The 138,617-nt window shown below is 49.8% G+C and overlaps 7 protein-coding genes and 1 pseudogene across 9 annotated transcripts in view; 5 read left to right on the top strand and 3 right to left on the bottom strand.

Annotated features, from left to right (window-relative positions):
- The window catches only part of UBE2L3 (ubiquitin conjugating enzyme E2 L3), a 58,598-nt gene extending 23,334 nt beyond the window's left edge, over positions 1 to 35,264 (top strand). The window contains exons 3-4 of the mRNA XM_046025680.1: positions 28,814 to 29,000; positions 33,785 to 35,264. Coding sequence (XP_045881636.1) covers positions 28,814 to 29,000; positions 33,785 to 33,939 — 342 coding nt within the window. The 3' untranslated portion in view covers positions 33,940 to 35,264. The remainder of the gene's footprint in view (positions 1 to 28,813; positions 29,001 to 33,784) is intronic.
- Positions 35,265 to 39,752: 4,488 nt separating this feature from the next.
- Positions 39,753 to 42,314, bottom strand: YDJC (YdjC chitooligosaccharide deacetylase homolog). 2 transcript variants are annotated; one of them, XM_046025244.1, is made up of 5 exons: positions 41,432 to 41,823; positions 41,184 to 41,343; positions 40,883 to 40,982; positions 40,608 to 40,785; positions 39,753 to 40,428 (listed from the first exon to the last, which is right to left on the bottom strand). In XM_046025244.1, exons 1-5 carry the CDS (start codon positions 41,593 to 41,595, stop codon positions 40,053 to 40,055), a joined length of 978 nt encoding a protein of 325 aa, XP_045881200.1. In that variant the 5' UTR covers positions 41,596 to 41,823; the 3' UTR covers positions 39,753 to 40,052. The 2 variants fall into 2 exon arrangements, with proteins under 2 accessions (XP_045881200.1, XP_045881201.1); XM_046025245.1 differs by lacking the exon at positions 40,608 to 40,785 and having other exon boundaries at positions 40,260 to 40,428; positions 41,432 to 42,314.
- Positions 42,315 to 44,413: 2,099 nt separating this feature from the next.
- Positions 44,414 to 48,503, top strand: CCDC116 (coiled-coil domain containing 116). Its single transcript, XM_046024342.1, has 4 exons — positions 44,414 to 44,491; positions 45,239 to 45,796; positions 45,918 to 46,550; positions 47,712 to 48,503. The coding sequence occupies exons 1-4, from the start codon at positions 44,414 to 44,416 to the stop codon at positions 48,501 to 48,503; spliced, it is 2,061 nt and encodes a 686-aa protein (XP_045880298.1).
- Positions 48,504 to 53,511: 5,008 nt separating this feature from the next.
- On the top strand, positions 53,512 to 55,617 carry SDF2L1 (stromal cell derived factor 2 like 1). Its single transcript, XM_046025292.1, has 3 exons — positions 53,512 to 53,742; positions 54,124 to 54,320; positions 55,210 to 55,617. The coding sequence occupies exons 1-3, from the start codon at positions 53,556 to 53,558 to the stop codon at positions 55,489 to 55,491; spliced, it is 666 nt and encodes a 221-aa protein (XP_045881248.1). The 5' UTR covers positions 53,512 to 53,555; the 3' UTR covers positions 55,492 to 55,617.
- A 5,466-nt stretch (positions 55,618 to 61,083) lies between these two features.
- LOC123953870 lies at positions 61,084 to 73,003 on the top strand. Its single transcript, XM_046024341.1, has 6 exons — positions 61,084 to 61,719; positions 61,971 to 62,094; positions 64,687 to 64,901; positions 65,553 to 65,623; positions 65,875 to 65,979; positions 72,814 to 73,003. Exons 1-6 carry the CDS (start codon positions 61,084 to 61,086, stop codon positions 72,986 to 72,988), a joined length of 1,326 nt encoding a protein of 441 aa, XP_045880297.1. The 3' UTR covers positions 72,989 to 73,003.
- Positions 73,004 to 74,432: 1,429 nt separating this feature from the next.
- Positions 74,433 to 101,459, top strand: PPIL2 (peptidylprolyl isomerase like 2). Its single transcript, XM_046024947.1, has 20 exons — positions 74,433 to 74,558; positions 76,264 to 76,313; positions 77,547 to 77,592; positions 79,731 to 79,793; positions 80,774 to 80,825; positions 85,735 to 85,786; positions 89,702 to 89,793; positions 90,650 to 90,739; positions 91,578 to 91,653; positions 92,375 to 92,535; positions 93,761 to 93,836; positions 94,425 to 94,531; positions 94,985 to 95,074; positions 95,424 to 95,457; positions 96,026 to 96,143; positions 99,968 to 100,024; positions 100,411 to 100,483; positions 100,589 to 100,651; positions 100,741 to 100,880; positions 101,154 to 101,459. Exons 1-20 carry the CDS (start codon positions 74,527 to 74,529, stop codon positions 101,248 to 101,250), a joined length of 1,569 nt encoding a protein of 522 aa, XP_045880903.1. The 5' UTR covers positions 74,433 to 74,526; the 3' UTR covers positions 101,251 to 101,459.
- A 1,881-nt stretch (positions 101,460 to 103,340) lies between these two features.
- Positions 103,341 to 128,366, bottom strand: YPEL1 (yippee like 1). 2 transcript variants are annotated; one of them, XM_046024948.1, is made up of 5 exons: positions 128,224 to 128,366; positions 111,284 to 111,566; positions 108,362 to 108,405; positions 107,686 to 107,794; positions 103,341 to 106,555 (listed from the first exon to the last, which is right to left on the bottom strand). In XM_046024948.1, exons 2-5 carry the CDS (start codon positions 111,398 to 111,400, stop codon positions 106,466 to 106,468), a joined length of 360 nt encoding a protein of 119 aa, XP_045880904.1. In that variant the 5' UTR covers positions 111,401 to 111,566; positions 128,224 to 128,366; the 3' UTR covers positions 103,341 to 106,465. The 2 variants fall into 2 exon arrangements, with proteins under 2 accessions (XP_045880904.1, XP_045880905.1); XM_046024949.1 differs by lacking the exon at positions 128,224 to 128,366 and adding an exon at positions 112,169 to 112,209.
- Positions 128,367 to 137,445: 9,079 nt separating this feature from the next.
- On the bottom strand, positions 137,446 to 137,540 carry LOC123954787 (annotated as a pseudogene).
- Positions 137,541 to 138,617: the final 1,077 nt, after the last annotated feature.

Here is a 138,617-nt window from a genome sequence, read left to right as displayed (position 1 = left end):
GTGTGTGTGAAGTGCTTAGTCTCACTCTTATTATTAAAGTCTTTGTGGGGCTCCTTGCAAAACTATTGGTGGTATGTAGCAAAGAGCCTATGAAACAAGTATACGGAAAGAAATCATTGTGCCAGTGTGACAGGTGCAAAGATACTCAGTTGGATTTGTCTTAGTCCCATTCAGGCTGTTACAGAACAAAATACCAAATACTGGTTAGTTTAAAACAACAGAATTTTACTTCTCACAGTTCTGGGACCTGGAAGTCCAAAATCAGAGTGCAGGTCTGGGGAGGGCCTTGTTCTTGGTCACACGCTTCCCCTCCATGTGAGGGAAGGAGCAAGCTAGCTCTCTGGGGCCTGTTAAAAGGTGCTAATCCCCTTCATGAAGGCCCTTCCCTAGTAATTTAACAGCTTCCTAAAGGCCCCATCTCCTAACACCATCATGTTAGGCATTAAGTTTTCAGTGTATGACTTGTGGGGCTACACAAACATTCAGACCACAGTAATGTGCATTTTCTAATTTTGTCATTGCAGTTGAAGGTTTTGTTATTAATTTATTGCCTATTTATATTTTCCGTAACCTGTTATCTGTAGGCATTTTAGTATGCTGCTTTGTTGAATTGTAGGAATTCTGTATATTAGTCCTTTGTGTCTAGGAAAAATATTTTTCATCTTATTGTTTTCTTTCCTTCCTTGTTTATTCAAGAATTCTTAACTTGAAAGTTTCTCTTAAAATTTAAGAAATTTTTTGCTTCATTAATTTTTTTATTGTAAAATACATTTGACATAAAATTTGCCATTTGTAAGTATACAATTCAGTGACATTAATTATTTTCAAAATGTTGTGCGACCACCACTATCTAGTTCCAAAATTTTCCATCACTCAGAGAAACTGTATCCATTCAGTAACAACACCCTACTTCCCATGGCCCCCCAACCCCTGGGAGCCTCTAATCTACTGTTTATGAATTTAACTATTAGAGATGTTTTATGTAAATCATATAATACTTGTCCTTTCATTCTGGCTTATTTCTCTTAGCATAATTTTTTAGGGTCATCTACATGGTACCGCAGACCAGAACTTCATTCATTTTTTATGGATGCAGAATGTTCCACTTTGTTTTTATACCACATTTTGTTTATCCATTTATCTCTTGATGGAAACTAGGGTGGAAAAAAAGACACTAGGGTGGTTTCTACCTTTTGGCTGTTGTGAACATTGGCATACACCATGTGTACTCTGCTTGAGTCCTGTTTTCAGTTCTTTTGGGTGTATATGTAGGAGTAGAATTGCTGGATCATATGGTAATTCCATGTTTTTAAACTTACTGAGGAACCGCCAAACTGATTTTCACAGTGGCTGCCCTGTGTATAAGCATTCCAGTTTTCCCTACATCCTCACCAACATTTGTTATTTTACTTTTTTTTGTTGTTGTTATTTTATTTTTTAAAAAAGGTATACCCCCGGGGCACCTGGGTGGCTCAGTGGGTTAAAGCCTCTGCCTTTGGCTCAGGTCATGATCTCAGGGTCCTGGGATCCAGCCGCGCATTGGACTCTCTGCTCAGCAGGGAGCCTGCTTCTCCCTCTCTCTGTCTGCCTCTGCCTACTTGTAATCTCTGTCTGTCAAATAAATAAATAAAATCTTTTAAAAAAAAAAAAAGGTATACCCATTCCAGTAGATGTGAAGATGGTATCTCATTGTGGGTTTGACTTTTTTTTCCCCCTCATGGCTATGTATGTTGAATATCTTTTCATTTTTTTTTTTAAAGATTTTTATTTATTTATTTGACAGAGAGAGATCACAAGTAGATAGAGAGGCAGGCAGAGAGAGAGAGAGGGAAGCAGGCTCCCTGCTGAGCAGAGAGCCCGATGCGGGACTCGATCCCAGGACCCTGAGATGATGACCTGAGCCTAAGGCAGCAGTTTAACCCACTGAGCCACCCAGGCGCCCTGCTTGTTGGCCATTTGTATATGTTCTTTGGGGAAATGTTAATTCAAGCAAGGCCTTTGCCCTCTTTCCTTTTCTTTCTTTTTTCCTTTTTTCTGTTTTGAAGTAGGCTCCATGCCCAGTGTGGAGTCTAGCATGGGGCTTGACCCTGAGATCAAGACCTGAGCTGAGATCAGGAGTCAGACACTTAACCATCTGAGCCACCCAGGTGCTCCAAGATTTACGTTTTTTAGAGCAGTTTTAGGTTCACATTAACATTAAGAGAAAAGAATAGAGATTTCCTACATACCCTCTGGCCCCACACATGCCTAACCTCCCCCATTATGGACATTTCTTACCAGAGGTATATTTTTTATGATTGATGAACCTACATTGTCACATCATAATCACCTAAACCCATTAGGGTTCATCGTTGGTGTTGTAAATTCTATGAATTTGGAAAAATGTATAATGGCACATATCTGTTACTGTAGTATCATACAGAGTATTTTCACTGCCCTACAATCCTCTGTATTCTACTTTTTCATTCCTCCCCGCCCCTCTCCCCCACCCGTTGCCCCATGCCCACAGCAACCATTAATCCTTCTATTCTCTCCGTAGTTTTGCCTTTTCTACAATGCTGTTTGGTTGGATTCATACAGTATGTAGTCTTTTCGGCCTGGCTTTTCTGAGTTATAATCATATACAGTTAAGTTTCCTTCGTGTCTTTTCATGGGTTGATAGCTGCTTGCTTTTTCACACTGAATAATATTCTGTTGTCTGGATATACCACAGTTTATTTATCTGTTCTTGTTTGCTTCCAAGTTTTGGCAGTTATAAATAAAGCAGCTATAAACATTTTTAGTTGGGTGTTTGTGTTCTCCTCTTTAAGTTGTAGGAGTCCTTTATATGTTAGAGATATTAAACCCTTATCAGATAATATGATTTGCAAATATTTTCTCCCATTCGGTGGGCTGTCCTTTCACACTTTTGGTAGTGTCTTTTTTTTTTTTTTTTAATTCATGTATAGTTGACACACAATGTTACATTAGTTGGATAGTGTTCTCTGATGCACGGAAGTTTTTAATTTTAATGAAGTACATTTTATCTGTTTTTTCTTTTGTTGCCTGTGCTTTCAGTATCATATTTAAGAAACCATTGCCAAACCTAAGTTATACAGGTCTTCTCCTTCCCGTTTTTTTTTGTTTTTTTGTTTTTTTTTAAAGTAAACACACCTCATGTGGGCATTGGACCCATGACACTGAGAGCAAGAGTCTTGTGTTCTACCCACTGAGCCAGCCAACCCCCCCTCCATTTTCTTCTAAGGATGTTTATATTTTAGCTCTTAAATTTATGTCTTTGATCCATTTTAAGTTAATATTTATATGTAAAAATTATATATGTAAAGGTCCACATTCCTTATTTTGCATGTGGACATCCAGTTTTCCCAGTACCATTTGTTGAAGAGACTGCTCTTGATCTTGGCGTCTTTGTCAGAAATCAGTTGAGCATATATGTGGGGGTTTATTTCTGGACTCTGAGTTCTATTTTGTTGGTCTGTGTGTCTGTCTGTTTACCAGCCACACTGTTTTGGTTACTGTAGCTTTGTAGTAAGTTTTGAGATCAGAGGTGCGAGTCCTCCAACTTTGGTCTTCCTTTTCACTTTTTTTTTTTTTTTTTTGTAAAGATTTTATTTATTTATTTGAGAGAGGGAAAGAGAGAGCACAGCAGGGGGAGCAGCAGAGGGAGAAGTGGGCTCCTGACTGAGCAGGGAGCCTGAAACAAGGCTCGACACAAGACTAGGATCATGATCTGAGCCAAAGGGAGACCCTTAACAACTGAGCCATCCAGGTGCCCCAGACTGTTTGCTTTCTTTTCTTTTTTAAAGTAAACCCTCTCCCCAACATGGAACTCAAACTCACAACCCCAAGATCAAGAGTTGCATGCTCTACCAACTGAGCTAGTCAGGTGCCCCTTTGCTCTTCTTTTACGAGATTCTTTTGGCTGTTCAGAGTTCTTTGAGATCTCATAAGAATTTTAGGATGGGTTTTTCTATTTTGCAAAAATAACACTTGGGATTTTAGTGGAGCTCTTGAATCTTGAGATCACTTTGGGTGATATTTTCACCTGAATATTCAGTCTTTCAGTCCATGAACCCAGGATGTCTTTTCACATATTAGGTCTTTAATTTCTTTTAGCAGTGCTTTGTAATTTTCAGTATGTAAATTTTATGTCTCTATTAATTAGCTCAGACTGCCATAACAAAACACCGTAGACTGGATGGCTTAAACGACAGTAATTAATTTTTTCACACTTCTGGAAGCTAGATGTCCTAGATCAGGGTCCGGCAAGGTCACTTTCTGGTGAGGACTCATCCTGGCTTGCAAATGGCTACCTACTTTGTGCTCCCATGAAGAGGGAGAGGAAGAGCAAGGGAGTTCTTTGGTGCTTCTTGTAAATATAGTAGGTTCTCCCCCACCCTAACCTGCAGTTCAGTTGCCCATAGTCAACTGTGATCCCAAAGCAGATGATCTTCCTTCTGACATACCTTCAGGTCAGTATAGTAGCCTGACACTACGTTAGGATGCCTATGTGATTTACCTTACTTCATCTCATCTGATGCTTACGTGATTCATCTTACATCATCTGATCACATCATCACAAGAAGAGTGAGTACAGTACTGTGAGATATTTTGAGAGAGACCACATTCGCATAACTTTTATTATGGTATATTGTTATAATTGTTCTTTTTTTTTGTCAGTCTCTTACTGTGCCTAATTTGTAAATTAAACTTTATCATAGGTATGTATGCATAGGAAACAACATAATATATAGAGAATTTGGTACTATCTGTGGTTTCTTTTTTTTTTTTCTATCTGTGGTTTCTGATACCCATTGTGGGCCTTAGAAAGATTACCATGTGGATAAAGGGGGACTACTGTATATTAATCCTGTTGGATCAGGGCTCCACCGTATAACCTCACTTAGTCTTAATTATTTGCTTACCCCAGATACAGTCACATTGGGGTTTGGGGCTTCAGTGTATGATTTTGGAGGAAACACATTTTATTTCTAGGTATTTTATTCTTTTCAATGTTATTTTGAATGGACTTGTTAATTTCCTTTTTTGGATTATTCATTGTGTATAGAAATGGCACTGATTTTTGTGTTGCTTTTGTATCTTGCAGTTTTTCTGAGCTCATTTATTCTAACTGTGTGTTAGGGTTTTCTGTGTATGAGATCAGGTCCTCTCTGAGTACAGGTAGTTTTATATTTTCCATACCAGTTTGGATATCTTTTACTTCTTTTTCTTGCCTACTTGTCCTGGCTAGAAGCACCAGCACTTTGTTGAATGAAGTGCCAAAAGTGGCATCAATGTTTTATTCTTGATTTCAGGGGGAAAATGTTCAGACTTTCACCATTGAGTAGGATGTTGGCTATAGCTTTTTTATATATAGCTTTTGTGGTGTTCTCTACCTAGTTTATAAAGTGTTTTTTCCCTGAAAGCGTGTTAAGTTTTTGTCAAGTGCTTTTTCTGCATCACTTGAGATGATGTGTTTTTTTCCTTTATTCTATTAGTGTGGTGTATTACATTGACTGATTTTTTTTTTTTTTTATATTTAGGCATCCTTGCATTCCTGGAATGAATACTACTTGGGTATAATCGTTATATGCTTTCGAATTCATTTTGCTAGTGTTTTGTTGAAGATTCTGGCTCAAAACTCATAAGGGATTTTGTAATTTTCTTGTAGTGTCTTTGGCTTCAGTGTTAGGGTGATGCTGGCCTTATATAATGAGTTATGAAGTGTTCCCTCTTTGGAAGAGTTCTGGAAGGATTGGTGTTAATTCTGTACACATTTGGTGTAGGTTGTCAGTAAAACCATCTGATTAGGACTCATCTCGTTGGGAGGTTTTTGATTGCTGATTCAGTCTCCTTAGTCATTACAGGTTTATTTCCATTTTCTTTTTGTGATTCAGTTTTAGTAGATTTAATGTTCCTGAGGGTTTGTCCACCTCATCTAAGTTCTCGAGTTTGTTGTTATACACAGCTGTTCATGGTACTCTTACAGTCTTGTTTATTTCTGTAAAATTGGGAGTAATGCTTCCACTTTCATTTCTCATTAGAGTAATGTGAGTCTCCTTTCTTTTCCTTAGTCAGCCTAGGCGAAGGTTTATCAGTTTCGTTGATCTTTTCAAAGAACCAGCTTTTGGTTCCATTGATTTAACTCTATTGTTTTTCTACACTCTGTTTCATTTATCTTCTCTGTAATTGTTATTTACTTTCTGCTAGCTTTGGGTTTCGTTTATTCTTCCTTTCCTCATTCCTTAAGGTGTCCAGTTAGGTTATTGATTCGAGATCTTCCTTTATTGTTACTCTTAGTGTTCACAGCTGTACATTTCCCTCTGAGCACAACTTCCATTGCATCCCTGAAGTTTTTGGTCTGTTGTGTTTAAATTTTCATTTATCTCAAGGTATTTTCTAATTTCCCTTGTGATTTTTTTTTCCTTGACCCATTGTTTGTTTGTTTGTTTTGTTTTTTAAAGATTTTATTTATTTAACAGAGAGAGAGAGAGGTCACAAGTAGGCAGAGAAGCAGGCAGAGAGAGGGGGAAGCAGGCTCCCTGCTGAGCAGAGAGCCAGACACGGGGCTCGATCCAAGGGGCTCGATCATGACCCCAGCCGAAGGCAGAGGCTTTGACCCACTGAGCCACCCAGGTACCCCTTGTTTGTTTTGTTTTGTTTTGTTTCCCTTGTTTGTTTTTTAAGAATATGTTTAATTTCCACATATTTGTGAGCTTTCCAGTTTTCCTTTTGTTATTGACTTCTGGTTGCATTCCATAACAGCCAAAATATATACTTTGTGTGACTTAATGTGATTTATTGTGGAGAATGTTTCACAGGCACTTGAAAAGAATGTGTATTCTGCTGTTGTTAGAGTGTTCTGTATATGTTAGGTCTAATTGGTTGTTCAAGTACTCCCGTTTCCTTGTTGGTCTTCTCTCTTGTTCTCTTAGTGAAAATGGGGTATTGGGGGTGCCTGGGTGGCTCAGTTGGTTAAGCCACTGCTTACGGCTCTGGGCATCATCCCAGAGTCCCGGGATCGAGTCCTGCCTCGGGCTCCCAGCTTGGCAGGGAGTCTGCTTCTCCCTCTGACCTTCTCCTCTCTCATGTTCTCTCTCTCTCTCAAATAAATAAATGAAATCTTTAAAAAAAAAAAAAAGAAAAGAAAAGAAAATGGGATATTAAAATCCCCAAAGATTGTTTTAGAATTTATATTTCTTATATTTCTCCCTTCATTTCATCAATTTTTGCTTAATGTATTTTGGTTCATATGTTTGTTGTGTATAGGTTTATAATTGTTGTATCTTCTTGATGGATTGAACGTTTGTCAATATATAATGTCCTTTGTTGTATTCTTTACTTAAAATCTATCTAGTTTGATATTAATACAGTCCCCGTAGCTCTCTTTTGGTTAGTAATTTCATGGAATATCTTTTTCCATCTTTTACTTATTTTTTTTTTAAAGATTTTATTTATTTGACAGAGAGAGAGAGAGATCACAGGTAGGAAGAGAGGCAGGCAGAGAGAGAGGGGGAAGCAGGCTCCGGCTGAGCAGAGAACCTGATGCAGGGCTTGATCCCAGGACCCTGAGATCATGACCTGAGCTGAAGGCAGAGGCTTAACTCTCTCTTCCCCAAGGGGGCCCTGTTACTTCTGACTTCTTTATGTCTTTGTAAAGAGAGTCTCTTGCAATCATCATATAGATGGATGGCATTTTCTTATCCATTCTGGAAATCTTTGTCCTTTTAAAAAAGATTTTATTTATTTATTTGCCAGAGAGAGAGTCAGCACAGGGTTTGGGTTGGGGTTAGCACAAGCGAGCACAAGCAGGGGGAGTGGCAGGCTGAAGGAGAAGCAAGGTCCGGGCTGAGCAAGGAGCTCAGCTCGGATCAGGACCTGAGCCAAAGGCAGCCACTGTTTAACTGCCAGTTATCCTATCTCTGTCTTTTAAGTGGAGAGATTATCCATTTACATTTCAAGTAATTACTGATAAAGTATTTACTTCTGTTATTTATCTCTTTGTTTTCTGGGTGTCTTAAATGCTTTTTGTTTCTAAATTCCTGTATTATTGCCATATATGTTGATTTTTTGGTAGCATACCATTTTGATTCCTTTCTTTCCTTTTATGTATACTTACTAGTTATTTTCTTAGAGGTTAACTTGGGGATTACAATTAACATCTTAATCTGTTAACAACTTGGTTTGAATAATACTAACTTAATTTTACTCGTTTTTAAGCACTCTTCTCCTATACATCTCTATTATCTCCCATTTTTATTTCTTTTATATATTTTTTATTTTTTTAAAGATTTTATTTACTTATTTGTTAGAGAGAGTACAAGCAGAGGGAGTGGCAGGCAGAGAGAGAAGCAGGCCGTCTACTGAGCAGGGAGCCTGATTTGGAACTCCATCCGAGGATCCTGAGAGTGTGACCTGAGCCGAAGGCAGACACTTCACTGAGCCACCCATGCGGCCCTACCTCCCACGTTTATATTGTTACTGTTGCAAAGAGCAGTTAAAACCCAAGTATAGGGGCGCCTGGGTGGCTCAGTGGGTTAAGCCGCTGCCTTCGGCTCAGGTCATGATCTCAGGGTCCTGGGATCGAGCCCCGCATCGGGCTCTCTGCTCAGCAGGAAGCCTGCTTCCTCCTCTCTCTCTCTGCCTGCCTCTCTGCCTACTTGTGATCTCTCTCTGTGTGTCAAATAAATAAATAAAATCTTAAAAAAAAAACAAACCCAAGTATAATAATCTATATTACTAGCTTTTCTATTTTTCTGTGTAGTTAAATTTATTATTCTTTATTTCTTCATATGGCTTTAAGTTACTGTCCCTTCATTTAGCCTGTTGGACTCTTGTATTTCTTTTAGGGAAAGTGAAGATTCTCCCAGCTTTTTATTTGTTTGTTTGTTTAAGATTTATTTATTTATTTATTTGACAGATACGGAGAGGTAGGCTTCCTGCTGAGCAGGGAGCCGGATGTGGGGCTTGATCCCAGGACCCTGGGATCACCACCTGAGCTGAAGGCAGATTCTTAATGACTGAGCCACCCAGGCGTCCCCCCCCCCCCAGCTTTTTTAAAAATCTGGGAATATTTTAATTTCTCACTCATTTTTGGAGGATAGTTTTTGCTGATATCTTTATCTCTCAACCCCTTGAATATGTCATCCCACTGCCTTCTGACCTCCATGGTTTCTAGTGAGAAATCATTCATCTTACTGAGGATCTAAGAAATCACTTCTCTTTTACAGCTTTCAATATTATCTCTTTGTCTAGGGCACTTAGGTGACTCATTTGGTTAAGCATCTAACTCTTGGTAGTAGCTCTACGTCTTGCTCTCAGGGCAACATTGGGCTCCACACTGGGCTTGGAGCCTACTTTAGAAAAAGATTATTGGAGTGCTTGGGTGGCTCAGTCATTGAGTGTTTGCCTTTAGCTCAGGTCATGATCCCAGGGTCCTGGGATTGAGCCCCACATCAGGCTCTCTGCTCGGCAGGGAGCCTCTTCCCTCTCCTTCTCCCTCTGCCTGTAGCTACCTCTGCTTGTGCTTTAAAAAAAAAAAAAAAGACCATCTCTTTGTCTTCGGTGGTTTGACTGTGTGTTTTGGTATAGATCTCTTTGAGTTGATTCTGCTTGGAGTTCATTAAGCTTCTTGTATATGTAGTTTATCTTTTATAGAATTTGGAAAGTTTTTGCACTTTTTTTTGCCTGTCTTCTCTTGCTTAGCCTTCTGGGGGTCCCATAATGTGTGTTTTGGTCTTCTTGATGGTGTTACATATTTCCCTAGGCTCTGTTCACTTTTCTTCATTTCTTTTTCTTTCTGGTCCTCAGACTGGATAATTGTCCTAACTTCAGGCAGTTCTTTCTGATTGTTCCACTTGCTGAATTCTACTGTCAAACTCCTCTGCTGTGGCTTTTATTTCAGTTATTGTGTTTTTCAGCTCCAAAATTTCTGTTTGTTTCCTTTTTATAATTTCAGTCTTGGTGTTCTCATTTTGTTCAGAAATCATTTTCCTGGTTTCATTTAGTTCTTATTCTTAGTCCATGATTTCCTTTATCTCTTTGATCATGTTTAAGACTATTGATTTTAGGGGCACCTGGGTGGCTCAGTGAGTTAAAGCCTCTGCCTTCTGCTCAGGTCATGATCCCAGGGTCCTGGGATCAAGCCCCACATCGGACTCTCTGCTCAGCGGAGCAGGGACCCTGCCTCCCCCCTCTCTGCCTGCCTCTCTGCCTACTTGTGATCTCTGTTAAATAAATAAATAAAATCTTTAAAAAAAAAAAAAAAAAGACTGTTGATTTTAGGGGTGCCTGCCTGGCTCAGTCAGAAGAGCATGTGACTCCTAATCTCTGAGTTGTGAGTTCAAGCCCTACATTGGGTGTAGAGATTACTTAAATAAATGAATAAATAAAAACTTAAAAAAAAAAAACCATTGATTTTAATTCTTTGTCTAGTAAGTCCAGTGTTTAGACTTCTTTAGGGATGGTTTCTGTGGATTGGCTTTATTCCTTTAAATGGGTCACACCTTTTCTCTCTTTCGTTCTTTTTCTTTTTTTTTTTTAAGATTTTATTTTTGGGGCATCTGGGTGGCTCAGTTGGTTAAACGTCTGAGTCTTTTTCTTTTTTTTCTTTTTAAAGATTTTATTTATTTGATCGAGAGAAAGCACAAGCAGGGGGGAATGGCAGGGAGAGGGAGAAACAAGGTCCTCGCTGAGCAAAGGGCCTGATGCCGCACTTGATCCCAGAACCCTGGGATCATGACCTGAGCTGAAGGCAGACATTTAACCAACCCAGTGAGCCACAAAGGTGCCCCAAGCGTCTGACTCTTGATCTCAGGGTCATGAGTTCAAGCTCTGTGTTTGGCTCCATGCTGGGCATAGAGCCTACTTTAAATTGAGGGGGGGGGTTATTTTATTATTTATTTATTTTTAAAGATTTATTTGAGAGAATGTGTGTCAGCATGAGTGGAGGGAGGGGCAGACCGAGTGGGGAAGCAGACTCCTTGCTGACAACACTGAGATCATGACCTGAGCTGAAATCAAGAGTCAGCTGTTCAGCTAACTGAGGCACCCAAGTGCCCTGAGATTTTATTTTTAAGTAATCTTTATACCCAGGGTTGGACTTGAATTTTTAACCCCAGGATCACATACTCTATGGACCTAGGCCAGCCAGGCACCTCTCCTTTTCTTTGTGTACTTTGTGGTCTTTGTTTTTGGTGGTGGTGTTGAAAACTGGATATTTGAATATTATAATGTGGAATCAGATTCTTCCCCTTGCCCAGGATTTGCTGTTTTTTGTTTGTTTGTTTGTTTTGTCTTTTAAGTGATCTCTACAGCCAAGGTAGGGCTTGAACACACAACCCCAACATCAATAGTCACATGTTCTACTGACTTAGCCAGCCTGGTGCCCTGGGGTTTGCTCTTCTTGACTGTTAAAGGTTTCATTTGTGTTTTACCCATGTTAGGGCTGTAATTTCCTTGAATGTCAAAAGCCTAAAAATTAAAAAAAAAAAAAAAAAAAAAGTTTCTCTCAGTCTGTGCAGACTGGCTCCGTGCTGGGATACTACTTTAACATGTAGCCGTGTCAGCTGCAATTCTCCTATAGCCTTCACTTGTTGCTTGCATTGAGGCTACAATTAGCCAATGGTGAAAGTTACAGATCGGCTCAGGACTTTGCCCAGCAGTTAGCCTGCCCTAGGCATATGCATCGCTTTCTCAATTCCCCAGTATCCCAGGGCACATTTGAAGGCCCTTGTTCTCCCCAGTTTCTCCTTGGCTTTTCCTCGTTTGCTTTAGGAAGTCTGTAGTATGTTTCAGTCACTCTCTTTGCTCCAGTTGGCTATGGGCTTTTCATTGCCTCTCAGTGTTTTTGAGCAGGGCCGGGATTTCCCACCCCTGTGTGGATTCTGAGTTAGGCAAAACAAAGGTAAGAGCCTTGTAGTCAGCCCCTCAGGTTGCCCTAAGACCGGTTTGAACAGACAGACACAGTAATTTGCAAGTAAAGTCTGCTCTGCTACCTCTGGAACGAGGGACCAGGGCCCCATGCTGGAAATAGAGGCTGCCTTCAGTCCTGCCAGGGAGCGCGGGTGGAGTAAAAGCGAGTAAAATTGCCACAAAGCTTTCCCGCCAGTTTTCAGTTGCTCTTTTCTTGATTCTGCATTCATTCTGTTGCTGTAAACCTTGAATTGTTTTCCATAGTTCATACAAAGTTGGTTCTGACAGTTTCTGTGGGTGTGGGTTTTTTGTTTCTTTGTTTTGTTTTATGTTTCTGTGGAAGGGAGTTTGGAGCTGCTTGCTTTTCCATTTTGCTGATGTTGCTCTCTAAATTTGTAAATTTTAATCAGGAATGAGTGGATTTCATTAAAGGCCATATTACTGTCAATTAAATTTTATGATATGGGTTTTCAAAGTGGTCTGTTAATTACAGGTCTCTTCCCTTTCTGGATTAACAACCCTCCTTCATCATGAACTACTTTTAAAATATTCCATTGTAGGGATGCCTGGGTGGCTCAGTCGGCTGAGCGTTGGCTCTTAATTTTGGCTCACGTCGTGATCTTGAGCCATGGGATTGAGCCCTGCGTGGGGCTCTGCTCATCAGGGAGTCTGCTTCTCTCCCTCTCCCTTGCCCCAATCCCCTGCTTGTGTGTGTGCACACACACACTCTCTCAAATAAATAGATCTTCAAAATGCATTTTTAAAAAAATTAAAGTGAAAAAATATTCCATCGTATTAAGTTTACTAGTCTTCAGTGTTTTTGCCTCTGTTTATATGTGAGATTGGATTGTGTGTTCTGTGTGCTAGTGGATTTGGGTAAATGGTCACATGGGCTTTGTGTATTATGAAGTAGAAATTTCATTCTTTTCCTGTGTTGTGAGTAGCTGATTTTTGGTTTTTTTTTGTAATTTCGCTTTTATGTTTTGATGTCTTCTGTTTTCCTTGGTGTTTGCTCTTTGTCCTTTTCTAATTTTGTGATTTGAATGCTTGCATTCATTAAGGCAGAAATTCATTCCATCTTTTTTTTTTCCCCCCTAAGATTTTATTTGAGGGAGAGAGAGAGAAAGAAAGAATGGGGGGAGGAGCAGAGTTAGAGGGCTGAGCACGGAGCTGGACATGGGGTCCTATCTCACCACCTGGAGATTACTACCTGAGCTGAAACCAACAGTGGGATGCTTGACTGACTGAGCTGCCCAGGCGTCCCAAGACTTCATTCCATCTTGAGTTCCTTTCTTGCCTAGGCTACTCCTGTCCCCTGTCATTGTCACCCTGAACTAGTGGTGGTGCTGCTGCTAGTTTTAAGTTTTACCTGTTACGGAGAAGGTAAGACATGCACAGATGGAAACAATCTAAAAGTAACAGTAAGTCATCTTCTAACTGCCTGTGCCTCGGTTCCTCATCTGTAAAATGGAGCTAATAACTGCCTGCCTCTCACAGCGGGCAGGGGACTAAAAATAGTTGACAATGCTCCTGGGCCTGGCACAGAGCAAGTGTTTACCTCAGCTAATGCTGTGGTTAATGCTCAAGTCAGCTGCCCTGGATGTCTTCGCCTTTGGGTTTCAGAACCACAGACTTGTGAGTCATCTTTGTATCCCTGAGGCCTTGTATATCAAAGTCTGCCTCAAGAATTGTTTTTAAAATGAAATGAAAGCCCTCTGGAGAGGTCTTGTACTTCCTTGTTGTTTCCCCTGCCCCCTGGTGGGAGAGGAAGCAGACTCTCTGACATGGCAGTTTCTCTGGCCTCCACACTGGCTCCTGGGGTGCACTGCTCTCCTTTTGGTGCACACACACCCAGGTTCTTGTGAACCTCTCTGGAGTAGTTTTGGGGATGGGCATGAGTTGCACTGATAATAGCGTCTTTCAGAAACTGGAAGTACTTTTGTCTCTGTGCAGGCTTTTTCATTTCAGAAGTTCTTTGCAGCACCTCCCAGCCTCACCATCACATCTCTCCCACCCAGGCTGGATACCAGCCTTTTTCGAACAGCTTTGCACCCTTGTCTCGTGCCCTGCACGTCAGTGTCCACCACCAGTTGACTCTAAATTGGACTGTGGCTAGGGTACTCAAAGCTAATTGTTGAGTTAAATTCCTGTTAACCTTCAGAGAGAGGCATCACATTCTCCCAGGAACATCACACTTCTTCCTGCTTGGGAAGCCTCTTCTACTTAAGGCACCCGTCCTCCTGAGTCTTCTCTGAAACTCCCCATCCCCTGGTCTCAGTGAATCACATCCTTCCGTGTTCTCTGCAGTCACCATTCATACTGGTGAGGTCGCTTTTGATTGCAAGTAAGGAAACCCCCAACTCAGCTTTGCTTCGAAAAGGGAAAGTTAACTGCTTCAGAAAGTCCTGTGGTGCATGCTCTGGGCTGGTTAATCCAGCAGCTCTGTGATGGGAGCAGGGACCTGAATTTGGCCTGTCTCTCTTCTCCGGTTCTTGGTTCTATTCAGCCTGACTTTCAGCCATTCATAGCCATTCATTACATAGTTGCTGCAGTACTGGGGTCCGCTGCAGGGCCCACAGTGGCCAGGGTAGGAAGAGGACCTCCTCTTCCCTTCATTTCTTTTCTGTCTCTTTGAACGGTTAATTTTGAGATAATCGTAGATTCTCATGCAATTATAGTAATAGAGATTGGCAGTACCTTTCACCTGTTGTATAACCGTAGCAGAGTATCATAACCAGAAAATAACAGTGATACAGTCCACTGACCTTGTTTAGATTTCTCCAGTTTTAGTGTGTGTGTGTTTTTGTCTGTGTAGTTTTTATCGTATGTGTGGTTTGGTGTGACCAAGAACAAAGACACCCATCCTGGAAGCTGCCCAAAGGCCCCCACATGTCATTATCCAGAACTAGAACACATGGCTTACCCCTGCCCCAACCCCAACCCCAACCCCATCTATCACTGGTAGGAAAGTCCCACAATGGATGATAGTGCTGTCCAGTTGGGATATCCTGTGAGTCACAGCTGTACTTTTAAGTTTTCTAGTATTTTTAAAAATCCATTTTGGCATTCATTTTGGTAAAATAGTTTAGATAAATTATATTAAAAATATTTCTTAACACAGAATCCCAATAATTATTACTGAAATATTTTAAATTCTTTTTTTGTATAAGGTCTCTGAAATCCAGGTGGTATTTTGCACTCATAGCACATCTCAATTCAGAAGAGTTTCTCTTCTCTTCCGTTGCCGCTCCACATGTGGAGCCCATTGTGGGGCTTGAACTCCTGACCCTGAGATCAAGACCTAAGCTGAGATCAAGAATCTAATGCTTAACCAACTGAGCCACCAGGCTCCCCAGAAGGGTCACATTCCAAGTGTGCAATAGCCACTAGCAACTGGTGGCTGCTTTGTTGGACAGGTTTAGACCAGTCAGGACTTAACCTCTAGATCACAGTGAGGGAGCAGCATGACCACGTACAAAACTGGGGTTTTGCCTGCAAAGAAATGGGGAAATGCCTGTTGGCTGACAGCTCGTTGGGGTGTGCTGTGACCTGCACCTCATCACTTTGCCCCCATCTATTTGGGCACTCCTCACAATGTGACTTCTGCTTTATTGTGGTATGAATATATCTGTCTCAACAAGTTCTGGGTCAGGTAGAAGCCTGTATCGGTTGCCCTTACATTTCTTGCCCCTAGCACCGATATGTCACACATAGTAGGCACCTCCCAAACAGTTTGTAAATTGAACTTGTAGTTACTCAAAACTAGTATTTCTCAATGCGATTGCGTTATAAACTGCATTTTGGTGTGTGCCTGTGGATTTGTGTAGGATCATCCTTGTTTCTTGTCAGTAGGTGCCAGTGGCCAGCTTTTTCACTGGGACAATGTAGGGACACCCTCAGGCATTTCTCTCTCTTTCAGGATTTTATTTATTTGAAAGAGATAGAGCACTAGCCAGCCGGAGGGAGAGGCAGACTCCCCACTAATCAGGGAGCCCAAGAAGGGGCTCTATCCCAGGAGCCTGAGATTATGGCCTGAGCCTGAGATTACAGCCTGAGCCAAAGGCAGACACTGACTAAGCCACCCAGGCGTCCCTGCTCCCCTCCCCCCATCCCCTGCCCAGGCATTTCTAAACCTGTGAGAGAGGAATAACACTACCCTTAGTTGAGAATTACTATTTCTGTGTTAGCTTTGATTTGGGCAGGGGGTTGGCCGGGGCGGGGGGCGGGGGGATGATTGATTTATTTGAAGCAGAGAGAGCAAGAGTGCGTGAGCGAGCACGTGCACTTGCACGAGCAGGGGGAGGAGATAGAGGAAGAGAGAGAATCTCAAGCACACTCTCTGCCTAGTGCAGCACCTGATGGAGGGCTTGATCTCAGGACCCTGAGATCATGACCTGAGCTGAAACCAAGAGTAAGGATGCTCAGCCAACGGAGCCACCCAAGTGCCCCACTTTTTTTTAAAGTCTTGTTGAGATTCACAAACCATGCATTTCCTCCTTTTTAAAGTACACAATTTGGGGCGCCTGGGTGGCTCCGTCAGTTAAGCGTCTTCCTTCAACTCAGGTCATGGTCCCAGGGTCCTGGGAACAACCACCACAGTCAGGTTCTCTGCTCAGCGGGGAACCTGCTTCTCCCTCTGCCTCTCCCCCTGCTTGTGCTCTCTTTCACTCTCTCTCTCAAGTAAATAAATCTTTTTCAAAATAAAGTGTACAGTTGAGTGGATTTTAGTATATTCACAGAGTTGTGCCACTATAACCACAATTTTACAACATTTTTCATTTTTCCCAAAAGAACCACCCCTACCCATAGCCATCACTCTCATCCCTCTAGACCTAGGCAACCAAAAAGCTGCTTTGTCTCTGTAGCTTTGGCTTATTTTGCATATTTCATATAAATGGAATCTTAAAATGTATGACCTTTTGTGTCTGGCTTCTTTCCTTAGTGTAATGCTTTCAGACTTCACCCATGTTGTAGCGTGGATCAGAAATTCATTCCTCTTATTGCCAAATAAGTTTCCATTATAATGGTTATATTCTGTTTACCTATCCATTCGTCAGTTGATGGGTATTTGGATTATTTCCAGTTTGGAGCTGTTAAAAATAATGCTGCTGTGAACATTCATTTACAGGTTTTTATGTGGAATATGTTTTTATTTCTTATGGGTATTTACCGAGGGGCGGAGTTGCTGGGTTACATGGTAACTTTATGTTTAACCATTTGAGGAGTTGCCAGACTGTTTCCACAGTGGCTGCACCACTTACATTTCTACCAGCAGAGTATAAGGGCTCTAATTCCTTATATCTCTGTCATCACTTGCTACTGTCTGTCCTTTTCATTATGGCCTTCCTAGTAGATGCAGAGTGGTACCCCACTGTGGTTTTGATTTGTATTTCCCGATGGCTAATAATGTGGAATATATTTTCCTGTGTTTATTGGACATTTATATATCATGGATATATATATATATATATATGTCTGTTCAAGTTACCTTGCCCAATTTTAAAATTGGGTTATTTGGGCATGTGTTTTTTTTTTTTTTTTTTAATTCAGTTGTAATGAGCTTTTTTTTTTTTTTTTAAGATTTTATTTATTTATTTGATAGAGACACACAGCAAGAGAGGGAACACAAGCAGGGGGACTGGGAGAGGGAGAAGCAGGCTGAGCAGGGAGCCTGATGCGAGGCTGGATCCCATCATGACCTGAGCCAAAGGCAGATCTTAACGACTGAGCCTCCCAGGCGCCCCTAGCTTTGTTGTTGTTGTTTTTAATATTTTATTTATTTAAAAAAAAAGATTTTATTTATTTATTTGACAGACAGAGGTCACAAGTAGGCAGAGAGGTGGGCAGAGAGAGAGGGGGAAGCAGGCTCCCCGCTGAACAGAGAGCCCTATGCAGGGCTCGTCCCAAGACCCTGAGATCATGACCTGAGCTGAAGGCAGAGGCTTAACCCACTGAGCCACTCAGGCACCCCCTAGTCTTGGTTTTTAAAAAAACAGTAATACCAGTTTTTCTTTCTTTCTTTTTTTTTTTAAGATTTTATTTATTTGAGAGAAAGAGTGAAAGAGAGATGGCACAAGTGGGGGGAGTGGCAGAGGTAGGAGGAGAAGCAGACATCAGGGAGCCTGATGTCACACTCAGTCCCAGGACTAGAGATGATGACCTGAGCCAAAAGCCAATGGTTAACCAACTGAGCCACCCAGCTGCCCCTCAGTTTTTCTTTCCTAAAAAGAACTTGTTTTATTTCTATGTGAATGACCTGGAATTGACTCCCTGCCTCCTAGATTGGCTGTGAGGTTCTCATACTTCCTACTTTATTAGCCACTCTAAGCTGTGACTGGTACCTGGGATATCCAGAGATGTGGAAATGTTTTCTGTGTACACGCTTCTGGGGTCACTGTTTCAGGCACGTTAAAGCATTATTCTGAGAGCTGACATTCCTGGCCATAACATAAACCCTGGCATTGATGATTTATAATCAAGAAGAGAATCTGTTGGCTTAGCAGTTCAGTTAGCAAACATTTGAGGCTTGCTTCTTTTTTTTTTTTTTAAAGATTTTATTTATTTATTTGACAGACAGAGATCACAAGTAGGCAGAGAGGCAGGCAGAGAGAGTGAGAGGGAAGCAGGCTCCCTGCCAAGCAGAGAGCCCGATGCGGGACTCGATCCCAGGACCCCGAGATCATGACCTGAGCCGAAGGCAGCGGCTTAAACCACTGAGCCACCCAGGGGCTTGCTTCTGAGGGTGCCTTGGGTCCTTGCTCTCAGGTATGCCCTGGACTAAAGGGGGAAGACAGGTGATCAAAATGCAACTAGGAGAACACAGTAAGGAGCTCACCAGAACAGAAAGGTTCCTTGCCACCACTTCCTCTCTTAGATGAAACCAGGCTTCTTCCTTATATGAAAACAGCCTCAGGGCGCTGGGGTGGCTCAGTTGGTTAAGTGTCCAGCTCTTGGTTTTTGGCTCAGGTCATGATGATCTCAGGGTCCTGGGATTGAGCCCTACAAGTGGCTCCCTGCTCATTTGGGAGTCTGCTTCAGATTCACTCCCTCTGCCAGCCCCCGAGCCCATGCCTTTTTTCTCCTTTCCAAAACAAATAAGTAAATCTTTAAAAAAAGAAAGAAAGAAAAGAAAAGAAAAAGGGAGAAATACCATTTCTGATTTTGTGGCTTCCCAGAATGGGTGCTGCCACCATGTCCTCATGGCTCCCTGCAGCCTTGCCAGCTCTGCTTTCCTGCTTTTCAGCCAGGGTAGCTGGCCGGTGCTCTTGGGAACTCATGGTAGCTGTGTTTTTTATTTAAAAAGTATGTTGGGTCTTTACTGCTCCCACGGACACTCATGATACTATTGATTTCATCTTTACAAATGAAGAGGAGTTCATGCCCTGTAGTGGGGCAGTGGTAAGGAAATTGTGGTGCATCCAAACCATCATGAAGATTGAGTAGCTAAGTGTATGGGTGATGAGGATAAAGTCGGTAGCACACGGCAAGGGAAATAAAAATAAAGGTATTATGGCACCGCATGTACAAATCCCGGCATGTGAGAGGGTGCGCGCTGATTTGTTCACCTAAAAGAAAACGGACAGGAGTGCCACTTGCTAGGGTGCTGGTCCCAGTTCTCTGTTAGAGAGAGAGATGAGGGTAGCCTGTTTTCTACCACAACACAGATTTCCGTCTCTGATAGCGCTGAATGTCATTTTAGCAGCTCTGGAGGCCGGCTTGTAGAAAGCAACGTGTGTTCTTTCTTGGCTTGCCTGCCCTCTACCTGAGGGTCCCTCCTTCAACCTTGAGCTCCTCTCCTCTCCCTCCTGGGAGAAGTTAGCCACCTCTGACGCAGCTCCCTCAGCCTCCACTGAAGCAAAAATGTAATCTATTCAACAGAGTTTTATTGCCTCGATTTTCTGTTTGTTACTTAATGGATACAGAGTGTTTGAAGGCAAGGAAAGTCTTGAAATTAGAGAGAGGGGGTACAACATTATGAATTCACTATACCACTGAATCATACATGCCAAAATAGTTCGTTGTATGTTACGTGAGTTTTGCCTCATTTAAAACACTTTTTTCCGGGGCACCTGGGTGGTTCAGTGGGTTAAAGCCTCTGCCTTCGGCTCAGGTCATGCTCCCGGGGTCCTGGGATCAAGCCCCGCATCGGGCTCTCTGCTCAGCTCTCTGCTTCTCCATCTCTCTCTCTGCCTGCCTCTCTGCCTACTAGTGATCTCTGTCAAATAAATAAACAAAATCTTTAAAAAAAGAAACACTTTTTTCCTACTTGTGACAAAACCTAAAGACTTGCCAAAGCTAGTAGGGTGCTTGGGTATCTGTGACACCAGCACCCCCGCCTTCCTTTTTTCTTCCATTGCCCTCTGGTGACTGGTATACTGTTCTTGACTAAAAGTATCTGGGACTGTCCCAGGCACAGTATAAAAGCTTCAATGCTAGATTATTTTTTCAGTTTGGAAGAAGGAAGATTTCTCACAAGTCCACCCTGACCCCCTGGGAGCACATGTGAAGCTTTGGTTTCCTTCTTTCACCTCTTTGTTGCTGCGTTCATAGTTCCAGTCTCTCACCTTCCTTTCTGGGTCCTTACTCACCTTACAGCCCGCTTCACCGGAAATCCTCACCTGCCAGACCCCTTCCTTCTTTCCGCATCGCCTCTCTGGACTAAGATGGAGCCAAGTCCTGCCTCTCTCAGGACCCAGCCCCGGTGGGTTTTCCACTCTTCTTTGTTTTCCTGCTGATTCTCCTGTAGCTTCTCACTTCTGCCTTTCTGTCACTGTAATGGTTGTAGCCAAATGAGGGGATCCCTACATAAAACACAATTTTGTCACCAATCTCACATTACACTGGAGATATTTTTGGGGAAGAGCATCCCTCCATATTGGTGGGAACTGTTGTGCTCCTGTCAAAGCCAGCCGCGGGCTTTGTGGACAAAAGCCACAGGGGCACTGCCCTCTGTGGTCTCTTTGACATTGAGTGTGGCTCCACCTGCAAGGTGCTGTGGCCTAAGAAGTGGGCAAAAGCTGGACCACAGGGTGGGAGACTTTATAGCAACATGAACAGAAGTACAAAAAGATAGAGACAGTATGACTCTAGTTTCGTAACTACTTGTAAGTAATACGTACAGATGTCTGGAATAAAATGCCTTCGTTTACACTACATATGCGTAAAGAACATACCAGGGCCATGCAGCAGGGGACTAACAGCTCTTATCCTGGGGGATGGAATGTTTAATACACTTCGGGGTACGAATGTTAGCTACTTCATTTTTTTTTTTTTTTAATTTATTTACTTGTCAGAGAGAGGGAGCAAGCATAAGCAGGGGGAGCAGCAGGCAAAGGGAGAAGCAGGCTTCCCGCTGAACAGGGAGCCCGATGCGGAACTTGTTCCCAGGACCCAGGGATCATGATCTGAGCCGAAGGCAGACGCTTAACCGACTGAGCTGCCCAGGCATCCCATCTACTTCCATTCTTGGGGAGAAAGTGGATTGTGTTGTGAGACATACATATGAATTGAGAGCAGAGGAAGTTCCTTATTGAATTCAGTTCATGGAGATTGTGATTTTTAAATTTAGATATAATTCAAAAGGTAGCTTGGTCACAAGAGACAAGAAAACGGGTTTTAAAAAATACTCTCTCATGGGGCGCCTGGGTGGCTCAGTGGGTTAAAGCCTCTGCCTTAGGCTCAGGTCATGATCCCAGGGTCCTGGGATTGAGCCCCACATCGGTCTTTCTACTCAGCGGGGAACAGCTTCCCCTCCTCTCTCTGCCTGCCTCTCTGCCTACTTGTGATCTCTGTCAAATAAATGAATAAAGTCTTTTTATAAAAATGAATAAAAATAAAAATACTCTCTCACACTAATAAGTTTTGATGTGATGGAATTCTGTAACATCGGGTATTCGTTGACAAAGACTTATATACTGTGAAGAGCCCTGCAAACCAAACCATTGGAGATAGTACAAACGACTCTTTAGAAAGCAACATTAGCGCAGAATGAGCCTATTAATCGAACAGATTTTGTGATTCAGGCAACCAGAAAGTGCATTTTCAGAATAGATACGTAAGAATAAATACTTGACAATTTTACATCTTTTTTGTTCAGAAGACCCATGAAAAGATTCTAGAGTGGACCCTGAAGGCTTGAGCGCATAGACAGCTCCCCTTTAACAAGAGCTCAGCTCTAGGTGCTGGCTGGGCTTGGCATCCTAGTCGTAGTGAATCTCTGGCTTTGTTAACTTGCTGGGTTAAACATAGGGAAAGGATGCTGCTGAGGGGTCGTCACTAAAGGGGACAGAAGTGGATGCAGCACACAGAGCCTTCAGTCCATCTGACACTTGAAGAAGGGACAGCACAGTCATTAGCTCTAAACCAGGACCCTCTTGTTCACATCAGGTCAGGCGTGAGTCCTGTGTGTGGTGTCAGTTAGCTGTGCATACCCTGTGGGGACATGCTATGTGGCAGCAGTCCATGTCAAGGAGTGGGAGGACTGGCCTAACTTCCTCTCACTGCCAGAGAGCTGTGTGGTGTCCTCACTGCAGCACAGAGAAAGCAGTCACAGCGATGACACAAACTGACTTCCGTGGGATAATTGAAGGAGTCGGTCTTCACTCAAGGAAGGGAAGACATGAAACGCAGTAGAGTCTTGGGATTCTTAAAGGTTGCCCTGGGAAGGAAAGCTTAGGCTCGGCCCCAGGGTTAGGGGTAGGATGCACAGGTCAAAGCCTGGGGCGGGGAGGTGGGTTTGGTACCTATGTGGAGAAGCTTCCTCTTGGTGAAGTCAGTCTTAGTCACTGCAGGATGGCTTTGTGCCTTGCACAGTGGGTGTCAGGAACTGTGAAGGATCTCAAGTTTTTACCCTACTTGCAAGCTAACAGCTTATTGGATGTGGCAGGGGACATAAGACGTCTAGTCCAGAGACAAAAAGAGACAGTGACTCGGGGCACCAAAAGCAGTGTGAACAGCAGCACATGCTCATGGCTTCCCTGGGCCTGCAGGTCACACAGAGGTGACGAGGGTGGGCTGGGATGGGTTCCGGCACGTGTAATGAGTTGTGTTACCAGAGAGGAGGTCTGAGTTTAGGTTCTTTGACTGATTGCTCAACTTCCATCTCACTTGTCTCATTTCCAGATGTGACTGGTGACAGCATCTGCTTGAGGTTGCCATGGTGGGAGGTGAATTGGAGGGAAGACAGAAGCAGCTAGCATGTCATAAGTCCTTGGTAAAGAGTGGTCAAATCTTCTGTACATGCATGTGTATCATGACTAGAAGCAAAGGCAGAAAAATGGATCGTAAGCACAAAAGCAGTACCAAAGTTAGTTTTCTTTTTCCTTTTCTCCTCAACCGTACTGTTTATAAAATAAACAATAAACACTTTAAAACCAGTTACATCTATAAAGGGAGAGTGGATACATGTTTGGCTAATCACCTATAGCATCTTCAGGAGAGAGAGAAATAAAACTTTAAGGCTTTGCACTAACTGAGAGCATGTAAAATTAGCAGAAGAAATTAATTTTACATCTAAAAGCATTCCCTGACACAGTGGTATCAGCTAAAAGGAATGCAAGACACCCATATAGGCGGGAATAACAGAAAAACATTGGTCAGGGTCATGTGTAAAGATGAAAGTGCTAGAAACTTTGGTGAATTTGATGATAGAATGGTGTTACAGCTTGATCTTGGTGTGAGGCAAATTCCTGGATAGTTGTGTAATATTTCTCTACCGCACAAACATGTTTTTTCATTAAGGTCCCTTGTAGTTTCTGAGCTACCTTCCACAGAGTAAGTTTAGCTCTGAAATGTCAAAAACTCGCATGTGGTACTTTAGGCCTTTCTCCAGAAGGTATATCCTGTGTTTTAATTTTTGCACACCTTCTTCTGCAAAAATCACTGGCACAGGTGGACAGTCTGTATGATTGGCACGCCGCTGAGCTACTCCTTTGTTCATCCCCAGAGCCCCAGACAAAGACACAGGCTCAGGGAAGGTAAGGTGAGCGTAGCCACGTTCTGTGGGGAGTGGTGAGAGGCTCAGCCTCTAGTGCTTCTGGCAGCAAAGAGCTGCTTTTCTTTGAACTTTTTGCGCCGGGGCCAGGCACGTTGGACCATGTGTGCTCAAACCTCCTCCTCAGTGAGCACTGCAGTTACACACCCACATCGCAGCGGTTCGGGAAGGTCCCAGGCTTGCCCAGTGAGCAGGAGGTAGAGCCGAGGTTAGCACTGCTAACTAGACCTGGCTCATTCTTGTCTCCCAACTCCTAGTGCAGGGCCCAGCATCAGGTAAGCCAGAGGGTTGATCACTCTGGGGCAATGAATGAATAAATCTGGCAGATATGGCCAGCCAAACAAAAGTCGTACAGGAAAGCTCTTTTTACATGACTCAAGTGGTAGAAATGAACATTTTTTTTTTTTAAGATTTTATTTATTATTTGACAGAGACACAGCGAGAGAAGGAACACAAGCAGGGGAGTGGGAGAGGGAGAAGCAGGTTTCCCGCTGAGCAGGGAGCCTGATGCGGGGCTCAGTGCCAGGACCCTGGGATCATGACCTGAGCTGAAGGCAGACGCCTAACAACTGAGCCACCCAGTTTTTTTACTTAGAATAGGATTTTTACTTAGAAAATTTAAACTTCTCTTAAAAACCAAAAGCAAAAACAAAACAAAACCCCTAAAAACCAAAAATGAAAACCAAAAGCCATCTTATCTTCTCTGAGTTCCCCCATTGGTAATTTATACAAATCTGTACATTTTTAACAGTGAGTCGAGCTGTCCTTGGTAGTGAGTGACTCTGGGTAGGCACACAGGACAAGGCCTGGGAGGGGTCTGCTGCCGCTTTAACTTCTGTAGAGTGTTCTTGAGAATTCTGAAGAAGGGATTAGCAAAGGTTTTGTTGGGATAAAAATGATCCAGGGGCACCTGGGTGGCTCAGTGAGTTAAGCCACTGCCTTCGACTCAGGTCATGATCTTAGGGTCCTGGAATCGAGCCCCGCATCAGGCTCTCTGCTCAGCAGGGAGCCTGCTTCCCCCTCCCTCTCTGCCTACTTGTGATCTCTCTTTCTCTCTCTCTCTCTGTCAAATAAATAAATAAATAATCTTTTAAAAAAAATGATTTTCCAGTCCTGTCTTCTCCTAACCTTTGTGTGCCACGTGTCTCCCCACACAGGCACCCAGCCTGGACTGTTGGCTAACATCTTCATCTTCTTCCAGACCCTGAGTCTCCCAGCTTCCTCACAAGCTTCCCCACAGATTAATCTTCTGACAGGGTATCCCACTGGTCAGAGGGGAGTTCAGTGGCCTCAGCCTTTCTTCGGGAAGACCCCACGTAGGCCCTCAGCCACACTGGTGGCTCCCAGCCTCTTGTCTTGCCCCAGATCGCCCCTTCCAAGCCCCATCATCCTAGTCTTTAGTCTTCTCTTCCTGGAAGACCTCTCTTACCCCTCAGCCTTCCCTAATTTTACCTGTCTTCAAAGCCCTTGCGCCATGCCTCCCTTCTTTGGGCAGGATTAGAACGTGGGTCAGTGTGGAGACCTGGTGCAAGCCAACCCTGTTCCCCAGCAGAGGGGCTGTGTTTGCTGGAAGATGCCCATGTGGTCTGAGGGTTAAAGAGGAAGGGCTATGGTGTGGGGGCTCTCAGCAGCATTCCTGGGCTCTCTGAGAAGCTTAGCTTTCTTTGGGTTGGGTGTGATACAGCAGGAGAGCCAGAGTACTAGGAAAAGGCAGTAGATGAAGGGTTCGCTCAACTTCCCGAAGGTAGAGGAGGGTGGGGCTCTTTATCTTGGGTCATCTCTCAGGGGCTCCTGGGCCCATCAGGGTGTCCAGCCCCTGAGGTCTAGATCTTTGAGCCATCATAGGGACAGGGAGGTGGGGCATGGTTCTGGCCCTGACTGGCTACCAGCTAGGCGCAAGTTGAGCTCCCCAGAATCTAGCCATCCAGCTAGATACTGGCTTTACTTTGAGGAGATCTAGCTAGCCAGAATTTGGAGCCCTGGCTACCTGTTTGGCCTTCCAGAATGCAGTATAGTCTTGGTTGGGTTGTTATTTACCCCTGGTGTGACTCTTCATATTTTCTTTTTCTTTTTCTTTTTTTAAAATCGTTTTAGATTTATTTATTGTTTTTTAAGATTTATTTATTTGTTTTAGGGAGGAGGAGGAGAGAGAAAGACTCTCCAGTAGACTCTGTGCTGAGCATGGAGCCTGACAGGGAACTCAGTCTCACGACCCTAAGATCATGACCTGAACTAAAACCAAGAGTCACGGGGCACCTGGGTGGCTCAGTGGGTTAAGCCGCTGCCTTCGGCTCAGATCATGATCTTGGGGTCCTGGGATCGGGTCCCGCATCGGGCTCTCTACTCAGCGGGGAGCCTGCTTCCCCCCCCCCCTCTCTCTGCCTGCCTCTCTGTCTACTTGTGACCTCTCTCTCTGTCAAAAAAAAAAAAAAAAAAAAAAAATTAAAATTAAATAAATAAATAAATAAAACCAAGAGTCAGGCATTTAACTAACTGCACCACCCAGGTGCCCCCACCTCTGTTTTCAAAAAAGATGAGATATTTGTAAAAGACCTGTCTGATAAAGGGCTATTATCCAAAAATAAGCAAAAAAGTCTTAAAACTCAATAATAAGGGGGAAAAGGGCAGATTTTCTTTTTTATTTTTATGTTTTTAAAAGATTTTATTTATTTGAGAGTGAGAGAGAGTGAGCATGAGAGTACAGGCTGGAGGACGGGCAGAGGGAGAGGAAGAAGCAGATGTGGGACTCCATCCCACGACTCTGGGATTCTATAACCTGAAGGCAGATGCTTAACTGACTGAGGCACCCAGGTGCCCCAAAGTCTGATTTTAAAATGGACAAGAAAGGGGTGCCTGGGCAGTTTAGTCAGTTAAGTGTCTGCCTTTGGCTTAGGTCATGATCCCAAGGTCCTGGGGTCAAGTCCTACATTGGGCTCCTTGCTCAGCAGGGGGCCTGCTTCTCCTCCCTCTGCTTGCTGCTCCCTCTGCTGTGCTCTGACAACTGAATAAATAAAATCTTTAAAAATAAATAAAATAAGTGTCTTTGGGGGGCACCTGGGTGGCTCAGTGGGTTAAGCCGCTGCCTTCGGCTCAGGTCATGATCTCAGGGTCCTGGGATCGAGTCCCGCATCGGGTTCTCTGCTCAGCAGGGAGCCTGCTTCCCTCTCTCTCTCTCTCTGCCTGCCTCTCTGTCTACTTGTGATCTCTCTCTGTCAAATAAAAAAAAAAAAATCTTAAAAAAAAAAAATAAGTGTCTTTGAAAAATAAAACAAAACAAAACTAGAGGCGCCTGGGTGGCTCGGTCATTAAACGTCTGCCTTGGGCTCAGGTCATGATCCCAGGGTCCTGGGACGTTGGACTCCCTGCTCAGCAAGAAGCCTGCTTCTCCCTTTCCCACTTCCCTTGCTTGTGTTCCCTCTCTGACTGTCTCTCTGTCAAATAAATAAATAAAATCTTAAAAACAAAAAACAAACAACTAAACATACTCTTAACCTACAATCCAGGAATCCTGCTGTTCTGTGTTTCCCCAGCGGAGTTGGAAAAGGGAGTCCATACAAAAACCTGCACACAGATGTGTGAGGCAGCCTTATTCATAGTTGCCCAACTCAGAAGCAACCAAGATGTCCTTCAGCAGATGAATGGATAAATAAGTGGTGCTAAATCCAGACAATGAAATATTCAGTGCTAAGAAGAAATGAGCTATTGTGCCATTAAAAACATGGCAGAACCTTAAATGCATATTACTAAGTGAAGGAAGCCATCTGTAAAGGCTATATATACTGTCGGATTCTAACTCTAATGTATGATACCTTACCTAAACCATAGAATGCACAACACCAAGAGTGAACCCTAGTGTAACTGGACTGCGCGTGGCAATGAGGTGTCCATGTAGGGTCATTGATTGTAACAAACAAACCAGTCTGTGGGGGATGTTGGTAGTGAGGAGGCTGTGTGTGAAGGAGGGGACTTAGAGGAACCCAGCTCACCTTTCCCCTGCTATCCAAAAGTAGAGCATTCTGTGGCACTTGGCTGGGTCAGTCAGTGGAGCCTATGACCCCTGATCTCCAGGTTGTGAGTTTGAGCCCCACATTGGGTGAAGGGATTGCATAAGAATAAAATCTTAAAAACCACACGAACAAAAGTAGAGCGTTCCTAGGAAACCTTGTGTAACCCAAAGTGGTGTAAAGCAAAGAAGCATTTAATTACCATTAACTTACATGGAAAAAATGTTTAGTGTTCCCAGACCCCAAAATAACCTCTCTCAGGCTTGTCTGATACTTTAGGACACATCCTGCTAACAGATAACACAAAATAAATCAGATAAAGCACAGGTGCTCACAGACAAGAGTTCAGCGCTCTGGCAGCTACACTGGGTGTAGTTCCTGGGGGAAGCTCTGGGCGGCGCCACCACTCTGGCCACTCCTGGTGTGCACTGCCTGTGTATAAAGGATTGTGGTAAAACAAACACTGGGTGCTATTTTTCACTTTTTTGCCTTTTTCGATAAAAGTGAAAATCCTCTTCAGATGTCTTTTCTCTTGGCTAGCAAAACAGTTACTAACGTAGGCCCTTGATGAAGGTGAAGTGGCACCACTCAAACTTTTGGAAAGTGAGGGATACCTGTACTTCCCTCTTGCTGTTGCTGTAGACCTAAAACTACACAAACAAAGGCTATTAAGGGTACAAAGATAAAGAGACCACACCGTCTATCTCAGAGTTTTCTGGAATTTAGCAGACATCTTGCTGTAGAAATACTGACTGATTATTGGTGGCCCTCAAGGTGACAAGGTTTCAACTGGCATACTATTTGAAATATATTAATTTTTCAAGAAAACAGAGCAGTTCTGTCTCATACAGCTCAGGTTTTTGAGCTGTAGTGTGTTCATTTGCCCTTTCCTCGTTCCCTGCAGGACAACCCTCCATATGATAAGGGGGCCTTCAGAATCGAAATCAACTTTCCAGCAGAGTACCCATTCAAACCACCGAAGATCACATTTAAAACAAAGATCTATCACCCGAACATTGATGAAAAGGGGCAGGTCTGTCTGCCAGTAATTAGTGCTGAAAACTGGAAGCCAGCAACCAAAACCGACCAAGGTAAGGCATGCTTCTTGTGTCTTCCTGGATGGTGCTGCTGTGGGGGCAGGGGCCATGTCTCACAGAGTCCAGAGAAATTTTACCTGACCAACTCCAGTGCACGTAGAAGTGCTGCTGAGGTCCCACCATTTCTCGTGGGCAGGATGCATCTCAGTTAAATTGTTGACCTGTGTAGGTATTGGAGGAAGCCCTCCTGTGTTCCTGACCAGTGGGGACACATGTAGACAGACCAGCCCAGCATTGGCTGCCCATGCAGTAAGGGGCCACCCTTCAAGTTTTCATGAAGGACTGCAGGGCTGCTCTGAATGAGAAAGGGCGAGTGGTGTTTAAGGTGACCTCACACAGCAGTTAGCACATGAACTTAGACTTGAAGGAGGAAGGGAGGTTAGAGAGATCCTGCCAGACTAAAAGAAAGGCGTAAGGCAAAGCCATGTGGTGGGCAGCACCATGCTGGTGGCTCAGAGGGGGTGGCATGGCGGGGAAGGGCATGGTCTTATGGGCTGTGTGTCCTGACAAAAGCACAGAGTTGGCCATGTGTGGTCACGTGCCTCTGTGTGAACATCCATGTGCTCATTTTTCTGGGAAGGATACTTGATCATTATGGTTAGCTTTCCTCTTGTCCCGTGGAAATATCTAGATTTTGTTACAGACTATGTCCAGTTTTTATTTGTTAACTCCAGAACTTTCTTTTGAATGCCTCATCTCATATTTTTAGTGGCTTTCTGATGTATAGCTACCTGAACCACTGTATGGTCTTTACAGATTAAAGGGAGTGGATGAGGCAGGAATTTGTGAGGCCATAGGTGGTTTTTCAGTGACCAGTATAGTCATTTTTCGGTGGAACCCCTGGAAGAAGGAGTTGAAAACCTTTTGCACGGGAAGTTGAGCCTTCCTTATTTGAAATAATTGCTGTGAAAGGTGTCCACCAGGTTTCACAGCTGAGTTGTAGAAAGGACTGGGTTTAAATGTTGAATCAGAATAGAAGGATCTCCAGTGGACGTGACATTTGGTCATATACAAGTTGATATTTATAAAAGCTTGACGAAGTATGTTCTTCAGTGCACACCCTTGGGTTTTTTCCTGTAGAAATTCCTTGTCCTCACATATGTCAAGCATGTTTTCCCTGGCACTTACTGCTGTGTTCCCTTGCTCCTGCTATTACTGTATTACAAACCACCTCAAAACTTCACGGCTTAACATAACAAGAATTTGGTATTCCTCATTCTTTGGGTTGGCTGGGCTCAGCTGGGTGGTTCTGCAGCTGGTCATTCCTGAGGTCACTCACGGCTCAGTATTTATGTAATTCAGCATTCATGGCAACTTCAGGGTGAATAACTAGTGCAGAAAACCCTTGAATCGACTGTACATGGCATGTCCACAATCGGCACATCTGTCAGAGAGAGAGCATAGCATAGTGTTTGTCAGGGGGGATATGGAGGGATTAGGAAGTGAGTATGAGAGTGGGTGGTGTTTTTGGAATGACGAAGATGTTCTAGTGAACATTTTCACCAGAAATGCTGGTATCACACAGTTTTTGTGTATCTACTAAAAAACAACTTAATTGTATACTTTCAAGAGTTTTTTTATATTTCAGTTTTCTTAGTATCTCAATTTTTAATTAGGAAGTAGGGAAGCATTAAAAACTGAGCAAAAATAGCAGGAGAAAAGTCAAGAAACAAAGCAAAACTTTATCAGAGAGGTAGTAGAAGTTGGTGATAATCACAGCAGAAGAAAAAAACTTGAAGACAGGGTTCTCTTCAGCAATGTATGTGGTTCTAGTAGATGTTTCAGCAGCAGAATGAGGGCTTAGTTTGGTTGTTGAACAAGATTTGCCATATAGAGTCATCAACAAAGCCAGCATAATATGGACTCAACAACAGCAACAAAATTATATAAAGAAAAAAAAATAATTCCCAAAATGAATGTTTCAGTTCCCCCTACATGACCTTAAGACAAATCAAGCAGATAAAATTTAGAAAGAGGAGAGGATTCAAGAAATATAGTAAACAGCGGAAGACTAATTAGATTTTGTAGCACATTCTGTGGGAAGGCTACTTATGCACTGCACACCTTCAGGGTTGAAGGAAAGTTCTGTTCACATCTTATTTTGAGAACGGAGCCCCTGGATCTCCATGAAAAGGGGTGGGCATTGAATCATGGATATTGTTTACATCCCCTATTACAAAGAAACTATAAGAACAAAAATGAGGAAATTTTATAGCCTTTATTCTCTGATCCTATACATTGAGAATAGGAGGTAAATTTTGATAATGTTTTTAAGCTCTTCCATTTTGGAGAGAAAATAAAATACTTCTGAGGAACATTTGGGTCAAAGAGAGGTTAAAAAAAAAGGCAGGGCTAGACCATTTGTGAAATATAATGGAGTGTGCTGTTTTAGTATGAAAATACTGGGATGGGATCACAGTTGTAGTCTGAAAAGCAGTTGTAGCTGTCAGGGTCCTCACTAGCAAAACAAGCTAAGCTCAGCTGGCTCTTATTACAGTTGAGCTGAGGAGCCAGAAATGCACCCAGAGGAACAGAGAAAGGATGAAATACTTGCCAGAACTACTAAATAAATTGAAAAATATTTCGACTTGATCAAATAAGTGAAAGCAGGTTCCCAGAAAATAATTAAATAGATATAGTAAACTTGCAAAGTATTTAGCTTTTGAAGAGCCAGCCTTAACAGTGAACAAAGGGTTCTCTGCTGATACATTGGCTGTGAAGATGATCGTAGTGAAAAGCAGAGAGCCTGAGTACCCTCACAGAGGGTGAACAGGAAACCTTGAAAACTCCTCACTGCCCCCCCCCCCACCGCACTTAACCTAGGCAAGGGCCCCTTGAGGTTCCTGAAATGCTAATGAAGCAGCAGTTCTGCTAGAGAATAGTCTCTGATCACAGCAGAAGACAGGAAGCCATCTGTTGGTGCCCTGAGTCACATGTGGTGCAGGATTCCCGCCTGAAGTCGAGAGCAACGGAGGTATATGGAGCAGTTTCACAGCTGAGCATAGGGTGGAGAATCTGGGAGCTTGCTAAAGGAGGGCATGGCCCACAAGCTGGGGTAGTGTCTGCGAGAAACTGAAAGGTGTCCTCTGGAAGAGTATTGGTCCCAGTGCGGTTGCTTCCCCTGGCTGGACAGGAGGGGCCTTGGGTGCTCATTTTAACATTTGTTGATGCATGCCTTCTGTTTAGCAAGTGAAAGTGATTTTCCATTGGAGTTACATTTACTTTTTCTTTGAGAAAAATTTGTATTTTAAAAAATGGGGTGATTTAGAGAAGAATATTAGGTAAATAATCATTTAGGCCATATGTGGGTATATGGCAAACACTGGAATCCCATTGGAGGGAGTTTGTGAAATAGGAACAAACAAAATAGCTTTATTATCATTCGTGCTGTTATACAGTAATTAAATATGAAAGGGATAAATCTTAAATAAACAGACTAAAAAAATGTACTTCCAGGGCCTACTTCCTCTTAGAGATATTTACAGGTGGGAGGTGATAATGCCTTCCCCTGAGGGTGCTGTGGGGATTGGATTAGGAACTGCCTCAGCCTGCAGAGATGCTTCCAGGCGCTTCACTCCTGCTTGCTCTTCACAGTCCACCCTCCTTGGCCTCCAGCCCCTCCTCCCTGCTCAGCCTGGACCCAGCCAGCCCTGCATGCGCCTCACCTGTTGCTCCGCCTCACCTGGTAGCACTGACAGGCAGAGGTGAGGGCAGGTGGTCTTTGGGTGCCTGGCCAGGAGTGCTTTGTGCTGTTCCTCCCACTCAGAGTGAGCTAGTGGCTGGGTAGGCCTTTGTGCCTGGCTCAGCCAGCATTAGCATTTAATCCATAACTTGTAATGCAGAGGGGAGAACATGGTCCCCCGCAAAGGAACCTGTGGCATCGGTAATCTAGAGGAGAGATGCCTTTTTGCTAGGAATGTGGCAGTGGGAGGGAACCCAGCATTCTGGGGTCTTCTGGTCCTAATCAGGGCTGGATGAGGAGAAGCGTGTGTGAGAAGGTGAAGTGGCTGCATGCAGCCCACTTTTGAGGTGAGGGGGCCTGGGGTTCCTGGACGTTCTGTTTCCCCCTCGATCTTCCTTCCCCACCTTCCATTCCCTTATGGCCCTTCCACCCCAGGGCCAGCCTTCCAGTACATCTAGGCCTTACTGTACTTTGGGAGAGCATTGTGGGGCCCACCCCAAGCAGTCGGTGTGGTTTCTGCTTGTGGAATCGAGAGTGTAACACTGGTGAGGGTTATCTACCTTCTGGTAGTTAAGACAGGGTGTCAGGTGAACCTTTCTCAGCTAGTTCATGAGCTCCTAGGGGTCTTCAGGAGTCGGCTCACTGTGCATTTACACCATGAAGACCCCAAGCTCCTCTGAACCACTCGTAGTGATGGGACATGTCACCCAGTCCCTACCCTAGAGAAGCTCCACCTGTGTGTGCAGGTGTGTATATGTATGTGAGGGGGTGTTTGTGCTAGGCCCGAGAGCTCCAGAGTTCAAGAGAAGGGGGAGTGAGAGTGACTGGTGGGCCCTGAGATGTCAGTTCAGGAAGGTTCCTGGAGGAGGCGGAGGTGTCATTCTGAACAGTTACTCACTGTCACGGTAGCAGCTTGTGGCCCAGCACTTTCTCCCAGCTACAGAGGAAAGATGGGTTGCGCCCTGGTGGTTAGAATTTTGGATAAATGGGAGGCCACTTTATCTTAGAAGCACATTGATGTAAATCAGTGTTGCAGTCAAAAGTTGCCCTTTCTGAGACTGTTCTAACCAGTGGTGCCTGGTCCTTTTCTTGGCAGTAATCCAGTCCCTCATAGCACTGGTGAACGACCCCCAGCCCGAGCACCCACTTCGGGCTGACCTAGCTGAAGAATACTCTAAGGACCGTAAAAAATTCTGTAAGAACGCTGAAGAGTTTACAAAGAAATACGGGGAGAAGCGACCTGTGGACTAAACTCTGCCGCGACTGATTCCAGCGAGTGTGAGCGGAGACCCTGAGCTGCACATTCAGACACCCCGCAAAGCAGGACTCTGAGGAAAATTGACACGTGCCGCCGCCTGGCGTTTGCTTGTGGCAGTTACTAACTTTCTACAGTTTTCTTAATCAAAAGTGGTCTAGGTAACCTGTAAAGAAAGGATTAAAAATTTAAGATGTTCTAGTTCTGCTTTCTTTGTTTTAAAAATCACTGCTTCAATCTACTTTAAAAGAATGGTGTTTCTTTTCTTGTCCAAACTGATCCAAAACCTTCAATTTACATTTAGCCCTTAAGGTTAAGAAAAAAGAAAAAAAAAGGTTGCAGTTCCCTTTCTTCCCCTGCCCCTGCAGCTCCCACTTTCTTCCATTTGGTTTATTTTTCACCCATTCACTTCCCCCAGACCCAGGGCTATCTCCTCTGCAAAGGGGAAGAGACCGCTCCTGGCCGTTCTGGTGGCTTCTCTCCTCCCATGCTGTACTGCCCTGTGTGGGAGTTGGTTCAAATTCTCCTGGCTCCAATTTAAACATCCTTTTAAAAAATTTTAAAAACAAGCAAACCACCATTCACCACCCCACCACCTCCCCCTCACCACCAAAAAAACCCAACAAACAAAACAAAAAAACCAGCCATGAAAAGGGAGGCCCAGTTCTTACGTAAAAATCTGGCCAGTGTTACCACAGTAACATTGATTAAATGGGCAAACCCTGATGTCTGTGTGCGTGATTGAACTTCAGCCAGGCCTGGCCTGCTTGGGGAAACCCAGCTCTGTGGCCACACCGGGGAAGGGCCTGCCGACCGGAGGATGCTCTGCACTTGCGTGAGGAATTCCTCGCCAGAGAGGCTCTCAAGGCCAAATGTTGACGCTCCTCCCTGCAGCCACTGCAGAAGACGTGCTGGCCATTGCCGACAACGCTGAAGCCAGAATGTCCACGTGAAATTTCACGCTCACCTATCACCGAGCTCCATATGAATGTGCCACGGAGCTCGCGCTCCCAGCTCCTCATCGCAGCGCAACCCCAATGCGACCCTCCCTCGGCACAGTTTGACCCTTTGCGGGGTTGGAATTGGCGGGACTTGGCTGTAGCCAGCAGCAGGCTGGGGTTGCCGGCACCCTGCTGGCTCCTTCGGAGCAGCCGGCCAGCCCAGGAACAAGATGGCCTTCCCTCTCCCTCTGGACTCACAGCCTTTGCAGAGTCAAGCTCCACTTGAAGCTCACTCAGTAATATCCTTTACATGTGTTTTATATTGTTTTGACTGCCTTTTTTTGTAGAAATAAAAATTGACCTTAGAATTTATCATCAGATGAACTTGTAAGGATTTGAATGTTACGGTCTTTTCAAAGCAAGTGGGACTGCCCCTGAAATCGAGAATGCGTGTCACTGACACCCAGAGGAAGCCGATGGTCCAAACGCCGTGTGTCACCAACTCCTCCTTCTGCCACTGGCGGCTGCCCTTCTTGGTTCTCGGGGGAACTAGATCCTGTGGAGAAGATGACATAAAGAAACTGCTTTCTGTTTTTAGCTCTCTAACATGGGATCTTTCTGGGGCTTATAGATCTGTAAGACGGTTTCACCTGTGCAGAGGTGGGTGTGATGAGTAGGTTAGGCAGCAGAATGTTGTTTAGTTGTCCAGGTGCGTGGCCCCTGCAGTGTGTCAGTGAATTCCGCTTCTTTAGTCCTAGGTATGCTAGGGGCAGGTTCTGGAGACTTCTCTGTGCCCAGGAACGCAAGAGTGCCGGGCCAGTGTTTCCACATCTTTCTCTTCATTAGCAGAGAGGTGATGATGGAGTTTAATTTCACTCACACGCAGGTTTGTAATAAAATGCCAAATCCTGTCCGAAGCTATACAAATAAGCCACCATTTGTTCTCATTGCTTCTCTAACCCAGAAATATTGCCATTCTTGGGAAGTGTCCCATTGCTTCATGTCTGTCTACCAGCGTAGTTCTGCCCGACTGTTCCCCTCTCACTTCTCTGCTCATCGTGGGAGGATACCTTTGTCCAAGCCGGCAGCCACTCAGGGACTCTCAGCCCTGGCATGGCAGCCCACGGTTTGCCCCATCAGAGGCCTGGCCCTGGGAGAGCGAGGCAGTGGGTGGTTCCTCCCTCAGGCCTAGGCGGTTTGTCCCCTCCAGCCTGGGCATTCCCCAGGACAGGCTTTGAAACATGCTGGCCAGCAGTCCTGGCTGCTCCACACCCAAACAGCTGGGCCCTCTGGAGAAGGGGAGAGCTGTCGAGCAGCCACTGCTGACCCGAGCCCACTCAGGAATTCACACCCGCCAGGTTCCTCGGAGTGCGCTGGGTCCGCCCCCTCTGCCCTGCCCCTCCCCGCCATACCCATGGTGGAGAATAGGCTTTCTAAGATGCTGCGAACCCCTTTTGCTGCCCTTAATAAAAATGCTCTCAGACACTGGTTTGGTCTTGTGGGTTTCTTCCGGACTGTGAGTGGGCAGAGCCAGGGGCCTATGTTCTTATAGACGGGAGAGGGGTGGCCAGGGCCCAGGCTCGCTCTTCTGCCTGCTCCTCTCCCCATGCCCAGCTTTTCCAAGAGGCGCACAGAGGTGTGTGGCCTTCCTGTGAGGGAAGCAGAAAAGGCTGGAGATCCAGACCATCAGGGCCTGCCAAGGGCACCTTGGGTGTCAGGGAGGGGACAGTGGCCTCTGTGTATAGGCCTCATTTCAGTCCACTTATCAGTCCCCAGAGAGTGATATTCTCCACATTGAGCAGAGGAGCAGACTGAGGCCCTGAGAAGGGTGGCTGTCGTGTCCGTGTCCCAGAACTAAGGAGGGTGTGCCCGAGGGTGGGGCTAGGCCATTTCCTTGAACCTGTCTGGAGCCTCAGGGACCTCCTGTTGTATTGACTCAGCACGGGGGGTGATGCTGATTTAATTCGACACCAGGGGAGACCAGACCTGCCCTGTCAGGTCTGCAGGTGTCCAGGAGAAAGCCTGCTGGAAAATCATTTTACCAGGAAGCAAGGAGCTGGTCCTTTACCTTGGTCATCAGCAGGGTACTCTGCTGTCTTCTAGCACTGCATCCTCTGTGACTCTCAAGACAACCCCACGGACACAGTCCCTATTTTTACAGAGGAAGAGACTGCGGTTCAGTGACAGCCAAGGAAACCAGGCCTGGGTTTTTACAGTCTAGTTTCAGAGCCTGTTACATTCCACCACTCAGGTTCCTTGGTGCCCAGCCCTTCCCAAATCCAGAGACCTACAGGACCTTTTCTCAACTTTATGAACTCTGGAGCGACCACTTTCTCACCTTCCTCACTCTTGTATTAATTGTTCAGCTCAAAATGTGTATCTCCTTCATCACTCGGGTGTGCACTGCAGCCTGGCTCCTGCCTGCCCCTGGCTCCCTGAGGCTTCCTCTGGCAAGGGCCCTGGACTTCCTCATTGCGCAGTCCACGGCCTGGCGGCCCCACTCTGTTTCTTCAGTGGGCCAGCACCTCCGTGTCCCACCCTGCCAGGGCAGCCACCCGACCCCATCTGAGGCAAAGCCAGAGCTGGGTCTTGGCTCTTCCTGCCCACCCTGCACTGGCTCTCCCTCCTCTCCCTGCGTCCCTCATGCAGTACCGGGGGCTGGCACCAGCCAGAGAAGGAGCAGAGCTGAAGGTGGCCTGGCTCAGGCGGCACTTGCTAAACAGCTATTTCCTGGGTGATTGGAACATGTTCTTGCAGGAGGGCTCCTAGGGGCAGGAGGTGCCCCTAGGAGCCCTCCTGCAAGACATCACCTGTCAGAGGATCAGAGCGGAAAGGACTGCCCAACAGCGGGCAGAGGTCACAATCGAGGGCTAGAGAAGTCACTTCTTCCAGAGAGCATTCTCCCAACAGGCCTGGCGTGGTTAGGAATCCTTTTGCCCCCACACTCTGCTTTGTATTCCTTCCCCTTCCCCATCCCACTGGAGTCTGGATCATACCAGCTATCCCCATGTTTGTCCCCAACTGAGCTCCTGGCAGGCTGGGCTATCACAGCATACAGCCCCCGCCTGGCCCAGAGTAGACCTTCCATCCATGACTGATGAATGGGTGGAGAGCAGCAGCCCCCACTCGCCTAAGCCATCCAGTGCACAGCAGGTTTAACATAGGAATACCCCCGTGTCCCCAGTGCAGTGCTAGTGACCAGCTCCACAGTGGGCCCTGTGCCACCTGCAGCCTTCTGCCTTACCACACCCCCCCCCCCCCCAGGCAGACCTTGGTCTCCAGATGATTCTACCAGTCTGGCCATGGCCATGGCCCCTCTCTTCTCTCCACTGTCATGGTCCCTAGGGCTGATCTGGGCCCTCAGCTCTGCTCACTCCTTTCTCCCTCTCTTAGCAATAGGAGCCCACTCCACAGCTTCCTCTTGCTTCTGTACAGACCCCAGTTCTCTCCCATCTCCCCACACCTCTCTCCTGAGCCTCAGAGCCACACAGTCAGCTGCCTCCTCTCAAAATAGCAGAAACCCCCTTCTCCCCAAAGGAGGTGCCTCTGTGTCAAAGGGCTGCCTTCCCACCACCCCTCCACCTGCTCCAGCCAGGAGTGTGGCCAGACCTCACTGGGCTGAGGCAAGGAGGGGAGGGCATGGCACTAGGAGGAACTAAGTGATTCCAGTTTACAGTCATGGAGGAAAGGTAGGAAGAAAGAGCCTGATGCTGAAAGAACCATGGTCAAGGAAAGGTTAGTGTGAAAGATGGAGCCACAAAAGAGTGGGCTGAGGTCACAGTAAAGGGGGTAGCGGTGGAGGATGGGGGCAGCAGGAAAGAGCAGCAAGATCCCACCCTTAACCCCTTCAGAAAGCTATACATCCCTCCGGGCTGCCTAGGCTGAGAGAGCTCTCTGGGCGCCTGACCCCTTGCCTGACACGGTGCACGGTGAATAAATGAACAGGTAGCTTCAAAGCCATGCTCTGCCATTTCTACTTCTTGGTCTGTTAAGATGGAGATACTGGATCATTGTTCAATCTGCCTTTCCACATGCCAGAGCGGGGCAGGGGTCTGTGTTCCCAAGAACTCCCTGCCACCTTCCCCATCTGCTCCCTGCATCTCCTTGATCCAAGACACATGAGCGGCAGTGACAGGGCACACACACATCACCAGGTCTGGTGAGGAGCCCTGGATCCCATTTCCGCAGAAGACTGTTCCTCCTGGAAAAATTTAAATAGGCTTGCAGGACTTCCTTAGATCTGCCCCTAGGATGGCAAAGGGATGTCTGCTTAGAACACGTGACTTTTGGGGTGCCTGGGCGGCTCAGTCTGTTAAGCTTCTGACTCTTGATCTCAGCTGAGGGCTCGATCTCAGGGTTGTGAGTTCAAGCCCCACAAAACAACAAAACAGGTGACTTTTTAAATAAAATTTGAGATGATAATATTACCTTCCAAAAAGTAGCCTGGTGAGACATTGTTCTCCCAGCCTCGCTCCCCGCAAAATAATAAACTTAAGCATGGACAAAACTAGAACTTGGAGTATGTTCTGAGTTACCTATTCTGTTATAATGACTGGGTTTGTGCCCAGAAGGAGTTAGTTTTTGCCCTGTCATGTGTCTGAGAATGTTTTCACAGTTCACAGGGCACAGTTTAAGAAACAACCCAGATTTGGTGGTTCAGTTGGTTGAATGACTGCCTTTGGTTCAGGTCATGATCTTCAGGTCCTGGGATCAAGCTCCACATCGGGCTCCTTGCTTAGTGGGGAGTCCGCTTCTCTCTTTCCCTCTGCTCCTTCCCACCCCACGCTCATCCTTTCTTTCTCTCTCTCAAACAAGTAAAATCTTATTAAAAAATTTAAAAATTTAAATTAAAAAAAAAAACACCCAAGTTTACAAGACATATATTTTATTAATACAGTGATCTCTCTCTACTGTATATGAACAAGGAGGATGCTTTGGCAGGCCCCAGGCTCAGATGTCATAGGGCCTATCTGTCAGCTGCCAAGACGGGTTGCCAAAATTCTGGCCCACCGTTCTGAGCCATGAGGACCTGCACACCGAGGTGACAAGGGGCCTGCCCAGGGAAGTATGTTACTGGACCCCCGCTCTCAGCCTGGTTTCAGGCGGTCCCAGGGCTTGACACTGGCCCCCTTTCTGTGCACTAAAGGGCATTTGTGCTTGGCTGGCTGTCAGGGACATGGTGGGGAGGGCTCCAGGAATGTTTCCAGAGTGGCTTCTCCAAGGACCCCTTCCCCAGGCCTCTTGGAGTCTAGGTCATGGAGTGTGCAGAGCTGCACTCCGTCCTGTGCAAGTCGGGCCCGAAGCGTGGGCGCAGTGAGGACACGCAGTTCATGCAGTCGCTCCCAAGAGCAGGAAAAGGCATCCGGGCCCTCACCGCAGCCCCCAGCCGGGGGCACACTAGGATAGCCGGGGTGTGCCATCAGCTCAGCTGTTAGGGCGTGGCCGGTGGGTATGCCTTCCAGGGCCCGCGCTAGTGCTCCTGATACGCGGTGAGCAGACATGTGCCGACCGCAGGTGCTCAGGCCCACGAAGGCATCCGTCCACCTGTGGGTGTAGGGGCATCAGCGGCAAGGACCAGCAGAGCTGTCATGGGCAGGGCTGGGATGGAGTGGGGTGGGGGCCACGACAGGGATCGCCCGAGGAACGAGGAACGGCCATAGCTGTCAGGTGAAAGGTTAGCAGGACGCACTGGGATAGGGCCGGATGGGGGCGGAGGGCCTCACCGTAAGCCGTAGCGAGAGAAGGGGCCCACCGCTGCTAGGGCGTCGCGCTCCACCGCACAAGCAAAGGCATGTGCGGGGGCCTCGAGCCACGCACAGCCGCCCACCCCGCGCTCCACCGGCAACCGTGTGAAGCGCACCCGGTTGGCCTGCAGCGTCTCTGCGAACACCTGGCACACGCCTGCGGACGGGGAGGAGTCAGGAAGCAGCCCGTCCTACTACCTGGGACCACCTCTTACCCCCAGCCCCTCACCGGGGAGCAACGCCCCCCACCCCACCTGGGAGCACGTGCACGTGCTGGTGCCCGTCCACGTGAGTGGGTTCTCCGCCCAGTAATTCCCGGAAGCGTATCAGCTGGGCCTCCAGCTCTTCCCGCACCTGGAGAGAGAACGACAAGGCACCTTGAATGTCGGGGAGCAGCTACCTAGAAGGGCTCCCTCCAGGTGCCTCTGCGTGACTGCTCCAGTATGAACCAGGAAAGCATCCATCGCGCGCCCCTGCCCCTAATGGCTTCATGGTACCCTCCGGACGAGCCTTGGGGGTCAACGCGAGCCTCTTCCTGCAGCCTCATCTCCGCACCTGGGGCAAGGCTATGTCTCCGGCCGCCACCGCCTCGCGAAATCCCATCTTGCCGAGGAAGAAGCCTTCGGGGCTGAGCAGCGACGAGGCGCCGTGGCGGGCCGGGCCCACGGGGCGGCCCTCGGACAGGTTTGCGTGGAGGCCCGTGGGGATTTGATGCCTGCAGGCGGAGCGCGAGCGGGAGCACGGGCGGCCGCGGAGAGGCGGCTTCCCAAGCCCGCCCAGACCCTTAGCGTGCCGCCACTCACCTGCCAGCTAGCTCCGCCGCGCTCTCTGCGGCTGCGCCATTGACCAGCAGGGACACGCTGGTCACAGCCCCTGCCAGAAAGGCCTCTACGATGCCCTCATCGCGCCGCGGGCAGTAACCAAAGTCATCTGCGGTGACCACCAGCCGCACACGCGGTCGGGCCATTGGTACTTCCGCAGACTGTTCAGGATTCTAGAGGACTGAATGCAGGCCCCGCCCCTAAACGCTGTCCGAGGCTCCGCCCCGACGCGCACGCCCCGGCGCGGCTGCCCTTCGTCTTTGTCCTCGCCATCTACCGGTCCCAATGTGGAACTGCAGCGGTCCCCTCCCACCTCACAGTGCGTTGGCCCTAACCAAACCATTTTGTTTGCGGCATTTATTGTGACGAAGAACTCTCAGTAACTGCAAAAATGTTATCTAGTATGAAAAATACAGGGGCGCCTAGGTGGTTCTGTCAGTTAAGCGTCTGCCTTCGACTCAGGTCATAGTCTCGGGGCCTTAGTATCCTGCCCCTAGTGGGACTCCTTGCTTACCCTGGAGTCGACTTTTCCCTCTCCCTATGCCCTTCCTCCCTGCTCGAGCTCTCTCTCTCTCAAAAAAAAAAAAAAAAAAAAAAAAAAAAAAAAAAAATCTTTAAAAGAAATGTGAAAAATAGAGGGAAAAAACCTATTGGAAAAAAAATTATCTCTTAACCTTTCCCCAAGTTCACCACTGCTAACTTTCTGGACAGTGCCCTTCCAGTATTTTTCTAAACAAACAAACCCGTTTCATTTTCTCCCCCACCCCAAAGTTTTTGAGTTGTTTTGAGACGATAATGATCACATCAATGTTACCTCATTCTTGTAACTTTTCATTTTTTGATAGTGACTATGAACTTTTTCTAATTGCCTATTTGGTGATTTTTTTTCTAGGAAGAGGCTGTTTTTCTTTCGTTCATTCTTTCTTTTTCTTAAAATAAAAGTTCTAAGGAAAAAACCATGTATATCAATGGCTTTGTTTGAGGACGCGTTAGTCCCTGATTCCACAACTTGAGCTGTGTTCCAGGCTACAACTTTTACATTCAAAATCTCATTTTTTTTCCCCTCTGTAGTCCAGAAAAGCTTTTCTTACTGATAGCTATATAAATCGTCACCATGGTTGACAGAGTTTTTATTGTGATATGGCTGCTTTGATGTTTCCAATGCAAAGGGCGGCATTTGTGTCCAGCCCAAGAGGTTGGTAAAATCATTCCTTTTTTACAAATGAGGAAACTGATGCTCAGAAGGGAGAAGTGTCTTGCCCAAAGTGAGCCTGCCAGGAGTAGTGGAGCTGGGACTGCCCTCTAAAGCTCTAGACCTACTCTGGTTGTCCAGTCCCTAGCTCTCCCCTGGGTCAGGGACAGACAGGGCAGAGTTGAGCGTGGGCATAACAAACCATATTCTCCTCGTGGGATGTTGTAAAGATCAGAGGCCTCACAGTGCTCTTCATTAAGCTCTTGATGTAAGGATTGTTGCATTCAGTCATAATTATTGAATTGTTGGACTTCAACTATCTTTCTCCCCTGAGAAGTTGGTCCTGGAAAGCCAGAGTCCCCAATGGCAAGCAGATTGGAAAGAGGAAATTGGCATTTATTCAGCACCTACTGGTATTAGACATATGAGAGATGGGGGGGGGGGGGGAGTGCCTCAGTTCCTACCGCCAAGGAGCACCATCTGTTTGACAAGTAGCAATACAAGAGGCAGAGTCTGGAATAGGGTTTTTGGTAATTCTGTTTAGGGTGGCAGGCCTTCTGAGAAGGCTTATCAGAGGAGTGACACCTGGAAAGGACTTGAGGAGTTTACTGGGCAGAGGGGGAAAGGAGGGGAAAGAGAGAAAGATACCCAGGGCTCTTACTGGCGTGCAGGATGTGTTGTACGCAGATTTTAATTAATCTTCGTATTCCCATATGGAAGGATGCTCAACTATTTACAGAGACAAAGAAGATGATCAGAGAGGTTGAGTCACACTGTCAGGAAACAGCAGAGCTAGGAATTGAAGCTAGGTCTGTGTCTTACAACTTGGACTTAATACTGCGCTCAAGGACACCGCGCAGTGGGAGGTCTGAAGACCCCCCACGCCCGCTGTGGTAGTCCACATTGGGGAGGGCAGAACCCTAGAAGGAGCAGTCAGAGAGCAGGAGGCACAGGACAACGCAGCGATCGGAGTGGAGTCGAGGAAAATGCTTGTGTCACCAGAGGAGGCCATGGCTTTGATCCTTTAGGGATCCCTTCGGGTGCGGAGCGCCGATCCGAGCCCAGTCTTGGGATTCCTCCTGGCTTGGGTGAGCAGTCAAAGGCACCCACTGACTTCACCCTCCTTCCCCTCCACCCTGCTTCTAAAGCGAATGTGGGCGGAGCAAAGACAGAATAGGGGGCGGGACCAGCCAGGTTTCCGCCCCCATCCATTGTGCGGGGGGAACAAGGAGACACTGTGAGCCAATCAGGATGTAGCATGTAAATGAGCAAGGTGGGCAGGTTGGGGGCGACTCCAGAGCTCGGGGTCGCCGCCCTGGCGAGGGCGCAGACTACATTCTACATTGACAGGTCGTGAGCGAGGCGTGGACTCTGGTGAGCAGGTTGGCTCTGGGCCTGGGGCAGATGCCAAGGAGTTTTGGGTCTAGGAGGAGGGAGGGTCGGACAGACTCAGGCCCAGAGATGGTCGGAGACAGCATGCGGACGTCTTTGGGGACCCCACCCCCGACGACTCTGGACACAGACGGTGCGCAAACGCCCAGGGGACACTGAGCAGAGGAAGGACCCGATGCGTGAAGGACGCGGTGTGAGGGGAGTGAGGGATCAAAGGACGCCGGGACCGCTGACGCAGTGGCTGACAGACGAAGGGAGAGTTGGACTCATGGAGGCCTAGGGAGACCCTCACGCCGTCTCCCGCCCGGCGCAGAGAGGAATCCGTGGCTGCACTGCGGAACCGGAGAGAGAGGAGGATAGCCATCCCGTCCGCCCTCACCATGACCAGCTGCCGCCACCATTCTGGGTACTTGGCAGACGACGAGGCCCGCCACACCACCCACATGGCTCGGGTGAGTGTGTCTGTCAGGGCACCGACTCCTGAAATCCCCCCAAATGTTCCCCAGCTCCAGCACCCCAGATCACAGCACACACACACCCCCCTCAGTGCCTATTGACCTCATCTCCCAGCCTCTTAGTGACATCCTTATCACCTTGACCACTCCACTGACCTGCAAGGCCTAGTCACCCACAACTTCATTCACTGTGTCCTCTGACCTCTAGCAGCTCCGAAGGAGCTTGGTAGACTGGTACCCCAGTGGGAGCATGGTGTCTAGCACGACCCAAGGCTCAAAGTTTCAGAAGCAGCGATGGAGGCGCCCAGAGGTCAGGACTACAGGTGGTCTGTATAGTGGAGACAGGACTGGTCTGCTCAAAGTACAGATCAGAAGCCCACGTAGGACTCCAAGGGGTTTGTGATTGCCCATTCCTGCCCTGTGTGAGGGTGGAAGTGGGCTTTCAGACTCCCCCACCACATCTTGTATATATATGCAGTGTATGTGTCAGGGAAACATCAAGGTGACCCAAAATCAATGCCTACTTTGCGGAAGAGGACATTGGACCTCAAGAAGGGCCATAGTGCCTATATGTCAGAGCTGGCAGTGGCAGAGCCAGGGTCCAAATCCAGAAACTTCCTCACTCCAAAACACCCTGCCTTCCACTGTCCCCTCCCACTCAGCTCCTGGTACCCCAAGAGGACCCGCAGGGACCCCTATCCCTGTGGTACATCCCTGCCCTATGTGACATGCCTGTCTGCTCTGGTGCAGCTGCCTAAGAAGCCACTGTTTCCAGGAATGGGGCAAGCCGCCAAGTTGGGCCACACACCACACCCACCGTCGAGGTACACCCCCACCGACAGCTTAGGGCTCCGTGGCCACCGACGAAACCCAAGGGACCCTCGGCCCTTTGGTACCTTCCTGGATTTCCTCGTCGAGGGTCAGGTGCTAGACAGCCTACAGACGGTGGTGGAAGAGGCAACTGAGCGCGTGACCGCCATGAAGACAGAGACTGGGGTGCCCCTGGTGGAGGTGCAGGACCCCATAGAGGTGCCGAGGGGTGGGCAGCGGGCGCATGCCCGGCCCAGCCTCAGTACCGTGCACCGGCACAGGGCCCGGCCCAGCCTCTGCACTGGACAGCCCAACAACTACCCCTCCTCCTCCAGCTCCATGTCCGACTCCCATAGCAGCTTCACAGCTGGCTGCTGGGGTTCCCACAGCTGGGACAGTGACCTGGGCACCCGTGGCATGGGCTCACTGCCACCCATGAGGGACAGACTTTTGCTGGAGAAGAACCTCAAACGGCTTCTGAAGCTGGAGAACCGAGGGGTGAGATCTAGCGCCATGGCCCAGGGTGGGCGGGATGGACCCTGGTCCAGAGCACAGGGCCAGGGTTAGGCCTGGCTTGGCTGCTCTTGGATGCCTCTGAAAGTCCCTCCTCTCTCTGCAGAAAGGCCTGGGTCCATCCTGCTTCCCGAGGGACTCCCTGCTGTGGAACTCCCTGGCCAGCCAGTCCAGCAGCCAGTGGACCCAGGAACCACCTCAGTCCTGGTTCTCAGGCCTGCTGGACTCAAACATAGGCACACCCCAAACATCAGAGCCCAGGTCTGGAGAACGGGATCTGACGTTTCTCAAGCGAGAGTTCGATAAGGAGATCAAGTCCTTGTTGAACCAGCCAGTGTCCTTTGACCTGCCCAGCTACTGTTCATTCCGTGAGCCCCATCAGACCCTGGACTTTCTGGCTGAGCACCACCTCTTCCCTGCCCTGCAGAACGTGGTCCGCCAGGCTGTGGACAAGCTCAGTGGCGCCTGCCGCCACGATGGCTGCCCTCTCTTCCCATCAGAATTGGAGCCCGCCACAGATCCCAATTCTGACTCCGCGACAGGCTCCAAGCCAGCCACACCCACCGACGGGGAGGACCCCTACGATGTGCTTCCCAGAGTCTCCAGCTCCAAGACAGATCGAAGAAAGAGCACCAAGGGCAGAGGACAGGGCAAGCCCAAGGAAGGTGGTTCCCCTGTGTCTAGTGCCCAAGTGGCCGCAAGACACAGGATCAAGGTGACACCCACAGAAGAATCCAAGGTTCCTTCACCCCACCCCAGACAGGAGTCTCCTGACCAGAACCCTGAAGAACAGAGACCACCCATCCCTTCTTCTGGGCCCCTGAGCTCCAGCCAAAAGGCCCATCCCTGGCCAAGCCTGCACCTCACCCTGCCTGTCCCTGGGATTATGGTGGAAGGGTCCTCCAGCCAGACCCAGCCCACTATTCGGGGCATAGCTCCTCTCATCTCCCCCTACCCTGGCTTCTCCCACCGCCTCCCTGTGTTCTCACCACTTGCCTCCTCAGTAAGAAGCTTCTCCCCATCTCCTGTTCCCCTATATCCAGAGAGGACCTCAAGGGTGGAGCTAGGGGGCTTAGGGAAAGATTCTCACGAGAAAGTCTCCTTGAGTTACCACCCTTAGCAGCCACGGTCCCAGGTATCTTCCCCTGAGTGGTGGAAGCCACCTGAGCAGGCGACAAGCTGATGGGGAGCAGAAATCCCAGCCTTGCTCCTGCCAGGTGTGCTTGAAGATGAATAAAGCCTATTTTTTATCCTGGGTAGTTTTGTAATGTTTGCCTGTGAATCTCAGAAGCCCTTCTATGTGGGCAGCGTCCTGTCTTTTGTGGACAGCAGCCTAAGCCAGAGTGGGGCCCTGGATCCTAGGTCCAGCTCCCTCTGCTTCCTGTCCCTAGAGCAGGACTCTCCAGTGTGTCTGCCGAGAGGGAGTTGCTCAGGAAGGGTCTGGAGAAGACTTAGGTGGCTTCACCCTTGTAGATTCCCCCACCATACAGCCCCTGACCCTCATCTCACAGACCAAGGCTCAGGCAGGCTTCCCTGCTCTGAACTGGTGGAGGTGGAGGCCTGGGGGAGAACCTACAAGAGCACCGGTGATCCTGGCTCCAGCTGGGCTGACACCATGACTGACATCACCAGCTTGGCCGCAGGCCTGGCTGGTGTGGTTGGTGTGAAGCCAGTGTGGTAAGTGTGAGGGTGTGGCTGACACACAGGGCCTGCACTCAGCTGTCACCAAGAGAGCATGGCAGATGTGACAAAGCCATACTGCCAGGGCAGTGACAAGCGTGGCATCCGTGTGGGTGATGTGGAGAGTGCTCTGGGGGTGAGGGGCATCCTAGGGCATCAGGAGTGGCATGACGTATCTCCCTTTCCCTCCCCGGCTGTTGCACAGAGCCCCACTTACAAGTTCATGAAGAAGAAGCCACTGCCCTCCATCTCCTCCAACTCCAGCACGTCCCACCTCTCCAACCCCTTGTACGAGGAGCTCGTCAGCTATTTGGTGGACCAGGTTGTGTCCTTGCTCACCTACAAGTACAAGTTTGAGAAGAACCTCTCCAAGAAGCTGGGCTTCATCTCCTTTCCGGTCACCGAGATGCTCATGGACCTCTTCCTGGGCTTCAGGAAGGTGAAGGGCTCCCACATCAGCCTGTCCCCCAAGATTGACTGGAGCTGCCTCCAGCGGAGGCTGGAGCAGGCCGAGTGGGCCCAGCAGCTGTCCAGACACACGTCCCAGCATGATTCCTCCTCCCAGCGCAGCTCCCACCGCAGAGCCCCCCACCACAAAGCCCCCCACCACAAGGCCCCCCACCACAGGCCACCCCACAGCAGCACAGAGTCGCCCTCCACGCTGCTGGAGCCGGGCCCCCAAGTGGATCAGGAGGAGGCCATGGAGTCCAGCCTCAACAGTGAGTTTCCAGGCTCTCAGCTGCTCTCAGCTCAGGAGGACACTGCAGTCGGGGGCCAGGAGCCCGCAAGCCAGCAAGAGCCCAAGCCCTCCGTGTTCTCCGGCACCAGCACGGGCTCTAATAAGCATCAGGAAGTCCTAGACATGGACAGTCAGAGCGAGGAGGAGGAAGAGGTTGAGGACGAGGATGATGACTTCTTAGGGGACAACGACACATCCCAGAGCTACCCGGGGCTTCAAGTGGAGGTGGGGGTCACCCACTCCACAAACGTGGGCCACAGTGACCCTCCATGAGGCCGCCTGTAAGCTGCACCCAGCGCTTGATTCCCTATTCCTCCTCTTGCTCCTATGCTGCCCCCCTCACCCCCAGCTGGTCCCCATCCTGAGCAGAGGTCAGGGTGGGCCGGACACCCATGAGGAACTCTGCTGGCCTGTCAGGGGAGCCAATGGGAGAAATAAAGCTTCTCTTGATGGAGCACCATCTTCTCAACCAGAGAACGCAGCCCCACATCTGCAGGCCGAAGCACCTGCCCTGGGGTGACACCTTGGCCAGGCATTCATGGCAGCTACCGAGCCCTGACCCTCACCACCCCCACAACCCACACACGTTCTGCTTGAACACAAGGCCCTGCTCAGGGCTCTTTCCCACTCCAGTGTGCACCTTCCTGGCTCTTCTAGCCTTTTAGGACTTGCGGTCCCTTTCCCTAAGAGCCCCTGGGCATCGCAGTTCCTGCTTCCAGAAGGTTCCTCCTCCTCCCGGGGCAGCACGCTGCTCCCTCTGACATTCCTCTCGCGGAACCATGCCGCGTCCCTTTCCTGATGGCCCCCTGTCTTTCTAATTTGTACTTTTCAGGTCCAACTCCCAAATCTGGAGGGTCCAAGCTAGGTCCCATGGGAATGCTGGTCTGGCAAGCTGTGGGTTGGCTGCCCCAGGCTGGCCATGGGATCACCCTTTCAGCAGAGGCGCTGGGCCAGACAGCTCCCTCTGGAAGGGTCTGCAGACAAGGCTGGTGCTGTGATTGGCAAGTCTCATCTCCCAAGGTTTCTCCTGGGGCCTCTGGCTGGCCTGTGCCACCAGCTCAGCACCCTCCCTCTCTCTACCTTCCCAGGGCAGCCTTTTTGTTCCCCAATCCAGGCATCTTCACCCAGGGAGCCCCTTGACCTGTTGCCACCACCCTGTTGCCCTTGTGGCCAAGAGAGCTGATGACAATGCTCCACTCTGCCTTGCTGTGTAGGCGGCCACTGCAGGGAGACCGGTAGGGGTCCCACACATTCCCCTGGACCCCACCTGGGTGTATAGAGCCCGAGTCTGCTCAACCCAGCCTGGCCGTGCTCAGTGGCCCACGTGGGAAGACGAAGCAATCGCAGAGCTGCTCTAGAGCTGGGCAGGGAGGACCTTCCACATCACATCCATGCCCTGCCATTCTGGGGAAAAAGACTTCCTCTGCTCCAGTCAACAGGGACCAGGGCCCTAAGGTGGATGGGTCAGGGACCCTTTTTTTTTTTTCCAGAAAGCTCTTGTGGCAAGGATCTTTTAGGACATATGCTCAACTCATAAGGCCCATTCCCTGGGGCCACCCACTGCCGCCACCACCATAGAGTAGGCCCACATTTTTATACCTTCTTGCCATACCACTTGGCCATAGTTGATTAGCCCTCTTGCCACATTCTTATTCCAAGCTAGGCCAATCCGGCTTTCCCCCCCCCAGGAGCTTATAATTGGGTTGAACTGAGATTTTTTTAAAGTTTATTTTTAGTCATCTCTACATCTGAAGTGGGGCTTGAACTCACAACCCCGAGATCAAGAGTCGCATGCTCTTCCAACTGAGCCGGCCGGGCGCCCCAAGATAGACTGAGAAATTCTGGTGCAGTTTGCACTGATTGCTAAAGACAAGCGTGACCATATTCCAACCCGCAGAGAGGCAGGAAATCCTGTCTGCAGAAAAGAACCTGGAAAGGAGCCCTGGGGCTCTGGAGACACAGCAGCTGGGAGGTAAAGAGAACATACCCCCACCTTGGCCTCAGAAGCACATGCCTAGAGAATGTCCCTGGAGTGGGAGTAGCCCCTTTGGGAACTACTGGTATACTGTCTAAAGACATCTGTTTCAGGTATCCATGGCCATGTAACCACTCCAAGGCTTAAGAGTCTTCTTTTTCCTGATGCTGGAGCTTGGCAGGCTTGGCTCGCCATGGTGTAGGCAGTCTATGTGTGGCTGCTCCCAGCTGCATGGCCTCTACCCATCCAAGGTCTCTCCCCAAGATTCCTGATCATTCATTCAGTCATCTAGCCTGCCCTTCTTCTTCTTCTTTTTTTTTTTTTTAAGATTTTATTTATTCATTTGACAGGCAGAGATCACAAGCAGGCAGAGAAGTAGGCAGAGAGAGAGAGAGAGAGAGGAAGGAAAGCAGGCTCCATGCTGAGCAGAGAGCCTGACGCGGGGCTTGATCCCAGGACCCGGAGATCATGACCTGAGCCGAAGGCAGAGGCTTTAACCCACTGAGCCACTCAGGCACCCCTCTAGCCTGCCCTTCTTATAGCACGGGGCAGCAGCTGGATTCTTAGGGAGAGAAAGCAAGAACCACTACTCTTCTTGAGGCTCAGAAGTCCCAAAACAGCATTTCTGTGCCATTCTCTTGGTCAAAGCGAAAGCCCAGATTCAATGTTTTGACATGAGACATGACTGACTCTCTCTCTCTCTCTCTCTTTTTAAAAAGATTTTATCTACTTGAGAAAGAGAATGGGAGAGAGCATAAGCAGGGTGAGCAGCAGGCAGAGGGAGAGGGAAAAGCAGGCTCCCCGCTGAGCAGGGAGCCTGACATCGGGGCTCGATCCCAGGACTCTAGGATCAGGACCTGAGTTGAAGGCAGATGCTTAGCTTAACCCACTGATCCATCCATCTCGAGAGTCATGTCTTGATGAAAGAAGCAGCTTACACTTATGGGGATGGAAGGAATTGTTAGTAGCCATATTTGGAGGACAGCTACCCCCCACCTGCACCCCTGCAGCTGATTGCACCTTGAGCAGTCCTTGGAACCAAGTTGAGCAAATAAGCATCTGAACCTGAAGACAAACTGTGGGTGGAAAGTGGAGGTCTGTGGAGACACCATAATTCGCCCTGAGCATCCATCCATAGGGTGAGCTGGGGAAGGTGGTCTGCAAGGGGGAGGCAGTGAAAGGGAACAGCTTTGAGAAGGCATGAGGCCCTCAGAAAGTTAAGGGAGAGCCACACTGGCTTCTCCTACTCTGGTTCTGAGGTCTGTACTGTACTTGAAATCCTGGTTTTGCCCGCTGGGGAGATTGCCTGCTGTGTCCTCACCATCCTTTGGTCTTACATGCAACAAGAAGCTGTTGGCCTCTTTAAGAAGGTGCCTGGCATGATTTGATATATGGTTTTTTTTTTTTAAGATTTTTAAGTAATCCCTACACCCACATGGGCCTGGAACTCACAACCCTGAGATCAAGAGTTGCATGTTCCACTGACTGAGTCTGCCAGACTCCTCTGATTTAAAAAAAAAAAAAAATTCTTTTAAGCAGGCTCCTCGCCCAACATGGGACATGAACTCATGACCCCTGAGATCAAGAGTCACATGCTTTACTAACTGAGCCAGCCATGTGCTCCCCCGCTATACGGTTTTTAAGGTATAAATCACTTTCCTGTGTGGAGAGTGACTTGGAGGGAACTGAGCAGTGGAAGTACAGAAATCTGTTAGGAGGCCATGGTCAATATCTGGAGAGGAGATATTGATATCAGTAGATACCCATCTGGAGAGTGGCTTGGACTCAGGTGGTGATAAGGAATGTTGGAGAGATGCTTTACAATCTGTTTTGAAGTTAGAGCCATCCAGATGTGTTGGATAAGATGTGAGACTGGGGTAAAGAGAGGAGTTAAAGAGAAGTCCCAATTTGGGGGCTGAATCAAGGCTAATGGAGGTGCTGTTCCTGAGACTCAGAAGCCTGGGGGAGGGGAGAGAAGTTTGAGGGAGGAGACCATGAATTCTGCTTTGGATGTAGTTAAGTCTGAGATGCTTGTTGGTATGTCCAAGAGGACATATCTGTTGCTTTTCAGATTGTACTCTAGTCCCTCCACCATGGATTGGAGGCCCCTCAAGTGAGTGCAGGGTCTGCCAAGGCCAGGGCAGACTTTTAGCAATTTAGACAACCTAAGCACTGAAAAGATCACGTATCTTCTCCCATATGTAATTCAAAATCAAAACACTATTAAACATGAAAACCCCTAAATAACATGTTTCTGTAATTAAAATGGCTCTGCTCTGGATTTTCTGAGTGCAAAATTCTGAATGACTTAAGTATAAACTATTCTCCCTGCTTTGTTGGTGCCTCAAATGCATGGGTAGTCTGCCTATTGAGTAATGGGACAGCCCACCAGTTCCTCAGTGGCCCCCAGAACAGGGCCTGGAGTTAATTCAACATAAGAACATTCCACAAATGAATAAATCAACAGTCGTATAAGTTTTCCTTCCTTAAAGATTGAGCTGACAGTCTTCTGGGAAGGCACTGAGACAGCGACCCACTCATATGGGAGACCTGGCACACTTAGCACCCAGTCATTTGGTCTCCCAGGGTTCCGGTTTCCTAAGAAACCTTTGGAGCTTTTGGTGAGAACCTATCGTCATCCTCAGCACCGCAGATCCCTGCTGCCCTCTGCTGCCTGATAGCCGAGTGCATGTGATTCTGCCCTGGGAAGTGTCAGTGAGTTGCCAGGGGAATTAAAAAACCCCAGGGTCCAGGGACTGAGGTAATCCATTCTCCAAAAGGAGGCAATGACCGAATGACTTGGGGGAGTCAACTAATCCCGGGATCCAGGACTGAAAAACCAAGCTATCCAGTACCTGAGATCCATCGACCACAATGTGACCACAAAACCTAGTGGTCCAGCAACTCTGAAGCTGAGGACCCAGAGTCCGAGAGGACAGATCGTGATTGAAAGCCTGACGACCCAAGATCAAGGGGTTTTGTGAACACGTGCCCGCAGGGTCCTGGCATCCCTGGCCAGGGGTCCATGGATGGGGTACGCAAACCTACTGCGCGGCTCTACAGCGTCTCTTTAACCACTGAGCGCCGCACCAGCCTTCCCTTAGCATTCATTGGTGAGTCCTCGGAAGCGTGGACCAATCAAAACCCTCCTCGTGTCTCCAGCCCCCCCCCCGTCGCCGCTCTGGAAAGCTGGGGGCGGGTCCCCTCCAAGCTGACCCAATGGCAATGCAGGCGTGGTGCCGTGCTGGCTGACGATTGGGTATCCATACTGGCTCTGTCAGAGCCGGATTGGCCGGTGCCGGAGACGGAAGCGTCCCGTGGGCCCGAGCTGCCGGAGCTCGGCCGGGGCGATGTGGAGCGCGGGCCGCGGCAGAGCTGCCGGACCGGCGCTCCTAGGGCTGCTGCTGACGCTCTTGGTGCCGAACAGCGGTGCCGCCAAGACCGGCGCAGGGCTCGTGACCTGCGGGTCGGTGCTGAAGCTGTTCAACACGCAGCACAGGGTGCGGCTGCACTCGCACGACATCAAATACGGATCCGGTGCGCTGGGCCCGGGACTGGGGCATAGTCAGAGGGCGGAGCCCGGGGCTGGGAGTTTGAAGGTGGGGTGGTCTTGGGGGAGTCTGCAGGGCTACGAGTCTCGGGATCATCAAGGAGCCTGACTGGGGGGTCAGGGGGGCCAAGGATCGGCCGTTTTAAGGGGGTCGTCGGGACATCGGGGGCGAGGAGGGTTGTCCAGGAGCTGCAGGCCAAGGGATTTCGGAGTTCAGCCAGGGGCCAAGGGCTGGAGATGGGGGCTGGGAGTGAGCCGTTGGGGTCCCAGGATTGAGGTTGTCCTGGAATGTTTATGGTGTCTGGGTAAAGGGTAGGGAGTTCGGAGATTGACCGCGACCCCGGGTGGGGTGGGATGTCGCCCCTCAGGCAGCGGCCAACAGTCAGTGACTGGCGTGGAGGCGTCTGACGACGCCAATAGCTACTGGCGGATCCGCGGTGGCTCGGAGGGCGGGTGCCCGCGCGGGGTCCCGGTGCGCTGCGGGCAGGCGGTTCGGCTCACGCACGTGCTAACCGGCAAGAACCTGCACACGCACCACTTTCCGTCGCCGCTGTCCAACAACCAGGTGAGCCCTCGCCCTGGAGAGGCTCCTTGAGTGTGTGTATGTGTGTGTTTGATGGTGTGTGTGTGGGGGGGGGCAGAATCTAGACATCTAGACTCTTCCTCTCAGTGTCTCTGAGCCTCAGCTTCCTGTGTGAAATGCGAATTTCAATTTAGAAATGTTTCCTGAGCGCCAGCTTTGAGGGGCAACCGACAGGAAGAGAGATCTGCTGGATAGCTCGCTTATCTCCTGGGGTTGAGTTGGACCCAGGAAGCGGACTCACAGGATCTTTGGGGTAGGGAATCAGAAACCCGGCAGGGGAGGAGGAACTTAGGCTGGATCTGGAAGGATGAGTAGGAGTTCTTCAGGCCACAAAGGGGAAAAAACAGGGGTTTGCCAAGCCTGGGGAAGAGGTTGGGCTCCAGTGGAATTCAGTGGAACTGGGGGATGGAGAAGTGTATGGGGTAGTGTTGGGGTAGAAGGGGCTACTGGGGTTAGGGAGGTATTGGGGAGGAGCAGAGGCTGGGGGACTTGCCAGAAGAAGGAGTATGAAATAGAGACCTGTCAGTCTAGGGGTTGGATGTCATACTGAGTAAGGCTCAGAGAGGTTAGGAAGAACATGGAGGAGAGAGGAGGAGGCCTTAACTACTTGGGGGCCAGTGGTTACTGCCCAGACAGATGGGGTAGCGTGAGCGTGTGTTTGAAGAGACCGTGTTAGGGAGAGCCCCCTGGGTGCTGGGGGTGATGGCGGTTGTGGCCCATTTTGCAGCTGTGGAAGCTGAGGCTCAGAAGGATCCAGGGAAGGACCCAAGGCCCAGTGCTCTGGGTGTGAGTGCTGCTGCCAAAGTGACCACAGGGGATTCAGTGTGCCCTCTGTGGTAAGCACTGTCCTTCTACCCCCCTGCACCCACAGGAGGTGAGCGCCTTTGGGGAGGACGGCGAGGGTGACGACCTGGATCTGTGGACAGTGCGCTGCTCAGGGCAGCACTGGGAGCGAGAGACTGCTGTGCGCTTCCAGCACGTGGGCACCTCTGTGTTCCTGTCTGTCACTGGAGAGCAGTATGGAAGCCCCATCCGTGGGCAGCACGAAGTGCATGGCATGTCCAGCGCCAACACACACAATACGTGGAAGGCCATGGAAGGCATCTTCATCAAGCCCAGCGTGGATCCCTCCGCAGGTCACGATGAACTCTGAGTGCTGTGGGTGGGTGGATGGTGGATGGATAGTAGGGTGGGGCATCTGCAGGACCGCTCTCGGTGAAGACTTTGGGTTTTTAGTGGTTCTCAAGTGCCTTTGTGATTAAAGAATGTTGGTCTGTGATCGTGTTTTGCTGTAATCCTGGGGGTGACCAGGAGGTGCTGGCTTCCCCGACCTGGTTCACCATTTCTTCCTTAGTGCAAAACCTCTTGTCTCCAGCATGGAATGACAGCTCAACTCATCCACACCTTGATGCTCTTTCAGATACTCTAACACTGCCAACACAACAACCATCTCCACCTTTACATGGTCTGATGGCAGGTGACCCCAGTTCCCTAGCCCCTGAGCTTCACGAACCTTCGCTTTAAGGCCTCATACCCTAGCCTGCCTGGGCAATATGGCATCTCAAGCTCCCACTAGAACTTTCCAGGGTCCTGAGGAGATAACAAAACTTTGAAAGGTTTTGCAAGGGAAGGTAATCACAAAGAACTGCTACCTGCAGAGATCTGAGAAGGCTTCCTGAAGGAGAGGCACAATTCTGGCAGGCAAAGCTTTGCAACTTAAAGGTAGGAACACTAAACAGGAGGGCCCTAATAATGGAAGGGAACAGTTTTGCTGGTGTGTAGGTGACCTCTAGAGGTTATGAGGAGGACTACAGGGTTCCTGGACCTGCTAACTTGGTCTATGTGGGGCTGTATATGTAGGAGGGGAGGGGTTTAAGGGACCTGCTGGGGTTACCGAGTACCACTTTCCCGAATGAGAACACAAGAGCCCAAGGAGAAGTGGGGGATAGCAGCTGGTGGGAAGGAGCTTGGAGGAGTGTGGGCAGAGCACCTTACAGATAAGAAATCCCCTGGTCTTATGGGAGTGTGAGAAAAGCTCTAGCTAATTGTGAGACTTGATGGGAAGTGGCTCACACTGTAGGCTCTGGACTATTACTGGCCCACCCTCTCAACCCATGAGCTCCTGCTCTGGTCAAACACAGACCTTCTGTCTCCTCTACTGCCAAACCCCTCAAGCATTGTCTACAAGTTTAAGCTCTTCTCCCATCACTCACCTGACCCACGACATGATTGCAGTATGCCTAGATGAGTAGCAGAATCAAACTGTACAGCACGTAGGAATTCTTGGGGGAACCAAGGCTGAAGCCGTGGGAACACTTAAGATGGCTCCAGGCAGAATGTAGGACAAGACCAAAAATTAAATTGCAGCAGCAGAGCACCCATTTCCTGAACACTGTCAGGCACTTGGCCAACGATTTATACAGCATCTCATTTGCTCCTGGTAATAATTCTATGAAGCAGGTTCAATTGTCTTAATTTTGCAGATGAGACAGCAGGATGCTATAAAGTTTCAACCCAGCAGTACCTGCCTCAGAAACATTTGCTCTCCGCCATTGGACTGAGAGAATAAAATGGAGGGGGCGGGCAGGCAGCGATGCACTATAGTCTAAGCAACCCCCCCCCCCCCCCCCCCACACACACACACTGCAGCTGTGTGAGGGCTGAACGGTGTATATCTTTCTGGGTCATCAGCTCTGGGTAGGCTCTTAATGCGTTTCCACAAAGTGGATAACAATTGTGGGGGACTCAAGCTAACACCCTCTTCCCCGCACCTCCCACAGATCCACAAGGCTTCACTGGCTCCAGGACCAGGTCTCTGCAGCTCAGGCCTAATCGTGTGGCTCCAGGTCAAGCCAGGCGATGAGTTGGGGTTGGGTGCCGAGCGGGGGCTACCCTAGCCGGGAAGTCCACTGCAGCCGAGCATCTTGTTCGGGAAGCACAGGGAGAGATATCAACACGCAAAATGAAGCAGCCCGCGCGGCCCTGCTCCACAGAGAACTACACAGAGGTTTCGGGCATTCTCTCAGGATCGCAGGCCTCTTCCCAGTGGGCTCAACTGCGCTGACGGCGCCCCCCTCCGGGCTTCCAAGCGCTCTCGCTCGCGCCGCTATTAAACTCGCAGAGACTGGAGCTGAGAAAAGGCGGGCAAAATTCCTTTTGATAAGTTATGAATGGGGAGAAAGTGTTTGTAGTACTCATTGTTAAAACCACGGAGCTGGGGACTTGGCCGGCTCCCGGCCAATCGGAACCCGGAGGCTATTTTGAAATCGCTCCGGTTTTAGCCAATAGGCGTGCAGGAGGCGAAACCCCGCGCCGGCTCCGGCCAATGAGTGCGGCGTTATGCTAAGAAGCCGGGGGCCGGGCCCCGCCGACTGTCAGCGCGTTAAAGATGGAGCCGGCGAGCGAGAGGGCGCCACGAGGTGCGGGGTCGTCCTGATGTGGACGACGGGGGCGACCAACCGCCAGGACCTTTCTCTCGCTAACCTTCCGCGTCCTGCCCCCGGCCTGGTTTGGAAGGGGCGTCCCACCGCGTGAGTAGCAGGGTCCGAGGTGGAGGGCACCCGCAGGGCGGCCCTACCCGGCGGAACTGTGCAGAGGGGCGCAGCCCGGACCCTGGGCGCCCTCTCCGCGCAGGGGACTCCAGAAGGGCGGGAAGCCTCCCTTGTTCCTTTGCTTCGCTCTGGGCCTCCAGGCAGTGAATCTTTAGGACTGGAAACCAAGTTGGGGGCTAGGGGCCAGGGATGGGGGCCTGAGCCGGCAGGGGTGCGCCGTTCGGAATGGGGCCACCCTCCTTCTCTCGGAGCCGCAGACCGAATGAGGCCGTAGGGTCGTCGGGCTGTACCCACCCTGGCTCCGTGCGGGAGTGGGCTTCGGACTGCGGCGGAGCGCGGGTCCCTCTCCTTTGTGTGTTTGCCCCCTCCCCCGTCCGCTCCCGCTCCTGGGTTGGAGCGACCCCTCGGTCTGGGGTCTCTCCCGCACCGCAATGTGGAGCGTGCTGGGGAAGGTCCAGGACCTTCTGACGACCTCTAGGACCGCAGCCCTGCCGAAACCCTCCTCGCCTCGAGGTCCAGGACAGGGCCTCTAGCCCCACCCACCCATCCACGGTTGAGCTTCCCGCCCTGGGCTTATTGGGGACTGTGGGGGTCCCTCCTGCTGGCCCCAGGTGCTCTGACGAGGTTGCACTACTGTGCTCTGAGAAGCAGTGCAATGATATTGTCAAAGCATCTGGGACCAGCCTTGGGAAACCCACCTTCCCCACACTACCAACCTCCTCCCCAGGACAGGCCCCTTGGGCCTACAGGACCTCCCTTCCCCCCGTCCCTGGCCTCGCTCCCTTCTCCATGGAAACTTGAGATCCTGGCCAGGCCTGGGCCTCTAGGGTCAGAGGGCACCCTTCCCCCCAGGCAGAAGCCCCACCCCAGTGGGCCTGCATTCCAGGTCAGATCCTCACAGACCACCACCAGGAGAGGCCAGAGGCGCTGGCAGGCCTGCCTGACACTCTTTCCCTGTTGCACTACTGTGGGCCGCTGGGAAGCAGTGCAATGATGAAAGGGCATCGGTCAGGCCCAGCCCACCACCCATAGCGCCTGAAGGCAGGGAGTTTTGCTGCCTCAGTGCGCTTGCTAGCAGTGAGGAGTAGGTGTGGAACGGGACTGACCCCTCCATCAGAGGACTAGGTGAGTGCAGAGCTGGGGGGTCCTCCCACAAATTCTTCTTCTGGGTTATGGCTGGACAGGAGCAGGGGCAGAGGCCCTGGATTCAGAAAAGCTCTGCTTTGAAGAAGATCTTTCCACACCAACTTCCTGGGTAAGACTGGGGACTTCAGCTTTGGTCAGGGCCTTGTGGAGAAATGGAGACCCACTGTGTTGCCTGGCTCAGACCCAGCTCAACTTTGACCATGCACAGGTGGGCTACACCCCGCCCTCCTTGAGGGCTTGGGGAGGGTCAGACTCTGGAGAGAACATTCTCCTGGGTTCTTAGCAGCAGCACCATGTGGGGTGGGTGGGTGGACTTGGGCCATGAAGCCCCTAGGTGATACCCATCAACCATGCCAGCTTGTTCTCTTACAGGGAGGTACGCTGCCCTGAGACTGCAGGAGGGACCAAGAGGTACCTGGCATGCCCATCCTAACTGCTACAATTAGGGGGACTGCCAAGGAGCCAGGGCCCAGGTGTGCCTGCAAGGTCACCTCCTCCATCAGGACCTACCATAATGCAAAAGGCTTTTGTGTGCCCAGGGACAGTCATTCAAGCCTGCTTCCTTTGAGAGGAGGCCTAGGTTTCCAGATGGGCATTTGGGAGTACCCCTCACCCCTGGCTGAGCACATCAAGATGTCAGCTTCACCCCTACCCGGGGAAGAGGGTAGAAGACCGGGCATCCATGGCTGGTGGTGGCCATCCTTATTTCTGTGCAGATTTTGCACCCACTGGCTGGAGACCCTCACACAGATGTCTCTGGCCCCTGCTGGGGGATGCTTGTGAACTCAGGGCTTTGCTCAAATGTTCCCTCCCAGGGAAAGCCTTTCTTGGCATCCAATATCCCTCCAGCAGAGCCTGCTAGATCGAAATTTCTCATTGTGGCCGAAGTCCTCATCAGACTGGGAGCCCTGAGGGCAGGGACAATGTCCCTTTTTATATCTCTCTCGGCACTGCCTGGCACAGAGGAGGGGACTAATACAACTTAAAAAAAAAAAAAAAGTACATGAAGTGTGAAATATTATTAGCATAACGTGGTGGGGGGCCTAATTAGGGGTCTGCTTGATCCCTCAGAGGTTACTTGTACTGTATATAAAAAGGCACATACTGTATATTTCAAAGTCTTTAAGTCACACGGCAACAGGAAGTAGAATGAAGATTTGAACCCATGTGTATCATATCTGTTTGCATCCCTAGGCTAAAATTTTTTTCCTCCTTGGTTGTTTCCTCCTTGGTTGCTCTCTGATCTCAAAGCGGGAGGAAGTGAGGGCCATCTCCTATGTCGGGGACAGCAGAACCTAGAGGGTGGTGGTTTGGTAGTGGGAGGTGAAAAATTTCTTTAGACTTCTCAGATACACTCCATGGATCTCAGGTTGATCGGGGTGAAGTGGTTTGGAAGGTGACAGAGAGGAAGCGATCCAGGATGGACCCCCTTATCAGTGTGGCTGCGGTGGATGGTGGTGACATCACCAACCAAGTAGGAGAGGGAGGAGAGAAGCCGGTTTGGGGTTGGGAGGGAAGAAGCTGTATGCCAAACTCGGTGTATGTTCAGCATGAGACGCCCAAGAAACGTCTCCAGCCAAAACTTGGATGTGGTTCTGGAATTCAAGGGAGTTCTGAGCCTGAGACGCTGGTTAGAGTTAAGGCAGCTTCGAGTTAGGACCAAGAAGTGGGGTAGGATCGTCCCAGATGGTACCGCGAGGACGGGACCTTCTCAAATGCGTCAGGAGCACCTGGAGATGCTGGTGAAGAGGTAACTTCGAGTACAGAGTAAACGAGTGGTTATACAGGGGAAGAGAAAAGACAGAAGCTGGGGAGGGCTGGGTTTAATGCTGGAGAGTAAATCAGGAGAAGAGTGAAGTCTGAGTATAGGAGTTAGGGACTGAGTGAAGAAGCCCTTGGGGTGTTGTCTACAGACCTCAAGAAGGGAGGGCGAGCAGGCGGAATGGGGAGGGGTGAGAGCCTTAAAGTTGGAAGAGTACTGAGGCTGACCATGTTCCTTGCGCGGCCACCGCCAACTCCCTGATCAAGGTCTGCAACACGCCAGCGGGATGGGGCCTCCGCGGAGCGCAGCGGCGTTTACCCCGTCGAAGGTTTCAGAGCGCATGCCCAGAGTGGGGGGCATTGTCACGTGCGACCGCCTCACGCGGATTGGCCCCTCCGCTCGCCAGCGCCGGGGGTGGGATTGGCTAAAGCGGTCGGGGCGGTGGCGGCTGCACGCGGAGGGAGGCTGCGTCCGCGCGGCGGCTGTGGGGCAGAGAGCAGGTGCGTCCCCTGCGGTCCCCGCCCCGACGGGCCCCGGCCGCTCACGGCGACCCGATCCCTGCCCCTTGGGACCTGCCCCTTCCCCCCCAACGTTCGGGGGCGGGCTCGGGGTGGGGGTCGCCGCGCCTGGATGCTCGGTGGCCCCGCCCCGACGGCCGCTCCGCCCCCAGGCCGCCTGGGCCGCCCGCAGCCACTCTGGGATGGAGGTCCTGGACGAGTTCGACAGCGAGTTTCCCCAGAGTGTGACTTTCTGCCACCTCATCTCCGAGGAGGACTTCGAGAGGCAGGCGGCCACCTACACGGAGCGCGCGCTGCGCCGCCTCTTCCGCAGCATCGACCGCAACCCTGCGCTGGCCGAGAGGGTGGTGCGCAAGGGCAAGCTGGCCGAGTACGAGGGGCGCGGGCTCCTCTCCTTCCTCTGGGTGCGAGCCGGCGGGGCTGCAGGGGGGGAGGCGGGGTGGGGACCACGGGGGCGGGTGCTCGCTCCGCTCCTGCTCCTCCTGCGAGGGTAGGTGACGTGGGGTGGGGTGGGGTGGGGTGGGAACCCTCGGGCCTACCTGAAGCTGCAGGGTGGGGTTATTCCAGAAGTCCAGGCTGCCCAGCTTGGGGAGTGGAGCTGGCAGGCGGCTCACCTGTCTGGCCTCCTCCTGCTCTGCCTCTCCCTTTGTCGTAGGCCAAGTTCTTCTGTGCAGTTCAGGGGGAGCTGAATTGTTGCAACAGCATGGGTGCCCTGGAGATGCACCAGCGCCTAGAGCAGCTGAAGAAGGGGATCCACCGCGTGCACCTCTACTCCCAGGGTGAGGTTCAGCCCCTGCCTGACTTCAGTAATCCAGGAAACCTGACAGGTTCCCTTATCTCTGGTTCTCTGCTTGGCACTTTTTTTTTTTTTTTTTTTTTTTTGTAATTTGGTGTTCATTTTTAAAGTATTAAGACAACGAACATATACAAAACTGGAGACCACAGAGAACACTCAGGGACCAGCCACCCTTCAGCTTCAGCAAGTATCCCCATCTTGCCATACTTGCTTCGGGCTCTGTTCCCCCCCTTTCCTTTTTCTGGAGTGTTTTGGGGGAAATCTCAGACATTGTATTCTTGGATCCTTTAGAATGCTTTTTGATCTGTTAAAAGACGTTTTATAATTACGATGTTACCTAGATTTTGACAATTTCTTTTTTTTTAAAGATTTATTTATCTGGGGGGGTGGGAGGTTGAGGAACCAGGTGGTGGGTAATAGGGAGGGCACGTACTGCATGGAGCACTGGGTGTGATGCCAAAACAATGAGCACTGTTATGCTGTAAATAAACAAATAAAAATAAATATTAAAAAAATTAAAAAAAAAAAGATTTATTTATCTATGTATTTGATGGAGAGAGTGCATGCTTGCAGGAGCAGGGGGAGGGGCAGAGGGAGAAGGAAAAGCAGGCTCAGAGCAGGGAGCCTGATATGGGGCTCTCCATCCCTGGACCCTGAGATCACTACCCCAGCTGAAGGCAGATGCTTAACCAACTGAGCCACCCAGGTGCCTGACAACAATTTTTTTTTTTTTTTTAAGATTTATTTATTTGACAGAGAGAGATCACAAGTAGGCAGAGAGGCAGGCAGAGAGAGGGGAAGGAAGCAGGCTCCCTGCTGAGCAGAGAGCCCGATGCGGGTCTCCATCCCAGGACCCTGAGATCATGACCTGAGCCGAAGGCAGAGGCTTAACCACTGAGCCACCCAGGCGCCCCTGACAACAATTTCTTAATATTAGCTGATACTTAATATTTGGGTGTTAGGTCCTTTGAGGTTCCTTTTCACTAGGATGGCCATGTACTTTGCGTCCATGTTGGCACACTTGTGAGGGTGAAATGAAAGGGGACCACACTAGTGACCACATGGGGATGCCAAGTGAGGGATGGCCATGTCTGTTGGAGTCCCTTTGAGGTGGGATGCTCTCCCCTTACTCCTCCCATGCCATCAACTTGAAGAGCTGTGTTGTCCTTTGGGACATTGCGCTCACTGGATTTGTATCTGTTGTTAGGGTCCCCTGGTGCTGTTTGTCTTGTCCTCCTCTCCCTGTATTTCTTGGGCATTTGCTCTAAAGCCTTGATCAGATGCAGGTTCAGTTCTTGTGGTGCATTTGCCTTCAGTGATACACTAGCTAGTGGTGGCGTGGCTTTCTTCATTGTATGAGGAGGCCTGGCTCACCTGGGTCTCTCACTTTCCATGATGCTCAGTGTGAGTGCTCCACATTTCATCTGATGGGCCCGCAGCATGTATCACTCTCACACAGCCTCCCGAGGAAGTGTCCATGCTATTAAACTCATTTTACAGACGAGGACATAGAGGCCCAGGGAGGGTAGCCAACAATGTGACAACAGTGGCATGTGGTAAGTAGTAGAGTCTAGACTGGAACTCAGATATGGGTTGCTCTAGGGCTTGGGCTCTTCGCCTCCAGGTCAGTGCTCACGGGTGGTAGTGATCATCATTCTAGATGAGCCCTTTCTTTCTTTCTTTCTTTCTTTTTTTTTTCAAGATTTTATTTATTTATTTATTTGACAGACAGCTCAAGTAGTTGGAGAGACAGGCAGAGAGAGAGGAGGAAGCAGGCTTCCTGCTGAGCAAAGAGCCCAATGCGGGGCTCGATCCCAGGACCCTGGGACCATAACCTGAGCTGAAGACAGAGGCTTTAACCCACTGAGCCACCCATACGCCCCTAGATGAGCCCTTTCACTGAGCTGTATGAGGCACCTGTTCATACCCACTTTGCTGGTGTCCAGTAGAAATACTCAGACTCATGGAATATAGGAAGAAAACCTAACGTGGAAATAGGAGAGGGGGCAGGCCCCAGAGTCCTGTTACTCAAAGACTCCCTCCCTGAGTGCCCTTCTCCTATAGAAGGATTTCCTTACAGAGGAAAGGGCCTTTGCACACCCCCAGGATGGCCCTGGAGCTGGGTGTAGCTGGTGAACTCACCTTCCAGGGCCTGGATACCCCATGAAAGGCCTGGCTGAATCAGGAGCTTTCCACAAGGTTTGGGGGAGGCGGCAGACTGACCTGCTTGGGAAAAGCCCAGCCCCCCTAGAGGGTGGTACTCTGTTCCATCCCCTCAAGATTCTGGCCTTGAAGACCATCAGGGTGTGGGTCCTGCCTGGGCTTTGTACAGTGGGAGCTTCCAGTTCTGCTTGTGTGTGAGAGAGAGAGAGAGACAAAAATACCCTTTCCTTGTGGGGGTGGCTGTGGGGTCGGTAGGATGGTACATGTTGGTGCCTGTCAGCAGTGGCTCTGGATGTTCTTACATGGTACCCTTTGTGAGAGGAAGCTTGTGAAGAGCCTACACCATTGTTCAACCTCTGCTCTGCCCTGTTCTGGCCACAGCGGAGGCCCTCATTGGTCCCTTTTGTCACAGATGCCAAGAAGAAGAGAAGAAAGCGAAAACTGAAGAAACCGGAACCCATCCTCTTGAGAGACCAATCAACCTCCCCATGCCTGCCACCAGCCCTGCTGCCACCTCCCCCACTGCCGTCACCCGCCACCACCATGGCCTCTGTGGTGGCCCCATCGCCTCCTGTCTACACTATGCCTAGGGTCTTTGGTCCCTTCCCTCCGTTGCCCAGCAAGTCGGTCAGTGAGCTCATCCCACATTCCACGGGGCCCTGGGAGGGGCAGCCTCCGCCCCTGTGCTCAGAGCCAACCCCGCGGCTCTCCTGGGCCCGCGGCAGTGACTGTCAGAACTTTGTTTTTAAGTGGCACAACGCTGTCTGGAGGCAAAATCTTGGGTAGAATGTTGATAGATAAAGCAGATAAAAGGGGTGTGCTCTGGATGAAGGGTTGGAGGCATGGAGTTTCACTTGCTTGGCCTCAGCTGAACGAGGCAGCCACCATGGGGCAGAATCTTGGGGCGCCTAAAGGACAGGTGGAGAACCATGGCTGCCACACCCCCAACATCTCCAGCCTCATGCCTGTCCCACCTCATGGCTGGTGTTCTCCTTCCCACTCTCTTTAAGTGCCTCTGCAGTGCCTTCCTAACTACTGCCCTCTCCTGGCCCCTGCTTGTCCCTCACTCTCAAGCCAGGCAACCTCCTCATCCTCTCTCAGTTCCCAGCTTCCCCATCCCGTCCCTCTTAACACCAAGCTTGAGGTGGGCACGAAGGATGACCCCGATGGATTTGCTGAATGAATGACAGTCACATAGTTTCCCTAGTTCTTGTATAAGGTGTTTTTCTTCCCCACAAGCCCCCAAACTTATCCTAAGATTTCCCTTATTTCCTGCAGATGGAGAAGTTGGAGGTTGCAAGGTCAGAAGTGAAACTGAATTGGGCTGGCCTGTCATCGAACCCAAAGAGGTGGAAGGAATGGATTCTAGGCTCAGGGCAAATGGAAAGAGCATTTTAGGGAGCACATTGTGGACCGTGCTTGGTTCCCATTTTTCCCTACCTTGTTCATCCTCACCACAATCCAGAGGAGTTGTTATCCCCATTTTATAGGGACGGAGTCAAGGCTCATAGAGGTCTGCTCTGCGCCCGGGAGTCCCTGTGGGAGGGCCTGTCCAGGAGGAGCCCAGAGCTGATGCTCCCCTCCCTGCCCTGTCTTGCAGACACATGGTTGATCTGACCCCCTTGGTCCTCAATCCCGGAGGCTTCCATTTCTCGTACCTGGCTGGAAGCAGTGCGCACAAGCTCCACTGCCCTGGCTTCCCCTGGTAAGCGTGCCTCTGAGCCTCTCTGGGGTGGGATGTCATCCTGGCTTGATGGCATCATGGCAGTGTATATGAGGGCCAAAAAAACATTCTGTGTGGTGGTCCTTCGCATTTCCTGAAAGGGCCCTAATGTAGCCGGGTGCTGGAAAAGTCACTCCCCCTTCCTAGAGTGTGTAAATGCAGAGAATGGGCAACAAGCAGCTCAAAGACGCACCAGAAAGGGAACGATTCCATCAACTGTGGGTAGCCCTAAGGTTTACACACATGTGTTTTGCAAATCAGAGATTTACTGAATATGTGGTTTGTTTGCTTGTTTGTTTTAATCACCCGTTTTCGACATTTATGGTGGTGGTGAGTATTTCCCATGGCATTCTGTGGAGGGTTATTTCAAAGTATGTACGTAGACTGGCTGCTTCATTGCATCAGATGATTTTTTTAAAATAGCTATTTTTTAGAGGAGTTCTATATTCACAGCCAACTGGAAAAGTGCTGAGAGTTCTCAGATCCCCCTCCCCCTACTCAGGCACAGACCCCACCCCCCCACTATCAACGTCCCCCACCTTAAAACTGATGAACCGACATTGACACATCATCACCCAGAGTCCATATGTATGGGCTCACTCTTGGTGTTGTGCATTCTATGGGTTTGGACAAATGTAAAATGACAGGTGTCCCCTATCATAGTGTCCTGCAGAATAGCTTGATTGCCTTCAAAGTCCTCCATGCTCCAGCCGTTCATCCCTCCCGCCCCCCAACCCCTGACTACCACTGATCTTTTTACTGTCTCCATGATTTTACCTTTGCCAGGATATTACATACTTGGGATCATACAGTATATAGCCGTTCCAGATTGGTTTCTTTCACATACGGTTCCTCCATGTCTTCTCGTGGCTGGCTCATTCCTTTTCAGCACTGAATAACTGGGTACACTGTAGTTTATCCAGCCAGCTGCTGGAGGACATCTTGGTTGCTTCCAAGTTTTCGTACGGACATAAGTTTTCAAATCTCTTACCAAGGAGCACGGTGGCTGGATCACATGGTGATCCTATGTTTCGTTTTAAAGAAACAACTGAAGTGGTTGTGCCATTTTGGATTCCCACTAGCAGTGAGTGAGAACGCAAATGACTTATGTAAGAAACCTGCACAGTTCTATAGAGATGATTCTATTTTTTTAAAAGATTTTATTTATTTATTTAAAAGAGCGAGATCACAAGCAGGCAGAGAGAGAGAGTGGGGAAGCAGGCTCCCTGCTGAGCAGAGAGCCCGATGTGGGGCTTGATCCCAGGACCCTGAGATCATGACCTAAGCCGAAGGCAGAGGCTTTAACCCACTGAGCCACCCAGGTGCCCCAGAGATGATTCTAAATTTAGTTGATGGAAAGTTTATTCACGAAGACACCCAAAGTGTAAACAAACCTTTAAATATGTTTTTGGTTTCCTTAGTAATGAAAGATGTTGCATGTTAAGGTTGCTAGGATGTGTGTTCTCTGCCTATCAAAAAGCCCCAGGTAGGGACTTGTGGGTGGCTCAGTCAGTTGCGTGTCTGCCTTCGGCTCAGGTCATGATCTCAGGGCCCTGGGATCGAGTCCCACATTGGACTCCTTAGTCCTTAGTAGGGAGCCTGCTTCTGCTTCTGCCTGCTGTTCTCCCTGCTTGTGCTTGCTCTCTTGCTCTCTCCGTCTGAAAAATAAGTAAATAAAATCTTGGAAAAGAAAAAAAAAAAGCCCCAAGTGAAGAGAATCCAGTGCTGTAAGGGCTTTAGGAAGAGAATCATTTTTGTTGTGAAAATACTATATATTGGCTTTTTTCTTTTAAAAGGTCTTTGAGCATCATATGAATTCACCCATTTAAAATGTTCACTTTAGTGCTCGCTTCGGCAGCACATATACTAAAATGTTCACTTTAGTGGCCTTTTATATATTCACATTTGTGCAAACATGCCCACAGTCCAATTTTAGAACATTGCTATCATGTCCAAAAGAAGGGAGTGAAAAGATAACACATAGAATGGGAGAAAAGATTTATAAATCAACAATAAAAAACCCATTCCAGAAAATGGGCAAAGGACTTGAATAGACATTTCTTCAAGGAAGACATACAAATGGCCAATAAACCTAGGAAAAGATGCTCCCCATCACTAGACATCAGGGAAATGCAAATGAACACAGTGAAATACCACATCCCACCCACCAGGATGGCTCTTAACATCAATGGCATATTGATGAGCATGGGGAGAAATTGGAACTCTAGCATGTGACTGGTGGGAATGAAAATGGGGCAGCCACCATGGCAAAAAGGCATGGTGGTTCCCCAAAATGTTGAGCATAGAATTGCCATATGACCCAGTAATTCCACTCCCAGGTATATGGCTGAAAGAAGTCAAGTAGAGAGACTCACATGCTTGCCCATGAATCTCCATAGTACTGGCATCACAGTGGCCAAAAGGAGGAGACAACCCAAGTGTATCTAAGATGAACAAAATGTGATCTAGCGATATAACAATGTTGAAACAAGTGAAAGAAGCCAGCACGAGAGGACAAATTACTGTATGGTTCCAGAGTCCTCAAGACAAAGTAGATGAGAGGTTACCAAGAACTGGGAGAAGGAAGTGGGTTGTTGCTTAATTGGTACGGTTCCTGGGAATAGATAGTGGTGATGGTCTCAAGACATTGTGAATGTATCTAATGGCACTGAATTGTACACACAAATGGTGAAAATGGTAAATTTTATGTATATTTTACTACAACAGAATACAAACAAGAAACCCTAGCACCACTTAGCTGTCACCCCCCAGTTCCTCCATCCCCTGGCCCTAGGCAGCCATTAACCTACTCTCTGTGGATTTGCCTGTTCTGGACTTTTCATATAAATGAAACCATACAATAACATGGTCTTTCGCGACTGGCTTCTTTCATTTAGCATAACGTTTACAAGGTTCATCCATGTCATAGCATGTGTTAACTCAAATTTCCTGTTTATATATTTGAATTGGCAGAATAGTTTATTTTTATTTATTTATTTTTAAAGATTTTATTTATTTTGGAGCGAGAGCGAGTGCGTGCATGCGAGTGGTAGTGGGTGGGGAGAGAGAGGGAGAGGGAGAGAGAGAATCTCAAGCAGACTCTACTGAGCGTGGAGCCTGACGCAGGACTCGATCTCAAAACGCTGAGGTCACAACCTGAGCCAAAACCAAGAGTTGGATGTTTAACTGGCTGACCCACCCAGGTGCCCTTGGGGATAATTTATTTTATTTTTTATTTTTAAAAATTTGTATTTAGGGGTGCCTGGGTGACTCAGTTGTTTGGCGACTGCCTTTGGCTCGGGTCGTGATCCTGGCATCCTGGGATCGAGCCCCACGTTGGGCTCCTTGCTCGGGGGTGAGCCTGCTTCTCCCTCTCCCTCTGCCTGCTAATCCACCAGCTTGTGATCTCTCTCTCTCTCTGTAAGTAACTAAATAAAATCTTTTTTTAAATTTAAAAATTTAAAAATTTTTATTTAGGGGCGCCTGAGTGGCTCAGTAGGTTAAGCTTCTGACTTCAGCTCAAGTCTTGACTCGGGGTCCTGGGGTATTGCCCCACATCGGGCTCTCTGCTCAGCGGGAGCCTACTTCCCCCTCTCTCTCTGCCTGCCTCTCTGCTTACTTGTGATATCTCTCTGTCAAATAAATAAAATATTTTAAAATTTTTAAATTTAAATTTGAGTTAGTTAACATACGAATTTCCTGTTTCTTAAATTTCTTTTTTAAGACAAATTTTTGTTTTTTTTTTAAGATTTTATTTATTTATCTGACAGAGAGCGAGAGATCACAAGTAGGCAGAGAGGCAGGCAGAGAGAGGGGGAAGCAGGATTCTTGCTGAGCAGAGAGCCCGATGCGGGCCTCAATCCCAGGACCCTGAGATCATGACCTGAGCTGAAGGCAGAGGCTTAACCCACTGAGCCACCCAGGCACCCAAGCCACATCTTTCTTAGAGCAGTTTCAGATTCACAGCAAAACCGATAGGAAAGAACAGAGAGTTCCCACATGCCCCTCACCCCCAGTATGTGCACAGCTGCCCTCATGAACAACATCCACTCTGGAGTGGATGTGTGTTAACAACCGAAGAGCCTGAACTGACATCATTATCACCAAAAAGTCATAGTCTCCATCCTGGTTCCCTTTTGGTGTGTACATTCTATGGGTTGACTTTCTTTTGGTGGAATGGTATTCCATTGTATGGCTATAATACCTCGTTTTCTCTATCTGTCCATGAGCAGATGGACATTGGACATAACAAAACCAGAGGCTGTGGCATGGCTCTCAGGGCATTTCTACTTCCATTTCTTTTCTACTTCTATTTCCATTTTTTGGCTCTTGTGAATAATACTGTTAGGAACATTTGTGGCTTAGTGTCTGTGAGGACATGGTTGTCAGTTTTCTTGGGTATCCCCGTTAAGAGTGGAATTGCTGGGTCATATGGTAAGTCTGTATCTTGAGCAACTGCCAAAGCCACAAGGCCCTTATCAGACATAGGATCTGCAAGTGTTTCCTCCCACTATGTGGATGGTCTTCACACCTTCTCCCTGGTGCCTTTTGAAGCACAGAAGTATAAGGTTAGTCCTTTCAAAAGGCAGTTTATCAGAACATCAGGACCCATAGGAGTTTTTAAATTCTTTGCTCTGTTAGTTGTTTTGTTGTTGTTGTTGTTGTTTTTTTAAAGATTTTATTTATTTATTTGACAGAGAGAAATCACAACAGGCAGAGAGGCAGGCAGAGAGAGAGAGAGAGAGAGAGAGAGAGGGAAGCAGGCTCCCCGCTGAGCAGAGAGCCCGACGCAGGACTCGATCCCAGGACCCTGAGATTATGACCTGAGCCGAAGGCAGCGGCTTAACCCACTGAGCCACCCAGGCGCCCCCATGTTGTTGTTGTTTTATTCGAGAGAAAGCAAGCACAAGCAGGGGGAGTGGCAGAGAGAGAAAGAGAGAGAGAAGCAGGCTCCCCGCTGAGCAGGGAGCCTGACATGGGGCTCCATCCCAGGACACCAGGATCATGACCTGAGCCGAAGGCAGACACTTAACCAGCTGAGCCATCAGAGCAGGCGGCCCTGCTCTGGTATTTTCAGTCCTGGAAGCTGGCCCCAAGGAGATGATGAAGGGAAAGAAAAAAGCGATTGTGTACCAAAATGTCTGGGGCAGTGTCATGTAAAAGAAAAACTGGAAACAGCTTAAATTTGCATTCACTGAATTATGGAATATTATGCAGACATAAAATTATAAACCTGATCATGTAGATTCATGAATTATGTCTAAGTGGAAGCAGTAGGCTATGCAGTCAGATCAGAAGTAGGTGGGATGAAGGGATAGGAAGGGGACTGACAGCTGGGTGACAGAGAAGGGGTTGTCAGCAAACACGCACAGTGTTGTCATGAAGCAACATGTAAAAGTGAGGCGTTGGCCTTACCAGATCCTCACAGAATTATGGGGCCATGCACTGGGGCTGGACCCTATCAGAGCATTGCTGTCAAGATACCTTCTAGCTTTCTCTAGGCATCATTTTATAAAGGTGTGATTCAGTTAGACAATGTCATTTTTTTTAATCTTGCCTTTGTCACTCATCAAGGCCATGGGGACGGGTCCACTTCTTTATGGTCTTTTGAAGTCGAGCTTCATTGGCTGTATGATATCCTTTGTCTGTAGTACAGTCCCTTACCTAACACCACTTGGGGCTTCCATGAACACACGAGGTGCTTCTGGTTGCTTTTCCACGAGGATTAAAGTCTTTATGTGCTAAACCATTCCTGAATTTCAGATGAATTTCCTGAAGCGGAATTATAAGGGAAATGGTATGAACAGTTTTCAAAAGGCTCTTTTTTCAGACTCTAAAACAATACGTATTTACTGTGGGCAATCTGAAAACCACACACAAAGGAGAAGAAAAGCCATACCAAACCACCCCTATTCCTACTGCCAGAAATAACCGGCACTAGCATATAATTGTCTTTTCCCTGTGGAGATGCATATCTATACACGTCTGGTAGTCTGTCACCTCATTGGGACTGTCCTGTTGGGCAGTTTCATAGCCAGCTGTGGAATGTGTTTCTTCTCATGTCTTTAGAAATAGACTTACATTCACCAAAAATAGATGCACAGTGTTCCATTGTATGGATGGAAGATTTCCTCAACCATTCTTGCTCGTTGAAACATTGCCCTGATGAGGACAATTTTAGGCTCTTGTTACATATTGCTTTCTGAGTGAGCTGTGTTCTCCTGATGTTGTCGTCAAAACTGGGGTATTTTTAATTGGCTTTAAAAAGTTTACAAAAGCAGGACACGTTCTATGGGAAAAAGTTTGTAATAGAGAAATGAGTATGTAAAATATAAGAGGCCCCTGCTCGGAGTCCCACTGCCAAGAGTTTCATGTGTACCCTTCTAACACACACACACACAAATACACTGGTTAATTTTGTAACCAACACAGGATTATATTGCATAATACTTCCCAGCAGCATACTTTCCAGCAGCTGGCATTTTGCCACTACTGTATCACTTGGGGATCGTTATTTGCCGGGGTCTTCCGACCTACGTCAGTCCAACAGCTGCAGAACAGCCTGTCACATGGCGGCCGTGGTTCCTTTAGCCATTCCTTTAGCCACAGAGGAATGTTTAGGTGGTTTCCAGGTTTTCACAATCACAAACATTGCTGCGGTGAACAGCCTGGAACAATCATCCATGGGAGAGAGTTCTGGAAGTAGAAATGCCCTGAGAGCCATGCCACAGCCTCTGGTTTTGTTATGTGTACTTCTGGTGGCTCTTTGTGCCGGTATCCCACCTCATGGACATGTCTTGGCTATCTCCTGCACAGGACCTCGGCTTGTTGTGGCTCCCCCAAGACCAAAGAGACGCCACTCTCTCCTGTGAAAGCCTCCATCTTCACCCCGCCTGTCTTGCTCAAGTTCCAGCCTGTGCCAAGACCCAAAGATGACTCTGAGAACGACCCCAGCAGCTCAGAGTCTGTGCCTCCCAAGAGGAGCCCATAACTTCTTCCCTACAGACCATGGCTAGAGGAGTGAATAAAGTTCCTGTGGAGGTGCTTGCTTGTGCTGGGCTCCCTAGAAGCTTTACAGTCCCATGGGCTTCCTCCAGCCAGAAGAGGTGGTCAGGGTGGTGCAAGCCTGAGGCCCCGGCGGCCTGAGCCTGCATCCGGTAATTGGTCAGATTGGTGGTAGTGTGTAGTCCCCTTGCTTGCACTCTCATATGGGAATTGAGCCATGGTACTTTTTTTTTTTTTTTTTTAAGAGAGCGAGAGAGAGCATGAGACAGTGACTCCCCTCACGCAGTAACCTGAGAATCAAACCTGCATGTGAGATATGAGTCCTCACTAAATGCTTGGTGACTGCTGGGTGTTAGCAGATATTCACTGAACCCTTGTGTATGCCCCACACCTTGTTTGGGACTGGAGATAACAAGCTAAGTGGTTGGGGGGGTCCCTGCTCTTAAGGAGCTTACATCCTATTGTGTGTGTGTGTAACCAGTGCAGAGATCTAACAACAGGGTTCTAAGTTGTGGTAAGTCCTGTGGGAGCTGAGTTGGACATGTATGCAGTGGGCTGTCAGGGAGGGCATCTCTGAGGATATGACGTTTATATTGAAACCTAGAAAATGAGAAGAAGGCAGCCATGAGATGAGAAAGGCCCGAGAAGCTGACTTTGGGTGACTGGCTAGTGGTACAGTTGAGTACGGGGAAGAAGGAGGATGGAGAATTCTGTTTTGACCAGACATGTTAAATTTGAGATCAGGGGTATCTAAGTAGAGGTCAGGAATCTGGAGTGTTGGCCGTCTAATGATGAGAATCAAGGGATACAAGTAATATTTAAAGCCACAAGGCTGCGCAAGATCACCCAGTGCGTTGGTGTAGATGGAGGCCAAGGGCTCAGGCTGGAGCACATGAGCATAGTGATCTGGTCAAAGGAAGGGTCCATAAGGGGTAGAGATGCATGAGGGCTTTAGATTTTTGGACTTAATGGCTACTTGCCCCTAATTCGCCCAGAAGAGGGGCCTGGAGTTGGTGGGGACTGAATAGGGGGAGCAGAACAGGCACACAGCGAACGGGGACGTGCCTTTGGAGTTGTCTGTGGTGGAAGGAAACAGATGAGCCCGAGGCTGGTGGGACTTAAGGCGCCCAGCTGACTTAAAGACCTGAGAGCCCAGGTGAAACCAGGGCGCGCTTGAGCAGGAACGGCACGTAGCCAGGGCTGGATGGGGATGCGAAAGATCCAGAGAGAGGACCCCCAGCGCCTGAGAAAGTGGGGCCTCGAGGCAGAGGTCCCTTGCCTCACCATCACCTAAGCCCTATGATGAATTCGGCCCAGGCACCCTAGGACTCGGCTCTACTTGCTGGGCATGCGCACTCGGCACCAGGTGCCACAGTCCCCTTACGCTCCGCGCCCGCTTCCGGGGCGGGTCCCCAAGACCTGGAAGTAATTAGGGAGCTGGGCCAGGAAGTCGGAATTTGGATTGTTTGCCGTCGTTTCTCCGCACTCGCTAGTCCTGGCACTGCCAGCGCCGTCGCCGCCGTCATGGGGAAGCGTCAACATCAGAAGGACAAGATGTAAGTTGAGTCGCAGCCGGAGCGGAGCCTCGCTCGGCCTCAGTGCCCGCCTGTCCCGCACTCAGCGCCGCCCCTCTTCCCTCTCAGATCTGGTTCCCTTAGTGGCTCGTAAAAGACTTCGTCCCGGAAGCCTCTACCCCTTCCCCAGGCGGGGAATTACCCCCCGTTCCCCCCACCCACAGCGCCGAGGTCTCCCGGGCTCCCGGTTCTAACACGCCGTAAGTGCCCTCTTCTGAGCGTGGCCCTCCCACTGCCTTGGCGCTGGGCGAGCACGGGCCCCTCTGCACTCCCGCTCTCTGCTCCCGAATCAGCCCCTGCCTCTCCCGCACCTCCAGTCTCCCTGCGTGCTGGTTCATCCGCCTACACTCATGTCCCTCAGTCTTGCAGTTTAAAACAAAACTAGTCGTGCCCCGTGCTCCCCTTCAGCTGCCACCGTGATTTGTTGTTTTTTTTCTTTTTCACATGAAGTGAAAGACTTGCGTCGGCTTGCTGTGTTCTCATGTCTTGAAACTACTCCAGGCAGGCTTGACTCCGCAGCACTACTAGTGTCAGGATCCTAGTAACTTCTCTGTTCCTAAATCCAGTGATCAATCAGTTCACAGTTCTGATTTTGTTGGGCTTCTCAACAGCATGACACAGCTGACCACCTCACTCCTGAACACCTTCTTTGTTATGTGGGACATCATAGGCTGCTGGTTTTACGTCTGCCTCAGTGGCGTCTCTATCCTCAGTCTCCTTTGCTGGATCCTCTTTCCTCTCCCAGACTTCATACATCCATGTCCTCCACGTTTTTTCTTTCCTTTATGTTCTTTGTGATCTCCCCTCTTGCAGTAGTCAGCTGCTTACTCAACATTTCCAGTTGGAGGTCTGATAGACATCTCAAATTTAATATGCTCCTCCTTCATCTCCCCTCTCTCAGTGGTCACACTGCCATTAGGTTTCTTAGAAGTCTGGGAGTTAGCCTTGAGGCCTCTTTTCTGCAGCTCACTTCTTCCCCTGTTCATCAGTAAATCCTTGTGGCTTTTCCAGGAGCCACTTCTCACTCATCCAGCGACCGTCCCATAGGAGTTTATGCGTGCCTGTCCTTGAACCTTTGTAGTTGCCTCCTGATTGGTTTTCTGCTGTCTCTCTTGCTTGTCCGTCTCTCCACAGGCTCCAGGGAAATGCTTTGAGGGCTTATGTTAGTCATGCCAGGACCTTACTCAAAACCCTCCAGCAGCTTTCCATACTGCTTAAAGCCAATCCTTAGCCCTTACCCGGCTTGTGGGTAATCCCTGTGTGATCTGACCACCACCCTTCTTCATTGGCTCCTGGATTCCCCTGTGTGCTTTTCTTCAGCGACTTCACCCTTTTCTGAAAACACAACAGCTTTTCCTATCTCAGGGCTTTTATATGTGATAAGCCTGCTTGGTCCCTCTACCTGGAAAGTTCTTCCCCCAGATCTTCACATGGCCAGCTCCTTTGCATCTTTAAGCCTTCTGTTAAATTCTGTTCATTTCCTTCAGAGGAAAGCAGGACTGTTTGTATTTGCTTATTAGTTTGTGTATCTCTGTGTTCTGTTGTATTTACCACTATGTGTCTGACACATAGCAAGTGTTTTATAAGCATTTGCTGAATGAGTGAAACGATTCAGTCATCGGTTACTTCCAGAGACTGTCCTCTTTATAAAGGGTGGTGGTAGTAAGATTCTCTTTCTCTTCTTCAGGTACATTACCTGTGCTGAATACACTCACTTCTATGGTGGCAAGAAACCAGGTAAGGCATGAAATCCTTCTGTTTCCCTTGTGGATGTGTGTGTACGGTGGGGTTTGTAATTAAGTAATAATGGTCTTCACTACACAGTGAGACTGTAAAAGTTAACAATGAACAAGAACACAGAAAGTGTAGCAGATGGGTTGAGAACACAGATAATTCACAAAAAAGAACACTGAACACATGAGAAAATTAATCTTGGTGAGGGTATATATATCTATGTATCTATATATATTTTTGTGACAGCATGCCTGAGAGCAACTGCAGGTGGGGGTAGGGGCAGAGAGAGAGAGAGAGAGAGAGAGACTCAAGCAGTCTTCATGCTGAGCACAGAGTGGACAAGGCCTTGATCTCATGACCCTGAGACCATGACCTGAGCCAAAATCAAGAGTCGGTTGCTTAGGGGCACCTGGGTGGCCTAGGGGGTTAAGCCTCTGCTTTTAGTTCAGGTCATGATCTCAGGGTCCTGGGTTTTAGCCCTGCATCACGGTCTCTTCTCCGCAGGGAGCCTGCTTCCCCTCTCTCTATGCCTACTTGTCTGCCTACTTTTGATCTCTCTTTCTCTGTCAAATAAATAAATAAAATCTGTTAAAAAAAAAAAGTCAGATGCTTAACTGACTGTGCCACCTAGGCACCCTGGTGGTGATATTTTTTGACATAGATTAAAATAAATATTCTTTTTTCTGTCAAGTTAATAAAGAATGAAAAGAGTGATAATACCCAAGGTTATCAAGGCTGCATTAAAAAGAGCACATTCTCATTAATTGCTGAGGGGGATAAAACCAGCATAGCCGTCTTGGAAAGCCAAGCCAGGCCCCACAGCAATGTTGTGGGAGAAACCCAACCTCAGTGGCTTATTACTCTAAGTTTGTTCTTGATATACTCCATGTGTTCTACCTATTGAAGGTTTTGTTTGTTTGTTTTTAAGATTTTATTTATTTTTTTGGAAGAGGGAACACAAACGGGGAGTGGGAGAGGGAGATACAGTCTTCCTGCTTGGCAGGAGCCCGATGTGGGGCTCAATCCCAGGACCCTGGGATCATGACCTGAGCCGAAGGCAGACACTTAACGACTGAGCCACCCAGGCACCTCTATTGAAAGGTTTTTAACCCACACTAGTGTTTGCACTAGGTAGTTAACATGAACTTTTTCTTAACATGGGATTGAATTGGTGGTAGGAACACACACATGAAGTTATTTATAGAATAAACTTTCTTTTATTTTCATCTTAAACAGATATCCCACAAGCCAATTTTCGTCGTTTACCTTTTGATCACTGCAGGTAAGAGTTTCGAGTGTTAATCTGTCCCTCCTACTTGTTTCCTGATACTCGTTATTTGACAGTGGATCTGGTCCTTGGGGACGCAGCTGTGGGTTCCGTCTGTGTTCCCCCACCTAGATCTTCCTTGAACTGAGAGAAGGTGATCTAAGAGTGATAAGAATTAATACTTAACTTTCTGCTCATTCTGTGTCTGTATGTTTATGCATTTTCTTTTAGCCTCTTTCTTACTTTCTAAGGCAAGTAGACTCTGTTGTTAAGCCTGTTTTACACTTGAGAGAATCAGTATCTAAAAGTGGGAAGTCCCTCATCCTGGTGTCACATCCAGAAAGTGATGCCACTGAGGCTTGAACCCAGTGGTCTGACTCTGGGCGCATGTCTTTCATGCTTTACTTTTAGTCCAGGGTCTAAGTAGTAACAGCATCGGTAGTAGTCATGATACTGTGAACACCTTCCCCCTTCCCTGGGAACACAGGTTACTGTTGGGGATGGGGAGAAACCCAGCTGTAGACACTCCCGGATGCTTCTTCCCACCATGGTTGGTACGTGTATGAACAGAAGGTGGGTCTGCTGGAGAAGTGGGACTAGCATTAACAAACCCCAGACACTGGGGGTTGGGGGGATGGTCCACTTGGGCCTCAGTTTCCCCAAGCTCAAGCTGTGATCATCCCTGCTCTGGACACATGCATTGTGTGTGTGTGTGTGTGTGTGTGTGTGTGTGTGTGTGTGTCCCGTTGGTTTCTGATTCCGTAGGTCATGATGGGCCTTGAGAACTGACAGAGCTCTCCTAGTGCTCTCAGCCAGACACCACAGGGCAGTGAGCATGTAGGAACGGCCAAGGGTGCAGCCACTTGGTCTGCCCCAGGAGGATCCCATGTAGCATTGAGTGAGGGCTTTTCCCTGCTCCTAGCACTTGCTCAGGGAGGGTCAACAAGTGAGACCGAGGCATCATTGGTTGGATTTCTCCCCACAGATATTTGTCATCAGCCTCCTGGGAATCTGGTCTCATTCAGAGTGTGCATGAATGGATTTTATGGAAATACTTTCATCCTTGGTTTCCAGTTCCTCCAAGAGGTCTCTGAACTGTGTTTCATCCACTTTTTAACTACCTTGGGTTCTGAGTAAAAATGTGCTTTGAGAATATGTCCTTTGAGGCCCATTTTGGAGAAGATGTGTGGACGGCGTCTTGCCGTCTGGAGCTTGCTTTGGTGTTGAACCCTGTTGTCATCAGCCCCCAGCAGCAGCAGGATCACCACTGGGTTAGAGTAATAGGTTGGCCCAGAAAGGGAGGTGGTGAGGTTGTTCCTTGAGGGCTTTCTGGAGCAGCATCTGGGGAGGTGACCCTATCACTGCCAGGCTCTCCAGGTCCTAGGGACTGACCTGTGCTGACACAACTTAGAGATGACCAATTTACAAACAAGCCAGGTCAGCCAGGGCTCTTGATGACTGGTGATAGAAACCCCGTGCAAGAGAAAAGGGTATTGGCTCAAGGAAGTTCACCAGGTATAATCTTCCTTCATCTGTAGGTTCTGCTTTTTACCCTCTACAAGGTGGTAAATGGCTTGTGGCAGTCTGGGTCTCTGCAGAGCCATCTACCCCCATATCCATGTATTAGAACTTACCCAGGGCTCCTAGGGCACTTGCCTGAGTCATGTGCCTACCCCTTGGAAATGTGGGGGAGATTGTGTGCACACTCTAAGCAGGAGTGGGCCCAGCACCCCCAGACCAGGATAGGCCCGCCAGAGTTTCTGGGGATGAGAGAGGGCAGCTCTCAGTAGAAGAGTGTGGCCTGCCTGCTATGTGAGGTTTTAGGGAGTGAATTGTAGCCCTGCCCCCGCAAGGCTGCCTCCAGGAACTTGTTTTGGGCTCGAACATGTCAAATGACACAGCAGAGAGTATGGGAAGAGCGAGGCTGCTGTTGCCCCAAGGTGCTCTCAGCACCTCTTGGGACCCTTGCCTTGTATTTATTGGTGTGTACAGGGAGCTTCTGTGGGATGGGGATGTGGGGTTCACCTCTGAACTGACACCCAGCCCTGGCTGGGCAGAGGAGCCCTGGAATTGTTGGAGGGAAGAAGGAAGAAACAAAGGGAGAAGTCATGGGAGCCACTGTGTGACCTGGAGTGACTCTGCCCTTTTCTCAGTCTTTCTCTGCAGCCCTTCGCCTACCCGGTCTGCACCCCTGAAGGTGTCGTCTTCGACTTGCTGTGAGTTTTCCCTCGACTTTTGAGCTAACAAAGGGGGTGAGATTGTTGACACCCACTCGGGAAGGGGGGATGGAACCAGCTGGGGGGTTTGTGTCTTAGGCACTGCCAAGCCAGGCCACGCTGGGGTCTTGGCAGCCTCGGGAGTGTTGGGTGGCCTCTTGGGAACCCAGGAGACTTCCACAGCTTCAGGGATGAGGCCACAGTGTTGTTATGACCCCTGGGCAGGCAGCCTTGCTGGCAGGCACTACTGTCCCTGCCTGGGGTAGCATTGACCTCTCCCCATCCGGGGGTGGGGACACCTAGGGTTCTAATTGGCCTAACTATACCTGTTTTGGAATGTTAATGAACTTGAATACTTTTCACTTTATGAAAGTAGAGCCATAATTTAGGTACACTTTCCCCATGCTGTGTTTTGAAAAGCATGGTGCTCAGTTTTATGTTCCAGCATAAACCAGCTTCTGTAAATTTTTCATGCTTCAGTCTCTGTTTAGAAAATGTGGAAAATACTTAGAAGTTAAAGGAAAAATTTACCATAATAACATTATCCGGGATAACTATGGTCAACATTTATACTCTTCTTTTTCCGTGAATTTATTTGTGGTATGTGGTTGGGGTAGTACTGCAAAGACAGTTCTGAATCCGTTTTTCACCCAGTTGTGTCATTCAGAATTCTCTGGAAGCCTGACTTTTGGTGCTGGCCCAGTATGTCACTGTGTGGACGTATCAACATTTACGTTTATCTTTTTTTTGCTGCTTTGTGTTGTTTATCCATAACCCCAATAAAAATGCTGGATATACGTTGAAACCCATGTATCCAGAAATACTCCTCACTTCCTTGGTCAAGGCAAAGGGCTAGCAGAAGTGACGAGGAGCAAAACCCATTCGCACCACTCACCTGGACGCGGCCGTCATGGATGGTGGGCTCATCACAGGGCTGCACCTGGCCACCTGGCTGACATTCTCTCTTCTCTTCCCTTCAGTAACATCGTCCCTTGGCTTAAGAAGTATGGGACCAACCCCAGCAACGGAGAGGTATGTGGCTAGGCATGAGTTTTTAAATGATGCCGATTGAACGCTATCCTCTCGTCTGTCCTTTGTTCTGTGGTTTTTGTGTACACATGAGCGCGGTAGAGGACTCTGCACAGGGCACTGTGAGTGGGACTGTCCTCCCCTCTCTTCCCCACACTATTCCTTTCTGGAAATGTTCCTTACATGTATGTGCGTGTTTACAGACGTCCATTTTCTTTCCTTGGTTCATGATGCAGTCCCACGCGTGAACCCCACTGTATCTTGCTTCCTCGCCCATTGGGGTGTTGGAGATCTGAACGTCAGTGTGTAGAGCTGTTCCACATTCTGTCCTGGCTGCACACGTCTTCTTGTGGGGCTGTTGTGGCATGTTGGAAGTCACCTGCTGTTATAGCGGACAGCGACCACCCTGTGCCCGTCTCTGGACACATATATGGGGGTCCGCCCAGGACTGCTGGGTCATGGGGAGGGTGCGTTTTCTGTTTCGGGAGCTATTGGCAAATGGTCCTCCAGAGAAGTGGCAAATGCCTGTTTTCTCATACCCTCAATAACCATAAGGATCAAGTTTTTAGAAATTTTCTTTGCCTCAGGGTGAGAGCATTTAAAAAAAACATTTTAAGGGGCGCCTGGGTGGCTCAGTGGGTTAAGCCTCTGCCTTCGGCTCAGGTCATGGTCTCCAGGTCCTGGGATCAAGCCCCATATCGGGCTCTCTGCTCAGTGGGGAGCCTGCCTTCCCCTCTCTCTCTGTCTGCCTCTGCCTACTTGTGATCTCTGTCATATGAATAAATAAAATCTTAAAAAACAAAACAAAAAAAATAAAAAAATAAAAAAAACATTTTAAGATTTTACTTTTAAATAATCTCTACACCCAGTGCAGACCTCGAACCCACAACCCTGAGGTCAGAGTTGCATGCTCCACTGACTGAGCCAGCTAGGCGCCCTTAATTTGTGTTTTTATCATGAGCAAGGTTGAGCAGCTACTTCTATGTCATGCACACAGGCCCAGTGTCAGGAATTCTGTGCCACTCGGGGAAAGAGCCCCAGAGCCAAGTTCCAGCATAGTCTTCTTTTCTGCCCCCCACTGCAGGCCTCTGTCATAAACCTGTGGGGCTGCTGCCTTTCCCACACTCTGGTGGTCCCTTTACTTCTTGGGGCCCTCTTGTTCTCTTACGCTGTGGCACAGGCCCATTTCTTCAGTTCCTCAGCTGCAACAGGCAGGGCCTGGGAGCTGTCAGCTGTGGGAGGTGGGGGCGCTCCCCGGCAGGGAGCTGGGGATGGGGGGTGAGGGCCTTGGGGAAGGGTGTTGGAGCAGCGCCATTGAAGCTGAGACCCGGGGATGGTGGCAGATGGTCAGAGGCCACGTTAGGGAGGGCTTGAAGGCCCTGGGGGGACTTTGGGTTTGTTCTGGGGGCGCTGGAAGCTGGACAGGGTTTCATGCAGAAGCATGTTGTGATCTGGCCTGCATCTTTGTTTTATTTTAAAGAGTTTATTGATGGAGAGCACACAAGCAGGCAGAGTGGCAGACAGAGAGAGGAGCAGGCTCCCTGCTGAGCAGAAAGTCTGATTTGGGGCTTGATCCAAGGACCCTGAGATCATGACTTGAGCTGAAGGCAGACGCCTAACCGACTGAGTCACCCAGGCGCCCCTGGCTGCGTTTTGAAGGCTCACTTTGGCTGTGGTGTAGGAAATAGGACAACAGGGAGGCAAGGTGGAAGGTGGGAAAGCAGCCAAGGGTCTGTGCCCTTGTCTGTGCAAGAGGTGCTGCGTGAACTTGGACCAGGATGGAGGCTGAGGAGGGGACACAGAGAGACTGGACCCATGGTGGTTGTTACAGATGGACCTGTGGGCCTCGTGGGGCTGTCACATGAGGGTCTCTGTTTCTCCGGGGCTGGGGAGAGCCCAGTAGGAGCCTTTTAGTGCAGTCCCATCTTGGGAGGACTGGGTCACTTACGCCCTGTGCCAGGCGTGCCTGGGACAGACAGGTGGAACTGGGCGATCCAGCCTGTGCTTGGTGTTCCAGGCCAGTGGGGCTTCAGCAGGAAGGTCTATCCCTTCAAAGCAGAACCCTGAGCAGCAGGAGGGATTTGGGTGCATGGGGTGGGGCAGGCAGTTCAGGTGGAGGTGGGATGAGGAGGGCCAGCAGGGAGGATAGGAACTTCTGTGGGACCTTGGAGGACAGTCAACACCAGGGGGAGGTGTTTGAGGCTGAGAGGTTGTTCACCTCGTGAAATAATGGCCTGTGTGAGGAGGAATAGCGGGCTGGGCGAAGCCGCCGGTTCTGGCACTGTGGAGCGGAGAGCCGGCTGGAGCCAGGGGATTGGAGCCCATCTGCTAAGATGAGGACCTGCCCTGTTGGGGAAGACAGCAAGCTGGCTGAGACCTGGTCAGCTCTGTGACGGAAACCCTGGCAGCCATGCAGGGTGGAGGCCACCTTCAGGGAGGCCCAGGAGGACCTGGGTGCTGTAAGGCTTAAGGGGGAGGTTAGTGAGGGGGGGCGAGCAGTGTGAACAGTGTCCTGGTCACTAGCCTAGGACAGGTGAAATGTCCCTGGTTCATTACTTAGCCGAGGTCTTGTTACCTGATTCCTAGAGGCCCTTCTGTGCTGTCTGGGCTCCTCTGGCCCTTGTGACAGAGTATAGGGTGCCGTGGGCCCCTCGGATCAAGTCGGCGGCTCACCAGCGGTCCTTCCCTGCCCTTGGGAGAAAGAGGGCTAGAAGACTGGGGGTACCGTGCCTTCTGGGCCCGGCCACCCAGAGCCTGTGGGGTTTTTTCTCAGATGGTTGAGGTGGTGCTTGCGGCCTGGCCTCTGGGAGAAGAGCGCTCTCCTTCAGGTGTCTGCTGTGTCCTTCCTTACTTTTTGTCATTCGAAAGCGTGGCTAGGCAGTGTTTTCCTGTGAGGCCATCTGCTGGGAAGCCCCTGTGGGCTTCCAGGGGCTTCCTATGGGGTCTTTGCTCCCTGCATGTGCCCCGTGATTGGCTTGTGCTCGGGGTTCATTGCCTTCCCTGACACAAGTGTCACGTCTGCAGCAGACGAGTCTGCAGGGCTCGTCCACGGCCAAGGCTCCATGCTCTGCACTCCCAGTGGTGGCTTTCTGCCTCCACCCTACCCCTGGACTGCCTCAGGTCTTCTTGTCCCTGCTTGTTGTCATGGCCTCGGTCTCCTTCCCCATGGATATTGTCATTTGGTTGCGTCTAGGGCCCTTTTTGTTTCAGGCTTTTTGCTTCACGAGTCCTCTTTAGGGTCCTAAAACATGTAGCTGCTCTGGGCTCGGCCTCTGGCCAGGCCTAATGTGGCAGCTAAACCAAGGGCAGTTCACCAGGAGCTGGCTTGGCCCATGTCACTTCCTGGGAACCCAGGAGGAGCATGTTGTGTGCAGGATCATGTACTCAGGCTGCCTGGGCCTGAAGCAGGAGGCCTGTCTGATGGGAGCAGCCTGGGAGCGAGGACCCCGTTGCTGAATGCTCACTGCACTGGTGGCTGGGCGGGGGGGTGGGCAGTTGAGTGGCCACTGCAGGAGTGAAACCAGCCGTGGAGGAACGGGTGAGGGCTGGCCACTGCAGGAGGGCGAGGACACGAGGGTCTGGCCCTGGGTGGCCTGCCCAGCGTCTCCTCTGTGGCTCGGCTAGGCAGGGCTGGGCTGGGCCTGCACTGGAGTGGCCAGGCGCCACCAGGATGTGGGCTCTCAATTAGGTGCTCCTGGGCACACAGCTTTCCCTCCCCTTTCTGGGGGTCTCTCTGCAGTCCCCTTCTCTTGCTCCAATCCAAGCCCCCCACCTCGGGGCAGCTTTCTTCTTCTGGCTGCCTGGACCTTGTTTTATTGCAAAGTCGCCCATAGAAGAGGTAAACTACAGATGGCGCAGGAGCTTTGAAAACTAGAGGATCCCATCACAGTCACTCCTCATGTCAGGGTATTGATTCCTCCCCGCCTCAACAAACTAGTCCTACTGCAGAACAGCAGGATCATGCTCGTGTACCCCCCAGTTAGGTGAAAAAGTGACATTTATTTGTTTATTTATTTATTTTAAGATTTTATTTGTTTGGCAGAGAGAGACACTGCGAGAGAGGGAACACAAGCATGGGGAGCAAGAGAGGGAGAAGCAAGCTTCCCACTGAGCAGGGAACCTGATGTGGGGCTCGATCCCAGGACCCTGGGATCATGACCTGAGCCAAAGGCAGACACTTAACCGACTGAGTCACCCAGGCGCCCCTGTAACATTCATTTTTTTAAAAATTTTTATTTATTTTTTAAATTTCAGTGTACCAGAATTCATTGTTTATTATTATTTTTTAAAAGATTTTATTTATTTATTTGACAGAGAGAGAGAGAGATCACAAGTAGGTAGAGAGATAGGCAGAGAGAGAAGGGGAAGGGGAAGCAGGCTCCCTGCCGACCAGAGAGCCCGATGCGGGGCTTGATCCCAGGACCCTGAGATCATGACCTGAGCTAAAAGCAGAGGCTTAACCTACAGAGCCACCCAGGCACCCCCAGAATTCATTGTTTATGCACCACACCCAGTGTTCCATGCAGTACATGCCCTCCATAATACCCACCCTCAGGCTTACTTAACCTCCCACACCCCGCCCCTCCAAAACCCTCAGATTGTTTAAACGTGTCAGCATTTGAGAAGTATAAAACACATCTCCACTCTCAGCCTCTAGGCAGGGGTTGCCCTGTGAGCAGGTCAGTGTGCTGCTCAGAGGCTGGGGGTTCCATGGGGCAGCCCCTCTTACCCATTTGACTGCTGGGTCTCAGGGCCCTTGGGGCGGCCCCTGTGGCTCTCCTCTTGCCTGCTGCTGTGAGGGCTCTGCGTGCTCAGAGACCTTGCCCATCTCTCTGCCTCACCCATCCTCATAGGCCCCACATTTCTTCACATCAGCCACTTGCTCCTTATTAATTATTAATTTTTCTTTCAGAAACTGGACGGGAGGTCCCTGATCAGGCTGAACTTTGCAAAGAACAAGGAAGGTGAGAGATCCCTTTTACAGCCATTTCAAAGACTGTGCTTAGACCCCAGCGCCCCTGCCTCTCACAACGTTTTCTGCAGAATCCATCATTCCCCTCTGATCAAGCCGGACACTTAATTTTTCTTTTTCTTTTTCTAAAAGATTTTATTTCTGTATTTGTGTTTGTGTGAGAGAGAGCGAGCTACCGCACAAGCAGGGAGAGGCAGAGGCACAGGGAGAAGCAGGCTCCACACCAAGCAAGGAGCCTGACATGGGGCTCGATCCCAGGACCCTGGGATCATGACCTGACCTGAACACAGCCGCTTAACAGACTGAACCACCCAGGTGCCCCTTAATTTTTCAAATATGTAGGGGCGCCTTGGCTGACTGAGTCAGTGGAGCACGCAGTTCTTGATCTCAGGGATGTGAGTTCAGGCCCCACCTTGGCAGTAAAGATTACTGAAAATAGGGGCACCTGGGTGGCTCAGTGGGTTAAAGCCTCTGCCTTTAGCTTAGGTCATGATTCCAGGGTCCTGGGATCGAGCCCTGCATCAGGCTTTCTGCTCAGCAGGGAGCCTGTTTCCCTTTCTCTCTCTCTGCCTGCCTCTCTGCCTACTTGTGATCTCTGTCTACCACATAAATAAATAAAATCTTAAAAAAAAATTACTGAAAAAAAAAAGTAAAAACAACAACAACAAAAAAAAATTACTGAAAATAATAGAATGGTTGAAGTGGCAAAGGTTATGTGTATTTTGCCCCAATTAAAAAAAAAGATGTAACATAATTTTTCCTTAAAGGTCCAGATGGCTTAAAGCTGGGGAGGGGGTAAGGAGTAAAATGTTGAGTTTTGGGCACTGCTTCCCATAAGGGCAGTGGGGCCGTGAGGGTTGCTGATGGCATTTGTGTGGACAGTTGGGCCCTGTGGGCATGGACCCTGTTTAGCTACGACCCTGGTCTGCTCATTGCTGAGGCAGGAGCTGGTCAGAGGCTCAGGGCAGGTGGGGGTGGGGGCGTGTTGGGTTTGCCAGGGACTTCGTCAGCTGGGCTTCTCCTCACAGCTGGTTGTGAAGCCCCACGCCAGCCCAGGGATCCTGCTTCCCAGCTCTCCACACCCTCCACCGTTCTTGTCAGATTCCAGGGCTGAGGTCGCGGGCCGGGCTGGGACCTTGCTCTTGGCTCTTTGTGGGCGTGGCACAGTTCTCACAGCCTATGCAGGTGCCTTGGCTGAGGTTGTTGTGAGCGCTCAATGGGTGCGTGCATCCCAGGGAAGATGCTGGGGCCTGACATACCCGTCTTGCCCCAGAGCCTGGCCCACAGTAGGTGCCGGCTCACTGTAAATGAGGGCGTGGCCTCGACAAAACCAGAGCACTGAGCTTTGTGGATGGCCTGGGGGCTGGAGCTCCACGATGATAGGTGAGCAATGCAGACGTGCCGCTTGGAGCTCAGAGCTCGGAGGAGCTCGGAGATCCGCTGACTCAGAGTCCCACTGTGTGTCTCATTCAGCACGTATTTACTGAGTGCCTGCCACGTGCAGAGAGCAAAAAGGCCACATCCCTTCTGGAGTAAAAGGAGCTTACATTATGGTGAGGGAGGAAACTGGACAACGGTTCACCATAGTGTGTCAGATGCTGCTTCTGCCAGCAACCAAAGATAGGGAGCTGGGAGGTGAGAGAGTCACATCGAGACACACTGACGGGGTTTGTGTGGAAATCCAATGAGACAGGAGGTATGAGGGGCTGTGGGGATAAGCATTCCAGGCAGAGGGCACAGTCAGTGCAAAGGCTCTGAGGAGGCCTATATTGCTGGCATAGTGTGGAGGTGGAAGCAGGGGGCTACGGTTGGAGGGGTCCAGGGTGGGGATGGTGCAGAGCAGTCATGCAGGACACGGGCACTCACAGTACTCTCAGCTGCCAGCCAGAGAGGAGAGATAAGATCTGACCATCTGACCATTCACCTGGTTTTATTGTTTTAACATTTTTGACCAGCCAGCACCTTTTTTTTTTTTTTTTAAAGTAGGCTCCAGGGGTCCCTGGGTGGCTCAGTGGGTTAAGTCTCTGCGTTCAGCTCAGGTCATGATCTCAGGGTCCTGGGATTGAGCCCCACATCAGGCTCTCTGCTCAGCAGGGAGCCTGCTCCCACCCCCCGCCTGCCTCTCTGCCTGCTCATGCTCTCTCTCTGCCAAATAAATAAATAAAATCCTTAAAAAAAAAAAAAAAAGTAGGCTCCATACCCAGCATGGAGCTCAGTGCAGGGCTGGAACTCATAGTACTAAGATCAAGACCTGAGCTGAGATCAAGAGTTGGATGCTTGGAGCACCTGGATGGCTCAGTTGGTTAAGAATCTGCCTTTGGGGGACGCCTACGTGGCTCAGTGGGTTAAGCCACTGCCTTCAGCTCGGGTCATGGTCCCAGGGTCCTGGGATCGAGTCCCACATGGCCTCCTTGCTCGGCAGGGAGCCTGCTTCTCTCTCCACCTCTGCCTGCCTCTCTGCCTGCCTGTGTGCTCTCTCTCTCTCTCTCCTTCTCTCTGATAAATAAAATATTAAAAAAAATTTTTTTTAAAAGAATCTGCCTTTGGTTCAGGTCATGATCTCAGGGTCCTGGGATCGAGCCCCACATCAGGCTCCTGGGATCGAGCCCCGCATCAGGCTCCCTGCCCTGCAGAGAGCCTGCTTTTCTCTCTCCCTCTGCCTGCCATTGTGCCTGCTTATGCTCTCTCTCTGTCAAATAAATGAATAAAATCTTTAAAACAAAACAAAACAAATAAGGAGTTGGATGTCTAACCGACTGAGCCACCTACGTGCCCCTTTTGCTTTGTTGTTGCTTTTAAAGATGTATTTGAGAGTGAGTGCGAGCACAGGCATGTGCATGTGTGTGAGAAGGGGGTGGGCAGAAGGAGAGGAGGAGAGAGAATCCTCAAGGAGACTCCATGCTGAGCACAGATCCTGCCGTGGTGCTTAATTCCAGGATCCTGGGACCATGACCTGAGTCAAAATCAAGAGTTGAACGCTTAACCAACTAAGCCACCCAGGCCCCCTTTTGGCTTTGTTTTTATTTTATTTTATTTTTAAATATTTATTTATTTGAGAGAGAAAGAGAGTGAGCGAGAGCAAGCATGAGAGGGAGAAGGTCAGAGGGAGAAGCAGACCCCTTGCTGAGCAGGGGTCCCTGCCATCCGTAGCCATCACCCAGTTCAGTTCCTGTCCGCTCAGGGCTGTGTGGCTTTTATCCGTGCTCCCGTGTGGCACCTGCTTAGGTAATTTTGAAGCAAATACCAGATACTGTGTCATTTCATGCTTAAGTGCTTCAGTGTGTGTGTCTAAATGATAAGAACTTGAAAAGTCATCATAGTACCATCATCACACCTAAACACTTAACAGGCATTCTTTAGTATCAGATATCCAGCCTGTGGTCAAAATTCTGGAATGCTTTCGTAATCTTTTTTTTCTAGTTTTCAAATCAAGATTTTTTAGAAGCCCACACAAGTCTGTGTGCTTGCTGTGTCCTGAGTCTCAATCTGTAAATATCCTCCCCCCCTTTTTCCGCAGTGTATTTGTTGGGACTTACTTGAACGGGCTTGCTGGCTGCCTGGTGCAGAGCTGGCAAGGCAGGGGCAGGGAGGGCAGTAGGAGTTTGTTGCAATAATGCAGGCAAGGGTACAGGAGGTTAGGGAATGTGGCAAGGTGTGAGATGGAGGAGGAGGAGACCAGGGTAGTGACTGCTAGCAGCAGGCTGATGGCATAGATGCCTTCAAGGAAGGCCGTGCGGGGCTTGGGTTTTGTAGGACGATTAGGAGTTTCCCATTGGAATTGGAGCCCGGGACTTGAGCAGCTGTCTGTGGGTCTCTGTCCTGGGCCTGCTGACACAGGGTTCTGCGTCCTCCCTTGCTCTGACCCTGGCCCTTTCTCTGACTGGTTTTGTATGTGCCTTCTTTCTAGGAAAGTACCACTGCCCAGTGCTGTTTACCGTGTTCACCAACAACACCCACATCGTAGCTGTCAGGACCACCGGCAATGTCTACACCTATGAGGTGGGTTCTCAGGAACCGTGTCGCCTGTAGGCTCTTCAAGTGTGTGGCTCAGGGCAACCCTGGGCTGGTGCTGAGGTTGCCCCGGGCACCGTGGGCACAGCCTGTCTCCATGGAGCTTGCATTCTGAGAGCCACTGGTGCAGTCACGAAGAGGTGTGCCCTTCCTGCGGCCTCCAGACCTGAAATCTGGGGTTTGGTTTTGTACCCCGGGGGTCCGCCCTGCAGTCCTTGTCTTCATTGATCAGGCCCTGGGAGGGAACCTGTGCTCTGAGGGCAGGCCCAGGACTGAGGGGAGCATTGAGCACCCTCCGCCGCCTCACCTCCTGCTGGAGTCCCCAGGAGGAGCAGATGCAGGCTGGTGGGCAGGCGTGTGGGTGGGTGGGGAGGCCCCGATTTCCCCCCCCAGCCTGCTGCTCCGGGTGGGCTGGCAGAGAGTACCGCAGCAGTCGCTACGGCGCCATGTTGCAGGGAAGCCCTCTCTGAGCTGTTTTCCCACCTGTCCCTGGCTCTGGGCAGGATCTGGGTGGCCAGTGCTGCCCTAGAGGCTCTGGGGGTCACTGCTGCCCCACAGGGCGCATATTTGGCCTGAGGGGCTTAGTAGAGCTGCAGGGCTGGCCTTGTAGAGCCCGTTTGCTGATGTCTGCTGTGTGTCGCGCGAGTGTCCTTCAGTGAGCCTTGCTGAGATGGCGGATTCTAGTCTCTGTGGCTCAGCTGGCACCACCCTCTGTGGGGGGGGGACGCGGTCGTGCCATCCTTTTCCTCCCCCCTGGAATGGCACTGGCACCTGGGTGAGCTCCCGGCTCCCAGGGCCAGGGTTGGGGCAGGCACCCTAACAGCGGGCTCCCTCCTGGCTGCAGGCAGTGGAACAGTTAAATATCAAGGCCAAGAACTTCCGAGACCTGCTGACGGACGAGCCCTTCTCTCGGCAGGACATCATCACCCTTCAGGTGGGCATCCCCTTGCTATTGCTCTTCTGAGGGTGGACCATGATGCCCTCTGCCAACCCCACCGCCCCGCACAGGCTCTGGGCATGCCTGGTCGCAGTTTCCCAGCTGCCCCTCCGCTGCTGGCGGTGCCCCCAGTTCCAGCACGCCTACTCTCTATCCGCCTGGGCCTTTGCGTGGCTGCTTCTGTCTGGTTCTCACATCTCTCCTCCCGATGCCTGTCCTTGCTGTGCCAGGGTCGCTCATCTCTGCCCCCAAAGCCATCTCCATATCCAGGTGAGGGAGGACAGGCTGGTATGTGTCCTACTCCAGTGTTGAGCAGAGGACATGCCTCTAGGTGTCAGCCCTGAGTGGGCTCCTGAAAGACCTGGACTTTGAAACTCTGGGGTAGCCTCATGGGCTATTCCTGTCCTTGGCTTATCCCATCCTCACCAGAGGTCCATGCATGCTCCCTCCCACGGGGTGGGCCCGAGGTGCTGCGGGCTCTGTATCTGGCAGCTGGGCTGAAGGGAGTGGTGAGGGTGTGTGTGTGGGAGGCCTAAGTTGGCTGCCTCACGTCTGCCCTCACCCCCTAGATGAACGTCCATCCATGCTCATCGGCCGTATGCCGGGGAGAACAGGACACAGTGTGCCAGTGACTATCCATCCCCCCGCCCACCTCTGCTCTTGGCCCTGTCCTGGCAGAGCCCGCTCCTGACCCCAGGTGCCCTCCATTCCCTGCTTGACACCCCAGATCTCCATGGTGCTCCCGCCTCTCTCTTTCCAGGCCCATGCCCCTCGGGCCGCCCGGCTGTCCTTTGTGGCCTGGCTCACTTTGCTGCATGTGTTCTTTTTGCTGCAGGACCCCACCAATTTGGACAAATTCAATGTCTCCGATTTCTTTCATGTGAAGAACAACATGAAGATGACAGATCCTGGTAAGTACAAGCACAGCTGGCTTGGGTGCCAGGGGTTTGGGTGAAACAGGTCCGTGCCTTCTGGGTAAAGCCCTCACCTTGCTGGGGCCAGGAGCATCCAGGAGTCTTGCTTGAGCCCAGACTGGCCGATGCTTCCTTCTGTGCCGACGTTGGCAGGACCACACCCACCCACACCCGCCCACGGGGGGCATGATGTGGGGAGTCCCAGCTGGGGCCCATATGCTTGGTGCCCACGGCCACATATGGTGGAGGCCTGGGCCCCACCTCCTCCCCACTCAGGACTCTGCCTCAGGCCCCCTGAGGCCATGTCCTCTCCCAAGTCCTCCCCTTGCTCCTTAGAAATGGTCTCTGTTCCCACTGCAGGGACAGGTCATGAGTGCAGGCTGCTGGGTCCTTGTGGCATGGAGGCAGGTCCCGGGAGGGCAGGGGGTGACTGTAACCAGGGCATGGCTAGGGACAGAGTCCAGAGCAGACCACAGTGGAAACTGCCTACGGGTGGGCTGTCTTGCCACCCTTGCGAGCTGTTGCCTCGCACTCTTCTCCGCCCCCCTCCCCTGCATCGTGGCCCCCAGGAGTCACTGTGTGGCGGCTCGGCTTACTTGCCTGCATCCTGTTCCGGGCTTCCGCTGTTGTAGCTGGCTCTGGCCCCGTGTCCCTGTCGCGCCTGTCTGGGGACATCGCTGGGGGATTGTCTGAGCAGGGTCACTGTGCTGTTTTGTAGATGAAGAAAAGGCCAAACAGGACCCATCTTATTATTTGAAAAATACGAACGCCGAGACCCGTGAGACGCTGCAGGAGCTCTACAAGGAGTTCAAAGGGGACGAGGTCCTGGCAGCCACCATGAAGGTCCCCGAGAAGAAGAAAGTGGACAAGCTGAACGCCGTGAGTAGGCAGAGGGCTACATAGCTGCCAGCGCAGCCGGCCTGCCCATCTCAGCTCCTCAGAGAGGTCCTGGGGGAAGGGGCTCATGGGGGCCCTGGGATACCTTTGGAGGGTGTTGGCTGGGACCCCTCAGAGCCCAGCTGCCCCTTGGGGGCCCAGAGGCGGGCTGCACTGAGGCTGGGCCTCAGGAGGCTGGGGGTGGCTGGTGCATATGCTGGGGGCCCACGGGGTTTGTGTCTCACACTGGCCCAAGCTCAGCAGCCCGAAGCGGATAAGCCGGGTGGACCTCTGCCTGGTTACCACGTGACACTGCAGCCTCAGGACAGCAGGGAAGGGGCAGCCCCTGGGATGCAGTCACTGCCCTGCGGAGCAGGTCACTTGTTGCCCAGAGGAAGCCCAGGTTGAGACTGCAGGGGTGTTTCAGGGGACCATGGTACTGAGGGGAGGGGACAGCTGGTGCCTGCTGCCCGGGCCTCTGCCTGGGTGTCCCATTTGCTTTTCATGACACCCTCTGTTGGCTCCAAGGCCCCCAGTTAGCAGTGATGGTGAAGGGATTTGTGCCCTGGCCTGTCAGGCCCCGAAGCTGCTCATTCCCCTGTTCAGGCAGGGCTCCAGGGGATGGAGGAGGGAGGGCTCTGAGGTTCCCTCAGAGAATTATCCTGGAAAATTCACAAGAGAGAAGGAAGTTCGTTGTTCATAATCCCATCCCTCTAAAACAACAGTGCTTAGCATTTTGGTGTATTTCTTTCTGACGGGGACAAATGTTTTTTTTTCTCTTCTCTGTCTTTGATAAAAATATTTTTAACATATTGGGGCTTATTTTTCCCTGTTAAAAAAGCCATGTGTGAAAAAAAAAAAAAGCCGTGTGTGTACTCTAGGAAATTGAAACCTTTAAAAAGGAACTAGCGTCCCTCATACTGTGAACCCCAGTAGTGACTGGTTCCTAGTTCTGTCCAGGGTCTCAGTTACCATGAGAGTCTTGGCCACTGGGTCTCAGCCTCCTGACGGGTCAGGGCCCTCTGTCGCACATGTCCCCAGTCAGTCCCCTCACTCCCTGAGCCCTTAGAGAAAGAGCCAGGCCCCCCAGAAGTCCCTGCTGGGCTCTGTGGGAGGCCGCCAGGGATAGCTTCTTGGAGGAACGGCACTGAGGGGGCCCTGAGAGGTGGGACCCTGGCCTTCCAGCTTCCCGGGACGCTGCTCACGGGCCACCTGGTTTTCTCTGCAGGCGCACTATTCCACCGGGAAGGTCAGCGCCTCTTTTACCTCCACTGCCATGGTTCCGGAGACCACGCACGAAGCAGGTAGCAGCCCCTGCATGTCCGTCCCCAGCAGGCTGCCTCACAGCGGCCAAGGGCGGGCATCCTGCCCCTGCACCCCGAGTGACTTGCCATCGTGCCTGGCCTTCATGGGTGCTTAGGCAGCTCTGGTGTGGTTAGGCTCCGGTGTGGTTAGGCAGCGACAGGCCCTTTCTGAAAGTGTGTGTGTGTGTGTGTGTGTGTGTCTGGGCGGGCAGAGGCTGCAGTGGGAGCCCAGCCTGGGGGTAGGAGGTCCTCCCTCCACCCACCGGGGCTGTCCCGTCTTGAGCTCCAGCCTACGTCCCACCTTGGCACTGGCCCCACACCTCTTCCTCTGGTGTTTTTGGCCTACCCGGCCCCCACTGTACCCTTCCTCCCCAATGACATCCCATTCCAGGCTTTTCCAGTCTCCCCCACCTTAACTGCCAAGCTCCGCCATGTCCCCTGGTCCCTAGACCCACCCTTTCTAGTGGCTGGGGCGCCTTGAGCCCGTGCTTGGCCAGGGCCGATCCTCGGGCTCCCCCCATACCTGGTGTGGGTAGGAGTCGTTGCCCCAGCTGGAGGGCAGCACGGACCTGGGGCCTTGGTTTGCAGCCGCCATCGATGAGGATGTGCTGCGCTACCAGTTTGTGAAGAAGAAGGGCTACGTGCGCCTGCACACCAACAAGGGCGACCTCAATCTGGAGCTGCACTGCGACATGGTGCGTGTGGCCGTCCCCACCAGAGTCCGCATGCCTGCCCAGCTTTCAGTCCGTAGTCGCACCTGTATGTACTTGTGGGAGAACGAACATTCCATCTGCCCCCTAGAAGGCCCAGTGCCTGCACTTCCCTCCCCGGAAGGGACCCTGGGAGCCGCGCATGGTGCTTCCTGGGCCTGTGTTCTGGCAGGGGCATGCATACCCATCCCACAAAAGGGGTCAGGCTCCACGCGTGCACACCCTCCTACCCCCACACTTGCTTAGGTGTCTCTCGGTGGCCCTTGCTCAGGGTCATGGCAGGTGCACGTGTCCTGTCATTCAGCCTCACGGTCCTGCTTTACCGGGTCTGGCCTGGGCAGCTGACCGGCCCCCATGCCTGATATGGGCCCTGGGTGGTGCTTGTGATCCTCCCATGGGGTTCTCCTCACCTATGGAAGCATCTGGGCTATTGTGTAGACGCCGAAGACCTGTGAAAACTTCATTAAGCTCTGCAAGAAGCAGTACTACGACGGCACCATCTTCCACAGGTCCATCCGGAACTTCGTGGTGAGTGATGGGGGTCCGTGCTGGCTGCAGCCCTGTACCCCCGTGGGGGCTGTAGGGCTCCTGGCTGGGGCGAGGGCTGCGGGGACTGCTGAGAGTCGTACTTGTGAGCCCTTCTCCCTGGGCGGGGAGCGTGCAGATTGACCCCTGTGAGTCCCCAGCCCAGCCTTGCTGGGCTCGTGCAGAGAGCCGGCCCGGGAGGGCTGTGTCCTCAACAGGTGCTCATTCGCCCTCAGGCCCACCGGGCAGGTGGGGAGCTCGTTCAGTCAGTGGCGGGCTTCGAGCGGAGGGCTGGGTAGGGCCTCGGGCTCCCGGGGCAAAGCTTGCTGACTGGACTTGCTTCCTCTCACAGATCCAGGGGGGTGACCCCACCGGCACGGGCACAGGTAGGCACCGGTGCGCAGGCTTCCCCAGCAGTTCTGGCTGCTCTGTAGGCCTTGAGGTGGGGGGGAGGGTAGTTGGGTGGGAGCTGTGCCACTGAGACGTGGAATCTGATAGGACAGCCACTAGCCTGAGGGGCGACCTTAGGCGCATCCCTCGGGTTATTTTTTTTTTTTTTTTTTTTGAGATGGTAACACAGCCTGGATGGGCGGGAGAGGCCATGCAGTGCCTCCTGGCTGCTCTGGAGCCACCTCTGGGTCCATCGGCTCCAAGGGCCCAGGCAGTGTCCTCACCCAGTGTGGTGTGAGTGGGCATGACCTGTGGCTCTCACCCTGTTCTCCTTGTCCTAGGGGTCCAACCCCACGCCGGGCTCCGAGGGGCCTGGGGGCTAGGGGTGGGAGGTCCATGGGGAGATGGTGATGAGGTTCCCTCGGAGCAGGGCTGCCCCCTGGAGTACTCGGTGGGGCCCCTCAGGACTCAGCGCACATCTGTGGAGCTGGGCTGTGTCCCACTGGCTACACTTGGCCGAGACCCAGGCACTGCTGTTGCTAGCCTTGCTACTTCCTCCCGCAGGTGGGGAGTCGTACTGGGGAAAGCCCTTCAAAGACGAATTCCGGCCCAACCTCTCGCACACGGGCCGGGGCATCCTCAGCATGGCCAACTCAGGGCCCAACGCCAACAAGTCTCAGTTGTGAGTCAGTGGGCGCCTGTGGGTGGGTCCGCCCTCTCAGCTTTGCCCTCCAGGGCGTGCTCCACCTGAATCCCGCCCAGAAAGTGGGCAGCACCCTGGGGGAGAGCACCCCTGTCCCCCCAACCCCACCCCCGTGTGTGTGTGCATGTGCCCATGAAGGAATAAGCCTGGGTGGTTGCCCAGAGGCCCAGGGAGGCTGTGGGAGGCGGCAGATGCTGGCTCCGGGTGCAGTAGGGGGATGGCCCAGGACATGGAGTGCTGGAAGTCCAGGCCTGGGTGGCCCTGTGTCCTGTTGGAAAGGCAGGAGGTGAGGGCCCCACGGGAGTGAGTGTGGGGAGGGGAGCGGCCAGACCCAGCCTGGGAGGGGCAGGAGTAGAGGCAAGACAGTTTTCCAGAGGAACCTCACGCCATGGAGCGGGCAGGATAGGGGAGACCGTCTGTGCAACATGGGGCCCGGTGGTTGGTGATGGTGGCATTGGCGGGGGGTGGGGGGGCGGCTTTCCTGCACATTTGATGGGATTCCCCTGCAGCACCGTCCGGTTGGGTGGAATGGGGGTGCCCAGCCAACCAGAGTTTCCCTTGATCTGTCTGTCCTTCGCTCTCTGGGAGCTGTAGTTCACCTGAGTTCCATTATTTCTAATTTTTAAAGCTTCTTTGGTTTCTGCTTGTTCTTTGTCAACTCATTCCTCTTTGATCACTTTTTTTTGAGGAGGTTTGTATTTTTCTTCAGAGCTTTTTAGATTAGGCATCTGTTTTCCAGATACTTTTTCCAGGTATTCCCAGTTGGAAGAATCATCTGTAGTATTTTAAAATATACAGTATATATTCTGAGCCACCCAGGTGCCCCTTATTTGGTATTTTAAAAACAAAATTCTTTTCCAATTCAGTTGCTCATATAAAGTCTATTTTTGGGGGCACCTGGGTGGCTCAGTAGTTTAAGTATCTGTGTTCAGCACAGGTCATGATCCAGGGCCCTGGAATCGAGTTCTATGGCAGGCTCCCTACTCAGTGGAGAACCTGCTTCTCCCTCTCCCTGCCTCTCCCTTGCTTGTATGCCTGCACACTCTCTCTCAAACAGATGAAATCTTTTTTTAAAAAAAGTTGACTTTTTATATCTAACTACTTTATTCAAATAGTTTATTTTTTTTTAAAGATTTTATTTATTTATTTGACAGAGAGAGATCACAAGTAGGCAGAGAGAGAGAGAAGGAAGCAGGCTCCCCGCCGAGCAGAGAGCCCAATGCGGGACTTGATCCCAGGACCCTGGGATCACGACCTGAGCCGAAGGCAGAGGCTTAAACCACCGAGCCACCCAGGCGCCCTCAAATAGTTTATTAAGAGTGTCCTGGGTTGGGGCATCTGGGTGGCTCAGTCAGTTAAGTGCCTGCCTTTGCCTCAGGTCACGATCCTAGGGTCCTGGGATCAAATCCCACATAGGTCTCCCTGCTCATCGGGGAACCTGCTTCTCCTGCCTGTTTCTGTCCCTGCTTGTGTGCATTCGCTCATTCTCTCTCTCTCTGACAAATAAATAAAATCTTTAAAAAAAAAAAAGCGTCCTGGGTTTCCTAGATATTCAGCGTTTATCAGCTCAAGGTGTTGTTGCTCTTCTGGCGGGAACACTAGCTCCCTCATGTTGGGCCTGTAAGGAGAGCACGTGGGCATCCCGCTCTCAGGTTCCATGCTGTTTTCCCATCTGATCAAATTTGTTGCCAGCCCGACTCTTTGGGAGAGGCTGTGTTTCCAGAGGCTTTTCTCTTAGCATCTGTTACTACGATCGGACCGTTTTCTTTTCCTTCTGGGATCTGTGGATGGAAGTGTTGGGTTGACCAGACTGGCTCGTCACTGTTTTGTCCTGGAGGGCAGCTGGGCTGGTCAGGCCTGAGGCCCAGCATGAACTGCCTTGGGTGTTTTGGCTCACGTCCGGTCTGCTTGGTGAGGTAACATGCCAGGGACAGCTTTTGCGGATCCTTCACGCTGACTCCTCAGTTCGGGTTCCGCTTTGAAGGCCATCTGGGTCGCTGCTATTGTGCCAGAATGGAACTGGTCCGTCTCTAGATTTCCAGACTTCTGCGGCATCTCCCTTCCTGTCCGTCACTGTATCTGCATTCCCGCTCTCCTTAATGGTTTACGGAAGGCTTTCCTGTTTTTATTTTATGCTATTTCCTTCTGTTTCCATCTTCACTGGCTTCCTCCTGTTTCTCTCCTCTCCCAGGCTCCCATCTTGGTCGCCGCTGCAGACGTCCGAGGCTGTGCGTGCTGACGGCTCGTGCTTCCCCTTCACTGTCTTCTCAAGTCATCGAACGAATTGTAGACTTGACTTCATTTCTGGTGTATCTTTGTTTGCCCTGTCATTGCTTTTCTTTCTTTCTTTTTCCTTCAGGACTATCTCATTCCCTTTTAAGCTTCCTGACCTGTCTTAGCAACACATGGCCAAGAGACCCACTTGGTGGTCAGAGCTCAGGTCTGCACAGTTGTGGGTGTTGACATTTGTGGAGACTTGCCTGCTGGCCGCATCTGGTCAGGCCTGGTCGGCTCTGAAGGGGTGTCGACCCCGGTGGAATGGGCTTCAGCTTCTGTCCCTTGCTTGACTGTGCGTGCCGTGGGCTGTCGGGGATGTGGGTAACATGGTGTCCCAGGAGGGCTCTCCGGCCCAAACCGCTCCTTCAGAGACCCCGCCCCAGAAGGCTTCTCTCTCCATCTCTTCTTGGGCCTCTTCTTCCATGCTTTTACCTGGAACGTTCCAGATTCTTGAGGTTTTAGGGGTGTCTTTTTAATGGCACACACCTAGATTTGGGGTTATTTTAATTCAAGCTGACAGTCGTAGGTGCATACTTAACTTTCCAGTCAGTATCTGTATTTTCTATTATCTTAATTTGTACTTCCTGGTTACCCCCCCTTTTTTTTTAAGATTTTATTTGACAGAGAGAGAGAGAGAGACAGCGAGAGAGGGAACACAAGCAGGGGCAGAGAGAGAGGGAGAAGCAGGCTTCCCGCTGAGCAGGGAGCCCAGTGTGGGGCTTGATCCCATGACCTGGGATCATGACCTGAGCCAAAGGCAGATGCTTAACTGACTGAGCGAGCCACCCAGGCACGCGTGGTTACCCCTTTTTAAAAATATGTTTCATTTCTTCCTTTTCTCTTTCACCTGATTTGGAAGTTATGTGTCACTTTTGGCTTTAAGTAGATTTATTTAAAGTCTGCAGTTACCACTTAATCTCTCTCCCTCCCTCGCAGACAAACGCTGCCTGTGCCATCCCCCCAGCCCAGCCAGCTCACATGTTCGTATAGTTGGATATTTACATTTCACTCATTTTTACACCAAATTAGATGTGAAAATTTACTAGGTCAGCATTTATGGGTGTTTACCCACATTCCTCAGGGTCTCTGCTCCCTTTCCTGCCCGTCTCCTCTCTTCCAGTTCAGAGTCCCTGCTTCTTCACGTGCTGTCACAGTGGGATGGGCTCTGGTGTCCAGTCTTCCTTTCCACCCCGCTCAGACCCCTCCCAGCAGCCTCTGCCTGCGGGCTGTGGCAGTGTCTGTCCACCCGAAGTTGGCTGCAGTCTGATCTGGTGGCAGACCCTCCCCTGGCCTTTCCCAGGCCTTCTCCTGGGGAACCGGGGTCCCGGTCCCCTCAGTGGCCTTGGCTGACGGCCTGCCCCAACCAGGCATATGTGTGGAGTCCACGCATACAAGTGTAGCACCAGCTTCCCAGAGCTGCTTTTGGGGGACGGGGATGCCTAGTGGGTGCCCAGAAGCCTTGGTGGCCAAGCAGGCTGGGTGGGGAAGCTCACAGGCTCTTCTAATTCCCCCTCCTCCTCGCCCAGCTTTATCACCTTTCGATCCTGTGCATACCTGGACAAGAAGCACACCATCTTCGGGCGGTAAGAGGTTGGGGGTGCTGGTGTGGGTGGGCTCCTTTCTCCGTGGGACCCTCTCACTGCCTTTCCCCATGCCCGGCTCAGTGCTCATTTGGTCTCACGACCATCACTGCTGAGGTCACGGCCACTCAGAAATGGGGACTTGGGCCTTTTCTGTTAGCCAAGGGATGGCTGGCTCCGCGGACCTGCTGGCTGAGGGGAGGGTCACTCCGGCCCCTTCTGGCCAGCTGCCCTGTCCAGACTTGCCCCCCCCCTCGGTTCCCCCCCCAGGCCATGCCCCCATCCATGTGGCCCTTCTCAGGCCCATCCTCTGCCCCTCTTCTTGCCATGCTTTTGGGGGTATCCTGCCCTGGGGCACATTCAGAGGTACCCCTGTTCCTTGGCTGTAGGGTTGTTGGGGGCTTTGACACACTGACAGCCATGGAGAACGTGGAGAGTGACCCCAAAACCGACCGCCCTAAGGTACGTGCCAAGGGAGACCGGGGGAACTGCTGGGCACAGGGCAGGCGGGTTTGGAGGGGCCTGCCGCCTCCCGCCACCCGCTCACTTGCCTCCCCCTGCTGCTAGGAGGAGATCCGCATCGACTCCACCACCGTGTTTGTGGACCCCTACGAGGAGGCCGATGCTCAGGTGAGGAGGCCACCGGGCTGGCAAGGGGCTGCAGGAACCCTACCCAGCCTGCGGGGCTCTAAGCCAGCTGTTGCCCTGCTCCGTCCCAGATTGCTGAGGAACGGAAGAAGACGCAGCTTGAGGAAGCGGCCCCAGAAAGTGCTATAAAAACTCAACAGCCCAAGGCGGGGAGCCAAGGCCCCCAGACGTACCGCCAGGGGGTGGGCAAGTACATCAACCCAGCAGCCACGTGAGTGCAGTGAGGGTGCTCGTCCCGTTTGTGGGGTGCTCTCCTAGCTTCCCAGCGCCCATGATTAGAGCCCACCTGTGGCGAGAGCACCAGACACTGGGGGGGAGCAGGTGCCGTGGGGGCCGCTGTGCACGCTGGAGCTCAAGGACTCGGGGTGAGGGGGGATATGTGACTGTGCGACCTCACACTGAGCAGGCGCTGTGGGTATGCGTGGGCTCCCAGCGCGGGGGACTCATCTACACCCAGCAGCTCAAGTGCTTCTCCTCTTCCCAGGAAACGGGCAGCAGAGGAAGAGCCCTCAACCAGCACAGCTGTCCCTGCAGCCAAGAAAAAGCCCAGCCGAGGCTTTGGGGACTTCAGCTCCTGGTAGCAGCAGGTCTGCCCCTCTGGAGCCCTAGAGGGACTCAGGGCTGGGGGCCTGTATCCACACTGTGGAGTTCTCCGCCTTTCTGACTACAGCTCACTAAAGCTCTTGCTTGTTGCAGGAGTCCCCTTTCTTGGCCCTCGGAGTCCACGGGCCTTCCCCGCCTTCACTCGGTACAGTGGCCCGACCCTCTTCCCAGGCCGGGGCCAAGCCCGAACGATATCTCAGACCACCAGGCATGGGCTGTGGCCCTTAGGCCCCCCTGTAGGGTGGGCCTGGGTGGGGGAGGAAGGCAGAGACTCTGACTCTGCCTTCCTCCCCAGTCCCACTTTTGTCGTCTCCCTTGGGTACTGTGTGCTCAGCATCAGCACCTGGGACCTCGCTAGAAACAGGCTTGCAGAGCCCAACCTCCTTGCCTGAGGCCGTGGGGAGGACAGCCCCTGGGTGCTGCCACAGACTAGGGAGTCCTGTTGCCTGTGGCTTGAGGACCCTCGACCAGAGCCTTGACCCGAGTTCCTAAAATCTCTCCTGCTGCCTTTTGCCTGGACTCACTGAGGCCTGCCTATGCCCCTGCCCCCACAAGGACTCTGGGCAGTCATAGCCATGTTCCCCCGTGGGCCTGCTCTGGCCCCCCTTCCTCAGGATGGTAAGAAGAGCCCATGGGAGCAGCTGCCCGCCCCCCTCCCCGCCCTTAGGGCCTGACTTCGGGCTCAAACATTTGACCCCTCACCCCAGCACTAGGGCTCTTAGACCAGCCTCACCAGTGTTTCTGGATTTAAAAATCCCTTCCCTTTATTTTTCTATAAATGTCAAAAAAACCCTAACATTTGCTGGTCTGCCCTTTGTTTTCTGTTTCTTCTGTAGCCTGTACCCATGTGGCTTCCTTGCTCCTGACCTTGACAACACTACCCCAGCTTTCCCAGAGTGCCTCTGCAGAAGCGTGGGACAGCTGTACACCCCCTCACACACACTCCTGAGGCCTGTCGTCTTCATGTTGGCACAGGCCACGACCCCTTCCAGCTTGTCACACTGCAAACCTCACTTAGGTTCTGTGCTTGGTGGTTCTTTCCCTCACCCGAACCGCAGCTCCATCAGTGTCAATAGCAGCTCCCAAATGTACCTGGGTGCCCCCCACTTTTTTTAAAAAGATTTTGACAGAGATCACAAGTAGGCAGAGCAGCAGAGAGAGAGGGGGGCGGATGCAGGCTCCCTGCTGAGCAGAGAGCCCGATGCGGGGCTTGATCCCAGGACCCTGATACCACGACCTGAGCTGAAGGCAGAGGCTTAACCCACTGATCCACCCAGGCACCCCAGGGCTCCCCTCTTTCCACCTCTGATACTGAACCTCAGACCCAAGCCTGCTCTCTAGCCTGCCTCTGTTCAAGCCCCTTGCACACATCCTCCAGGTGCCATCTGGGCCCCCTTCCCAGAGCTCGTCTGGCCATTGTCCTCGTTTCACACCAGTCACTGGCTGTCCTGTGTGTGCAGAACAAGGTCTGTGCTCCCCACGCACCTTGTTCCTCCGCAGTCCTCTGCCTGTGACTGTAGCCAGGGACCGGGGTTCTAGAGAGCACCCGTTAAGCCCTCTACACCTGTGGCCAGGCCCTTGTCACCCTTCTCCCTGACCTTCCCACCATCCCTCCCAGCTACATCAAAACATCAGAGAGCTGGTGTTTGTGCCCAGAATGCCTCCAGAACCTGGTCTGCCCAGGAGAGGGCTGCATCAGGGACAGCCGTGTGAACACACTTGCAGACCTCTGAATAGCTCTTGGTGACTCAGGGTGCGGGTGGGTGGGTGAGGAGGCGGCCCTGGAGAGGGAAGGTTCCAGAGGGGCCCTGGGCTCCTCAGCCTTCTGCGTTTGGGGGCAGGAGGAGCTCAGGTGAAGCTTTCTTGGGCTGCATGTACCCACTCCAGGCTTGCCTGGTGGGGAGCCTGGTGGCACCCTGCTCTAGGACATGGCAGGCTGCACGCCACCGCACAGGACCGGAGCAGCCAGAGGAGGAGCCTGGAGATGCAAAGGTCCCAGCGGGAACCCAGGGCCCCTCAGCATTGGGGCAGGGCGCCTGAGACAGGAGGTGCTACCGGACAGGACACATCAGACAGTGGAAGCTTTATTTTTCAACCTCACACAGACAGAGGACAGAGGGCTGGACACGGAGGCTGAAGGAGGCTTGTGCTCGTGAGCTTGGCAGTCCTGCTCCAAGGGGCAAACCTTCCGGCTGCTATCCATCTGTATGTCCTTCCAGCTGCACCCAGTGACCACACCCACCTGGCCCAAAGCATGGCCAGCCCACCCGAGGCTGCAGACCCACGCAAGAGCCTTTGACAAAGGAGGGTTTACATTTCTGTAGGTCGTTTTGAAACTTTTAAATTAGTTTTCTAAATATTAAAACCGCTTGGATTTTCTAAGTACCTGGTGAGGTCCTCAGGTAAATTAAAAGGGCTTTTGGAAAAATTCCCATGTCTGATCTCGCCTAATATCTGACAGATGCCATCAAGAATAAGCATTAAGGTACAAAAATACTATATATATGTATATATAAAACAGCAACAAAATGAAACCACACTGGTAAAGCAAACGCGCCGTGCCAGAGAACGTGACATGTTTGAAGTTCAACGCATTTCTGGTCCTGGCATCATCGCCCATTCTTTAAGGAAACAAATACTTTAAATAATTTAAATAAAAGTCGCAGGATGATATTTAGTGTCGAAATTTAAGAGGGTGGGACATTCCCACACTTCACCAGCACGTCTGGTTGTGTGTGGTCTCCCGAATGTCCTTCCCTGAAGCCAGCTCACGGTCTGTTCATTTGGTTTTGAAAGGAGCTTGGATTTTTCAGAACACCAACAAATAAAAGTGGTAAAGAGTTTTTTGTTGGTATCGATTACCAAAAAAAAAAAAGCCTAAGACCACTAGTAAAAATGTTTCAATGCCATCACAAAAGACAATACAAAAACCAAAGTGCTCAAATCCAAGGAGCAGTAAACTTGCCCAGAACATATATAAAAGCTTTAAATATAGGTTTAGTATATACAAAACTCGGTCAGAAGAATTTGAGAAGATTCTTCAGTTTAAACGAAGAGCTTGTGGGGAAACGCTCAGGAGCCTGGCCCCCGGTGCCCCAAGGACCCCCCAGCCCTCATCCTCTCGGGGCCTCGGGTGCAGCACGGAGGCTCGCAGAGGAAACAAGGCAAGGAGGGAAATGTCAGTTTAGGTGAAGTTTTCAATGAGGAGCACTCACTCCTCAATTAAAGGGCCTTGCCGTCCCTTCAAAGTGGCCACTGAGGACCGAAGCCGCAGATGTCCACGCTGCCTGTGCCAGTTCGAGGGCGAAGCATCTTCGGGTTTCGGAGCCTGGCAGCGGGTGCGCCACGTGTGCGGGCCCAGGCCCCAGGGCGCCTGAAGGCTGTACAGCTGAACATGAACTTACACACATGGGGACTGTGCTGGGACAACCTAAACCTGCGGGGGACGCCAGCTCAGGGAAGCAGCAGCCTGCTGGAGTACCTGCACACGCAGAGGCCCACACAGCTGCCCTTGACGCTGGGATATGCACGGACACTAACCCGGGCGCCCGTCCCCTCACCCAGAGTGGGGCGCTGCATCTCCCCACATTCTAAGGCTTCGCTCTTAGCCAGAGAGACGGTGCCAAAAGGGAAGCTCTGGGTGAGCAGCTATGCCAGAACCAGTCAGGGGAGCCCAGTGCCTGGCCATGGGCTCTGGGCTCCAGGGAGGGCAGGGACCTCCCACAGGACTGGAAAGCCGTTCTCTGGCTCTTCTTGGCCAGCTCACATTCGCCCCTGGGCTGACCTTTGCTGCAGTGGTTTCAGAGCCACCAGCCGGGCTGAGAAATGTCTGGGTACACTGCCCTTCTCTCTCCCTGCCTCGCTGGGCCCTTTTCCTGCCCCTCAGCAGTGGGGTCTCAGGAGTTTCATGCCATGCTACACCCAAGACCCCGCCAGACCCCTGGAGCAGCAGGCCGGGCCCAGCAGCTGGAGTCAGGTCAGAAACTTGAAAACCAAAACCGATTGGGGAATGGTTTTTGGCCTTCATTCTCTGAAAATTGGCCAGAACCCCGTGTAGTGCTGTCTCCCGCGGAGGCACTGGTGGATCGGAACTTAAAATACATTTGCTGAGACACAGGGCGTAGACGACCATCCAGGTCCCTGTGTGTCAGCTCAAGGGGCAGAACCAGTGGGGCATGGGAGACCCATATTCATTTATGAAGTTTAAATCTGTTTTGAAACTTTAACCTTTCCTAAAAAAATTTTAAAATGATCTCCCAAATCTCAAGTTTGGAAGTTCATCCTGCTAGTTCTGGCCTCTTCCATATGCAAAAGTATTTCTTTTTCTTCAAGTACATCAGAACATAAAAGGAAATCCAATCTGATTCCATCCAGTGAGTTCACCCCTCACTCTGCAGACCACCCTGTCAGCGACTGACACAGAAGCTCCACTTCCAGAGCCCTGCTGGACTGCAGCCTCCGCACATGCGCACCTGCGGCCCCTTGGAACAGCCTTTGCTAATGCTTGCTTTCTAGATAAAGAAGCGTTGGCTTAAATAAACAAGATGTTCCATTAGACAGATTTCTCTATTTATAGCTTGTCTAAAATGTAATCAGTGGTATCTTCTAGTTCTGAACAAGCCTTAAAAAAAAAAAAAAAGGCCCCTTGGTGTACAGATTTGTTGACTGTTTCTGGAAGATTCCTAAATGAGCACTATGCCTTAACAGCTCATCTGCAAGAGGAATAACCCACCTGTAATTTCAGGAATTAAGAGAAAAAGTGGCCTACAGTACCCTTACTCAAAAAGAGCAGCGTGAACTTGCTCTCTGAAAAGCGCCCTAACCCTGTGGTCCGCAGAAATTTGTTTTTTTGTTTTTGTTTTTTATCAAACATGAAAGAGCACAGCCAAACTCTATCATAAAGGCATAGCTTAAAAGAAGGTATTAACTGGACAGGTAAGTCTTCAGTTGGTTAATTCTGTCTCTAGAACTTGAGAAGCTGGGGAAAAGGTCACTGAAACATTTCAGAAACAGCCATGTACGTGAACAGGACAGAGGCTGGAGGGACACCTTACCACTGGAACGGCCGGGAAAGTCCCGCCCGCTGCAAGGTTCAAGTTCAAGAAATACGGCCGTCCAGGGTGCTCCTATGTCTCCGTTACACTTACAGTCTCTTCCACAAACTAGTATTCAGAAGAGAACGAAGTTTTCACTTTACTCCCAACCATTGTCTTTGATCATGTGGGCAAGCTCAATAATAAATTTTCCTTCCTTATATTTCTGACTGCTTTCAAAGGCATGTTCCTTGAAAAAAAGAAAAAAAGTAGAAAGAAGGTTTCAGGACAGAATCGACTTCACTTTTCAACTTCATTACACTCTTGGCAAAGAAAATAAGCATATGGGGTCAAATCTCCCCAGGTGTCCCTTGTTCCGCAGACCAGGGCCAGGGGAGGGGTCTGTCTCGGTGACAAGCCTGGGCAGGGAAGGGCAGCCCACCTGTACTTGTCCTTAACCTTACAGATCCATTTCACAGGGAAAGGGTAATTCAAGTTTGTCCCTGAGCATCTACCATGCCTGAGACAATCCGGGAGGGAGGAAGGGGAGCAAGATCCTGCTTGCAGGGACTACAGGTAAAAGGCCAGTGGAGGCCACTATCGCCAGCACCCGGGGGGTCACTTAAGATGCTGGAGGGAGAGAGAAGGCCCTTGGCTTGGCAGTGAAGGTAGAAACAGAATGGGGCTTGGCAGGGTGTATGTGTGTGCACACGCAGGCCTCTTGGAGCCCATTTCCACACCAGGGACTGCGTCTCCTCATGTGTGTCGAGGAATGTGGAGGACAGGAAGTCAGCAATTCCAGAAAGAGGAAGCACAGGGAACCCTGACCAAGATGGCCAGAATGGCTGTAGCGGACAACAGGCAGGCACCAGCCACGCCCAGACGCACCTCTCAGGTGCCACAGCTGGCAGTGGTCGGGGACACAGGGGACAGACTTGGGAGTCAAAAGGAGGTGTGGGGAACAACGGGGTCAGGAAGTGTGGCTCGGGGGGGCGGGCAGAAGCTGCCTGTGGGCCAAGCCCCAGGTGGGCCGGTGAGGCCAGGCCTTGCTGGGGGCCGTCCCAGCCACCAGGGAGTGTCTCCCACATGGGTGGGCCACTCCCCTCCTGCCAGAGGACCCTCGGAGGGCAGGGCCACGTGCCCGCCAACCAGCATGGCTGTTCCCCACGTCCCACCTCCAGGAGTCAGGGGAGCGCGGGTGCGGCCATGTGAGGACCTCCACCTTCAATAGGCTAAAAAGACACTCTACGACGAGAACATGGGACACTTCAAGCAGGAGGTCTAACTCCTTTGCAAATTTTGCTCCTGACTGTAACGCGTGTTGCGGTACTGCGGTGAGTCGGTGCAGGCTCAGCGGGCCCGGAGTGCATGGGTACTCACATATTTCCACCCGAGCGTGGTTTTGCAGTTTTCACAGTAGATGTCTGCGACCGCGTGCAGCCCAGTGAGAAGGACCCTCTCCTCTGCCGGGCCACAGCCCACGTTGACCCTGCAGGGGAGCAGGCGGGACCATGCTGAAGACCAGAGGCCCCGCCCCTGCCCACCACCGCCCTTGGGGGAAGGATCAACTCTTTTTTTCTCCAGAATCCCAAGATGGGACGGGCTGCGGGGGGCGTGACCACGGTCCTGCATGGAGCACTGTCAAAAATCAAATCCACCACAAATGAGTCACAGACCATGCCTCATGTGGGAGCTAGGTCTCAGGTAAGAGCACACCCTTCCTGCAAACTCTCACACTAAAGAGAGCAGAATTCCTTAAGCTATCAAAACACTGGGTCATTCTAGGGGCACCTGGGTGCCTCAGTCATGATTCTCGGTTCCTGAGGCTGCTTTTCCCTCCCCCTCTGCCCCTGCCCTCCCCCCACCCCGGCTCGTGCTCTCTCAAATAAATAAGATCTTAAAAACCAAAAACAAAACCACTGGATCATTCCAGCTCATCAAGGAACTCTGCACAGTCCAGCTTTGCGTAATCACGTGCATGGATGGACAGAAGCACTGAATGTGACTGGACCATGGACACAGCCATGCCCACAAGGCCAATGGCAGTAGTACTCACACAGAATTGAAGAGGTAGGCTCGTCCCTGACTTCCCTGAAAAGACTGCAAAGAAGAAAAAAATTTTAACAGATGTACTGAGGTAAGAGGAAAAGTCTGGCATTTTGGGATGAAGGTGGAGAGACTGTTTTAGGTCATGGACTTCAACGTGGGTGGAAGGGCCACCTTGCGGGGCATTTCGAGCAGCGCTCAGGAGGAGCACTGACCACAGACCTCCAGGACGCCAGACCCCACACAGGACCCAGAAGTCACAGCGCTCCTAGAGCCCCAGAGGGGCCGCTCAGTGTCCCAATTCTCCCTGCTGGACTAGCTCCCGTCAGTCAGACAGTAGGCGCGAGGGGACGTTCCCATGCTTTGCCATTGAAATTGAAAGCAAAACCACATGCCAAGATGACTCCTTCCTTGGAGGAAGGGACCTTCCAGTGACATCTCCCCCAGGAAAGTGCTATAAGCCAAGGAACAGCTTGTAGCATACCCACGGAGTCTGGGATGATAAAGGAGGCAGGATGGGGTACAGTCAGGTCAGTTCCAGACTTAGCGCCCGCATCCTGCACTCTCAGCAACAAGAGGGAACATGAGTTCCCTCGTAGACAGATGGGGGGCTCGTCTGCTTCGGTGCCAGGTCCAAATGACCGAGCAGAACACAGGAACCTCAAAAATAACCAAACGAAGAGAACTTCTTTGAGTGCTTTTTTAGTTTGTTTTTTGTTTTGTTTTTTTTTGGCCTACCACCTCAGCACAAATTCAAAAGACTGTGAGGAATGTTGACTGGAGCAGAGGGGGACAGTATCTCTAAGTGTGAGAGGCACGTGCTGTGTGACCAGCCACTCCGCTCCTAAGGATTCACTGTCAAGACAAACCAACTGGAGCCCATAGGGAAATGTGTGACAAGAATGGTTACTGGTAAGTATTCGCAATTGCAAAAGCATGGGATACATGGATACCCACACAAGTGAGCAAACGAGGGCACTCACATCCAGGGCACACGCAGACATTAAGAAGGGGACGGAAGCAGCTGGGCACGAGCGTGTGTGGTGAGAGAGTCACACTGGGAAGTGAAGGAGAGCTAGCCATGACACGCTGTGTCATGCTGTGTTGTGGGGGCCCTTCAATTAAGGGGAAACCACAGGGCACCAGAGTGGCTCAGTCAATCAAGTGTCTGCCTTCGGCTCAGGTCATGATCCAGAGGTCCTGGGATCAAATCCCACATCGGGCTCCCTGCTTGGTGGGAAGCCTGCTTCTCTCTCTCCCTCTGCCCCTTCCCCTACTTGTGCTCTCCCTCTCTCTCACGCTCTTGAATAAATAAAATCTTAAAAGATAAAGGGAAAACCATGATCGTATAGCCCAGAGAGAGACCACATATGCCACACAACTAAGAGAGACAAGCAGAAGGAATGGAGTCAGGGGTGAGGAGGGGAAAGCAGATCTGTCTCTGCCTCCCGTGCACTGTGCTGGTTCGCGCAGTCCCTTGCACGGGCACAGACGGCAGCGGCCCCTGCTGACCGGGGACACACATCCACTGGAGCAACAAAGAGACCCTCCTGCTAAGCCACTATGCCCCTGTGGTTTGGGGGCTCTTTGTTACTGCCGCATACCCTGGCCTGAGGCTAGTGGTGTTTTGATCTAAACATACAGCTTTCAGACTTAAAAAAAAAAAAAGAAAAAGAAAAACCCTTTTTAAGAGTTTTCCTTTCCAGTGGCTTTCCAGAATTAAGAATATTACTTTATGTCCAGTTTAACAAATAATCAGGTTATGGGCTTCCCCCACATCCTTATTAGCCTTCAATTCTGTAGACCAACTTTCCTGATTCTCTTGCCTGCTCTTCAAATTCTCCCCCCACACCCCTATATATCCTGATTTTTTAAAAATTTTTTAAAAAAAGATTATTTATTTATTTGACAGAGATCACTAGTAGGCAGAGAGGCAGGTAGAGAGAGAGGGGGAAGCAGGCTCCCTGCTGAGCAGAGAGCCTGATGCAGGGCTCGATCCCAGGACCCTGAGATCATGACCTGAGCTGAAGGCAGATGCTTAACCCTCTGAGCCACCGAGGTGCCCCACAAACCCTTATTTTTTAAACAGGGTTTGGATCCATGATGTGGCCAGATCTGTGGTTTGGGGTGAGAAAGAAGTCAGACTAGAGCAGGAGGTCTGCAAACTTCCATAAACGAGGGCCATCTGAGAAATGTTTTCAGCTCTGGGGGCTGCGCAGCCTCTGCAGGAAGGATGCTGGTGCTCTGGCCAGCCCGACAGCAGCCACTGGTGCTGTGGGAATACACAAACGTGGCTGTGGCCCAATAAAACTTCCCGGGAACAGGTGGGGTGCTGGAGGAGGCCCACAGATAAAACCAGAGCCTTCTCACGAGACCCGCCTGCACCAAGGAACGGCTCCCTTGGGCCAGAGCATCACTGACTAATGACAAAGATGGCCGTCTTCACAGCTTCCCTCCTGGGTATTATTCTAAAAGATCCAATTTTCCCCATCCCTCCACGATACTGTTTTCTTCTTAAGCCTTCCGAGTTAACATTGAATTTCCTCATTATTGGACTATTTCCACAGATCTTCTAGACTTCCTTTGCTCCTTCAGTGTTTCTTGGTCTTACGTGAACTCTACTGCTCTGACAAATAACCTACTCGTCTTGCTTTCTGTGATTTTCTGTCCCAGCTGCCTCGCCCTCCAACACCCACCCCCTGTGCCAACAACATGCCCAACGGCACACCAAGATCACAGTCATACCAAGATAACAAGATAGCAGTCAGTCACACTCAATCACGCACAAAACGTTCATCAGCGCTGCAGAAGGCCCGAGACTCCTAGGACACCACCAACCGCGGAAGTCACATGATGGTCAAATGTCCATCTGGTAGGAAGGTACAATCACGGTGACCGGGAGCCCATCGCTCCGTGGACACCAACCACTTGCCTTGGAGATCAGCTCATCGTGGTTGGCCAGGTGGGCTCTGCAGTGGACACAGCTGTAGGTTCGGTGACAGTTTGGCAAATAAGCTTGGAACGTTTTGGATTTTGTCATCTTCACCATCTCGGCTGGGCGCTCCTCGCTCAGCTCAGGGCTGGCACTGGACGGCTGGCGGCTCTGCTGGGCCCTCTGACAGAAGAAACAGCGGAAGATGCACGCAAGGGCCGTCGTCGTGCGGAGGGCGTGTGGCACTGTCCACACAGCTGGGACGAGAGAAAAGCCTCACAACCTGTCAACCAATCATGACAAAGCCAAGGGTTATGGAGGGAACGAGAGAGACTTCGAGGAGGGATGCTTGGGAATTGTGTGTTCCCAGGAACAGGGTGGGGAGAGGCAGACCCAGAAGATTGAATTCTTTACTATTTGTCACGGTTTCATTCTAGGTGCCATTGGAAGTGGCGAGTGAACTACTTTTACATCCAGATTCTTTGAGAAAAACATCTGATTTAGTGCATTTTAGGCTGTGTGTGACTTCTGGAAACAAAGGAAAAAGCAGCCAATAAGCCTCCCGTCTGAGTGAGGCCAGCAGCAGGACGGCACACATCTTGTCCCAAATCCTAGAATTAATGACTCAAAGCACCGTGACATTTATGAATATGCAGGAGGGATCCAGTTTAATTGATCGTGAAGAAGTTACATATCAATCCAGAAACAAACCCTTTATATGCTCAACTGATTTTCAACAAGGGCATCAAGATGATTCAGTGGGGAAAGGGTAGTTTTTTCAACAAATGGAGCTAGGAAAACTGGGTATCCACATGCAAAACAAAAATGAGGCTGGACCCTTATTTAACACCATATACAAGAAATAACTCAAAATGGATCCAAGACCTAAATGTAAGAATGAGGGGCGCCTGGGTGGTTCAGTCGGTTGGGCATCTGTGATCAGCTCAGGTCATGATCCCAAGGTCCCAGGATCAAGCCTCACATCAGGATCCCTGCTCGGTAGGAAGCCTGGTTCTCCCTCTGCAGCTCTCCCTGCTTGTATTCCTGCTCTGGCTCTCTCTCTGTGTCAAATAAATAAAAATTTTTAAAAAATTAAAACACACACACACACACACAAAATCCCAAACTATTAAAAAAAATCAATGTAAGAATGAAAACTATAAACTGTTAGATGAAACCACAGGGGAAAGCGTTCATGTCAATGGGGACTGACTGCCTGCAAATGATGGTGAAGGCCTAGACACATATTTAGACTGATGGTTGGTAAAGTGAGAGGAAAAATGGGGCAGAGCACCTGTAGAACACCAAAGAAAGAGAAAGAAAAGTATTAGAAGTATCCAGAAGGGGAGGGAAAATTACCTTTCAACAGAACAATTTCCTAAGTAGAACAACAGAACCCAGAAGGCAGTCAGGAAAGGTACCTTTAAGGTCCTGAAAGACAATGATGGCTATTCCAGAATTCTACATCCAGTGAAAATATCTTTCAAGAATTCCGGAATGATGTTTTTAGGCAACTAAAAAGTTTGACTTCAGCAAAATATCATTAGAGGAAGCGCAAGGATGTGCTTCAGACAAAAGAAAAACAGCACTAAACGTGAGAGTCTAAAAAAAAGAATGAGAATGAAGGAGATGGTAAGTCCATGGGTAAACAGAACAGCAGTATCTCGTAAAGCTTTGAAGAAATAGGACTGTGTGGGGCGCTCGGATGGCTCAGTCGGTTAAGTGTCGGACTCTTAATTTCTGCTCAGGTCATGGTCTCAGGGTCATAAGACTGAGCCTTGCCTCAGGTTCCGAGCTGGGCATGGAGCCTGCTTAAGATTCTCTCTCTCGGAGCGCCTGGGTGGCTCAGTGGGTTAAAGCCTCTGCCTTCGGCTCAGGTCATGATCTCAGGGTCCTGGGATCGAGCCCCGCATCGGGCTTTCTGCTTGGCAGGGAGCCTGCTTCCTCCTCTCTCTGTCTTTGCCTGCCTCTCTCCCTACTGGTGATCTCTATCTGTCAAATAAATAAATAAAATCTTAAAAAAAAAAAAAAAAAGATTCTCTCTCTCTCTCTCTGCCACCCCTCCCCTTCACCCCTCGTTCTTCCCTAAAAATATAAAAGAAAAAGAAAATATATCACTGATATACGTGAGCACAGTAACTCAGGGTGAGAGCTCTGATGAAAACTTTCTAGAGTCCTTGTATTATTCAAAAAAGTAGCTATAAGTATTGGTTAAGCTTCAGATTCTGGGAAAGTAAGGATAAATGTTGTGATTTTGATGACATTTCTAGAACAACAAAACCTAACTGTATAATTCCAAATCTACAAAGGGGTGTATCAGTAAATGATAAAATGTCAGTCTAAAAAGACGCAAGAGGGCTTTTTCCTACTTAGGAAAAAGCCCAGTGGGTTTTTCCCTGGATGGCTCAGTGGGTTAAGCCTCTGCCTTCGGCTCAGGTCATGATCCCAGGGTCCTGGGATGGAGCCCCACATCGGGCTCTTTGCTCAGCAGGGAGCCTGCTTCCCTTCCTCTCTCTCTGCCTGCCTCTCTGCCTACTTGTGATCTCTGTCAAATAAATAAATAAAGTCTTAAAAAAAAATAAAAATAAAAAGATGCAAGAAAGGGGAGGCCCAGCTGAGGGAACATGCATCTCTTGATCTTGAAGTTGTGAGTTCAACAACTCACCTAGACTTAATTTACAAGAGACACACCTCAAAGTAAGGACACAGAGTGGCTGAAAGATAAGGCTAGAAACCTAGGTGGTGGCAATACAGACATAGGGCTTATAATTATTTGCTGACAATATATTTGTCTTATATATTATATGTATGTGATTCACAATAAAGAAATTGAAGTAGTAAAAGGATTGGACATCTGGCTGGCTCAGTCGGTAGGGCAGTGACTCGATGTTGGGGTCATGGGTTTGAGACCATGTTGGGTATAGAAATTACTTTTTAAAAAAGTGGCTAAAAGACAAAAAGTATGATATGCAAATGAAAAATATTAATATATTAGCACTTCCCTTAAATAAAGATTTAAGGGAAGACTTGCTAGATAGAAAAATGGGTTACTTCATAATGATAAAAATAGCAGGGAGAGAAACAGCAAGTGTAAACTTTATCACTTAATAACATAGCCTCAAAATATATAAATCAAACACTGACATAACTGCAAGGAGTAAGAAATAAATCTTCAATCAGAATAGGATTACTGGGGGTGCCTGGCTGGCTTAGTCATTGAGCGTGCGACTTTTGATCTCAGGATCGTGAGTTCAAGCCCCATGCGGGGCATAAAGCTCTGTTTAAAAAAAAAAAAAGAATAGGATCACTGATTATAGTGTGTAAATATGGTATACTTATTACATATTTATATTATACTTAAAACATAGCATATATAGTATAAATACATTTCTCTTTTACTATGCCTTTCATCTGACCGATAGAACAGACAAACACAAATGATTATGGGCAGAGAGGATATGCAAAATGTGACGAACAAATTGGCCTAAAAGACATGGAGAAAACTGTAAGAACTGCAGAACCCACACTCATGCACAGCATGCAAACATTTACAAAAGCCCACCCTACAAGTTTCAGCCAACTTCCCCAAACTTAAAACAGTATATTCTCTGACCACAATACGCTTAAGTTAGAAATCAGTAAGAAAACCTAACAAGAAAAATCTTTGGGGGCGCCTGGGGGGCTCAGTGGGTTAAAGCCTCTGCCTTCAACTCAGGTCATGATCTCAGGGTCCTGGGATTGAGTCCCGCATCGGGCTCTCTGCTTGGCAGGGAGCCTGCTTCCCTACCTCTCTCTCTGCCTGCCTCTCTGCCTACTTGTGATCTCTGTCTGTCAAATAAATAAAATCTTAAAAAAAAAAGAAAAAAGAAAAATCTTTGTATGCTTGGAAATGCAGAAATGTATGTCTACACAAAGAAATGGAAAGATGTTCTGTGCTCATGGATTGGAAGAAAACTGTTAAAATTCTCATCCGACCCAAAGCAATCTAGAGATTCAATGAACACCTGACAAAATACCAGTGGTATTTTTCATAGAACAAAGGATCCTAAAATATGTATAAAAACCACAAAAGACCCCAACAGCTGAAGCAATCTAGAGAAAGAGGATCAAAGTTGGAGGTATCATAGTCCCTAATTTCAGACTATACTACAAAGCCACAGAACTCAAGGCAGGGTGGTACTCGTGCAAAGACACATACACAGATCAACAGAATGACTAAGAGCCCAGAACAAAACTCACACACGTACAGCCAACCCAGGACAATGGCGGCAAGAATACACGATGAGTCTCTGCACGATGAGTCCTGGGGGCACCGGTGCTAGGTGCGAAAGGAGGACACTGGACCACTGTATTACGTTGCACACAAAAATAAATCCAGAATGGATTAAAGACTTGAATGTAAGGCCCCAAACTGTTAAACTCTCAAAGAAGCCATAGGCAGGAAGCTCTGTGACCTCATTCTTAGCCGTATGTTTTTGGGACCCATCTCTCCAGACAAGGGTGACAAGAGAGAAAATAAACAAGTGGGATTACATCAAACTAAAAAGTTTTTCCACGGCAAAGGAGACCATCAACAAAACAAAAGACCACCTGTGTAATGGGAGAAAATATTTGCAAATCACACGTCTGATAAGGGGTTAATATCCAAAATATACAAGGGACTTCACACAATTTTAAAACAAACATCCTGGTTAAAAAGGGGCAAGGGGGCCACCCGGCTGGCTCAGTTGGTAGAGCAAGCAACTCTCGATCTAGGGCTTGTGTGTGCTTGTGCACACACGCTGGGTGTGCAGCCTACTTTAAAAAAAAAAATGGGCAGAGCACTTTAATGGGCATTCTTCCAAAGAAGACATCCGGATGGCCACAGACACATGAAAAGATAGATGATGACTCAGCGTCACTCGTCATCTGGGAAATACAAAACTAGTTTTCATTTTTTTTTCCATTTTATTTATTTTTTCAGCGTAACAGTATTCATTGTTTTTGCACAACACCCAGTGCTCCATGCAAAATGTGCCCTCCCTATTACCCACCACCTGTTCCCCCAACCTCCCACCCCAGACCCTTCAAAACCCTCAGGTTGTTTTTCAGAGTCCATAGTCTCTTATGGTTTGCCTCCCCTTCCAAATTTTTTTTTTTTAATAAACATATAATGTATTTTTATCCCCAGGGACTAGTTTTCATTTTATTGTGGTTTTTCAATAAGCTATCAGTGCACACCTGTCAGATTGGCTATTATCAAAGAGACAAAAAAATAAAAGTTGGTGAGGATGGGGAGAAAAGGGAAGCGATGGAAGCAGCCAAGTGTCCACTGATAGATGAATGGATAAAGAAGATGTGGCCATACACAGTGGAACACTGTGCAGTCAGATGCGGCTCAATGTCAACGGTACTACACTAGGTGAAAGAAGTCAGAGAGGGACAAACACCGTATGACCGCACTTGTATGTGGGATCTAAACAAAAAAAATGAAAGAAAAACAAAACAGAAAGAGACTCACAGATACAGAAAACAAATGGTGGGTTACCAGAGGGGACAGGGTGGGGGGGTGGGCAAAGTAGGTGAAGGGGATTAAGGGGTATGAACTTCCAGTCACAAAATAAAGAAATCATGGGGATATAATGTATGGCATAGAGAATATGGTCAGTAACTTTGCAATGACTTTGTACGGGGACAGGGGACACTAGATTTACGGTGGGGATCATCTCATAATATATAAAAATACCCAATCAATATTATGTACAGTTAAAACTAATAGGATATTGTGTGTCAATTATTCTCTCATATTAAAAAAGTATAATCTGAGGAGAGAAAGGAATGTATTTCTATATATTCATGGGTCTAAGAAGGGAAATTAGATCTTTTTATTAATATTATTAAACAATAATAAAATAACTACTTTCTAGTACTTAAAGAGAAATGTAGAATCTTACAGGATGTAGACTAGAAAATATGATAGGTTGAATTGATGAGCTAAACGCCCATTTTTTTTTTTAAGATTTTACTTATTTATTTGAGAGAGAGAGCCTAAGCTGGGGGGAGAGGGAAAAGGAGAGGGAGATGCAGACTCCCTGCTGAGCAGGGAGCCCAAAGACCTGAAGGAATCTTCAGAGGATTCTGCTAAGTAAAAAAAAGAAAAAGCCAGCCCCCCAAAGGTGTCATATTGTATTATTCCATTTGTAGAATGTTCTTGAAGTGACAAAATCATGGAAATGGGGAATCGATTAGAGGATGCTGGTGGTTAAGAGGGGGCTGAAGTGGGTGTGGATGTCAAAAGGCAACACAGGGAATCTTGCTGTGACGATTTTTTTTTTTTTTTAAGGTTGACTTTTTTTTCCCTCAGAGAATTTTTTTAAATCTAAATTCAATTAATTAGCATATAGTGTATTATTAGTTTCAGAGGTAGAGTTCAGTGATTCATCAGTCTTATATAACACCAGTGCTCATTACATCACGTGCCCTTCTTAATGCCCATCACCCAGTTACCCCATCCCCTCACCTATCTCCCTTCCAGCAGCCCTCAGTTTGTTGCTAATGATTAAGAGTCTCTTATGGTTTGGCTCCCTCTCTGATTTCATCTGGTTTTCTTTTCCTCTCTTCCCCTATGATCCTATTTTCTTTCCTTCCTTTTAAAAAAAAATATTTTATTTATTTATTTGACAGAGGGAGAGAGACAGAGAGAGGGTGTACAAGCAGGGGGAGTGGGAGAGGGAGAAGTAGGCTTCCTGTGGAGCAGAGAGCCTGACAAGGGGCTCGATCCCAGGACCCTGGGATCATGACCCGAGCCGAAGGCAGATGCTTAACTGACTGAACCACCCACGCATCCTTGTTTTTTTATTAAATTCCACATGCGTGAGATCATACAATATTTGTCTTTCTCTTTCTTATTTCGCCTAGCATAATACCCTTTAGTTCTATCCACATCATTGCAAATGGGAATATTTCTGGTTTTTTGTGATGGCTGAGTAGTACTCCATTGTGTGCATGTACACACACACAGACCACATCTTCTTTACCCATTCATCTGTCCATGGACATCTGGGCTCTTTCCACAGTTTGGCTGTTGTGGATGTTGCTGCTATAAACACTGGGGTTCACGTGTCCCTTTGGATCACTACATCTGTACCTTTGGGGTAAATACCCAGGAGTGTGATTGCTGGGTCATAGGGTGGCTCTATTTTCAACTTTTTGAGGAACCTCCATACTGTTTTCCAGAGTGGCTGCATCGGCTTGCATTCTCACCAACAGTAAACACCCATCTTTAAAAGTTAAAAAAAAAAAAAAAGAAATAGTAGGGGCGCCTGGGTGGCTCAGTTGTTAAGCCTCTGCCTTCGGCTCAGGTCACGATGCCAGGTCCTGGGATCAAGCCCCACACTGGGCTCCCTGCTCAGTGGAAAGTCTGCTTCTCCCTCTCTTTCTGCGCCCTGCTTGTGTTCCCTCTCTCACGGTCATTCTCTGTCAAATAAATAAATAAAACTTTAAAAATACATACTAAAAAAAATAGAAGTTAAAAAAGTAACAGAGAGGGGTGCCTGGTGGCTCAGTCAGTTAAGCGTTTGCCTTCACCTCAGGTCATGACCCCGGGGTCCTGGGATCGAGCCCCACATCAGGCTCCCTGCTTGATGGGAAGCCTGCTTCTCCCTTTCCCACTCCCCCTGCTTGTGTTCCCTCTCTTGCTGTCTGTCAAATAAATAAATAAAATCTTAAAAAAAAAAAAAAGCAACAGAGAAATAACACAAAGAAAATATAAGGAAGGAAATAAACAGGAAAAAATGTAATGTAACAGGCAAGGAAAACATGGATATGCAAGAGAGGATCAACAAAGCCAAAAGCTTGTTCTTGGAAAAGACAGATAAAACTGATAAAGCTTTGTTCGACTGATCTGGGGAGAGAGAGGTGGGAGAGAGGAGATGGGATAGAAGTAATAACCTGGCAGAAATGGAAATGGGATATCACTTTCTTTGGATGAGATTTATAGGGTAAGAGGATGTTGTGATCAACATTTGATCACATTCAATATTTGAATACATTCAATATTTGAAAACGTAAATCACCCAGATAAATTCCTAGAAGAAATGTAACTGAAGAGTAGGACTCAGGAAGAAACAGCAAACCCAAACAATCTGATAAACATTAAAGAAATGGGAATGAACCAGGTAGCTTGACCTGATACCAAACCTCAATGAGGGTAGTGCAAGAATGAAATTCGCTATAATTTTCTTTTCATGAAAAAAGACGCAAACACCCGAAATAAGTTTACCAAATGGAATCTAATACTATTTTAAAAGGATAATAAAATACAACTAGGTTGACTTTATCACAGGAATCCAAAATCATTTAACGTTAGGAAATACAGTTAATACAATGTACCACCTATTGTTCTCTCAATCTGTTTATCTCAATAGATGCAGAGAAAGCATTTGACAAAAATCTAACACCCATTGACAATTCTAGCAACATTCTGTGCAGACTAAGGAAATAAGGGAACTTCCTTATCTGTTAAGAGACATCTATAAAAACGGAACCCATAATGAACATCAGCTTCTCAGGTAAGACTTAGAAAACTTTCTCTTTGAGATCAGGAATGAGCCTCTACACCATTTCCACACAGCCCTACCCCAGCCTCCCCCCAAGTCCCAGCCAGCTCTGCAAGACAAGGCAACAAGACATAAAGATCAGAATAGAAAAATATACACTTAGGCAACAGTGTTACAGTACAAAGTATCTAAGAATAAATTCAAAGACCTGAAACACCTTTACAGAGAAAGCATAAATTTTTGAGGGACAATAAGGAATACCTAAATAAATGAAGATAGACCAAGATCAGGACCAGAAGATATTTGTAAACATATGAATTCTCCCCAAAGTGATTTTTATTTTTATTATTTTAACTGTATTGTTTTTAAAGATTGTATTTATTTTATTTGAGAGAGAGAGAGCATAAGCACAGGGTCAGGGGCTGTGAGGGAGGGAGAATCTCAAGCAGACTCCATGCTGAGTGTAGAGCCCAATGCAGGGCTTGATCCCATGACCCTAAATGATCATGATCAGAGCCAAAACCGAGTTGGATGCTTAACCAACTCAGCCACCCAGACACACGTAAATTTTATTTAAGTAATTTCTACACTCAACGTGGGGCTCAAACTCATGACTTCAAGATCAGAGAGTGGCACTGTCTGCTGACTGAGCCAGCCGGGCTCCCCTACCCAGAAGTGGTTTTTAAATCAAATGCAGTTCAAATCAAAATCCAGTAAGATGTGGTGTGTGTGTGTGTGTGTGTGTGTGTGTGTGTGTGTGCGCGCGCGTGCATATGCAAGCCAGGGAGCCAGTGAGAGGCAGCGAGACTGAATTCTAAAATTTATCCTGAAAGTGTCTATAGGGGAGGATAAAGTTTTCCTCAACCCTCTCGGGGTCCCTGGCTGGGTCTGGAAATTAAACTGGCAAAGAAAGGTCAGCAGGAGAAAAGCACACAGATCTTATGGAATGTTTCCACAAGAGAATGAAGAACCAATAGCAACAGAGCAGGAAACTTTTCTATCACTTAGATAAAGAAACAATTTATTTGTGAAGAACTGACAAGGCAGAGGTCTTTGGTCAAGGGGGTACTCTGTGGTGAAGAAGTAACTAGAAAGACAGGATAGGTTTAATAGGGTTGTGCCAGAATTCTTGGCCCCAAATTCTCTGTCTCTGATAGGAAGGTCTTCCCTCCTCCTCATACAGGGAGGACACCTTTCCCAGGAGGGTCTTATGACCTGTGTCAGGGAATAAGGGCAAAGGGGGAGGTCAGAATGACCTCCTTCCTTCTGTCATTTTCTGAAATTCCTCCAGCTTAAGATAGTCAACATGCATGGTGACATATTTGAGGGTAGTGTGTCCTTAGCCCCATCCTGTCAAAGGTCAAAACCAGTGAGGGCACTCTCGAAGAGCACGATGGAAACACGTTTGCTTCCTGAGTCTGACAGAGAGCCGTCCTGCCATTTTCCACAGTCACGGGGGCAGAGCAGTGCTGGCAGGGGACAGGAAAACAGGCTTATGGGACTCGAAAGAGAACCTAGAAACAGACCTCTGCCTAGATGGACACCAGATACAATGACAGTGGTATCGCAGCTCACTGCAAGAGAGAGGTTTCCTAAAACAGTGCTGGACATTACGGATACCGGAAAAGGAAAAGGTGGGTCCTATTTTATACCAGAAACAGAAATTAATGGTTGTCCCATTTCCCAACAGAGAAAATCAGCCAGCAAGAATATCATGGAGGAAGGTTCCACACAAGGGACACACACGGACGCCTACACATCTGTCTTCCAAAACGAAGCTCTATTTCTTTCTCCACTCAAAGTCTTCTCAACCAAGGATTAAGGGAGCCTCTGAAGAAGTCTGATTGTACTAGATACTCCCCACCAGGGATTCCCAAAACTTTAACCTTTTCAAGGCCATCACATTAGCGCTGATACATTCTATTGGGTTTTGTTCGTTGCCCCAAACTACTGGGCACTCTGAATCGGAGCCCTGGCATCCCTCCCATCTTTGAGGTCATGGGGATGGGGGTCAATCCGGATGGATCCCACGCACAGCAACCCAGCTCCCACCCCATGTCCCACACGGGCCGCACAGGTACTGTTAATCCACACATGCAACCTCCCCCCCCCCCCCCCACAATTTGGTGATGACTCATAAGGAAAGAACTTAAAAAAAAAAAAATTTTTTTTTTTTTTTAAAGTAGGCTCCACACCTGAACTCACAACGCAGAGACTGAGAGTCCCACGTTCTACCAACTGAGCCAGCCAGGCGCCCCCCGACCTGACTTCTTACTGAACTCATGTTGAGTCTGGCTTCATACCTTCACCTGAGTCCTTCCCCTTTATTGAAAGGAGTCTTCAGTTTTGTCCCTTCTTTCCTCAGACTCCCTCAATGAAGACTCTAAGAGTACACAGTAGGGATGCCTGGCTGGCTCAGTCCGTTAAGCCACTGCCTTCGGCTCAGGTCATGATCCCAGGATCCTGGGATCAAGTCCTACATCAGAGCAGGGAGCCTGCTTCTCCCTCTGCCTCCCACTTGCCTGCTTGTGCGCGCGCGCACTCTCTCTCTCTCTCTGACAAATAAAATCTTAAAAAAAATAAAAATAAAAAAAAAATAAAAGTATGCGATAAAGAGGCCAAGAGACAGGAATCTCAGACCATTCACAAGCTGCCTGGTCAGGTCTCGAGAGTCCTGCCCCTCTAGTGGCAGAAACACTGCTCCCTGTGACCAAATGGAGAAACTCCCAGAAACTCCCTCCAGCCTTGAAACAAGGGATTTCAGGGTGCTTGGCTGGTTCAGTTGGCAGTGTGTGTGATTTTTGATCTCAGAGTTGTGAGTTTGAGCCCCATGCTGGGTATAGAGATTACTTAAAAAAAGGCGGGGGGATTACACTTTTATTCATAATAATAATGGGGGTAACACCTCTTATTTTTAGCTCACATGCAGTTCCCTTTATACGGGACACCACCTTTCAAAGTGGCAACTCGCCAAGGCTTTTCTGTTTATCGTGAATTGCTCAATGGCACAGCTATGTGTCCTTCCACTGCAGGCCTCAAGGATGGTCTTCGCCCCAGCTGACCTCAGCCTGAGGAGTGTCCAGTGTCCAGAAAGCCCTTCTCTGTGGAAACACCCTCCTCATGGTCTCCTATAACCTTTACTGAGCCTTGTCCATGCTCAGCACTCATGGCCAACCCTTCCCAGGCAGGAGTGTGCTTCACATATACACATTCCACCGTCTCCGTCCTGACTGCCACCCCTGTCGCCACCCAGCAAAGGGGGCCCGGCCAGGGCAACGGCCAGGCCTGGATTTGTGGTTCCGGAGAAGCGTTTTGGGTGGTGTTTCCACTAGGCTTCTAAACTGGGTATCTGCTGGGGCACTGGTAGGATCACGGCCAAATTTTCAGGCACCCAGTGTGCAAAATGGGCTTTTACAACATAGAGCTACTGGCGAGATAGGAGCCTCCGTGAAGTCATAGAAAGGCCGATGGGTCCTGTGAATCACGTTTACTATATGACATTATGTTTCCCCTGGGTTTGGAGGGCAGTAACCACCCTCCCCCAGAAGATATTACTGTGGGGTAATTTTTTGGAGTGAAAACAATATTCTGGATTCCAGAAATGTCTCTCTTAAAATAAACACGCATAATTATTTTAAGAGAACGTGAATCAGGCCCGTGTCCATATGGCGCTGTTACCACACTTTGAAAGACAAAAACATTGAGAAATAAAGCCCCAGCCAGGCAGCTCTGACATTTCCAGGATGGCATGGAGGCTCCCGAGGGCCCCACACCCTGGGACACCCATTCTCCCTACTCTCCACACCACCTCCCCACCCTGCCACTACCTGGTGACAGGCTCAGTCCCAGCCCTCTACTTCCCCTAGGAAGGAGGAGGAAGGGAGGCACCAGGCATACAAAGCATTTAGCCAGAGTTCATGGTGGAAGTGGGACCCCAGGTGGGTGGCTCGGGCAGGGACATCCACATCTTCCATGGAAAAGGGAACATGGGGGCTCTGCAGAGACCCCCGCCCCCCAACCCAGGCCAACACTATTCTAAGCAGCAGACTTCACAAGAACCAGACGAACTGGCAGCAACCCTCAGAGGTGGGGATTCTGAGTCCCACTGTGCAGATATGGGAACTGGGGCCCAGAGAGCTTAACCAACTTGCCAAGGTTGCACAGCTAGTAAGCAGTGGATTCAAAGCCAGAGTTTACACCCTGGACTGCTGTGCCTTGCAGATACATGAACCTGTGTGAACTTCACTCATCGAAGCAAATTAAAGGGAGTCTGGTAGGTCTTACAACCTAGTAGGTGGGCAAAGATTTTTAAGAAGTTGCTATCACCACTGGCGAGGGCTGGCTGTGCTGCAGCCATCTGGTAACTCGTGTCAGCGCTCTTGCGCACACGCCCCTGGGCCTCAGCTGGGAGCTAGGAAGTACGAGGAAGGTGACTCCCTTTTCACCATTTGCTTTTTGAACAATTTAGATTTTTAAAAAATATTTTATTTATTTATTAGAGCACACAAAGAGGGGGAGCGGCAGGTAGAGGAAGCAGCAGGCTCCCCATTGAGCAAGGAGCCTGATGTGGGACCTGATCCCAGGACCCTGGGATCATGACCTGAGCCGAAGGAGACGCTTAATCAACAGCCACCCAGGCGTCCCGGTGACTTTAGATTTTTGATACCAAAGGTATGTACCAACTACTCAAAGTCACTCTCTCTCTCTCAATCTCTTTCTCGCGCGCACGCGCGCACACACACACACACACACACACACACAAAGCGCGGGTGTAGAAAGGCCTGGAAGGATTCACATCTAAGGGCAATGGCAGGAGGCCAGTTTGCCTTTGGCAGAACCAGCTTCCCTTCACATGCACGGTCTGCCTTCTTACTGGAGTTATAGGATGAAATGTTCTTCTCCACACATTTCAGGAACTGCAGGCTTGGTGATCAGTGGACCCACTGGGAGGGGCAAGATTTCCTTCGTCCTACCACCTGTCTGGCTGGCCCCAGATGGAGCACCACAGCCTCTCCAGAATCCGGGCAGGGGTGTCTGTGCAACTTCAACACCTCATGGCCTGGCACCTCTGCCCCCAGGTCCTGGTCCTCACCCCTCCTCCCTCCTGCCTCAGGTTCTGCCTCTGCCATCTGTCTCCTGCAAGACTAATTAATGTGTTTGCACTGAGTCCTTCTTTTTCAACAACCTATAATACATTCTTTTGTATTTCTCCCACTAGTAACAAAGTTCCCCACAGTCAGGGCCTAGGGACACTTCTTAGCAGAGTTTACTTGCTTGCTTGCTATTGACAGGGGGAAAGACCAAGGGGCTAGCTACACACACACCACTGCCCTTCTCACTTGAAAGGGTGGGACCCAGAAGGCTGATAGAAGCAGGACACACGGTGGGATAAGGACATAATCAAACATTTGAAGGCCTGTGCTGGAGCAAGAGAAGGAAAAACCAGAGATGCAAAGAGCAGTCGAAGGGGGCCAGTGCTCAGGGGTGAGAGTGCCAACACTGGGAAGCCAGATGACAGCACGAGGGACCCAGGAGGGGAGGTTTGGCAAGAGACATGTTGCTGGGGGTGAGGGAGGACAAAGCTGCAAGAGTGCTTGGCTCAAACTGTGCCCTGTGTTTGGTGGCCAGGGAACTGGAAGCCAACGTGTTGTCTTATCTGTAAAATGTGGGTAAATTGCGATTTAAAAGGTGGTTCAGACAGTCGCATAAGAGGTCGTGTCATCGTTACAGGATAGTGGGACAGAGTGATGGCGAGCGCATCTCCCCACCGGGAGTCCTGGTCCTGGTTCTGAGGCTCTTCAGGAGCCAGATTAAGGGGATGTCCCCTGACACTGTGGTGGCTCCAGGATTTCCATCTCTCTCTCACCAGCAGATAGCTTTTCAGAGGGTTTCTATCACAGAAGGAACAGGGACTTCTTACTGAATCCAACCTCTGCTGTCCTCCCCAGAACCCTTAGCCCTCTATGTCTTGGTTGTTCAGAACTTTCTCCAACCTCCTCCGAAATCTCATGTCAAGATTTCCACTCCCTAGACGTTTCGCTGATTAGCAGATCTAACTACTTTTCTACAAATGGAAAACCAAATGAACCTCAAATGAAGAGTTTGAAAGGAAGATTTCCATGGCTGCTGCTTTTTTCTTTTTCAAAGTTTTCATATTTTCTACAAACATAGGTAAGTCGCTACTGAAGTTACAGCAGGCACCCAGCTCCAACAGAACACATGGAAGAGGCAAAAATCAAAAACCCAGCAAGTTGAGGACAGGTGTCATTACGCAGTCTGCCGTGCCGTCACAAATTAAAAGTGATATAGCAATAAATAGGCAAAATGGGCTTCGTTAACCAGAGGGCTTTCCTCCCTTTCTTGTGTTTGTGTCAGGGCTCTGAGGCTAACAGAATCTATGTTATTCAACTTCGGCAAAGCAGCTTCTTGAAATGCCAATTTTATATCTTCCTGGCATTAAATCCACCCAGGCAGATTCTACTGGCAACTTGACCTCAGCATTTTAAGCACTCCCAGCGGCTGAGGATTAGTTTTGCCAGCTCCCCACGTCAGAACAGCTCTCTAGGGCGAAGTGGTTATATACGCTACCGAATAACTAAGAATACCGCCTCTTCATATTCTAGCTTCTCAGTCTCCTGGGGTGGGGGTGAGGAGGGATACATTCAAACTCTATGGCAGCCCCTTGCCCTTTCTACTCTCTGTCCCTTGCCACTAGGTCCTTGTGAAACTTAGGGACGACAGGCAGGAAAATCAGGAAGAGATTTTATAGGAACACTGCTTCCAATCTAAAGAGATTTTTACATTCCAAGGCTTCAAAATGGTAAGATTTAATGTCTGGACTTAGGCTACAAGAATGTCTCTGTGTCAGTTGCTCATGTTGGTAAAGGCACCATGACAGCAGAGGGTCGTTAACACTGGGGAACACTGGGCATGGGGCATACCAGGGCTGTCTGGACTATCCTTGCAATTTTCACAGAAATCCAAAGTTATTACAAAATAAGAAGTTCGTTTAAAAAGTAAAGGCTACGGGGGCACCTGGCTGGCTCAGTCGGTGCAGACTGTGACTCTTGATCTCAGGGTTGTGAGCTGGAGCCCCACACTGAGTGGAGAGATTACTTAAAGATGAAATCTTTAAAAAAAAAAAAAAGGAAGAAAAAAAAGCAAAGGCTATTGCTCAGATTGGTAATTAAGATTATTCAGTGATTTTTTTTCTTAAGTGCCCAACAGAAGCCAGACTCTGAGCTACAGGTCTGTGGTGGGACAGGATTTCACTCTGGTCCTACCTCTGAGAGGTTCCTGCAAGAAGACACTCTAAGGGTCCAGGAGAGCTTCAGTATTAGCATTCCTCAAGAGTACCACGACTGTCACCCAAGAAGCCAGGGGTAAGAGGGAATCAGCGCACAATTACAAAACTCAACCACCCCAGAGTCCAGCACAGCTCCTGGCACCGAGCAGGGACTCATCTACTAGAACGGAGCAGAGGCTTGAGGGTGCGCAGGTGTGGGAGAGAGCCGGCTTGCTCAGGTGAGGCACCTGGAAGAGTTCCCTAGAAGACGTAAGCCTCCTCTTGAGGCTTGCTTAGTTTAGGAGGGAGGTGGGTGGAAATAATAACATTCTTGGCAAAGGAAACAACAGGTTCAAGTGTGTGTTCTGGCCAGAAAGAGGAAGAAGAAATGCAACTGAACAAAAAAGCTTGGGGGCGGGGAAACTGAGGTCTTCCAAAGCCATTATCTTTGCAAAATGAAATTATAGCCTATTTTTTTCCCCCATCCTGGAACTCAGCACATTATCTGGACATCAAAGATGTCAATCAGAGGCAGGCCTGGGGGAGGGGGACCCTACTGAGCAGGTTTCCCAAGCTATGGCTCCTGCAAGCTGTGCTTTAAAAAAAAAAAAAAAAAAAAAAAAAGCCTAGTGCTACAAGCAGGGAACTGATACAGAGAACAAATCATTTTAGTCACGATCTTTATGTGGGTAACTCGAAAACATCCCCCTCTTCTAATAAACATTCCTAGGAACCCTCTTTTGTCCTCATTTCACTCCGGGTCGCAACATTTTTTGTTGTTGTTGTTAAAGAGGGAAAAGCCCAATCAGCAGGCATCTAGTTCATCCTCTCTGTAAATTTTTTTCGTGGCTGAAGTGGGAAGGAGGCAGGGAAGCGAGGGAAGAAAGGAGGGCAAAATCAAAGATCAGGCTTTGTGGTCTGCTCCAACACGGAGTGAGCCAAATAACAACAAAAAATCCAATCAGAACAAAAACATCCACAGGTGCGGCCCGCTCGCGCCCCGCCCGCCGGCCCGGATGCCCAACAGGTGCCTCCGGGCCCCGCCCGCTGTCGCAGGAGCCTCGGGTCGCCACAAAGTAGCCGCCCGCGCAACAGTGTCCAGGCCCGCCCGTACTCACGGCCGCTCGGCGGTCCGCGCCCCGGCCCGCAGCGCCCATCCGGCCCGGGCCCCAGTCAGCGCGGGCTCGGCTCTCAGGCGGCGCCGGCGCGGCCCGGGACGCGCTGCGGCCGTTGGCGCCTCCGCAGGGCGCGAGGCATCCTCCCGCCGCCGCCCCGCGGGCCGCCTGCCCTTTGTTTTGGAGCCGCGGCCCCGCCGCGCCGCCGTTAACGGCCTCGGAACGCGGCGTCGGCCAATCAGCGCGCCCCCCCGCCCGCGCTCCGCCCCGTGCCCCGCCCCCCCCCGCGCGTTCCCTCCCCGCGCGCTCCGCGCCCGGGAGCTGGACCGGCTCGCACTCGACCGGGCTGGGCGGGGGCGCACGTGCCGCGGGGCGCGCCGCGCTCCCATTGGCCGGCCGGCCGAGCGCGGCCTCGGAGCCAGCCAATGAGGGTTGAAGGGCCTGGGGGCGGGGCCCCGCGGGGAGGGGCGGGCCCTGGGGCGGGCTCCAAGAGGATCGCAGTGCGCACGCGCGGGCTGTCCAGAACTTGGGTGTTCATCCCACGGTCTTCGCCCTCAGGCTTTCCCCGCGGTGGGGAGCCCGCGGGTCACTCGGTCTCCGTACGCCTGGGTTGGCTCATGGACGTCAGGGCCACAACTTCCGGGGCCGAAGCGGGGCGCATGGGTTGGCCGTGCGCAGGACTTAGGCTTCCCTGGCCGGACCACTCGCAGACTCGGTTCCCAGAATACGGGGTCCTTCGCGCTCGCCCACTCCATCCTCCCCGAACCCTCCAAGCCACTCTGCCTGAAAACCTCTGCATCTGGCTCTCTGCTCCAGAACCCCCAGATCGGATTCGACAGGAAGCTCCGTCCTCCAGGTGGCTCTCCCGGCCCCCCAGGCAGCCCATCTCATCTTCATGTCCACACCCCATCCCTCTACGACTCTCAAGTCATTATTTTGTTGGCCCCGCAGCTTTCCACTATAGGTTGTTTCTTAAGTTACATAATTTTTTTAAAACCACAGTGTTGAGGTCACAATGTATATAACATTTTTATAAATGTTAGCCTTCTTTAGATCTTGTTTCTTTTTTGCAATGCAGTGTATCTGTAAAGATCTATCAGCGTCTTTGGATGTGCATCTGATTTATGACCGTACTTAGGTCTCTGGATACTATCCATTTGTCAGAACTCAGCCATTCTCCTGGCAATGTCTCCAGCTCCCCCTCTTTTACAAACCTGGCTGCAAAGTGGGAACTCACGACTGTTTAAGATGCACTTTTCAGAGGAGTGTTAGCTTCAATTTCCAACTTTCAGATCTTCAGTTTGCAACTGAGGGTAGGGGAGTTCCTTTCTCTTGTAAATTTTAGAGATTCCTTAGATTGTCTTAAACATTATGCTTTTGTTGTTTTTGCTACAGCAAGTATCTTAGCCTGCCCTCTATTGAAAAAAAACTAATTTTTATGTGAGTCAACGTTTATGTAATTTTGTATCTTGCTTCGAGAAGGGGCATTTTACTCCTACTGCAGTTTTTGATGAATGATTTTAGTGGCTGCGGAATATTGAATTTAACATACCCAAATAACTATATGCTTGTTAGGCACGTTGATGATTTCTGCTCCATTTCTTTGCATTCCTGCATTCCTGGAATATTTTTGCCCCAGATTTCCTATTGTGCTTTGCATTGTGGTTCCTAGCTTCATCCTTAGAAGTACATCTTTTCCTTAAAATCTAAGGGATTGATGCATGTGATGCATGTGAATCCAGTACCCTGGCCTGTCAGCTCACTGCCCCCTCTCCTGCAAGAATCTTGCCCTCTGCATGACCCCCAGGATGGACCCCTTTCCTGACCACTGACCAGTGCCTTTTAAATGTTTTAAACTATGACCACAGTAAAGAATACACTTTATGGGTACAAAGTTTCTATTTGGGGTGATGAGAAATTTGGGGGATAGTGTGGATGACTGCACAACAATGTAAATGTATTAATGCTACTGAATTATACACTTAACAGTTAAAATGGCAAATTTTAAGCTTTAAAAACCCATTTTACATTATAATCTAGTGCACATACGTATGAGAAAAGTTTCACGATTTAAGACATAGTCTTGTCTTGTGTCACACCCTAACACTGAAATAAAACTTTCAGTTTTATTTTTATTGATGACATCCTGCACGTGACTCTCTATGTGATTTCACAGGCTATCAACCATGGCCTGTGGTCTGCCACCCGCTGCCTGGTCCCCGTTGTCCCCACCCTCCAGAAGCCCACTCTGGGCCACAACACTGCACTCTCTGGCCCCCTCCTGTTAGCAGGACCACAGCTGCCTTCACCAGTACTGGGAGCCACACAACTCCCTGTCTTCACCACCTACCCACCGGTGGCTCTTCTTCTCCTTTTGTTCACCTCCCTTGAGCACCTTTCTACATCACAGACTTGCCCAGTGTACCCCAGTCCTGGGTAAATGTGACTCTCTCTGCTATGGCTAGAGAGATGCTTTCCCTTGGGGAGACCACTTTCTAGGGCAGAACTGTCCTCCTGACAACCCTACCCTTGCCCGCCTGCTGTGGCCATTCAGATTCCTGCCTTCCTGGAAGAAGATCCTACACCAGCCCGTGCCCTCTGCCTGTGCTAGCTCTGTGTCCTGCTTTACTGAAGACATCAGCGTCAGCAGGAGAGTGTTTCTCACTGCTTCCACACTAAAACTTCCACCGGCCCACTCCCACCACCATGCACATTGCTGAGAGGACATTGCTCTGTCCTCTAAGACCTGCATGTCACTGGCGCGTTGGGTCTACCCCACCCCACATGCTAGCTGGTCTGCTTCAGTCACAGCACCCTCTTTCTCCTGAATCCTCAGTCCCTGCTTTATTGGGCTGTCCCATCAGGATGGGAGACATGGTGTCATCTCCATATCCACTTTCTCCATCATCACACTTCTCTCTAATTCTTCAAGGGCAAAACTGCTCAGGAGCAGCTCAGCTGGGCTCTTCCCACTCTTGGGCTCCCTCCACTCCACCTGTTCCTTGCCAGAACTCACATCCAGGTTCAGCCACGTCTCTGTGGTGGTCGGGCAGCGCTTCACACCACCTGATGTCTCCCAGGGTGTGCCTAAGCACGGACCTCCAGCCCCCAAATCCTAGGCTTCCAAGTCCATATGCCCACTCTGAACCACCCTTGGGGCTCTAGGGGACACCTCAGAGCCAGGGCACCCTCAATCTAGCCACAGCTATTACCACCTCAGTAAAAGGCACAGCTAAACTTCCAGGACAGCCAAACCTCTGAGCCCCTCACCTTGGCTCTCCCCATCATGCCCCACAGTGGGCTCTCAGCAAGTCCCTCTCCTGCCACCAGTGCCTGACACTGGGGCCACTCTTCTCTCTCATGATGATGACTGCCACAGGTGAGCAGCAAGCTTTGTCTCCTTACTCTTCACATACTGACTCTTTGAGAACAAAAGCCAGACCTGTCCCTCCTCAAAAGCCTCCAGGAGCTTTCCATTATGCTCAGACCAAAAAACAAAGTCCTTCCAATGGCCACCCAAGACTTGGCACCTCCCTGTCCCTCTCCATTTCCTACTTCAACCCCTGCATTTGGCCAACTGTGACATTTGGAGGGACCAGTCAGTCCCCACAGGACCACCTCCACTTCTGACACCAATGGCATGTTTGGGAGTCCCCGAGCAGACCCTTAGCCAAGGTTGACAATTTCTTGGAGGGACTCACAGCTCTTTACTCATGGTTACAGTTTACAGCACAGGAAGGTTGCTGATTAAGACCAGCTGCAGGGGGGCACCTGGGTGGCTCAGTGGGTTAAAGCCTCTGCCTTCAGCTCAGGTCATGATCCCGGGATCCTGGGATCGAGCCCTACATCGGGCTCTCTGCTCGGCGGGGAGCCTGCTTCCCTTCCTCTCTCTGCCTGTCTCTCTGCCTACTTGTGGTCTCTGTCTGTCAAATAAATAAAAAACCTAAAAAAAAAAAAAAAGACCAGCTGCAGGAAAAGCACCCAGGGACTGGTCTAGGAGAGCATCAAACTTGAGGGGTGAGCTGCCTTCTGTCCTTAGAGCCGCACACAACCCTCCTCTCAGCACCCGTGAGGGACAGCCCAGACGGTGCTGCCAACAGGGAAGTTCCTCAGGGCCAGGTGCTCAGACCTTTTATTGGTGTTCATTGCACAGGTGTGATTAATCGAGTATCCTCTTAGTGATCTCTGTCTGCAGCCCCCTCATCACATTGGTCTTTCTTGTGTTTTCAGTTCCAGCCTGAATATAATCTGTGCCACATCCCTACTTGAAATCACATTGTTGGGCTATTAGAAGGCCCCCCAGGCAAACAGGCACTCTTGGTAGAGCTTAGTAACTGCCTCCCCAAAGCAGAAGGCAAATGGCACTCTTTGGGGGTGAGGTTAAATTCTTCCCAACAACCTCCCCTGCAGACACACCACCTCCTTGCTGCCTCTTCTCGGAGACTCTGTGCTTGCTGTCCCTTCCCCTGGAAGGCCCCTTTCTTCAGGATTCTGCTCAAATGTGTCCTCACCAGAGAAGCAGTCTTCTCCAGGCTGTGCGGACCAAAGGCTCCTACCCACCACTCCCTCTCCTTCCTCACCCAGCTTTGATTTTCCTCTTCAGCAACCCCTCCCACCACCACCACAACTGGCCTGTGTTTTCTTCTGTTTGGTTTACTGTCCATCTCTCTCACCAAGATGTGAGCCACCTGAGGGCAGGGTCCGGGTCTGTCCTCAGCTGTATCTGCAATGCTTGCAACATAATTTGCTGAATGAGCCACTCCTGCAGGAAGACTGAAGAGTAAATGAGCTCTAAGATGCCCAGCTCTTTTGCTTGGGCTGCCCAGGGCACTGGAAGACCAGTGCACCAGAACCCCAGTGCACTAGAAGTACACCACAGAGAAGGGATGGGAAAGTCCATGAGAACCTGGTGCACCATGGCTCGGTGCCTTGGTGCCCAGTGGTGTTGTACACCTGCTGCCAGCAAGCCTGCTTGGTGATTACGGACTCGAGCCCAACAAAGGTGAATGGATCAGGCTACACTCATCAAAGGTGGAATGCAGTATGGGATCCAGGACACTGCAGTTGTCTAACTGCCCATGGGAGGCTCTTCAGACCCATGTATGGACACAGTGGTGCATTTGTGATCATGTGCTGGAGTTGGACCCACACAGGCTCTCACATACAGAGATGGTTATGGGCTAGGGTACTGTCCGCGTCCCTGGAGGATCTGGTCTAGCCAGTTGTTACACGCTAAATTGCATCCCTCCAAATGTGACTGTATCTGGAGATAGCCTTCAAATAGGTGATTAAGTCAAAATGAGGTCGTTAGGAAGGTGCCTTGATCCAGTCTGACCGGTGTCCTTATAAGAGGAAATCAGTTCACACACACACACACAGGGATGACCCACCATGTGAGGACACAGGGAGAGGGTGACTGTCCATCGACACACCCAGGAGAGAGGCCTCAGAAGTAACCAAAGCTGCTGACACCTTGATCTTGAACTTGCAGGCTCTAGGACTGTGAGACAGTAATCTCTGTAGTTGAGGCTGCCTGGCCTGTTATTTTGACAGCCCTAGGCAAGCAAATATGCTGGGGTTGGGGAGTAGCAAGACACCAAAAGTAGGGTGCCTGGCTGGCTCAGTTGGTAAAGTAGGCAACTCTTGATCTCAGAGTCATGAGTTCAAGCCCCATGTTGGGCATAAAGCTCAGTTTAAAAAAAAAAAAAAGCACTTAAAACAGTCTTCCTAAAGGGTCCTTTAGGCTGCCTTCTGTCCCCAAATCCTGCCTAAAAACCTTGGGTTGGCCAGGCTGAGCAGTTTGCCTAGGGATGACTTCAAAGCAGGCTGGCAGCTTGCCATGCAGCAAACAGGGCCTCATCTCCCAGCCCCAGGGCCCTCCACAGCCAAGTGAGAGGATGCAAGTCTCTCTGTAGTTCCTTGGGGTTAAAAATTCTCTGATTTGCTGATAAGTTTCCTTTATGAGATCCAAGCCCATTAGGAAGGGTGCAGTTGCTGTTGGCATGGCAACCCCAAGCCATCTTTGGTTCTTTCCAAATTAAAAAATTCCCAGCTTCAGAGCTGAGGAGAGCAAGATGTAAAAGAGGAGATGAAATTAAGTTACTGATGGAAGACGTTGCCATGGCATCGTGCTGTCCTTGGAGTCTGCCAGCTGCCACTGTGATTTCTCCATTCTTTGTGCAGAGGAAGGAGTCCAAGAGACGATGAAGAGCAGCCTCCCACAGTGAGGGAGAAAAAGTATATGTTATGATTAGAAATAGTAACTGATGATGGGAATTTATATTTTAAGAGTAACTATCCATCTAACCTACAGGGTTTCTCAAAATGTAAACAGATCACCTGGGAATTTGTTCAGATGGGTTTGCTGAAAGGCAGCATGTCTGAGGTGGGTCCTGAGACTCTGCATTCTAATTTTTAATTGTGGTAGCATATATAGATAACATAAAATTTACCCTCTTTAACGAGAGATTCTGGGGCACCTGGGTGGCTCAGTCAGCTAAGTGTCTGCCTTTGGCTCAGGTCATGATCTTGGGGTCCTGGGATCGAGCCCCACATCAGGTTCCTGCTCCACTAGAAGCCTCCTTCTCCTTCTCCCACTCCCCCTGATTGTGTTCCCTCTCTCTCTATGTCTTTGCTTGTCAAATAAATACATAAACAAAATCTTGGGGCACCTGGGTGGCTCAGTGGGTTGAGCCTCTGACTTCAGCTCAGGTCATGATCTCAGGGTCCCGGGATTGAGCCCCGAGTTGGGCTCTCTGCTCAGCGGGGAGTCTGCTTCCCTCACTCCCTCTGCCTGTCTGTCTGCCTACTTGTGATCTCTGCCTGTCAAATAAATAAATAAAATCTTAAAAAAATAAAAACAAAGATTCTGCATTTCTAACAGTCTCCCAGCGATGGTGATACAGTGGGTCTGTGACCCACGTTTTGCACATTAGCCTTTTTAGAGCCTTTCTTTGTACCAGAGCTTGAAGTAGGTGGCAGGCGTACCAAAATGAGCAAGACACACAGTGTCTTTTCCAGGAACTTCCTGGCAAGTGGACAAGAGAAGGGGCAATGTCATTTCAGAGGACCAGACTGAAAACTGTCTGATTCACAAGTGGGTCTGGGATTTGCATGCTGGAAGATCAAAGTGTGGGGGTGTGAATAGTGACATGAAGATTCTGGTAACTGCTCTATTGACTTGCAAGTTTGCTAGACCATTCCCTAAAGAAGGGCATGGAGGTTATTTGTCTTCTTTTTGGGATTTCAAATAGTACTGGTACAAACACCTTTGTCCACGTGGCTGTTCTCTCTTGGATTCTTGTCTAGGGAACAAAAAAATCCCCCCCGCTAAACCCCAGTAATGGAATTACTGAGTCAAAACACATCTGACTGGCTCATCACATTTGCCAGATTTCAGTGTATTCGTTTTACAGCATTATTAGCAATGCCAAAGGACACATGTTTCCTTATAACTTCACAACATTTGGCTTTTATAATTTTGCTTTTGCTAAAAACAGATGCACAAACCAACAAAACAAAAAACCCAGAAAGCCTATAGGTTATACACAAACTGGCACTTCACCTTTTTTTTTTTTTAAGATTTTTATTTGGGGCACCTGAGTGGCTCAGTTGGTTGTTTGCCTTCGGTTCAGGTCCTGGGATGGAGCCCCACATTGGGCTCCCTGCTTCTTCCTCTACCTCTGCCCATGCCCCCTGCTTGTGCTTGCTCCTTCTCTCAAATAAATCAATGAAGTCTTTAAAAACAGATTTTTATTTATTTGAGAGAGAGAGAGCAGGAGTAGGGGGTGGAGAGGGGTAGGAGAGAGGGAGAAGGACACTCTCCACTAAGCAGGAAGCCAGCCCGAGCCGGGTCTCAATCCTGGGACCCTGGGACCATGACCTGAGCCAAAGGCAGACAATACCCAACTGACCGAGCCACCCAGGTGCCTCACATTTCATCTTTAATTTGCATTTTCTGGTTTCTAATGGCACTGGATGTTTTTCTTCATGTCAGCAGATATTTTTTGATTAACAGTTGGGAATGAAGCAGGGTTTTTGTATTTTTAGGATTTTTTTTATATTTTGGAAAATAGATTTTATTACTGGTCACCCACGGCAGATGTGTCCCAGCTCCTGTGGTTACCCCCCACTGTTGTCCACATTGGCCTGTGTTAAAATCAGATGCAGAGCTATTTCTGAATAGTTTTCTCCAACATCACCTGCTGAATAAACACTCGTCTAGACACACTTGTTAGAAAGGCATTGGGGAGCAAGCACAAACATAGGAAAGGCCTTCAGGTTAAGCTTCAACACATAGGGAACTCGGAATCCCTCCTGCCCTCGAAAACAAGAAAAAAGCCGCAAAAAAACTGAAAATCAAGGATCTCTTCTTAGACCCAGCAGAGGATCGAGGTCAGGGGGCAACACCTCCTCCCTCAAACTGTAGACTCAGGCAAAGACAGAGTATCCCAACTCACCAGGAGCAGGAGCCAGCAGCCAGAAGTGGTAGGAACATCTACAGGACTGCTTAAAGGGTTATGTTCATGAAATGCTGGAGGCTGAGCGAGAACTAGCTTGAGCATTAGAAACTCACCCTCAGTGAACTAGTCCAAGGGGACAGGGAAGCACACTCTTCCATGTCTTAACCTCCAAGGAGCCCCAGCAGGTCCTCACAGTGAAGACGAACAAAATTCTTTTGTGTTTGACGCAAGGGAGAGGGCACATGTGATCATTTGAACTATGCCCAGATGGGGGCGCCTGGGTGGCTCAGTGGGTTAAGCCTCTGCCTTTGGCTCGGGTCATGATCTCAGGGTCCTGGAATAGAGCCCCGCATCGGGCTCTCTGCTCATCGGGGAGTCTGCTTCCTCCTCTCTCTCTCTCTCTCTCTCTGCCTGCCTCTCTGCCTACTTGTGATGTCTGTCTGCCAAATAATAAATAAAATCTTAAGAAAAAAAATATTCTCAAATGGTTTATTCTACACACACACACAGAGTCCAGCCCATGACAGAGACAACTTCCCCAGAGCCTCATCCAACATGGCGACTCCAGCCCCCTGTAGCCTTTGTCTTACCCAGGGAGGCAAAAAAGCCCCGAGAAGCAGTGCTTGTGAGAATCATGGGCAGGGCCACAAGGCCACGAGAAGAGAGACCTAATCATCTGATCTGGGACAACTCCCCCTCCCTCTGTGTCTTCCTTCCCCAAGCAGGGCTCCTGTTTCTTAGAGAGTTGCAGCTGTAACAACTGCTACAAGGCTGATTCTTCACAAATCTGTGTGTCATCCCTGCACAGGGGTCATGCTGATCTCTGTATAATTCCAAACTTTTGTTTGTTTTTAAATATTTTATTTATTTATTTGACAGACAGAGATCACAAGCAGGCAGAGAGGCAGAGAGAGAGAGAGGGGGAAGCAGGCTCCCCACTGAGCAGGGAGCCCAATGTGGGGCTCAATCCCAGGACTGGGAAACCATGACCTGAGCTGAAGGTGGAGGCTTAACCTACTGAGCCACCCAGGCGCCCCTAACCTTTTTTTTTTTTAAGATTTTATTTATTTATCTTGAGAGAGAGAGAGTGAAAACAGGGGGAGGGGACAGACACAGAGGGAGAGAATTTTGAGCAGACTCCCCACTGAGTGCAGAGCCCAGTGAAGGGCTCGACCCCATGCCCCTGAGATCATGACCTCAGCTGATATCAAGAGTTGGATGCTTAACCAACTGAGCCACCCAGCTTCCCCGTGTCGTTCCAATCTTAACACATGTGTTGCCTAAGTGAGCATGGGTGCAAGGCTGACTCCACTAAAGCAGTTTCTAGAGACACCCAAAGACCACAGAGGAAACATAAACAAGGACACGAGAGGAAACCTCAGCCTCTGAGCCTAACTCCTCGCCAGAAAAACATAAACATCTCATTAAAGCGCTATCACAGTTACTCAACATCTGTCTGAAATTCAACAAAAACTATAAGCTTGTGAAAAAAAAAGGCACAGTCTGAAGGGAGAAGGCAAGCCTCAGCCCCGGGCTCAGCAATGGCAGAGATGTTGGCATTATTGGCAGGAATCTAAAGATTTTATTTTTTTTAAGAAAAATTTTATTTATTTGACAGAGAAAGCGAGCAAGAGTACATAAGCAGAGGGAGCGGCAGTGAGAGAGGGAGAAGCTGGTTCCCCACTGAGCAGGGATCCCAATGCAGGACTTGGTCCCAGCACCCTGGGATCATGACCTGAGCCAAAAGCAGATGCTTAACCAATTGAGCCACCCAGGTGCTCCAAGATTTTATTTTATGAGTAATCTCCACATCCAACATGGGACTTGAACTCACAACCCCGAGACTAAGAGTTGCCTGCTCTTCCTACTGAGCCAGCAGTGTGCCCCCTTGTATGGGGAATTTAACACAACCATGGTTCATATGCTAAGGGCTCT

This window comes from Meles meles, chromosome 12 (assembly GCF_922984935.1).
Source record: "Meles meles chromosome 12, mMelMel3.1 paternal haplotype, whole genome shotgun sequence".
Lineage (NCBI taxonomy): Eukaryota > Metazoa > Chordata > Mammalia > Carnivora > Mustelidae > Meles > Meles meles.
This window is presented reverse-complemented; position numbering and strand designations above follow the sequence as displayed.

What these genes read in the sequence shown, in the direction of transcription:
- YDJC (XM_046025244.1), bottom strand. Translation starts at nt 41,595, where the DNA reads ATGGCCCGACCGCGTGTGCGGCTGGTGGTCACCGCAGATGACTTTGGT. An exon ending in GCGGCGGAGCTAGCTGGCAG is followed by an intron (nt 41,344 to 41,431) that starts GTGAGTGGCGGC and finishes CTCCGCCTGCAG; the next exon opens with GCATCAAATCCCCACGGGCC. An exon ending in GAGACATAGCCTTGCCCCAG is followed by an intron (nt 40,983 to 41,183) that starts GTGCGGAGATGA and finishes TTCTCTCTCCAG; the next exon opens with GTGCGGGAAGAGCTGGAGGC.
- CCDC116 (XM_046024342.1), top strand. Translation starts at nt 44,414, where the DNA reads ATGACCAGCTGCCGCCACCATTCTGGGTACTTGGCAGACGACGAGGCC. An exon ending in CCCACATGGCTCGGGTGAGT is followed by an intron (nt 44,492 to 45,238) that starts GTGTCTGTCAGG and finishes GCTCTGGTGCAG; the next exon opens with CTGCCTAAGAAGCCACTGTT. An exon ending in TGAAGCTGGAGAACCGAGGG is followed by an intron (nt 45,797 to 45,917) that starts GTGAGATCTAGC and finishes CTCTCTCTGCAG; the next exon opens with AAAGGCCTGGGTCCATCCTG.
- SDF2L1 (XM_046025292.1), top strand. Translation starts at nt 53,556, where the DNA reads ATGTGGAGCGCGGGCCGCGGCAGAGCTGCCGGACCGGCGCTCCTAGGG. An exon ending in CGACATCAAATACGGATCCG is followed by an intron (nt 53,743 to 54,123) that starts GTGCGCTGGGCC and finishes GTCGCCCCTCAG; the next exon opens with GCAGCGGCCAACAGTCAGTG. An exon ending in CGCCGCTGTCCAACAACCAG is followed by an intron (nt 54,321 to 55,209) that starts GTGAGCCCTCGC and finishes CTGCACCCACAG; the next exon opens with GAGGTGAGCGCCTTTGGGGA.
- LOC123953870 (XM_046024341.1), top strand. Translation starts at nt 61,084, where the DNA reads ATGGGGCCTCCGCGGAGCGCAGCGGCGTTTACCCCGTCGAAGGTTTCA. An exon ending in GGCTCCTCTCCTTCCTCTGG is followed by an intron (nt 61,720 to 61,970) that starts GTGCGAGCCGGC and finishes CCTTTGTCGTAG; the next exon opens with GCCAAGTTCTTCTGTGCAGT. An exon ending in CTCCGTTGCCCAGCAAGTCG is followed by an intron (nt 64,902 to 65,552) that starts GTCAGTGAGCTC and finishes TATTTCCTGCAG; the next exon opens with ATGGAGAAGTTGGAGGTTGC.
- PPIL2 (XM_046024947.1), top strand. Translation starts at nt 74,527, where the DNA reads ATGGGGAAGCGTCAACATCAGAAGGACAAGAT. An exon ending in AGGACATCATCACCCTTCAG is followed by an intron (nt 90,740 to 91,577) that starts GTGGGCATCCCC and finishes TTTTTGCTGCAG; the next exon opens with GACCCCACCAATTTGGACAA. An exon ending in CCAAAACCGACCGCCCTAAG is followed by an intron (nt 100,484 to 100,588) that starts GTACGTGCCAAG and finishes CCCTGCTGCTAG; the next exon opens with GAGGAGATCCGCATCGACTC.
- YPEL1 (XM_046024948.1), bottom strand. Translation starts at nt 111,400, where the DNA reads ATGGTGAAGATGACAAAATCCAAAACGTTCCAAGCTTATTTGCCAAAC. An exon ending in ACGATGAGCTGATCTCCAAG is followed by an intron (nt 108,406 to 111,283) that starts GCAAGTGGTTGG and finishes TCTTCTTTGCAG; the next exon opens with TCTTTTCAGGGAAGTCAGGG. An exon ending in CCACGCTCGGGTGGAAATAT is followed by an intron (nt 106,556 to 107,685) that starts GTGAGTACCCAT and finishes CTTTTTTTCAAG; the next exon opens with GAACATGCCTTTGAAAGCAG.